Source organism: Magallana gigas, chromosome 6, assembly GCF_963853765.1.
Source record: "Magallana gigas chromosome 6, xbMagGiga1.1, whole genome shotgun sequence".
Lineage (NCBI taxonomy): Eukaryota > Metazoa > Mollusca > Bivalvia > Ostreida > Ostreidae > Magallana > Magallana gigas.
Window position 1 is genome coordinate 50966782 of NC_088858.1, and position 144179 is coordinate 51110960.

Sequence of the window (144179 nt, forward strand, 5' to 3'; positions counted from 1 at the left end):
AAAAATTCAAAATACCTAAATAAATGATTTGACACAACATATCACAAATTACATATTAAATGCTATTATTGACGACAATGTTTTATTACAAAATAATAGTTCATGGTTAGAATAATCATTATTTAAGATGATTTTAGGTGGACTTAATGTGTAATTTGTTGATCTCCCAGCCTTCTTAAATTACCCGTGCCTCGTAACTGTAAGTTGTCAGAAATAATATACATGTACTCCATTGCAATATCGTAATCCAACCACTATTTGAGCCGTTTTGTTTTGACCCCCCCCCCCCCCCCCCCCCCCCCCCCCCCCGCGCAACCAGCCCTCCAAATACGCTGACATGAAACAGGTAAAAGTGTTATGAACAAGTATAGCTAATATTTGATGCTATTTTAACCTTTTAAAGGAGTGTGTGGCGGTTAAATACCAAAAATATTAAATGTTTGTTGCTTCAAACGCTGGGTTAAGATTTCTAATTTTAGCTGCAATTTTTAATTAATAATTTAGCCCTTTCCGATTTGTTCTCTTCCAAAAAACAAAATATCAGTATGAAAAATTCACATTGGTGGTGTATTTTTTTATATGAAGAAATAGAAAGGATTTTAGAATATAAACGAATTTTTTAAAAAAAAGTGTCAAACTAGAAAACAAAGTGAGTCCCACCCACCCCAAGGTCTATAAGTCCCACAAAGTGGCCTTGAAAACCAGCTTATTATACATTTGCTATTGTAAACTAATGGCTTTTATTATGAGGACTCTATATCGATCAAGTGCAGTAGTTACTTTTGTAGAAATGAATAATCGTCAACTTCACTGCTTCATTAATTCATGCAAATCGCGTCAGATAATATACGAATGGAAACTTTATACGCTAATACCCTCGTTAAATGAACGCTTTCGAAACAATGGTATGGCTTCATTCATTTCTGGCTGAACTTGATCTTTAAAAGTAAAAACAAAAGACTTTGTAGATTATTTATGACCTCATTAGAGAACAAATGGATAACCGCCCCGCGACAATTTCACTCCGACTGATTGTTAATCATTAGAAATTAAAACATACATGCAGTGGGTAGAATGTATTCTACGCAAAAAAAAATCATTAACGGTATAGGGCCTGTTGAGTAAATTAAAAGATATATCTAAATAATGGCCCAGGAAATACGTATTGTCAACACAACGTTCGATCTATTGAGGGCGGTATTGTCGCGATGTCGGATTAAAATATTTCATTTTAATGATTGTTCTCGGACCACGGACAGCCAGTAAACACATTACCCAGCGTATTACTTCGGATGATCAGAATGGAGGAGAAGCGATACTTCGGGATATCTGGGATTGTTTGTCTGTTTTCAATTTTCATTAATGGTAAGGTTTGTAATCAGTAATATTAGATTAAAAGTTTTCCTTTAAATTAACGAAAACACTAATTGTATGGTCACCACAGCTTCATTATTCCATGTAAAATTATAATTTTTTAAATAGCATATAAACATTTTTATTGTCTGCTTGTAATTTTAATCTTATATTTAGCCCTACTATTTTTGTATAAATTATTAAAACAATTAATTTATTATCACGACTAAAGTCGAAGTTGTGCATAGAATTCCTACGAAATATAATGCATCTTTGTGCTCACTGTTTGATTCTACTTCAATGATTCATATGTCAGTACACATGTATATTTAGCCATGTGTTGTACATGTACGGGTGTATATTAGATATATGTTGTACATGTACACATGTATATTTGGACATGTGTTGTACACATGTATATTTAGACATTTGTTTTCAATCAAAGACGGACGTTTTAACGCTGCCTTGATAATTATAACTGTTCTACATCATTAACTGGACACTAAAATTTTCAAACACACGAGTATTTTTGTTAAATTCAATAGCACTTGTCTGTATCTGTTTAAAAAGATACTTTTCCCGTATAAAAAAAAATACAACAACAACAACAACAACAAAACCATTTAAAAACACCCCTCATCAAGTGTAATAATATACTAGATAGATATCAAATAAATACATATGTATAATAAATAAAGCATCGATTTGTCTAAAATGCAAGCTCTACAGAATCAGTGTAATTTAATTCATCCAGGTGTCATTGTGACTTTTAATTATAAGTAAATACTGGTTCCCTGAATTAACTACAAATCAGATCGCATTGTGATTCCGTCTTGATTACCGTCTCCTACAACCAGATTTGACCTGGCCATAGATCGGGGCTCTTCCACTCCACTGCTCCTTGAACCCAATCTGAAACACTTCTTCGTGCATCAAATATTTTGTATTGTTGTAATATACCTGCACAAAGGTTAGGCTATACCTTTATATTATTGATTTGTCAACACAAATAGGGCATTACTAACCTTTTCTAATCAGACATCGATCGAATCTGTGACTCGGGATTGCACTTCTTATTTATTTATGATATTAATCAGTTTGATTTTATTAATTGATTTCTAATGTTTATTATTCTATGCAATTAGAGACGGCTTCATTAAATTCATTACGCTAATGGTAGGGACGAGTAGAGAGGCCCCGATCGTATTGAGCGCTGTTGGTTGGTGCGGTAGACAGGTCTTTCCCGAGGTACATTAATAATTCTGGATTTGAGGGGTATATATGTATAAGTAACTGGGGTTCCTCGATCCAAAAAATAAATGTCCCCCAATGTTTTCTTTAATTGTAAATGATAAATGAATAGTTCTTTCTACAAAACACGTTCCAAAAAATGAGTAAAATTCCTCGAAAATTGATTCCCGCGAATATGAATGGCTCGAAATAGGAATTATCGGAGATTTCTGTTGATGGTATAAGGTTAATTAATCATATTATTGAAAAACGTACATGTAAATTGCTTGTACATGTACTTGCTAAAATTTACCAAAAAAAACGTATCAGGTGTTTGGAAAAGAAAATAATTTTAACCAAAATATCCGTTTAAAACTCACATGCAAACCAGTACGCGTATTGCGCTTAGCTATGCATACACGTTTGATTGTGTTTTTTCTCTGAAAAATATATTTTTTATGACAAATGAGAAGTGTATTAATTATGACAGTCAGTCGGAACCAATAGAGCACATGCTAGGCTATCAAATAGACTGTATCAAAATTAACAATGCATACTGGTAATCAGGTGACATTTTTCATGGATACCATACACGTGTTTTATTCGTTCTTATCGATTGTTATATTTTAATTACGTAGGAAAAACCCTTAACATTGTTATAATCTTAGTTGATTATTTTCTCTTGTTAGAAACCAACTGAAAAATTCAGTGTAACAATGGTAATAATCTTTTTTTTCCTTCTGAGGGCATGTTATCTCTATAGCATTAGACCCAATAGAAATATGTTATCTGTTTATTCCCAAAATGTGGAGCGAAGTGAAAGAAGTGGGTTATTAAAACACAATGAATGTTTTCAATAATATTTTTAGGATCATTCAAGTCTTCTTTAAAATCCATTATTTTTCTCTACAGAACCAAAAACATAAAATATCTCGCCCTAGAGGGGTGGCATTGTCTTTATACAATATCTAACCCATAGTGAGGCAGATTTAAAAAAGACCTGTCTGATTGACCGAATATATAGTCAATGATCCGTTGTTTTTCCTGTCGATATTCTTGTCCTGTCCGGGGCGATATTTCGGAATCAAGCAGCACCCAGCGGTGTTTTAAACAAAGAACCATACACCGTCATCGTACAAATCTGTTTAGAATTGTATACGAATTGTGCATTATGCATATTTAGATGCATGAATGATTTCTGCACATGTGCTTAATGATTCAACATGAGTCCAAAATAAAACAAGTAAATGTGTTAGAATTTAACGACAGAAATATCTTACCTTTGACAGTCACTTATTGCGAATAAACTAGATTTTTTACTCGTTCTATTCAACAATATATATCATGTATAATGCAAAAGGTTGAAAAATATCAATGTCCTTTTAAAAAGTTAAAGAACTTAAAAAAAAGAAAGAAATCTGCCTCCTTTTTGATAACATGTTTTCTTTGTGAAAAGAACAAAAAAAAAACCAAACAAACAAACAAACAAAAACAAACAAAAATCGGAAAAGATTTGAAAACTTTATAATTTTTATTGCCTAACATTGTCGATAATCTCCCAAACACATTTCTAGACTAAATACTAAAACTTTTAAACATTTTAATAACCGTGATTACAACGTCATTATGCAATACTTTAAGTCGTTGAAATAAATGTACATATGTAATTGAGTATCCCAAATCGGCATACCCATACTAAAAATTAAATTATTTCATTTCAGCCTAATTAATAAATAATACTAGTGACAAAACAAATCCATCTAGAGCAAGATTAAGGTCTCAAACGGTCTCATTTGTCTATTCCTTATAATTATTTTTGTCTAGGAACTGGTATTTCATTTTGCAGAATAAAACGTTATATACATGTATCCAAACATTTCCTTTTGAATGGAGATGTATGCAATTTAAAACAGACGAATCAATTTATTAATTTGTTTATATTTGTTATTTTGGAAAAGCAGTCAGAAGAAATTCAAAAGAACCATGTGAGACAAGTACACTGTATCTTTCAGGTATAGCTGGCCAGACGACAGCCAATCAGCAGGCGTTACACACCCACCTGTTTACGTCATACGACGCCGGGGAGAAGCCGTACTGTGGCGGGGCCGTCAACGTGACCCTTGACCTGGCGCTCCGTCAGGTCATCGATCTGGTAAACACCCCTCTGTATCCGTGTTTGTTCTGTTCAATCGCAGGAGACTGTCCGGATCAAAATTTAATTAATTTTTGTTTTAATCGCGAAAGATGAAGAGAAATCTTGTCAGTATTGAATTACGTGTTTGTTTGAATTAATATCGTAAAAAGAAGTCTTTGTGAATTTCAAAGATTTTATTGATAGGAAGTGCCAATATCCATTACGGTTGAGCCCCCGAGTTCACTTAATATTACAATAACCGGTACAAAAAGAAGCTGGACACGAACCTAGCTTAATATATTGATTCATGTTTATAAAAGTTCCTTTTGGTCATCACGATTTAACCTATTTCTTTTGCTTTGGTCTTTAAAAAACAGCATTTATTTAAATCAATCCCATAGAGAGGCAAAAATCCAATTAAAAGTAATTACGGTAAAGTTATCAAATAACTCTCATTGGAACGGCCCTACTTTACTTTAACCCAGGGTGCCAAACTTCTTTTATCGAATTATATCAATGTGTAGTGGATTGCTCTAATTAAAAAAAAATTAATATAAACAAGCAATGATTTAAAGAATGCTCTCATAGAAAAATAATTTACACTTCTTTATGCTAAGACTTATATCATAATAAGAATAATATTATAGCATTAAGAAAAAAAACACCAACAACAATCTCTGAAGATTCTATGAAAATAATATATGAATATCGGTGGACACGCTTAAATCCCGTTAACAGGACTCACAGCCTAGTAATATGGTCCGCAGGCCTCTTAAACTAGCAGATCTATGTAACCGCAGTTTTTCCAGAATGGTGGATACAAACATAAAACACTCTTTCTATGATGTATTTTATATAAAATTATCCTTATAGATGTACTCCTACCTAAATATAAAATGTACATTGATTATTAGTCAGTATTTGACCACGTAAGCATGACAATATCAACACCATTATCTAATATTTTAATCGGAGAAGTGTTTTGTTTTATTTTGTTTTGTTTTGTTTGCTTTGTTTTTGTTTTTTTGAATTGTGAAAGATGATGAAATGCATATCAATTATTGAATCGTATTGTTTATTAGTCAACAGCTGTACAGCTCATAGACATATACAATTAATATACACATGTTACAATACATATACTGGTCACTTGAAAAAAGGCAAGTTTATACATGAAGTTTTCTGATTACAAAAGCATTCTTAATATATTTACATAAATTGCACAAATCCTTCACATTTTGTGTTGACAATAATAGAATTAATTTAAAGACAGAGGGTTTAATATAATAAAACTTCTTAAGGAATTTTTCTCTTAAGTTACAGTAATAGGGACATTTCAATGCAAAATGATATTCATCTTCTATATCTAAAGTACAAAGAGGACATAAACGTCTTTGTAATGGAACATTGTTATATCTTCCAGTTTCGATGGTAAGACAATGGGATGATAATCTTAATTTACATATAAGTTTCTTATATTGTAAAGGAATTCTTTTTGTTAGATATGATTGAAGGTACAATGATCAACTAAATATCTATAGATTGTACATTTGGAAGAGGCATTTATATCAGCTAGTAGAGACTGTTTAAAATTATCAAAAATACGTTGCTTGGCGATTGTTAAAATAATTTCTGGCTTTTCAAAAAATTGGTTTTTCCATAAGTTCATTAGCCCAATACTTGTTAACATGTTCTTGATCTCTGTAGCCCAGTTTTTACATTTGTTTTTACCTAAAGTTTCATTATACATATTAACATAACATGAATTCAAAATGCAATTTTTTGATGATAAAAGTTTCATCCAATATCTTAAAATACGTATTTTTCTGATACATTACAGAGGCATTCTGCCCAATTCACAATAAATAACTGCATTAGATGTGCCCCTTTTAACATTAAGTATGTTTTTACAATAATTAAGATGAATTTTTTCTATATTTGGGGCAATATCTAATTATTGAATCTGTAAACATAGTCTATTACTTAACAGTGCTGGGTACAAATGTACTAAAAGAATACGCAGTCTTAAATTCACTGTACAAATAGAATTTAGAAAGACAGTGTTGTGCCAAACGCAGTATGCTCATGAATGGAAAACTTTCCTTACCGAGCAGAAATCGATTTGACGTTTCTTTTTCTTTTATTTACTAGTCTAATGAATTGGGCTTATTATGCTTTAAATGAAACATCAGTAGCAATACTTGCGTCTTTACTCACTAGGATGAGCCCCAGCAGATTCTGAGGGCCAATGTGTGGGTCAGACTGGTAAGTCATCGATTCATTGACCTATAATTTGAGGTAACGCACTCTTCTCTGTTTCAATATTTACATTGTACATATTTAACTCACTAGTATTAATGTATTAAAGAAAATAAAATATTTAAACTGTTTTAATTGCTATTTCCAATAATGTCTGAGTTCAATGACTTACCTGATTACTCTGTGGTTGTCTCAGAAATGGCAGGACTGTCGTCTGACGTGGACCCCCTCCAGTTTTGGGGGCATCTCCAACTTCATCGTACCCTACAAGTATATCTGGATCCCAGACCTCACCTTATACGACAGGTGAAATTTCTACAACCTAAATAAAGCGAAATTCACCAACATTTTACAATTTTGCATTAGCTCTGCCTGCGGTGTGTTTGAATGAGACCCTCCTCTATTTCATAAAATGATTTTTCTTATTGTTTTAAAGTTGTATGTCTGTTTGGCAAAACAAATATCAAACCCTTTCTTTTATAAGTAACTTAAAAGTTTCTGCTCTGAATCTTTCAGCGTTTCGGATGATTTCGTCGGTCTGAAGGAATACCGCCCGAACATCTACTCTGACGGCACCGTGTACTACAACTTCCCCAGTGTGCTGGAGAGCATCTGCGCCGTGGACGTAGAGAAGTTCCCGTACGACGAGCAGACCTGTAAGCTGCTGTTTGGGTCCTGGGCCTACCACGGCCTTGACATGGACTTACAGGTGCGTGTGGTACTAATCCTCATCAATTTGAATGTAGCGCCATCTTCTCTCGTGATTTTCTATCAGTGATTTTGTGTTTTTCCAGTATAAGAATCCACAAGGGGACTTGTCGTCTGCTGTCACTAACGTGGAATGGACGTACATCTCTCTGAAGGCGGAGAGACACGTGCTGTATTACGGATGTTGTCCCGAGCCCTATCCTGACGTCACGTACTACCTGAAACTGAAGCGAAAACCTCAGTTCTACCTGATCAATCTGATCGTGCCGTCCATGTTGATTACAGTCATGGCCGCCCTGGGCTACTACCTGCCTGTGGAGTCCGGAGAGAAGGTTTCTCTCCAGATCACCGTCATGTTGTCCCTGGCAGTGTTCCAATTACTGGTGGCTGACAAACTCCCGCCTTCAGCAGACGCCACGCCCATCATTGGTAAGACATCCACAATCATTAGTAAGAAATCCACAATCACCGGTATGATATCCACTATCAGTGGTGATATATCCACTATCAGTGGTGATATATCCACTATCAGTGGTGATGTATTTACGATCATTTGTAATTAAGATAGCAAGCAATGGTTAGATATCCATAATTAGTTGTAAGATATAAAGGCAATCATTGGCAAGATATCAGAGACTATTGGTAAGATATCAAAAACTAATGGCAAGATATAAGCAATCATAAAAACGATTTCCGCGAATTTAGTAATAAGATGTCCACAAAAATCTATAAGATAGACGCAATCATTGGTAAGATATCAGGAATTATTGGTATAATACATGTGTATCTACCATCATTGGTAAGACATCAGTAATCCTGGCAAAATAATCATTGTCATTGGCAAAGTGCTGCATGACATATGGGACCATGTAATATTGATATCCATTGGTAATAAATAAATTGGTTTGGTATCTATTGCCTTTGGTGAGCAATCAGTTTTTTTTTTCATTTTTGTGTCTCAGTTTAATTTTTTCATCGATACTTTTCTTCAAACCTGAATCCGAAGAATCGCAGTTTTTATGGTGTTCAGATTACTCTTTACTTACAGATTTTTTTCTTTGTTGACAGCTACATATTTTAACTTCTCCTTGTTTCTGGTTGGATTAGCCTGTGTAATGGCGGTGGTTGTCATAGCAATCCATTACCAAGGCAACAGACGCATGCCTGACTGGTTGTACAGTATTGGGGTTTTGAAACTGTCGTATATCACGTGTGTTCACATAGAAAACAGGCCATCGGCGGATGATCGGGTAAGTAGTTGGAAGATTGACCACTAGAAAACGTCAATAGATGATAAGTAGGTCAACTGATTATTAATTGATCGGTTTTTCCATTGTCATACTGGCAATCTGAGTGTTGCAGTATGCTATTCCTATATTGTTATAAGGTCATTACTATTAATGAAATCTAAACACCGATATAAATTTAAGTGAGGAAGATACAAGTCGTTCCTCCATTGAAAATTAACACAATACATGTACATCTCAATAGTTGATTGTGGTAATTATATGTTTTAATGATTGTTTCGATAAAAATTCATTTATGATTAATTGCAGAAGACTACGGCTGACTTGTTTGCAGTTAAAAGTCAAAATCATAAAGTGAGCCCAGCTATTAAAACAAAGAGTAACTTAACCTTATTAGATCTCGAGCCGGTAGTCACAGCAGAAAAGAAAAATAACGAGCAAAAGGATCCTGTGGATGCGGCACCAAAAAGAGTGAATCAGGATGACTGGAGAAAATTAGCATTAATCGTGGACAGACTCGCATTTTATCTATTTATGATCGTTGGTGTAGTTGGGACATCCATCATTTTCTCAAAGTTTGGGATGTGACATTCTATGAGTATTCATGCATTCATTTCATTGGAAACTTTTGACGCAAGCTTTATTTGACTATTCTTGAAGTATCTGTAGGGTTCTCTACACCCTTTTACATATTTTTAAAATAGTAAATCAAATTATAAAGACTGAATTGAGATATTTTGTCAAATTAGTAATGACAAAAACAGACTTGTCTCATACAGCATTGACCATGTGACTTGCAGATTCAATCACCAGGGAAATTGTTCATAGATAAAATGTATTGTCATAAATGTTTTCCCCTTAAATTCACTAATTTTAATTTTATTTTTTTATAGTTTTAATTGGTTGATTTGAATACTTTTTCTAAATGTGTTTAATATATTATATCAAATTACATGTAAAATACAGACCAGACACAACCAAACACCAAAGTAGACCCAAAAACCTGACCTTGGGTTTGCTTTGTGTCTGCTCAGAGTTTGGTCAGGGACTGCTTTTTATAAATCTGCATCTGCTCTGGGTCTGCTAGGGGTCCACCCAGTCCACCCGAGCACTGCTATGGGTTCACATGTACGCCCAGTCGGTTCTTGGAGTCTGCACTGAATTATAAGCAGACCAATTTTTTTACTTACCATCTGTAAGCCCTCAACTTGCATATTCTTAATTTTTAATAGCGATTTAAGGATCTGCTTCTGAATTTGAGGTCTTCTTTGTAATTCCACTCTGGATTAGCCTTGGGTCAGCCATAGCAGACCCCGAGCTGACACAGTGAGCAGACCCGGGGGTTTGGTTGGGGTCTGCTCCTGTTGGTTTGGGTCTGTACTGTACTATATATATTAATATACAATCCCTCCCAATAACATATTATCAGACATAATATCTGTACGTATATTATGTATGTTTGTCATGTGAAGGTAACTTGGAAAATAGTTAAGGTCATATGTACTTCATGTATGATACTGTTACAAAAGCTGAGAATACTTGTATAAACAGCTTTGCTGATATTTACAGAACTGAAAACTTACAACCATGAACAAGTTAAAAACAGTTTATTTACCAAAATTATAAAGTCTATGTTTGCCAAAATGAACAATAATATGAGATTCTGTCATTTGTGAACACTTGCTTTCCTGACAAAGGTTTGTAAAATACACACATGTAAAATAAAATATGTGTATGCATTTAATTGCACCCCCTTAAAAAATAAAACAAATGAAGAAATATTACAAAAAAAACAAAATAATTATTTGACTACTGGCATTAAGGAGCACCTTGTTCACCTTGTGACATCCTACAACTCCCACTAATGTGGTTGGTCCATCATCCACTTACTTGTTCATCAAGGTAAGGTTTGCGGCTACAGGGGGTAACTAAGGTTTTTATTATGAAGCAATACCAGCTCCCTTTTATTACAAATATGACGTCAATAATAGACTTAAACAAAATCATTTCGAATTACTTCCATAGTTTACAGTGAAAAACTATCAGTACACAATATTTTGTCAATTTCCACATAAATCGGAAATAACGAAAAATGGAATATCCTGGTAATATGCACATCTACACATTGTGACCTAAATACCTACAAAGTTTCATGGAATTCCTTACAGTGGTTTAAAAGCAATTTGCTTACAAAAAAGGCCCAGCAATGAAGGACTAAATGACTGAAAGACCAGTCAATGACTATGGTATACCCTTTGTAACTTTGATGCCTTCACCTTCACACTTGCAACATATATGACCTACAGGTTAAAGTCTTCATCAAAATAATGGGTTAAATCATTAACTTTGACCTTTTATAGTTAAAAATGGGTCTGGTAAAATTTGATTATAATACAGACTACATATTAGTATAGTAAACAAAATCATGTGTAACTTTTGTGCATTTTTCTTAAAATGAAAAATCAACACAAGCCGCAAACTTTACCTTAATTCATTAGCAGTAAACATTACATAATTATAACAAGCTAACTTATTAACAAGTTTGGAAACAAATGGAAATGCTTTCAAGAAAATATCTGTCAAGAAAAAAAGAACTTAACTTCTTATATACATGCTTTTACAAAAATAATTTCTTTTTCATTGCAATTGAACATTAACTCCTATTAAAATAAAAGGAATGTACACATTTCTTCCAATCATTGATGCCATAAACTTCATAATGGTGATTTCTGAGTCAGTAAGGAATAAAAGCCTTTGCTGATGAAACTATATCTAAAATTTACAATGTTTTTAAAACTTTCCGAGATGAATTACCTCAATGAAGAGCCTCAAGATTGCCAAAATTTTGTTAACATTTCAATATCAAATACTGATGGCATACTATGTTAAAACATCTGATGCTGCAGCATTAGTCTAGCTGTTTAACTAGGAACTGATTGTCACAATCTGCTACACATCTAACAATCTGCTACACATCTATCAATAATTATAAAACTCAATTAACCAACAAAACTCAAATCTATTTTGATCATTCCATAAATTTTGACCACATTTTACCCAGTATTGCACATGGAAACCACTTTTGTTTTAATTCACTCCAGAACTCAAATTATTTGACAAAATCATAAACATGTACTCTGTTGAGTTTTCAGTGAAGTACTAGTACTAAGAGTATAGAATTTGTTTCACACAAACTTAATGCCTTAAATAAGATAAATACAGAACAACTTGTAACCCATAAACCCATTCAGCCAATCATATCCCACTACTGAGACACGCCCCGTAGAATAATAATGCAAATGTAAGATAAACATGATGTACCAATACAGTTTGAATCACACACACACAGACCATGAACCTATACTTGTCAACAATGAGGTTGTAACAATTGATGATTGATGTCCTGTAGGAGCATTGCGATACATGTACAGTGTATTATGTAAAAATTATAAACAATACATCTAGCTTTTAGGCAATTATTCCTTTTTTCATCATTGAGTATAGTCAGCATATATTATCTTCATATTATTATAAGCTAAGCTTATATAAAAAATTTGAATGTAGATATTCATGATATTGCTTGTGACGGCGAATTGTTATATCATAAAAGTCATAATTAGAATGAACACATAACATTATAATGCCTACTCTAAGTCATTTACATTGTTTAAACTACAATGTGACACTCAAACCATTAAACATTTGTGTGACATTGATGAGACAGAATGCTGATGTACACAATTTCTAACCAAAATCATTTAATATTTACTACAAATATATCATTTTGTAATTTGTAATTCATGTCAATGTGGGAACACCATACCATTACCAGGTATATCCTGGTTTTTTAAAGACTTAAACACCAAACTCATTATTTCTTTTCTTTAGCTATGAGACAGTTGGTAGGATTCTATCTACCAGTCACCTTAATTCAAAAACATGTAACATAACCCCTGTTTGTACATGCACTCACTTCTGTCACCAACAGTAATATCACAACAGAGAAAAAAAGTACCAAAGTACCAAACAATGAGACATTTCTGTCAATACGTAACAGGCAATTAACCTCAAACAAAAAGCTTAACTCTCCGATGTCTTTGGTGTAAACATAAAAAGCAATATTCAGTTTAAATGTAGCTTTACAAAAATTATATAGTAAAGTCAAGGGGATGTGGACAAGAGATACATACATGTATATTTACGTATGAACCTCGCATTAAATAAAGCTTAAATGATAAGTACATGTATATGTAACTGAGATAAAGTGGCAGGTACCATAGGACTATATGTACAAATCAAAGAGCAGACATTTTATATACATTACAGAATAACTGAGACTGATAAACACAATTAAATATTGATAAGAATTAAAAACAGGGCAATTATTATATACCTACAAATGACTTCATTTGGTTGTAAAACAAAACAAAGATATTTGGAAATTAAAAATTAAACAGACTCTGAGAGAAAAATTAATGTAATATCTCCCTCCATTCATATTGTACATGTATAACTTAGACATTTGCATGTGATGTGAAGAGTTTAACTAGATGAGATATCACAACCCAACATTGTCAATGATGTAGTATATATAAGTACACGTAGATGTAAACATAAACAACGGTACAAAGAAATGTGTAAAAAGATATCACTCCACACCACCATGACAATAACAAGGCCACCTGAGCACTTATTTTTTTCATCAGCCATTATTATGCACAATGAGACGCCATTATTATGCACAATGAGACAATGATGTATAGAAGCTTGAGCCCGGAACTATTCTGGTCGCCTAGGAGTAAAACGTGAGTACACTTGACTGGTTCCCTCTCAGGAGCAGGATGGGGGGTAGGTCCTTCGTGAGGGTCTCTATCCAGGCCATGTAGAGCCCAGCTGGACAGGTGTTCTTTCTTGGCACAGGTAGAGTCCTACATAACAATGCTCATGTTTACATACCTTCATACAGAAAATACTACAAATCCAATGAAATGACTGATACTTGTATGTGAGTATTAAAATGCCATAAAAATCAGTATACATAAATGGTAAGAAGCTTACATCACAATTAAAGCTGCATCTTTGGAGTGTTCCATCAGGAGTTCCCTCAAACGGACATTCCTCTTTGTCTGAAATGTAGCAACAGGAAAATCAAAATGCAGTTGCACTCTATCTAGCCTTATGTATAGACAAAAACGTTTTTATCAACAGCAAATTTCTATTTCCAAAAAAGAGTGAAGAAATGACATGTCAGTACTATGATGACAAGTTTCTTTTCCACAGACAATATAGTTTTAACTGACAATATAGAGTTTCTTTTCCACAGACAATATAGTTTTAACTGACAATTATAGAGTTTCTTTTCCACAGACAATATAGTTTTAACTGACAATATAGTTCCAACTGACAAGCCAGTTCTATAGTGGCAAATCAATTCTTTGCTGTCAAGCCTTTTTTCTATTGAAAAGTGTTTTTATTTCTGTACTTCTGACGAGTGGATCTTCTCTGACAGAGATGTAACCACTGACCTTATCTTTCAGGAATAGTTTCTGTTCCTCGGTGACTTTCCAAGGAAATTTTTCTGCACTCTCTCCATTCTCCTCGTCTAACATCCAGCCCTCCAGTAGTTTGTCAAAGTTCTTCATGCTGAAACATTTCATTTTATATAATTAAATGACGCTTTCTGTGGAAATCTCATTGACTTTCTATTTTGATTATATCAAATCAGACACTCTAACAGCACACGGGCATCTTTTATGAAGAGTTGTAAACAAAATTAAAGACATAGTGAAATAAAGTGGGTGAACATGGCTTCATTTTACAAATTTTACCCAATGCAATTCTATGTCAATTAAAGCACTGCCTTAAATCAGAAAATATTAGCAAATAGTAGTTTAAGACATGCAGTATATGATGTTACAAACAAGAACTCCTGACCTTTCCTCTGAGGGTGATTTGCCAATATCAGATAGAATTGTCATCTTCTCACACTGGATACGGAATCGACTCAATAAGGTGGCCATCCTGAAGGGAATTTAATTTCAAATTTCAAAAACTCAAATAATTAAAAATCCAAATTATCACAGATTGCATGAGAGAGAGAGAGAGAGAGAGAGAGAGAGAGAGAGAGAGTTCATACTGTCTCTGTTCCCTGTCGATTTCTCCCCGCTTTGTTCCTGCAGCAAACACTCTGAGTGGACAATTCCTCCAGTACTGCTTTGTGGACAAGATATAGGGCAGCAGCAGAGTGAGTCCTATAAACCGGTGAGACAGAATCTTATTTAATTAATTGCACACCAACAAATGCCAAAAAACACTTACAGGTAATGATATTTATCACAACCCCACATTTTACATTGGGTTTATGTATTTTTCTGGAGTTATTCATAAGTTTCGTTTTATTTTTATTTACATTGACCCACTAACCTCCATCATCAAACAGCCACCAGACATCGATGGTTCCCCTCTTCTGTTTTTTGGCGAACCTATTTTTGAAATTCTCTTGGATGGCCTTCCCCAGGCCCAGTTCTACGTTAACGTCATTGCCGTTATCATCAGCTTCATCGCTATCATTGGAGGAAGTACTGGAACGCCGCAGCATTGTGGGACTGCTGGGCGAACTTGGACGCTTTTCCTCTTCGTCATCTGAAAGTTACATTTATAATCAACTTTTATTTGAATTTATTATCAATTTCAATATTAAAGACATTATCAATAAAATTTCCTCACACTCACATCAAAAACATTAGAAAGTATAAAAACAAAAAACTGAGTGCATATTAAAAATGGAAATTGCAATTACCCATTGCAAGATTAGCATAACAAGTTTCTTATCTGCAAAATCAATACTGGTAACTTTGATTCCATTAAACAACAAGTGCTTTAATGTGATTTACAAATGTATAAATTATCAACATTTATCATAAATACATGTAATAGGTGCATGTTCAATTAATGCTTTACACATTACTATAAAGATAAGTTAAGTTCATGTACTAGTATATCACATTAAATGAGGTGTTGATTACTCATGTTAAGAATATGGTTAAATACATTGTGTATTTTAAAGCATCTTTATGGAATAAGTGTTAATTGTTTCTTTTTTCTTTTTCATTTAAAACTCACATGTAATTACTTCAAGGCTCATCACTGAACACAACTTATTAATAGATAAAGATCTCATGCTTTGATTAGCTATGGAAACCTTGTGAGTAAAGGTCACTGCTGATCCGGTCCATTGTTTGATATCTCAATCTAATTTACTGAATTTACTAAATAAATTGCATTTATCAATCATTGATGATTTCAAATCCCATCACAGTTATCACTATCACAGAATTAAACAACGAGTAATCGATTTCTACTTTAACTGTACAAAATCAACTTAGGTCATGCCTCTTACATAACAACAGACTCCAATGACTGTAAACTCTCATCAAACTTAATCTAAGCTTGAGTGTGCATTATCTAATGTGTAATAAGAATAGAACAAATAGAATGTAATTCACCAGATCTTAACATGTTTTAACTCTAATGCATCAACAAAACATATCTTACATTAAAATCTTATTATAGCCACTTTTTTCATTAGTAAAAATAAGACCTCCGTTGTTCGTTATTTTGAATATAGGGAGAGAGACTCCTCAGAATAATGAATTCATGCTTATCATAAGAAGAAATCAATTGACAGAAATTTAACAGAAGAAATTCATGGTCAGATTCTCATGCTTAGACACTTGTTGATTGAGAATTACAAAGAAAGCATCTGATGCTTTAGAAATTGGCAAATACTGAAGTCAATATTTTATTTAAAAATAGATGGGTTGTTTTTACATGGTAAAGGAGTCAAGCAAACATTGCAGCACTGAAAAAGAAGGATTAATTTGCCTTGTATATTCTTCTCCAGCAAGCTGAGTTCTAGTTGCTTAAACAACCTAATGAAATGTCTTCTCCTTAAATTTCTGAATTACCAAAAATTTAACCTTTTCAAAAATTACAAACATAGCCCACATTATGACATTTTTCCTTCATAAGCAAGTGATTAGCACCTCTTTCGATCCATCAAAGCAGAGCCTTAATTATCCTACCACACACAAAACCAGAACTGGTATCTTCTTCACACAGCCTACACTTTTTCTTTAAAACCAAACTCTTTACTAAATAGCAAAACAAAAAGAACTTGAGAAGTTCCCAGTGCAATGGTGGAGAAATGCTATACAATGACATGTCCGAGATGTCGGCTACAATAAAAGTGACAGCCTACTTACGCTTCCGTGAAAATTTGAACCTAACTTTAGGTTGCCGATCTAATCAAGAAAGTCATTAAAGGAATCACTTGTTGTACATTTCATAATTACACATACATGGACGTTAATTACAGGTATAATGCTGCATTTATACTTTAGATAAGTTTTCTTGTTATTTTCCATTTAAGATATTAATCAATATAATTTTGGATTATTTAAGAGAGTTACAATATCAATAACATCTGTCTCTCCGTCAGTGACTGAAGTACTCTTAAATATGATTTTTAGCATCTTGAATTTCTATCATTATTTACACTAGATAACTGTGTTGTCATTCACAGTCAATCAATCACTTACCCTCGGGGTCCGCTTTATGGTGGACAGAATCGTTGACCGGCAGACTTTCATTAGCATTCGTTTCCTCACAATATAGTCCCTCCTTAAGCCGCAGTATTCCTACACCATATTCCAAATCAAAAGCGTCACTAAAACAAAATTTAAGAATCATTAGTTCAATTCATTGAATACATCAATTTGAATTACAGTGACTGACATGAAAAAAAGGTGTTTTTGATAAGAAAGTGAATCTTGAACGTCAACAGTACATTGTTTGAAATTAGTGATAACAGAGGAGTAAAGAGTGTAAAATTCAATAAACAATACACATAGTAAAGTTATAAACTAGTTAAGGTACGTCATAAAGTCATGGAGAACAAGCAATAATGAGATCATCTCTGAGTCGCTACTCACTGGACCACATGGACGTATTCATCCACCTCATTCTTATTCACTTCAGGGTCGTTCCAGCGCGACATGAAGCCCATGATCAGGATGTTGGGCCTTAGTTTCCCGATACCCACATTCTACAGTAAGAAACACATAATGTATTACACAATGTCAAGAAGGGAACGTGAGGATCACATAATCTAATTTTTGGGTAAACTTTCTAAAGAAATGGCTCCTGAATTAAGGAAGATTTAAATATGGTGATAAGATTAAATGATAAACCAGCGAACCTGAAGAAGGTTTTGGACTCCACACCTGAAGTCGGGGGCGGTGGTGACGCTGTAGAAGGCCTTGACCCTCCTGTTGTGTAGCCAATGGTATGCCTCCTTGGGCCGCATCCCACGCAGGTGCTTCAAGTTATCTGACTGAGGTCCCTGTAAACAAAAACAAACATCAAACCAATCAACACCTACTTGTACCTTGCTATATAAACTTTTAAAAGCCATGATTAATATGAAGTATTTTATATGTATCTAATTATCAGTGGAAGTTATCATTGCAAGCTATCCACATCAGTGACATTTTCTAGCAGATCTAAATACAAAACCCTTATAGAAACCACCCCGAATAAGCACATAAGCCAGATTTATACTTGTCAGAGTTGGCTCCCATTAGGAGCATTCTGTCAAACTACAATACCTGCCAGACTTTATCAATTTCTGAAAGCAAAGTCCAAGATGAAAAGAACCATGCAAAATGATGAACTATTAATTAAACATATCTACAGTTAAAATGTCTTCTTAATAATAACAATTTCATATACATATTTATATTCCTCCAAAAATGTTTGGTAACAGTTTATAAAATTTTTATCCACATATTTTCAGCCATATGTTTTGATGCAGAGTTCCTAAAACAGACTACAGAAGTTCCTAGACCTGCAGAATGCTGTGAGTACCTACCTCCACGATGTTCCCACACACCATCAGGCTGATCTTGTTAGTTAGGGAGTACACAAAGTCCACCAGTTCAGGTCTAGCCCAGGGGGCACCAGTTAACACCAACACTTGAGGCCTGAAATTCTTGATGTGATCTGCGACGGAGACCAGCTTCAGTGTGGTGTTGAGAGCATTCTTATAGACATGGGCTTGAGTGGAGGAGCCCCAGTTCACATCTGAAGAGAGAAGGTCATTAATTGATATCAGGTGGTACAATGGTGGGTGAAAAACAGCCAAGTGTTTTAAAATGTCTTTTACAGATTTTTTAGCATTTGTGTTGAAGAATAACTGTCTATATTGGATTGTATTTGTATTGAAGAATAACTTAATTTTAATACTACAAATCATCACATTCAGATTACAAATGGCTGATGTACTCAGTGTACTGTGAATCAACAGAGTTCACTTCGTACAGTTTAATGTTGCATCCTAATATTCTCACCTGGTTTGGAGTAATGGACGTATACAAAGAGAGTACAAACAATGACAAATGTAATGAGGGCGGTCCACCAGTTCATGATAAACATCACAGCTATACAAAGTAAGGCACCGAGGAGACTCATCCACATGGAGTAGTAACGGAATGCAGGCCGCCAACCTACAAACACAGCCAACAAATCAGTTCTCTCAAAGTTTAACACAACACTTTCAATTCTTGCACCCCTGATTACTAGCACATTCAGTTTGTGTAATTACTTTGTAAATTACAAAAAAGATTGTAAATTGCAAGTATCCACTTCATATTCAGTAGTATCCCTTGTGATTCCTTCAATAATTGACTAACAAAGGACTTTAACTTAAAATCAGAAAAACTTTTGTAAGACAATTAAGTAAAGAAATTAAATATTACTCTGTGAGAACAGTTACCAGAAACAATGGATTCAATTACATTGACCTGAGCTTACCATCTGTGATATATGTCATGTAATTTGACTGGGACTGACCTGGTGAATTGGCAAGTGAGGCATCAAAACAGGAATAGTTAATGAGGGCATAGGACATCAGGAAAAAGTTGGAGATGATAGGAGCTATGGCATTTAAATCACCTACAAATGAATCCGATAACATTAATAATCAATAAAAACAAACAAATGAATCAACAGGCACAAAAAAGTCGCTTCTAATCTTATGTAAGGCATACATGAAGATGATAAACAAGAATTACATGTACTATCAAATTATGAGAAGTCAAGCAGAAACATGAACTATTAGTAGCACAACTTCAGCAATATAGGAATAGCTTTGTGACCTACCTATACATATAAATGCAACCCCTATGGCATAGGCCAGAAAATAGGCTCTCCGAGGGTTTTCACTAGCACCATAGCCTTTGGCAAACACATGGATTTTGGGGAATATTCTATCTTTACATACTGCCTAAACAAATAAAAGATTAAATCAAAGTAAATCATTGGACAAAAAAAAGCATTTTCATGCAAACATTGCTTATCAAAAATTCTTTTAGGCTTGGATTTACTATTAAATGGAGAGACCGAAAATTTATACCAACATTACATTCAATTTTACTTTTAAAAAGTTGGATATAATGTCGTACAAAATCAAAACAAAATGGTACAGTTATCAAAACATCTTAGTGAGGAGGGCTGTGACCTACTTGGAAGACTTTTGGGGCAGACACTAAGCTGGCCAGGGCTGAGGACAGCGTGGCAGAGAAGATCCCGACAGTCAGGAGTGGGCCCCATCCTGATACCACCTCCATGGCCTGAAAACAAATACATCAATATCAACAATGCACTGTAAACATGTCAAATACATCCCTATCAACAATGCGCACAGGATCTCTCTTTACTTTTTATAATTCTTTGTTCTGACTTGTTCAAAGTTTTTCTGCAATTTTACATATAATATGCATATTCTTCGTATTACAAAAGGTTGCCATGTTTCACACTACAGAGTGGGATACAGTATATCTATAACAGGGGGCAACTTACCTGGAAGTCATACAGCAGTCCCCTGGTGCAGACCCCTCCCTTACCCAGGGTACAGTTCCTGGCCAAGCTATACACACTGGCCGCTGCTGCCCCTGGAGTAGGGGTAGTAATGTTTATCACACCCAGGGTAACATTCAACACATCAGTGCCATTATAAGTCACGTTAGACATCGCAGTTGCTACCGCAGCCGGAAGATATCCTGACGCTTCTCGTAGAATGCAGGACCCCAGCAACCAAGCACAGACAATGTATGTAATGGAGGAAATGATAATGGCTAGGAAAGTCCCCCGTGGAATGTCTCTTTGTGCATCCTGGAAGTCAAGGAATTAGGTTAATTTCTAAGTATTCTATGGTGTCATACCATTCTCATAGAAATATTCATTCTTATAATGTACTATCATGGTAGTTTTTTTAAACAAAAACGCTTCAAAATTCAGCTTTTTTCCAATATTACTATGTTTAGTAATCAATTAAATTTATACACAGACCAAAGGTATCCAATGTGAGCACTGAGTATGCATGTGTATAGAATACAGACAGCCGTTCACCTATTGATCTATTGATCCAGTAACTAACACAGGAATATCACAAAAAACAAAGGTATCCAGTACCCCTGAGACGTCTGGAGGATATCAAATTAATGCCATGTGTTTATTAATATCAGGACATTATTCTCTTGTCAATAGATAATCAGGTTCATTATTGTGTTACACTGAGAGGTTGCAATAAATAGCTGTGACGTGACTTGACATTCCGACACCAGACGCAGATCTTACTTTGAGGTCTCCTGAGATATTGGCTCCCGCTAAAATTCCAGTGGCTGCTGGGAAAAAAATGGCAAACACAGAAAAGAAGTTCTCCCCTTCTGTAAACTTGGGACCAAAGTTCTCCACGAAAACTGTCCCTGTAAATGAGATTGTGACATCAATTTAAGAACATCATCTAATGGTAATTCTATTCTCTCCAATAAATAGATTTGCTTCTTACTGAGATGAATCAATATTAACCTATCATTATACATGTTGGTAAAATTTCTACATCATCAATTTCTGAACATCAATGCATCTTTTAAGTTCTATGTGAATTCTTCTAACCTTGATATCCCACAATTCCCTGCACAACTTTTTCATCACTGGGAGGAATAAAGGTTCCAACAACGAAATTCAGTATTGCTATCAATAATGCTCCCAGTAAAACAACTTGAGCCTGTAAGGAAATGAAATGACTACAATTCATAAAAAGCATCGTTGTACACTTTAATAAAATACAACAACATGAAAATTAAAACCCACTGTTTCAAGTCTGCTTGGAAAAATGACAATTCTTAGAATAAACTACAGATACAGTCTACATCTATCATTTATTATATAAAATACATGCAATATCACAAATGAGGATTCTGAGGTACCGGTATATTAAACAATGTTAAGATAAATTTATCAAGTTTAGTATATAATTTGTTTGTCAATTTTACCTTTGTCTTTTTATAAATATTTTTTAAATATGTGTATTAGGTGGAGACAATCATTAGTATATTAATAACTCATCACTGTTTCAAGTCTGCTTGGAAAAATGACAATTCTTAGAATAAACTACAGATACAGTCTACATCTATCATTTATTATATAAAATACATGCAATATCACAAATGAGGATTCTGAGGTACCGGTATATTAAACAATGTTAAGATAAGTTTATCAAGTTTAGTATATAATTTGTTTGTCAATTTTACCTTTGTCTTTTTATAAATATTTTTTAAATATGTGTATTTGGTGGAGACAATCATTAGTATATTAATAACTCATTGTTATGTAAGCTAGATTCTGACAGTCTTTGGTCTGACCCAGACTGTGTACATACCCGGGCCTCCCATTCCATCCCTATGATGGCTATGGCCAGTAGTAACGTGACTGTAAGGATGCCGATGATTCGGATGTCGTTGGTTTCATCCACCATCAGAGAGTCGTTAGCCTGAAATATACAGAAGAAACTCAAACTAGCAAGGATATGACAGGAATACCTAATTATTCTGAAATGGTGTGAAGAATCTTTAATTAGAGAAGTCTCATTAGGAGCAGAAATAAAGGAAAGTCCAGGTATAGAACTAAGTATCATGGTGTAATTCACCGTGAGGCAGTGAGAAATATTTGATTACTTCATCTCTAATAGCTTTCAAATTTATGATATCTAAATAATTGTGATGAAGGGTCGCTGAAGCCTTATTAGAGCAAAAATCTAAAATCCTTGGCCATAAGATCACTGTTTGGTTAAAGTCGGTTAAGACTGCTAACATTACACTTATCTCTCTCAGTTTGATGTACAGGAAACTGTGAGTACCTGGTATGTAGAAGCCTTCTGTGAGGTTTCTATTGTTTTACAAAAAATTAAGGGTTTGAACAAAAATAAACAAAGATAATTGCCCACCTCTTAATAAAACAGGTGGTAAATAATGTACAAAGATGATAAGACATCCAGACCTAAGTGCTACCTGGTGTATACTAAAAGCTCATCTGCTTACAAAAAGTGCAATTCAATTCACTTTCAAATTTAAGCAGTGGACAGCAGCTTTACTTGAGTTCATTATTTCAATCATTAGCTAGATTGATAAAGAACTGAATTTCAAACAGCATTGATTCTATGTTTTAGAGACTTAATATGTCTTCTCTGCAAAGCATGCAGAAAAATTCACAATAACTAATGATATTCAGGCAAATAATTCATGAGTTTTCAACTAAAATGAATTCAAGAGCTGGTTTATGAATAAATTCCTTTTACTTTAGTAAACCATTATAAACTGCAGGCAGACTAATTAGACTGGTTTTGCACTGAAGAGTTTTTGGCTTAAACTAGTTCAGTTTACAATATGCAGATTTAGGAATTCCAATCGTAGATTTGAAGATCAAAGTTCCATCAGATTTCATTTGTGTGCACCAGAATTTCAGAAGAGGACATTTCACCGTCTTATTTCCATAAACAGTAGTACACATTTCTTAGTTAATGTCTTGCCTAAATCTGAACAATCTGATTCAAAATATCTGGAATAAAACTGAGCAGATTCAAATAACTGGCCTGGAACATAACAAAGCAACTAATAAATATCTAGGTTAAACATAAACAATTCAAAAATAACTCGCCTAAAACTACCCACTAAATGAAATCACCAACAAATGAACAAATGTTAACGTCCATCTGTACTTCTCTATCCAGACATTACCAAGAAAAACATTACATAAAACGAAATAATTCATCAAGAAATGGACCGCTTAGTTTCTTTTCCAATGTAATGAAGAATGGAGGACTTGTTTTTAATATGATAGTTATCTGTATCAATAGATAGCCCTGGTATAGAAACTTTGTAAAAATCAAATGACTGTAAAAGTGGTATATCTGTGTTAATGGACTTTGAAATGTAGGTACAAAGCATCAGTGTATCAGCCTATAGAAACCACCGCATACTGTGGTTTCATCAAAATTCGTTGAATATCAATTTTCGTGGATTTCGTTGTTACGGTAAGTTGATCCACGAAATTAAATGTTTACTGAAGTGCAATTTCTACTAACAATTTGTATTGATAGGGTCACTGGCCACGAATTTACATATCCTTAAAACTCTGATGTTTACTTCATCCACGAAAATTGATACCCTTGAATATTAATGAAACCACAGTATTATCTTCAAAACCACCTAAACATCACAGACAACCAAATATCCATTAAGGACTCTGCAATACATTCAGAAGATCTCAACATTCCACGGGGCTTATCCTTTTATTGTAATTGAGAATACTAATTCAGTTTTCATTTTGAAAATGTGAAACATTTTTTGTCAAAGTCTCGTTAACAGTAATCTCTGAGACAAACATCAATACTTTGTTGGTGGCTATATACAATTTTCCACAAGCATACACGTCCGCTAATGGTCTGCCGCAAGTTAAAACTAAAATACAAAGAACCACATTGATTGGTGCTCCATAAATAAAATCTTGTCTTTTAACATTGCTACACAACTTCATGCCAATTTCTGGGCACTTAAATCACAAAGGCTGCCCGGTGCTCCACAAACCTTATAATTCTCCACCAGCAAAGCATGCTATAGAGGAGTCTGAGAACTCTTGCCAAATATGTAGGTAATTTCTTGGTTGTATTGGCATTATGGAGAGAATTCAAGACACCTATTGATTAGTTCTTTGCTTTTTACCAATATGTTACAATGCAATCTGACGGCTGAGAGAGAGAGAGATGAAAAGATCTTTGGCCTTAACTTGCTCCCAGAAAGACCATAATTGTGTTTGTTGTCCTTATTTAGGAATAAACCAGCAGAATAACTCAATCCCAGTCACCTTATACATCCCCGTGGACAGATTTATGGGATAGATTGACAGGAGCCGTTTTACAGTCTAACGCATTAGCTGACAGGTCTAGCAGACCCATAAAATCTACAGCAGACCAATGCTAGGACGAGACGTCAAGCACTATCACTGCTTAGAAACAGCAATGCTCAGGCATTCACGTCAAAGAGGAATCCAAATCTATCACGGAACAACTGAAATTGTCCATGTCTGCAGATGCCATCCTTTTTTGGCTCTCTACATGCCTGGAACCAGTAATTCTAATCAATATATTGACGTCTTTCAAATCTTTCATGTTTTTTTGACTCTTTTATAATTTCCCTTGGTCATAAAACATTGTCAAATGGAGTGTAAAATGTTATGTATATATTTACATTATTGTGTATCAAGAGAATAAATAAATGTATACAGGAAGCAAATAGTATGTGTATTCATATCTGAGGTTTAGTGTTCTGCAACAAACCCTTCACTTCTATCGCAGTGATAGGATACAACTGATTTTCCACATTATTAACGATTTTCACAAGGCCATAACAACAGAAAAAAAGTACCTTAAGAATGTCTCGAACTGTTTCCGCAAAGCCAACCACATACATGGCTACTGCTACCGCATTTGCGACGGAGAAAATCAGACCAATAGCACCACCAAATTCCGGCCCAAGACTCCGCGAGATCATGTAATAAGCTCCACCTAAATAAAACAAAATATTATTTCACAATATAAAGCAAGAGCAAGATTAATTTATAATTATAAGTTATTGAATTTGCGGCTTATCCTGGCTATCGAGTGCAGACTTACCTCCCTTGACCTCCCCGTTGGTACAGATGGCAGACATAGATATAGAGGTGATCACAGTAACCACTGTGGCCAGGAGGACGATGAGGGTTGAGAGTCCGATCCCCGCCTGACCCACCACCCACGAAAGACGCATAAACAGCATCACCCCCCAGATGTTTAACAGACATCGTACCTACAACAAAATCAAAAGTCTGTATGTATTGGCAGGCTTCTGTGTCATCTTAGGATGTATGAAATACAAAGAAATTTCTAAAAGATAAAAAAGGTTAAAGTAACACTTTAATTCTCTTTTGCAAATGGGATAGATTATACCTTTTAACTAAGGAGAATTTATCACAATATATGGTTTAATTATAACTGCTATAAAAAAAAATTGTAGGTGTGGAGACCGCATTCATAAGAAATATAAATAATTTATCCAATCTTTATTTTCAGTGAATAGAGTGACTTCCACTTTAGAATGTTAACAACAAGAAGAATGGAAAGTTACCACCCAATAAAAAAATGAATGGAACTTGCTGTCTTTGTGTGTTTTGTGATGTTTTTACCATTTTATTATGGCTAATATAAACAAAATGGAGTGATCTCTTCCTGTTGGTACAGCCCAGCTACTTCCTATCTTGTTACTGCAAGCAGTCACCTTACACTACAAAGGATCAATGACCTAGACTACACACCAGACCCCAGTCTGTTAATTTGATGGTTAAGTAACCACATGAAAGGAAGCCCTGAACCCTTCAACAGCCACAAAAAGAAGCAGGCTATGCACTACTGGTGGCCATTTCCTACAGACTTAGAGACATTATTTTCTCCACTGATCAAGGGTGACTGCTGTACACAGCTTCATCTTGTCTGTTTGGAGTTTATTTCTCTCAACACTCTCGTATCATGGTCATACACTGTGTACATGAATAATACATGGGGGATCATTCAAATGAATTGAAAAGGGGGGAGTATGAATTCTTCACCTTCTAACTCACCTGTGTTAAAATTCACGATATTACTAGTTTTGAAACATAATCAAGATCAAGTGCTTGATGTGTGAAAATTATGCGATTGTAAAATTTTATTGATTTGTGATATTGTATAATTTTTACCCGTGAATATTGAAATTCATGACAAAAATTCCACTGAAATTCTTACTCTCCTTAAAACTTGACATGACAATACCTTCTTGAAACCTCATGACAAAGTGACACAACCTGAGCTGAACTTTCAGCTGTTTACAGCTTGATCGGGTCATTATACACGACATTAGCCCACAATTAAAACATTGTTTGTTACCCATCTCCCTACCAAATGACAGAAAAATTACTCAAGCTCAAAGATACTTTTTACTTACAATCTAAGCTTGATTTCCGGGTTTCTAGAAATCCACTTGTTTGCAGATCATCTTTATTTAAATTTTTTAAACAAAATTGAGAAAAAAATCATTTTATTCTATTGAGAAAATAATGAAACTAAGTCTTGAATTACTAGTCATTAGTTCTACAGAAGTTGTTTTTCAAACTCTACAACATTTGATGGCATTATCAGATGGTTGTCTGACATCCAGTACTTTACAACTTGAGTGATAGAGCTATATCAGTATTCACTAAGACATATAGATACCTTATAATGAGCTAACCAATGTCAGTTACAGAATTTCTTACTGAGGGGAGGGCTTACAAGGAAACTTCAGGGAGTAATATGTTATTGTTAGAGTTCACAGGCTGAGTAATCCCACTTGTATTAAACATGCTGTTAGTATTTTTTTTTAAAGTTCCATGGTTTAAAGATTATTTTGTAAGGTGTGACAATCAATAGATCCATTACATCAATTAAATACACAATGCCTTGAGGAAAATTCAATAACAAATTATAAGTCTGTATAAGTACATAACGATATTCCTCCTTGACCCTCAGCCAATAGGAAGTTAAACTTATATACTAAATAGTTATGTCAATATTCTCAAACATCCTATAATTGTAAACATTATGTGAGCAGAAAGTCATGTTTCTTGTTTACTAAACACATACGGGCCAAAAAACAAGCTACCTTCTGAAAGCAGAAATGCAAATTGTATGTTATCTATCAAACACAGTCTTTTCTTTCTGTAATGACACTTCAACAAAGAGCTTGCTGAGAAATCAATTTCAATTTATCATCTGACATATTCTGTAGCAATACAGCCTAATTGATTAATAATCAATTGATCTATTTCCTGCAAGGAATCTGCCAAGGTTGTCCTCACACTAGCTGGTCTCCAATAAATACTGAATTTAACTTGGACCTGGCCCTATCCATCAAGTTACTCCTCGAGGGCTCTCATACAGTACTGCCTCTGAGATTCATTGCTGGGCTACAGGAATGTATTATTGGTTTATTGGGTTTACAAGTCATTCGTGTATTGCTGCATTTTAAGGGTTTTTATTATTCCATTATCTATCAAATATTTTCTAATTAGCTAGGTTATGCACTGAATAAAACTTGCTTCATCAAGAGACTGGATTCCCTGCTAATCAAAGAACCAACAGCTCTAATTCTTTCTGTATTAAACAGCTTTCAGGAAGTTTACCCTGATCAGCTTTTAGAGTGGAACAAGGTCATCAAAGACTCATTATCTCCGGAAGTCACTCTATTCCGAGTGACCTTGACCTCAAAGGAAGGATTACTGGGTACAATTTCTACACTACTTAAACCTTTAACCAGCTACTACATTTTCGAAAGAATGTTAATTGTCACAGCTGCGCAGTTCTATTCTAACGTAGCAAAACAGTTTGTAGCCTCCAGAACAATCACTTTTTATTCCAAAGAACCTTTGTCTCTCTATGAAACACTTTTATCATTTTTTGCACTAGGATTGTGGCTAGGCGTGTTAGAGGGTTTTGCATATTTACAGCATCAGTTATCAGTTTTATGGGGTAGTAATGACTGTACAAGGCCTGATTATCTTCACCAAATAACAATCACTAAGGTGCTTATTGTTCTGATGCAGCAACAAGTCATATTCTATCTGTAAAACGCACTCTTAATCAGATTACCGATAAGAGAGAAACAGACACTTTCTTTTCCGAGGTTGGACGATGAGAGTTTTAATAAAAGAGATGTCTGCGTAAATTTTAAGTCTTTATTTTTTAAAGTTCACATTATAAGAGACAGCTTGTATTCGAGGTCAAAGTTAGAAATACACCCAGATATAATCGGGTCTTACTGGTTAAAACCGATTGTGGTGTCAAAGTACCACTATGAGAAGGAATGCCATGCATGGGGGGGTACACGCAATTATATATGTTTAGTATGAAAGAAGAGTAGAAGCTTGTCAATATGATGTACAGGTGATGGCCCTGCAGTTCCTTTCATGTGTTTTGCACTGATGCACACTCTTGTAAGATACAAACTTATATTTTCAAAAACTAAATTGCAATTTTGAAAACTCTAATGACAAGATCTTGGGAAACTTAAAGGAAATAAATGCTTTCTAGAATAAATAGGTTACGAGAGGGGAATCTAAAAGGAGTGTCTTCTGGTCACCCCATATGAGTAATCTCCACCCCCTCCCCCCTCTTCACCACTTTTAATTTAATTACTTGGGCTAGGTACACTCCAGATGAGTAAACCCCACCCTTCAATACTTGGGCTAGGTACACTCAGGATGAGTAATCCCCCCCTCCCATCTTTCATTACTTGGGCTTGGTACACTCCAGATGAGACCCCCCCCCCCCTTTACTACTTGGGGTAGGTACACTCCGGATAAGTAATCCCCCCCCCCCTTTACTATTTGGGCTAGTTACACTCCAGATGAGTAAACGCCACCCTTCATTACTTGGGCTAGGTACACTCCGGATGAGTAATCCCCCCCTCCCACCTTTCATTACTTGGGCTAGGTATACACTCCAGATGAGAACCCCCCTTTACTACTTGGGCTAGGTACAAGGTACACTCCCGATGAGTAATCCCCCCCCTTTACTACTTGGGCTAGGTACACTCCAGATGAGTAAACCCCACCCTTCATTACTTGGGCTAGGTACACTCCGGATGAGTAATCCCCCCCTCCCTTTACTACTTGGGCTAGGTATACTTCGGAGGAGAAATCCCCCCCCCCCCCCCTTTCATTACTTGGGCTAAGTATTCTCCAGATGAGTATTTCCCCCTCCCCCCTTTCATTACTTGGGCTAGGTACACTCGGATGAGTACAGGTAATCCCTCCCCCCTTTACTACTTGGGCTAGGTACACCCCGGATGAGTAATTCCCCCCCCCCCCCCCCCCCACCTTTCATTACTTGGGCTAGGTATACCAACCAGTACTCCTTTGATCCATCCAAACTTGATCGCACTACTAGCTTTGTTGGCGTTATCTTCCACCAGGTTCTCCTCGGACGTCAGAAGTGGCTCCCTCTGTTTGGCTCGAATTAATTCCTCCTCCTGCAATAGACACAAACATTCTTGAATGCCATCTTAGAACAGAATATATTTTGATTGTTTTCCATATAGTGTCAATTGTTCATAATAATATTTCAATCATTGTGAAATCATGATCTCATGTCTATGGATTGCCAACCCTAACAGTAATATAACCATATCAGAACATTTGTTGTCTAATCATAACATATTGGATATATAAACTACTGAGGAAGTATTAAGTGTGCACTTTCAACATATTTTGGGAATGTAATAATAGTACTAAATATTTAAAGTTATCGGGTCCTTTAATAAAGCAGATGACAACAGCAATGACCTTAGTACCCCCCCCCCCCCCCCCCCCCCCGCCCACTTACAACTTATCTCACTACTTGACAAAATGGTACACTAGTATCAGCAGGAGAGAACCACACTATACTAGACATGTTTTGTTTCTACAAGAAAACAGATATTGCTTGGTTGTTTCTTTATCTCTGTTTGTCCTCAGATACATTGTTTCTCTCCTGTTAGCTTTCATCCTTATCATAGTCACCTGGTTTCTGGACAAGCTAATATACACTTGTAACATGTTATCAGTCTACCCTACGGAATACAGAATCAATTTGTCTTCCATATATAATTAACCTTTCTATAATAACCAAATTTTACCTTTTTACACACTTTGTCAGAATAATTGCTAAATCTAAGTCAAATATCAAAAGTCAATTAAAACCATGAAAACTCCAAGACAAGCAGTATATAGTAAGGGTATGTTAATTTGTACCTTTGTGGAATATACAAACTTAAAAAACATACTGTAGCTACAGTTTCAGAAACAATTTCAACATTTTCAAGTTTAAAATAAGAATATAATTTTGACATTGTTAATTCTAGCTCGTTGTAATAATGTACATATTTAATCAGGTAAAAAAAAACAACCCACAGGTAGATCGGCATTTGACTTGCCCTTGTTTTTAATCTTTTTGACAATTCTGCAAGATGAATGAACGTATGCGATTTGCCTGCAATTCTTCTTGAATTAAATAATATATATAATTTCCAAGGTAATAAAAAAAGATGAAATGATTAAATATACAATGCACAGACACATATTGTAATTGATCGGGACTGCTGGCAAGACTGAAAGGCTTTTGCATGATTAGGAAAACTATTTCCATAAGCTCCATCTTTTGATTATACAGAATAAAGATTACTTGGCAAAGAAGCAACAAAGTAGCATATGGATGCTTTTGTAAGAACATGTAATTGTGTGCACAGCATGTTAAGATTACTTGGTCAACTGACTTAACCCCTTTTACTTTTGAATTATTAATGGACTTTCATTTTATCTTAATATGACAAAAAAAATGAACTTGCTCCTTTTATTGCTAAATTTCTGGGTTTTTTTTTGTTAAATTTCTTGTTGAGAGATAAATGGCCCTGTCATTCCCTTTCAGTCTTTGGCAGTTGCAGGTACATACCAATTTAAAAAACTCATTAAAAATTTATAGTCTGTGGAAATCCCTGAGGCATTTCGTTTCTAAGTTTACATAATCAAGGATATGATGGATCGAATAAACATTGAGCACTGATTCTCCGGATATAATACCGGACATGAATGGACCGCTGATACACCGTGCATTTTGTATGGTGCCGTATTTTGTACAGACGTGACCAAGAAAACAAATCAATATATCGTAAAATCCAATTAGCATTTATAACAGTCAAATTACCTTCTCTTCGTGTAGTTCGGCAAGAGTTGGTCTTGATTTTAAAGCAGCGGTTGCTGAAAGTAAATTTCTGTAGTGATCCACATGGGGAATAGCTTCCACAGTATTCTTTCCAAATGTTTTCATGTGCGTCTCGCACGAATTATTATATCCATACGTGTCATTTGGACTGACAGTTCCTGCGAAAAATTGGACTGAGTCGTACGGAGATTTTGGAGATTGAGGAGATTCTGGAATTTGAAAATCCAATTGTTTAGCTGGTTTTCCTGATGCCGGTGTCGGCTTCGGCTCTTCTGAAAGCGGCTGTTCGGAATCTTCCGTCTTTTTCTCATCATTCACTCTAGCCACATGGAATCGTGAAGTCGACTGTGTGGTAGACATGCCTCTTGCAGTGTTGTCTAAATCCAACTCCTGCTTTGATCTGTTACCCTTTTTCTTAGAAGATACTTCATTTATATTGTTTCCATTCGACTGGCACGTCTCATGTACGTCCGCCATTTTTTTCAACAACGTGACGTCATGAGTCATGCATGAATATGCAAAGTTTCCGTATATTAGCCACGCCTCAAATTATTGAATATAACCAAGAAAAACATGAGAAATCTATTTGACACGTGGGTAAAATGTCTCTTGAAATAGTACAATTACAAATTCTTTTGCAAGTATTGTCTGAAACATACAAATATCATTAAACAAACATTTAATGCAAAATAAGATCGGTTATAATAATGAACGCGGCGGCCCCGAACAGAACTATCCTACATATAAACAAATCCACGTGCGTTTGTGATGTGTGTGTGTGTGAGAGAGAGAGAGAGAGAGAGAGAGAGAGAGAGAGAGAGAGAGCAAATAAGGGGGAAAATCAAAACAAAGCAATCACACTATTTGAATAAATGTCTATTATTTCATGTAAGGATAAGAAATAGAGGCGATTGTATGTGAATTTATCAATTTTCATATTAGTGCACAAACTAAAAAAAATGAAAATTTTAACAAATCTTTAATTTATGCGTTTGTGTAAAAAAAAATCTTTATATTTCAAAAATTCCTATGTGTATTAAGATTGGCAATTAACAAGTCAAATGAGACGTTTATTGAACATGATTGTAAGTACGTATATATCAGGGATTCTATTGCCCACTTGTAGATTTATAGCTTATTTATCTGGGTTTTTTTTTTCAAGTTTGCTTAACAGCTTAACAAAAACTTATATGTCAGATCATAAAGGTTATTTTGAAATGTTTAATAAACTAAAAACAATATAAGATATTGAAAAATCATTCGCAGTGAACATATTAGATTTCAAACATTAAGACAGTGATTATTTTGGTTTATGCACGTCCAAGATATTTCTAATGATATGATAGAGACAGCGAATGCGGTTATCATGACAAACGATTGAAAGCAAAACAATAAAGGAGATAATTCCAGATCGATGCACTGATTGACAGAGGGCGACAAATCTGCTAAAAATTCAATCATATACAGCGTACACGCGGAAATTTACCTGATCTCAAGGCCAGCTCCAACAGCCCATAACTTACTATGGTGACTTAAAATCCCACTAGACATGAATGATGTCAGTCTTAACTGTACACATACGCTGGCCCAGTGACTGGGCGTGGTTACTTATAAACGTACAAGATGTGAAATTTTCTTAAAATATATGGAGACCTATGACCCGCTCGTACATTTCGGGTTTTATCAAATTATTTCAGTTATATATTTTCCGAGGTAATTTCATTATCATTATATATTTAGGGTTTTAAGATTGGCAACAGACCTAATTTTCATTTAAAAGAACAAAATTAATATTTTAGATAGAAGGAACATGCACTAGTTGCAAGACATTGCATTTACACTACTTATATAGCTACTGGTACATCGAGGTTTACTTTGTAATTAATTGATTCTCTCCTTTGAAAGTTATATGGAAAAATAAAGTTGATTATAGACAAGGAAAAAAAACCAAAAATAAAAAATAATTAATGGACACATAAAATCAATATGAAAAGTAATTTTAACAATATTTTTGTTATAAATTTACCTTCATCATGAAAGATATAAACTATGTGATGAGTTACATTTTGTAATTATTATTGTTATATTAGTATGATATATAGAAGGAGACGGTAAAATCTCTTTAAATATATACGATGTTCCAAATGTCAGATCGCCGAGTGAGTTTTAATATATGTATAAACTCTATCTAAATCACTTTATAATTTATTTTCTTTCCTTTCCTATATTTCTATTTAGTCAAACAGTACCTGCTATATATGGAATACTATGCTATAGTTTCTCAGGGAGACGAAATTCCGCCATTGTCAGAGGAAAATGATGGGGGAGGGACTCGCGCTTCTTATATGCTTATTTTCAAAGTTGCTTCCATTTTATGTTGCATGTCTATACAAATTCCAATTCCTGAAGTGAGCTTGAATACCCCCCCCCCCCCCTCCTTCCCAACAACCAAAATTCTTAGCTACGTGAACATGTATGACTACACTTCAAAGTCTCCCACTGTGTCAAATAAAAACTACATATAGACCTATGTACTCTGTATAAAATCTATCTGCATCACCTACCAGCTGCTTGACACCCGGCGTGGGATTAACAGGATTAATGCGGATTAGGGCGTGTGGCTCAGTGTATACCAGCAGGTCTGTACTCATATCTCCCCACTAACTGGCCAGGTCAACAGTTCAGAAGATCAATACCCACGGTAGTTGTATATACCGGGTACACATTTATTTATATACATCAATGCATAAGGAACAAACACATATTCTCTTTATGGCGCACAAACAGGAAGATTTGATACATCCCAGTTTGATATATTTGATCAAAATCCACACATTAACCCAATATGTGTTATCAATTTCTTTCAAAGGTTTAACAGTTTAAATGGAAGAATTAAGTTCATTATAGATACAATTGTAAGACAGAGTAAAAAAACCCCAACAACCAACGATACATATACCTATGATACAAGAGGGAACTATCTTTACTGTAAGTATATAAAGATTATCTAAGGGGTAATTCATTTTTCAAACAAACTTAACACATTCATGTTACTAGCTTTATTCAATAATCAAAAACCAAGATATTTCATCCTTATGTTCTACAGAAGAGATGGCTTCATATTATTTCTGTTTTTTAACTTCCATTTTGGCCCCTCCTTAGGGTGATATGTGATAAATTTGGGTGAAATGCAGTGATTTTAGACCAGGAGATAACAATGAAACAAGTTAATTTAGATACAGCTCACTTTAACCTTCTGTTCAGGTGAGCTGAAACCCAGGAATAAGTGACTAATATCAAATTTATAAAACTAACAAAAAGAAGAAAACTATGACATCATATAAATTTTAATGAAAGCAAAAATTGCACAAAATAAACATTCAGAATAATTATTCAAGGATTGATATACATGTATATGTTCTTTGTATCAATCAATAAGACACTTTTTTCTCTTCAAAGACTATCATAGATGCACATTAGAGGACGGATGCACCAGTAACAGATTCACAATGTAACAAAAATGTGTGTTAAGTTCACAATTCACAACCCTGATAAATGTTGATGGTCATGGTTAAAGTTTTGGCACACTGATCTTCATCACATTCAGTTTATTTTTAACCCATATAATCATTTTGTAAATTTGGGTATTGCTTTAATTAAGGATAGTCTCAACTGAAAAGAATCCACTTCTTTTAAAATCTGTCAGCCATCAATACCTTTTTAAAGTATTTCTAAGTATAAACACATTCATCATCTAAATAAAGGAACATACAAAAAAAAATAAAGTCAAGAAATGCATGAAAATGGCAATCACATAAAACCGATTCCAAACACTGAACTACTCTAGCGCAAACTGGATGAATTACATCACTGTGGTGCAGACTTACGCTATTATCGTAAATATTTGAATTAATTACAATAATCTGAAAGGAATACGACAGTCACAAACTGTCCCCAAATTCTTATATACGTAATGAAAGATATTTCTGCACCTAACTACCAATTCAATAGCAACAGCATGCCGTATATCAAGATAATTAACAAATTTCTATTTTTGTTGGTTTCTTACTGTTTGTATATGTGAGAAATCATCATAAAAAGTTCTTTACTCCATATATACCATTCTACCTGAGAAAACTTTTATAGCAGGCCATTAATTCTTGGAACAAGAGGAGACAGAACTGACAATAGGCAGTGAAAACACACAAAAACCAACACAACTCCTCAGGAATCTATGTCTAAGAAATACCTCCTTTTAAGTTATTTATAACATATTAGTGGAACGGTGAACTAGTTGGAAACAAGTATGGACAATATGTGAACACACAGTCTGTACAAGAGGAGCTCACAAAATCCAAGAGCCCGTGTCACACTGACTAGAGACAGGTGTGGGAAAACGCACAAATACCGCCGGCTTACTCAGAGTTACTTCTGGACAAAAATATATTCGAGACTATACATATTGATAAAAAAAATTGTACAATGTACATAACATATATATATAGAACTATGAAATGTAAAAAATGAATAAAAAGTGCTTCTATACATAGAAATTATAAAATAAAGACTTTGTATGTAAATAAAATACTCTTTGATAGCATATAAAAGAAGATGATGTTTACAAACTAATTTTCATCTCAGAAGCCCTTCAACCCTGGAGGTAATAAAAACGTAAAATGAAAAGTACACAAGTATATGATACATAAAACACATTGATCTTAAAAGACTGCTTTGCCTGACATAAGTTGTACAATCAATTTTTAGCATTCAAATGAAGACAGAATCACAGATTTAAAGCCCTTTAAGTCAAATTTTGGCATGATTAAATTAAATTAACTTCTTTACATGCAGCAGGATCTGTTATCACAATAAGATTATGGCACACATGTTGATGATGAAGAATCACACCTCTTCAACCTGTAAATCCTCTTCATCTTCTTCAGGAATCTTTGCCATCTCTTCTTCGCCATCAATGTCAGAAAACGCCACTTTTTTCTCTGATCCTGAGGTGGTTGGCTTATCACCATCTCCAGAGTTCAAGGTCATATGTTTGTTATCATTCTTTGGAATCACCCTTCTCTTTGGTTTTTTCCAGGCATTCCAAACTCTGATAGTTTGGTCCCAGGAACAGGAGACATACTACAAGGAAAAAGGTCAAGCATAAAAAGAAGAGTGTATAAAAGGTCAAGGCCATAACTTCTGACCTTTGTCTTTAACTAACCATAAGAGTCTGTAGGGATTAAATGGATATTTGTTAAATGTGTTTCATTTTGCATATTTAATTCAATACAAATAAAAGTGTTATCAAACCATTCCTCTTTCTGTCTTCAAAGTTCACAAACTTTACCTGATTTCTTTCTGGAATGTGGATGATACTTCTGACAGCATCTATGTGACCAACATTAGTCTGGACCAAGCGGTAATGTTCACAGTCATATACCCTGTAACAGTAAATGAACCTGGCTAAAAAATCATAAATCAAACAATAAAGTTTACAGCCATTTACAATCTGAGTATAAAGACACTTGGCTTTAGACCATGAGCCAAATGATATGTTAACAATCTCCAACCTTGTAACAAACAACACACCTGGCTACTATTATGGTACTTATTAGGTTTGTTACTGGTTGACTATAGAAATATATCGGGTTAATCAATCTCATAGATGGCAAGGTGAAGCCAAGCCGTCTATGAAATTATCAGCCGGATATATTTCTATAGTCAGTCAGTAACAGTAAACGATAAATAAGCTAGACTACAGACCATGAACCAAACAATGATGTTCATGAACCAACCAATGATGTTCACAGCCATATATCCTGTAACAGTAAATAAGCTTGGATACAGACCATGAACCAAACAATGATGTTCATGAACCAACCACTGACGTTCACAGCCATATACCCTGTAACAGTACCGGTAAATAAGCTAGACTACAGACCATGAACCAAACAATGATGTTCATGAACCAAACAATGATGTTCATGAACCAACCAATGATGTTCACAGCCATATATCCTGTAACAGTAAATAAGCTTGGATACAGACCATGAACCAAACAATGATGTTCATGAACCAACCACTGACGTTCACAGCCATATACCCTGTAACAGTACCGGTAAATAAGCTAGACTACAGACCATGAACCAAACAATGATGTTCATGAACCAACCAATGATGTTCATGAACCAACCAATGATGTTCACAGCCATATATCCTGTAACAGTAAATAAACTTGGATACAGATCATGAACCAAACAATGATGTTCATGAACCAACCAATGATGTTCACAGCCATATACCCTATGACATTAAATAAGCTTGGATACAGACCATGAACCAAACAAAAATGTTCATGAACCAAACAATGATGTACACAGCCATATACATGTACCTTGTAACCAAATGATACACCATACAAGGCATACATACAATAGTTGTTTTACTTTAATACCATGAACTAAATGACAAACTACAAATTTCAACAAAGCTTGCTACAGACCATTAAATTAAATGTTAATGTTTATTGTCAAACATCCTGTAATAGTAAACAACCCTTCATATTGATAATACCGTATATCAGGTTTTTTCCGCATGTATCCAATTTCCGCTTTGTTCGCGACAACTTCCAAATCGCAGAAAATATATCAGTGTAAATTTGATACAAAGTGTTGTTCCTCTCTTTCCTTAAGAAGTAAACAGGTATGTAAAAGTAAACAGGTATGTAAAAGTAAACAGGTATGTAAAAGTAAACAGGTATGTAAAAGTAAAATGAACTGTGTTCAGTAAGTTTAGAGGTAGAAATTGCGGGATCGGAGGACAAGCGCAAGATAACAAGTATGTAAGCCTCGTAGTTTATTTAATAATATATTGACAAGCTATTAAAATGTTCATTTCTTGCGTAAACCGATGTCTAATTATACCTGAACTACTGGTCTATGTAACGGTACATGATCTTTTATCTAATATGACTGTTTGCGTCTCTGAAAATAATAATCGGTAATCATTTAACATTAAGGAAATGGTGTAAATGGTTTAATTGTCCGATTTTTCATTATAAAGAAATGCAATTCAAATACGTTAACCCTCTTACTTCACAGGTTTAAACAATCTTGAATTATATTTTCACTATGGCTTTGAAACAGTGAAAATTTGATTCGCATAAATTTTATATACCGTTCTAGGTTCTGAATCGCGGAAAAAACATGACGCAGAAAAAACCTGATATACAGTAAATCAAGTGATTATAGCTGGAAAAAAACAGTATTACAAATTTGCAAAATGCTATTTTAGCTAAAAAACAAAATTTTGATGCTTACACTAAATGTAATGACTTGTAATTAAGTCTTCATTGCCCTTTTTTACAAACATTTTAAAGAACATTGTAAAAACATTCCAGTTCATGACAAGTAATTATAAGACCTCATTTATGTCTCGTAAATATATGTCAAGCAATTTATAACCTGACATGTCTACTCAGGACACAATGATACATCTACCAAAACCCCTTGTACAGGTATTTGCTTTGACAAAAAAAAATTTGATACGAAATGGTCGCTGAAAATGCCTTAGGAATTTGTTTACCTACACAAGTTAAAAGTGCAGTAATTAGGATGATGATATTCTGTCTGGCATTCATAAACAGGTTCTAGAGGAATTAAAAGTACTTCTTTTATAAAACTCCTCTGTACAAAGGTGATACAGTGTAGGAAATGTTTTCCCCTTGGTTACAAGAGCTGGACACTGTTTTTATGGTTTCCCAGAAAACATACAGGTTTTCCTTCTTATTCTACCTACACAGGCATTCTACAAAGAAATATTTGTACATGTTTTGTGAACCAATGAAAATATTTCCGAAATGTTAATGTCCACTAGACACCACACGAATCAGGTATCTCTATGTAACATGCTCAGTGACATACTTCATGCAACCACATACGCATTGTATTCGCAATAAAAAGAATGCTTTATCACTGGACAAAGTGCGGTCAGAAGGCGACTTCATGGTGATTGGTTAATGAAGTTTGGCCGTCACATTGACCATAGAATGACACAGGATGTACGGTACAATCGTACTTACCTGATGGTGTTCTGTATACCAGCTACAATGCTTCCATTCAGCTTGTCTATACACATGCAACAAACTCCTCCCTGTGCAGCCAGAATTTGCTCGCATTCATTGAGGCCACTTCCAGACTAAACAAAGTAAACAGATTAATTAATCATTGAATTTGCCCTCTTTGAACTAATATAAGATTGTTTTAAAATTTTAGGTCAAAATTTATGAATCTGGTTAAAAAAAAAAAATACTGCATGCTTCAAGTACACAAATGAAGACATGAAGGTCCAACATTTTTTGATATTTTAAATAATAAAACTCAGAACATAAGAACGTATTCATATTTTAGCAGCGCAATTATCAATCACATGTAAGCTGGCGAAATCATGAAATAAAGTTGTGGCTATTTGTAAAAAATAAAGAAAATTTTGCTAGGATAATATGTGACAAGAATATCTTTTAACAATACTTGACTTTGACCCGTGTGTGCACAGGTTGACATTGCATATGATATCGGAAATTTACAAAATAGATACATCAAAGCTATAGAAATAATGCCTGTTTGGGAGGGTAACAGTTGAAATAGACACCCCAAGGAAACCAATGTCAACTGACGCGAAGCGGAGGTTGACAATGGTTTTTGAGGGGTGTCAATTTCAACTGTTATCCTCCCAAACAGGCACTATTTATTTTATTATACTGAATGTCTTAATTTTAGTGAATTGTTTACTGCTTTTATACAGAAATGACGTTACGCGCATAATTTATGCGCATGTAACAATTCGTTTTATTATACTCTCATGTTAAATACTGAAATCTGATTGGTTTAGATGCAGTTGGTAATCCATTCTATTACCCTCTGTGTTAGCAACACACTTGGCAACGGGTAACACAACGAATTGCTACATGCGCGTAAATTATGCGCATACGGTTAGCCGTAGAATTCACTTCATTTCTATAAAAAAGCAGTAAAATTTTCTCTAAAATTCAGACATTCAGTATAATAAAATAAATAGTGTCTGTTTGGGAGGGTAACTTTTGAAATTGACACCCCTCGAAAACCATTGTCAAACTCAGCTTCGCGTTGGTTGACAATAGTTTTCTTGGAATGTCAATTTCAACAGTTACCCTCCCAAACAGACACTATTTATATAGTGTTTCCCATTGCTAAGTGTGTTGCTAACGCTGAGGGAAATAGATAACCAGGATTTAAGCCTACAATAATGCTATAAATTAATTTCACTACATTCTGTTTTGTTAGAATAATGAAACTGTGTCTCGAGACAGGCTTTCACCACAGTTTAAATGCCTCCCATATACCCGTAATGTAGCAGAAAATTGCAGAATCGCTCAGAAACGATTTTGGGGAAAATTAATGAAACTGCATTGAAAATTACAGTCAAATCATTCATTACAAACCATGTTGACATTCGCAACTCTCTGTATTTTTCATATTAAATGCACTGAGTTAGAGTTACATTTATTTGATGAACAGAATATATATAGCAAATTTCCAATGAAAATTTACACGCATTTGTATTATCGATTCTGAGTTAATCTATGCAAATGTGATATTGTGCAAACATAAACTAAAGAGCCTCCCATGATTTAGCGTGAATGTAATGCACATGCGCAAGATTGTAAAATCCAGATGATTTCCGGAATTTTTAAAGGAATTTTCGTTGATATTTAATAAGCGAAGCTTGTTTAAGAAAAAATAAAAACATAGGTAATCTTCAAGTACCAATTGTGTTTAGAATATATAAAACAAAAGACAGCACTCTTCCGATTTCTCAGTATTAAAGCCCAAAAATCTGAGTCTATTATTTTTATATAGCAGTATACCGGTAGATAATAGGTCCATGTGTATGTGTTATAGCGGGATGTCTTACTAAGGAAGTCAATATTAAACCAACATGTATAATCAATGTATGTTGTTTATCTATGTAAAGTCAATTCTTGTTATCTCTAACTAAAATCCAAGAAACTGAGATATTAAGGGTAAAAAACATAAAGAAACATTGCTTTAAACTATTATATATGAGCATACTGTAGTTTAATTATTCCATATCTTTGATGGTTAATTGAAACTTTTTAAATCACAAAAGAGACTGTGGCATATTAAAAAGCTCAGGTATCTAAGATTTTTTTCACAATTTTGTGACTTAGTTACCCCCCCCCCCCCAGATATACATGCATGTTATGTTCAAGTTTTGTGTGAGAACTAGTAAGAAAGAAAGATCAAAGAGAGTTGTTAATTACTGTGAAAATGTATTTATCATATGCATTGTTTAGACACATGCAGGCTTTCTTTGTGGGTGTTTTATGCAAGCTGATAATGAAGAAGGATGAGTAGAAATGTCGCAGTGGGGGACAGTCAGGTGGTCAGGGCTGAGAGTCAAGGTCACAGCAGGTGTCAAGGCCACATGGTTAACACATGGTTTTATGAGGTAGAGTTTGGGCTCAGATACTGTAACATCATACTGTGCTTTCCTTAAAAGATATAAACCCTAAGTGAGAAATAACTAGACAACATTAAAATGGTGACCTGATCAAAGGGCCCTGCTTAACTAATGGACAATAGGATGAAAAACATTTCAAAGTGAAGAGTATATATGCTGTTTAAAGGATTTTGTGTGATCCAATATGACTTTAACACTTCACGTACAAACACCATCCAAGGTCATTGCATACTTTCTGATCACAGGCACCATGTGGGTAATGTATGAGCCAGATTGGACAAAAGGGAGAGAATATATGCTCCCTTGACAAGAATTTTTCATATAATTCTGCTTTGACCTTAACCCTAGACCTTGAAACATAGTTCACAACCACTGCAGTTCCTTTACTTAAAGGCACTCTGTGGGTGAAGTATAAGCCAGACTGGGCCAAGGGGTGAGAAAATATGCTTTGGTCATTGATCCCTGATGGACACACAGACAGACGAACAGACAGACTGTAATTATCACAACATTGATATCATTAATTAGAACTGACCCAAATTCTAATGGTTCCGTCCTCAGATCCCGTTACCCACGATCCTTTGCCATGGATGTTCCAGCGTACACAGGTGACCTCACCCTCATGACCTTGCAATGTGTTGACCAAGGTCATTTTAGCACCATTAGTGGAAAATTTTCTTATATATACCATCTTATCACTGGAAGCGTAGGCAAATTCTTTGCTAAGAAAGAAAATTTACAACATTGTTTATAAGTAAGGAGATATTGCCGAAGTTAAAGAGTAAACTTGGAGATCCAACAGTAGGTCTATCAGTAAGAAAATTAAAGTCTAGCAACATACTGATCACTAAAAACATACTGTATTAAGACGAGGAAACTCAATTAAAATATCAAAATGTATTTCATTTTAAACTACTGAGTATGTTACATGTCAAAAGTTCATCAAATTATTTTAAACAAAACCTCAGTTTATCTTTGACTTGTTCATTTTGAGAGTACAGGCACTCACTGTTTGGGTGAGTAGTCCATGTCCAGAATGACCCCATCACAGGCGAACTCCAAACTCTCATAGGAAGCACCAGGGGCTGTGTTCCGGAAAGTCCCTTCCAATCTAAAAATAGAACAGCAAGCTCCTGATAAAATCATTCCACATGCATCAACCGAGAATTCCGTGTCTAAGTCTAACAGAGTATTTCTATCATAAAATTAATTATATTCCAAACAATCTATCATCAATCAAATACTAGTAGTTAAGGAATAAAATCCCATGACAGTAGAGTGCTAATAGGAATGTAATCCCTTCAACTCCTACTCCTGTTACTTACGTTCCCTTCTCCAGATCCCAGATACAGATTCTCTTATCCCAGCCTCCACTCAGCTGTACAAAGGAGAAAGAAATTCAAATAAATTAAACAAGAGGCCCATGGGCCACATCGCTCACCTGAACAGCAGTTCCTTGTAACATTACATTTCGTAGCATATGCTTTTTCTATTTTAAACATTGAACCCCTTTCTGGGGACCCAGTTATGGTCCGAGGTTTATGGTTGGCTTGAACAACATAAACAGTAACATAGGAATGAAAATGTGTAGCACTGCGGTAGGACCGCACGTACACAACCTGAAAAACTGAACGTAGCAGAGTTCCACTTCAAGAGAAATAACTCTCAGACTGTACAGAACATCAAGAAAGATAACTCTTGGTTTCACTACATTAGAGTTTACACAATTTGAGGATCCTTGCATAATAATCTCAGAAACTGTAGCATTATAGTTCTCGAGAAAAACTTTTTAAAAACATTTTCAATATATCTTTCTATGTTAAACTTTGAACCCCTCTTGGGGCCACAGTATTAGTCCAGGGCTAAAGTTTTAATTATTTGGAATCTACATTATTTAAAGATGCTTGCATAGTTATCTCACAAGCTGAAGCATTATAGTTCCCTAGAAAAAGATTTTTCAACATTTTCCCTCTATATTTCTATGCTAAACTTTGAACACCTCTTGGGGCCCCAGTATTAGATTGAGGTCACAGCTTTTATAATTTCGAATCTACACTATTTGAGGGTGCTTACGTAGTTATCTGACAAATTGATGCATTGTAGTTCTCGAAAAGAAGATTTTTAAACATTTTCCATATATACCGGTACTTCTACATTTAACTTTAAACCCATCTTGGGTCCCTAGTATTAGTCCAGGGGTCACTATTTTAAAACTGTCGAACCTTCATTATCCAAGGTTGTATGCATGATAGTAATCTCACAAACTGAGGCATTGTAGTTCTCGAGAAGAAGATATTTTAACGTTACCTTTATATTTCTATAATAAACTTTGACCCCATCTTGGGGCCCCAGTATTGGTCCTGGGGTCACGATTTTACCAATTAGGAATCTATATGAGCGAAGGCATAGAAATTCCACAAACTAAAACATTGTAGTTCTTGAGAAGAAAATTTTTAAACTTTTCCTTTATGTTTTTTAAAATGTTTAAATTTTGAACCCCTCTTGGTGCCCATCAATTGTCCAGGAGTTACAATTTTTTGAATCTACATTATTTAAGGATGTACATGTATGCATAGTAATATCCCAAACAGTTGCACTATAGTTCTTGAGAAGAAGATTTTAAAACATTTTCCTATATATGTTAAAATCTAAACCCCTACTGGGGCCCCACTTTTTGTTCAGGGGTCACGATTTTTACAATCTTCACTATATATACAACCGTTTGTGTATGTATTGGCATTTTTGGTGAAGTGGTTTTTGAGAAGAAAATTTTTAAACATTTTTCATATGTAGTTCTATGTTAAACTTTGAACCCCGCCTGGGGCTGCAGTTTTGATTTGAGGGTCACGATTTCTACAATTTAGAATCTTCATTATACATACAAGCTTTTGTGTAAATATTGGCATTTCTGGTGCAGTGGTTCTTGAGAAGAAGATTTTTTAAACATTTTCCTAAGGTATATCTATGTTAAACTTTGAACCCCGTCTGGGGCCCCAGTTTTGGTCCGAGGGTCACGATTGTTACAATTTAGAATCTTCACTATATATACAAGCTTTTGTGTAAATATTGGCATTTCTGGTGCAGTGGTTCTTGAGAAGAAGATTTTTTAAAAATTTTCCTAAGGTATATCTATGTTAAATTTGAACCCCGCCTGGGGCCCCAGTTTTGGTCCGAGGGTCACGATTTTTACAATTTAGAATCTTCACTATGTATACAAGCTTATGTGTAAATATTGGCATTTCTGGTGCAGTGGTTCTTGAGAAGAAGATTTTTTAAAAATTTTCCTATGTATTTCTATGTTAAACTTTGAACCCCGCCTGGGGCCCCAGTTTTGGTCCGAGGGTCACGATTTTTACAATTTAGAATCTTCACTATATATACAAGTTTTTGTGTAAATATTGGCATTTCTGGTGCAGTGGTTCTTGAGAAGAAGATTTTTAAAACATTTTCCTATGTATTTCTATGTTAAACTTTGAACCCCGCCTGGGGCCCCAGTTTTGGTCCGAGGGTCACGATTTTTACAATTTAGAATCTTCACTATATATACAAGCTTTTGTGTAAATATTGGCATTTCTGGTGCAGTGGTTCTTGAGAAGAAGATTTTTAAAGACATGCACCCTATACTTACTGTTTCGCAATTATCTCCCTTCTGAAAAGGGCTGTGCCCTTTATTTTTACAATTTATAACCCCCTTTCCATAAGGATGCTTTGTACCAAATTTGGTTAAATTTGGCCCAGTGGTTTTTGAGAAGAAGTTGAAAATGTGAAAAGTTTACAGACGGACGGACAGACAGACAGACGGACGGACGGACGGACGGATGACGGACAACGGGTGATCAGAAAAGCTCACTTGAACCTTCGGTTCAGGTGAGCTAAAAACTTAAGGGTTTATTAATAATTTACCTCATTTGCTATAAATTTTGGAGGTTTTGACAGTCTTACTTTCAGAAATATGATTGTTTTACAATTTCTGCAATCATACTATCGTTCTTTTGAAGAACTAATTTAAAAGTTATCTTTGTGTCTATTTGGCCCCATCGTTGGATACCCACGGGAGATTGCATATTTTACTTATCACCTGGTGATAAGTAAAAAACGTGATCATCTGTGGGTATCTGTTGACATTTTTGCCCTAACTATGAATGCCATTTAGAACTACATTTTTAAAAACATTTTATTTCATTACATATCAAGATATACAAAACAATGAAATTTTAATTAACAAAACACTTATTGATAAATAAAGGACGCTATCACCGTGGGTATCTGACAATGCTAAGATCTGTGCATGTAGAGAATTGTCAGAGTATGAACATGTTATTCAGAAAATTTCAAACAAACATTATCAAGAAGGTTGTTTGTTCATATAATCTATAATCTTTATAATTTGGTAAGAGGGGATGTAATGCTGATCATGTTGCAGACACTACTTGTACGTGTCATTGTGTCTGATTGTTACTTACAATATCCACAGAGGGACATCTTGTTGTGAAATTCAACTATTACTACATGCAGCGTCTCATGGCCACTGATATTGAAAAACGTAATGCTATGGTCATACAAAAATAACATACATAAACGGTCTTATTATTTGTTATTGTATAGGGTGGTGACACCACAATTAAATACAAGTGTTAAAATTTAAGAATAATTAACAAATCAGATGATTTAAAGATTTTTTTGGACATTAAATGCATTTTAAATCAAAAACAAATTGAGAACCCCTGGCACCCACTGGTGATATGTCCATGGAAAATTCCCCCTGTGTCACTTAATATAGTGACTCAATGATATAAGTAAGGGACAAGTAGTCTTAAAAGGTTTGGTCATTAACAAATGACCCTCCTAATCATTAATTCATCACGAAGTACTATTACACACTAAAGGCATTTCTCTGTATGCACTAGAAATGACAGCACATCTATTTATTCATGCAGCGTACTTTGTAGCAAATGAGAAATTAGTGTAATAGTTACCTTTGAATGCATGAGCAATATAAAAACAAAAAACAAATTGTTTGCATTCGTCAATCACGTTCATGCATAGCTGATTAGGTTATGTTTGTTAGTGTCAGGTAAACTTTCACATAATCTCCACAAAGTATGAGTCATACTCTCTCTCTTCTTTTTTTGTCTTTAGGGCTGTCGTTATATTAGGAGGTATCTATTTAGAGCTTGATATATCCAACACGCCTACAATTTCTATAAATAAACTATTTCTTTTTTAACAAAAATATATCATCACACTCTTGCTAAGGGCGTTTCCTTAATTTTTTCTTCCATTAAACTTTTGTGCATAGTATCATTCATTCCTGCATATGTTTAAATTTCTTCAGAGAAAAAAATTCCATGACCTGAACATGATTGACTCACTTTCATTGATTCATTATACAATTAACAATTTCATTAATTCCATCTCATTAGCTTAACTATGTTTTAATCACGTGTGCACAATTCTATTAAATGGATTATATAAATTAAATGATGATTTTTTTTATTTTCTAATTTCTTACCTTCAACTAACTCAAGGTACCTCACTACACCCAGACTTATACTTTTTAAGGCACTGTCACAGGATGGCAATTTAAATGTTTTGTTAAATTGTTTATATTGTTTAATTCGGTTGTATATCGTCGTAGCTCAGTGGTTAAAGTATTGGGCTTCTGAACCGCAGTTCATGAGTTCAAATCCGCCTGGAGCTTTTGTTCATGTTTACTGAATTACTTTTTCGAAAATGTAATTTTTCATCCAAAATTGCACATTTTTTTGCTTTTGACTTAAATTCATAATCAAGTAATTTTCTGCTGATTTGAGAAAATATTTCAAGGTGTAGTGAGCCACCTTAAGGATGCATGACTTTAAATAATCAAATTGGAGGTATAAACAACATTTCACTCAACTATTAAGGATACTGTTTGGTCAACAAATTACCCATCAGATCTGCTTCAAACTTTTAAAACAGTTGAACTTTGATATCTCGAACACTGATATCTCCAATACAATGGATGTGTCAAAGTAATTTGTAATTACCAACCACTTAATTTTTTAATAAGTTTCATATAGTTTGAGATAACAAAGATTGACTGTATAATATTTTTGGCCACAAACTATCATATAGTGAAAAAAAATCCCAAGTGTTTTAGCATTCAGACAATATACAGAAATGGAGTCGGACAGACAAAGTGTTTAAAAATGGAATTCAACATGGATTAAAAGGTTTGGGGGGGGGGGGGGTAATTTTTATTCTTACAGTGGGGTTCATTGCACCAATAATAATACATTTATTCCGACCAACAGACAAACAGATGTAGTGCAGAAAATATTCTCAGTGTTTTGGTTCTAGCAAGGAATGGAGCCTAGCAGAAAGAGTACATGTATATGAATGTATGGTCAAAGTATAATCTTCACTACACATCATGTTAATCTCCTTCTCCTATCCTTCCTCAAGAGAAGAAGTACTGGTAGATTGCCACCCATTATAGTAAAGATAAGGTTCTACTTGTCTAGCTCTGCAGACAAGTTGTTGTACTGACTAAGGCTTTACTCATTTAACCCTGGAGACAAGTTGTACAGACTTAGATATAAACAAAAGACCCTACTCATCTAACCCCGCAGATAAGTTATTGTACAGACTAAGGCTTTATTCATCTAACCCTGGCGACAAGTTGTTGTACAGACTTAGGTATAAATATAAGACCCTACACATCTAACCCTGGAGACAAGTTGTTGTACAGACTAAGATATAAATATAAGGCCCCATTCATCTAACCCTGGAGACAAGTTGTACAGACTAAGATATAAACAAAAGACCCTACTCATCTAACCCCGCAGATAAGTTATTGTACAGACTAAGGCTTTATTCATCTAACCCCAGAGACAAGTTGTTATACAGACTTAGGTATAAATATAAGACCCTACACATCTAACCCTGGAGACAAGTTGTTGTACAGACTAAGATATAAATATAAGGCCCCATTCATCTAACCCTGGAGACAAGTTGTACAAACTAAGATATAAACAAAAGACCCTACACATCTAACCCATGAGACAAGTTGTACAGACTTATATATAAACATAAAGCCCCACTCATCTAACCCATGAGACAAGTTGTACAGACTTAGATAAAAATATAAGACTTTACTCGTCTAACCCATTTTATTGTTGTTGTACAGACCAGATATGTCGTGTCCATCCCGTGCTCCTTGCCGATCACCACCATGCTGGTAACGCAGCTCATGTGTTCCGCAAACACAAACTTACAGACAAAGCCCGCCACACGATTGGTCACTGAATCGCTCTCCTGTGTGTCAGAAAAACAATTACATTTAGTTACAGACTGATCCTGACTTTATTGAATCAATATGAGAAATCATCTTTATCTATATATATATATATCTTATCTGATATTTTCTATCATCATGCAATGAAATTTGAAGTAACAAGAAACATTTCTTGTAATATCTTTCTATAATATTTACTCCTTTAATAACAAATTAAGATATTTTTTTTTTTTTAATCTGGAAGAAAAAATTATATCAATATTAATAAGAGCAGAAAAACCAAAAATCTCCATTTACAAAAGCAGTCCAAAGAAAGATAACTCTAGACAGACATCCAACACCAGAGAAGAACATCAATATAATAGGGTTGCTTTCCTTTGTCCCATTAACCTTCGTAAATATATTTATATATATTCTTTAACACAATTATATATGAACTATAATATAAAAAAGACATAAACCCAGACCTAGGTAGGTTTAAAATATCAATAAAATTATTGAACAATCACTATGATATTAAAGATATGAATTTTTTGGTGCCACCTTTTCACCTGAAGGTGTAAGTAACCACCAGAAACCAAGTCTAAACTTTATAAAATTCCATTACTCTCTGTGCTATCTTGGTCACTGCTCAACCTTCAATGTATATACATAGACATTCATTGAAATATCTAACAAAAATTCTACTTAAATTTACTTTATATGCATTCATGTGATATATATTATTAATTGCATAACATAAGCACTACTTTATGTGGTAATATAATGTTTTCTCATTCTTGTGAAATAAAAAAGCATGTGTAAATATTTTCCCATGAGAATTTTCTGCTTTGCAAGTATTGAAGCCTAACAGATGTGCCTTATCCTATCAAAGGCATACAGCATAGAACAAATGACATTATCTTTATAAAGCTGCATTTATAAACTTCTGTGGAAATCTAAAAAAAAAAAAGATGAAAATCTATCTAAACACTCTAGAATGAAACAAATTAGTATAATCCTATTTGATAATAAACAGGGCTTAAAATAAAAGCATTTAGAGTTGTACATAGCAGATCAGATAGCTTGTTGAGTGGGTCAGACATAGAAATCATTGATATAACAAATAAAGCTGGAGACGAAAGTTAGGAAAAAATGGCAAAAAATAGAGTACTGCACTCGGTTATAGAGAGTACCGATTTAACACTGCTTATTTCTTCTTCCTCCTCGTCAGCTGTCTCAACCTCCTTATCAATAAACAAGACGCTCATTTCAGTCAAAATCAGAAATTGTTAACGTAAATCTGGACGTCTGGAAATTTCTGTTTTTTTTATTTGTGTTTTTCTGTTTTATTTGTGTTTTTTGAAGTCAACTTAAAATTTTTTCAATTGACTAAAATTTTCCTTTTTTGATAAATATAATGGAAATTGAGAGAGAAATAAGTTCAGAATAATTTGAAGATTTCGAAAACAAAATTTCAGCTTCATGCTTGCTAAATAATCTAAGCTTTCATTTCTTTTGTTAACATCAAACCAGATTTATGTACAGCACAATGGAAAGAGCTGCATATAATTGTTTAAAAAGCACAATGCAAACTCTTATATACATGTATACCATTATTATAAGCAGATTTTAACACTTAGAAAAAAATAATGCTATTACAAGAGAGAAAAATAAATGGCATTGTAGAATACATGCATTACAAAAGGCTGAATAGATGCATGAAAAGGACTGTATTGATTAGATTAACAAAGTTTAGATTTACAGAGGTTTGAAAATTGCATCAGATTACACAGACAGAGAAAACTGGCAAAAATGTGTATGCCTGACTATTTATTACACATAACTGTCATACATGCAGTGCTTCGTTTTCATGAAATGAACTTGTAGGACTAAGTGGATGAACCAATTTCAATATGAGTGTCTTATGAACGGCTTACAATTATAGTTGGAGTGTTATAGCTTAATGTTTTTTTCCCCCAACAATTAACACACATGGGTATATAATTTGATAACAAGACTCCTGCTTACAAATGTATTAGAAAAAGTATTGTACTACTAATAAGGTAATTTCTTTTTACTTTGTTGCTTTTCAAGACCCACAAGCCCAATTTATTTTTGAAAAGTCTTGAGAAAAAATTGATAATTGACGTTGATAAAAAAAAAAAATGGCCTCATGTTGGAGATGAATGTGTCAGATCAATGAAAACTGTGTGTCGGACGGGTCATCAAAAACTGACAGATACAAGTGGCACCTACCAAGGTGTTGGGTCTGTTTTGGGGCAGTAGCTCAGAGTCTGGGTCCAGCAATATGCTATACTTAGCCACCAACTTCTCCATATCCATGGGTTTCATGTCCTTCAAAGCTTTCACTGCGTCAGAATCAAACGCCCACACATCTAAAAAAAAAATCAGAGGACAGCTTGATTGGAAAGATGCATAATTAATGAATGAGAAGTGAAATGGTATGGAAAATGATTCAAACAAGAAAACGATTAAAGATCTTCAACAATTGCTTTATATGTCAGATCACCATTTACTGTATCAAAGTAACTCCTTTTGTAGTAAAAAAAAAGAAATGTAGTTACAGATATTGCTGTCTTCAGATGCAGCTATGATGTAGTCAAATCTCTCCACGAACACTATCTTCAGTATTGTTGTGTTTGGATGGTTATGAACTGATGGCTATCAAAAAAAGAAACTCAAAGTAACTATAATCAAATAATTGCTTGAAGCAACCATAATGTGCTCTGACTCTGCTTGCATAAGCTTGTGTTACATTAACAATTAACTGACTGTCATTAAGTCAGATATTAACAGATATCAGATAACAGAAGATTATTTAGATCACATGTATCTTAATAATCAAATACTATAGATTCCTATTAAACACTATAAATAAATATCTGTGTAAAATTGCAAAAAAACATTCCTCACAGAATTTAAAATCTTACTTATATTTATCAAACGATGCAAACTATATGAATTATAGAAAGGTTTGGTGCTTGTGATTATACATATTCTCATGATTTGGTACAATTCTGAAATTGCAAGTACTTAAACGTAAAATAAGGAATCCACATTATTTAAAAGAAACACAATTTAATTACTACCCCTGGCCTTACCGGTGGTATCAGTGGTTTGTTGTAGGCGTAGTGACTTCTGACATTGTTGATTTTCTGTTTGGCGGCCTCTACTTTTGAGGACTGTGTGTCGTGGTATAGCTTGGAGGGCGACTGGTTGAGCTGCTGTTCCAACAATAACTCCCTGGCCTTACTCCCCACTTTCTTCTGTTTCTTTAGTTTGTTGTCACTCAGCTGATATAGCTCTTTACTGAAAAACAAAAACAAAAAGGAAAAACATAAAGTTTACTGGCAATCTATCTAAGCTGAGGTCAACTGCAGTATTGAAATGTTTTAGTGAATGAAGAGGGAGATAACTCTTCCGTAGACACTGACCTGTACATGAAATGATTGGACTGCATTCTTTCCCACTTAATGATCACACCTTCATTGTCTCCAGAAAATATCAGAATAGGAACCTTCTTAGCTACAGGTGACAAAATAATGTAGATTTTCATTAAAATAATTGATCATGTAAATATTTTAGAGTTTTACATCAAAGTTCTTTTAGGTGTTAACTTAGAGACTTAAACAATTATAACAAAAGTATAAAACCCTACCATAAAAACACTTAAAACACTCTAGATTACTGGGACACTTACAGTACTGTAACACAGACATAAATTGTAACACAGACTCTTACTGTAACACAGACTCTCTCAAATACTGAAATACATGTACTTACTGTAACACAGACACTTACTGTAAAACATAAACTGCAACACAGACCCTCTAGACTACTGGAACACTTACTGTTACACAGACACTTACTATAACATAGAGATTGTAACACAGACACTTACTGTAACATAGACACTTACTGTAACATAGACATTGTAACACAGACACTTACTGTAACATAGACACTTACTGTAACATAGACATTTACGGTAACATACTCTCTCGATTATGGTACTAAAATACTTACTGTAACACAGACACTTTCTGTAACACAGACTCTCTCCATTACTGAAATACTATTACACAGACACTTACTGTAACACAGAATCTCTAGATTACTGTAACAGAGACACTTACTGTAACACAGATACTTACTGTAACACAGACTCTCTAGATTACTGGAACATTTCAGTGCAGTGATACACCCTGATGGATTGTATTTCCAGACCACTAAGTGTCGTCTACTTGTTGATGCTAAAAAGAAAATTTTCCAGATTATAATACATTGAAAGATCTAGGTCCTCCCTGCAATGTACAAATCTAGGTCGATCTTCCCTGTTATTTACAATTCCAAGCTACTGACCTATTACTTCATTGAGCTCCGGGATGTACTTCAGAATCTGAAGCTGGTATTTCTCTTCTTCCTGTTGCTGGAACGTTCCGATGAAATCAGACACCTGCCAATCAGAATTCATTTGTGCAGAATAAATTTTTGTCATGTCAAAATATTACAGAAAATTTATTTATCAAAACATTTGTGTTAATAATTACCGGTGTGCATAATCTGTAGAGTACTAGTTCATTTTTCAATGTATTATAATGTAGCTAATCAACAACTGCTACTGTATTTATCAACTTACGTTATCCCCTGATTTAGGGTCAAACAGACTGGCATAGGATGTCCCCCCTGCCACCCACACAGTCTTGTTACGTGGAACATAGCAGATCCCAGATATGGTGGCCAAAAAATTGTCCAGTTTATGAGTGAACTTCCCATCAATGGACCAGATCTTCACTGTCTTATCAAAAGACCCCGTCATCAACCTTAAACAGAAGTTCAAACAAATCAAAGGGCCCAAATGAACACTCAAAAATCATTCAAGCAAAGACTGCCTTTTAGTTGAAAATGTTTTAGCATATTGTATGGTATACACAGTCAATCTCATAATAACCAGCCAAATTTTAAGTTAGCCTCACCACTGATTATTTTCATGGTCTTTTTCCAGCCTCATACAACATATTCCTGCATCATGAGCTTTTGGATGCCTTAAAGTATATAACACAATATTAAACTCATAATGGTACTCATTCATTTGATCATTAAACAAAAAATACAAGTATATTGAGAATATTTGTACTTGTATGTTAAATTTGTTTTCTACAAACTCCTTCTAAAATGGCATATACCCGGTATATTTGCAATGCTTAATTAGAATTCTATATCATTTATCCTGAGTTGGAGACATGAATCAATGGTGATTGAAAATCTGCTTACTGATGAAGGGGAGCCAGGCTGTTGTCGCGAGTGTAGGAGGAGTCATATATCACTATCTTCTGGTCATATCTGTAACACAAATCCAAAACTATACAGATAACTTTGCTCACAAGTTTCTGTAAATGTACTAAATATGAAGCTACTTAAGCGTGGTCTTACCCTGCAGAATAAATTCTTGACTCATGGCACAATATACAGCGCACAATATCTGTGTGCTCCCGCGCTATGTACAAAACCTCTGTGTTAATGACATGACCAGATTCTTTGTCTAGAATGAATAAAATTGAATATAAAATAAAACAAAAGAACAAAATTGAATATAAAATAAAACAAAAGTTATAACCGTATGAACTGAAATAGTGGGAACAGAGAGAATAGTTATAGTGCAGTGTATTGGTACCAACCTTCATCAAGGTCGTATACACGGACGCTGCCATTGACACCACACACTAACTGCTCACGTCGGTAATTAATGGCCATACAGTACACAGGCATACCAATCTACATTGAAAAGTACAGGGTCAAAGAAAGAAGGAAAAGTGTAAAATTTACTCATCTACATTGAAAGCCGGTCAAATTTACATATCTACCAGGTATATAAAAAAAATAAATTCACAACTTCATATCTGAAAACATCATCGGAACTCACGGGTTTCTATCCGTTACACTGCTTTCAGAAAATGCTTTGAAAGCAGTGTAACGGATAGAAAACCCGTGGGTTGCAACGATGATCTGAAAAAAAATATTACCAATTCAGAAAGCAAAGATAAAAGTAAAATGTGTTTTCAATATGCTATTTTTTCATAGTTTAATTGTTTTTCCCTTTGTTTACATACTGGTATTTTATCACACACAGTTCCTCCGGTGGACCAAGCTATAATATTCCCATCATTAGCAGCTGACAACATCAGTTTGGGACTTGCCCTAAAAATATTCAAAACAAAATATAAAATGAATATTTACCTGTAACTAGTGAACCTGGGTTAATAAATATTAAAACAATGCTATATGAGATACTGTAAAACTGTGCCAATCAAGTTTATGGAAAAAATAACCCCAACCCACCCTCTCCTCGAAAGGGAACCTCAATATCAAACAAGTGAAAAGCTGTCAATGTGACAGCAAACCGGGTTTTCTTCTATGTGAATTGTATCCAATCCGTATCCGTATCCAGTGAAATGGAGTACCCTCAAGCAATATTTTGCCAAAAAATGACTAAGTTCAAAAGCTAGTATTTTTTTCATAAATTATTGGAAATCAAAATCCTAGTAATATGCACACCTCTGATATAAGTACAATTGATCTGCAAAAGAAAAACTTCCTATCTTGATAACTGTAGGAGGAGTTATCCGTATGAGGGTACCCTATATGCAATATTTTGCCAAAAAATGACTAAGTTCAAAAGCTGGTATTTTTTTCATAAATATCGGAAATCAAAATCCTAGTAATATGCACACCTCTGATATATGTACGATTAATCTGCAAAAGAACAACTTCCTATCTTGAGATCTGTAGGAAAGGTTATCCATACAATGAGGGTACCCTATATGCAATATTTTCCCTAAAAATGACTAAGTTCAAAAGCTGATATTTTTTTTTTAAAAATCATTGTAAATCAAAATCCTAGCAAGATGCACACCTCTGATATATGTACAATTGATCTGCAAAAGAGCAACTTCCTATCTTGAAAACTGTAGGAGGAGTTATCTGTACAATGAGGGTACCCTTTTGGCAGCCGCTCGCCCGCCATTTTCACCATTTTAATAACCGGATTTTTCCGTTGGAAAACCCAGTTAATAAAACTGTGATTATATGGTTAATTCAGACAGAAATGTTTGGTTAAATTTCATACAAATTTGTTGTTGGTTAATGCCAATGGTCATTTGCTTGCTGTATGGACTCACTATTCAAACATTTGCCAGTGTCCTAATGACATTCTAAAACTTGATACAATGTATTAATTTCTTAATCAGATCAGCTACCCATACCGGTATATAAAGTTGACCAGTCCACTTTAAATCCAATTAACATTGAATTTTTAAGTTTGGTTATGATGCTTTGTGGTTCTTTATCCAGATTTGAGTTGATATATTGCATACACAGCTAGAGTTTTGTCATATTCATTCCTTTCATTGTAAAGCTACCGGGTAATCTCGCTTCAGGTTCTTCACTTTAATGGATTTGTGGGAAGAGATTAACTTGTTAAACTGCTAAGTTATTGCCCAAGGTGTCCACATTTGTGAGAGTCTCTGACTAGCATTCCAGACAAACTGTTTGTTGTACATATACGTACTTCATTCTTGGGAACAAATCTCCATTAAACCTTATACATGTGTCACAAAACTTTGAGCCTTTGACAGATAAGACCTCAGGAGGTCTACTGTCCACTGTCAACATTAAATCCTCATCGTCAAAATTCACAATCAAAAACCAAAAGCTGCATTGTCTACCTGGAATTTCTTTATCAACAGTAACAATACATGTACATATAACTGGAATTTTTCGCTGTTGTAAATTTTGCATTTTGCTTCCAAATTAGGTACATGTATATTTAATTTAACAAATTTTATTTTTTGTGATTTGAGATTAATAATATATTTAGGAATACTGTATATCATAAAATTCAATGTTTTGTGATAAATTGTTTTGCAATTAAAATGATACCTCAAAATTTAGCAAAAAGCATGCATCGCTCGGAGAAAAAAAAGTGATACAACAAATAAAATATATTGCAGATACTGGATAGGCTTTTGCAGAATCTATAGCAGAAACCATCAAACTACATAAATTTAGGCAAACATTATATGGAAAGAAAATGTACAGCCTCCATAATACATGTATTGTTGATAGTACATGTACACTTACCAGAAGATAAGTTACCCTTACCAGAGGAGTGAGAAACCTTCCTGAAGATTAAATAACCTTACTGGGTGTATTCATTTGCTTCCTCCAGAACTTGTCCCGAATATCTCCATTGTCTACCTGCTATTTGGAAAGTAGACAATGTAGATCTACTGGAGACCTCCATACTGCAAACGAGCAAATTAGGATTACTCTTGCAGTTCTCCAATCAATCGACCAAACGAATACACCCCTCAGAAGAGTAAGTAACTTTATTGAAAGTATAAGGTTCCTTAAAAGAAAAGTAACCTTCATATAATAGGTAACCTTACCAGAAGAGAAAGTCGGTCACCCATCCTTTGTGTTCATATGCTGTCATCACCAGCTTCCCCGCCTCTGCTTCCCAGAACTTGATCACACCATCTAACAGTTGTATAAACAGATTTACATGTAGTCTAGAGCGTACGTATCAAATAATTTCAAATCAGGCGTAATTGTTGTACAGTAATTATATGATTATGTTTCAGTTTTGTTTAGGGCATGTTTACCAGTAATTATATTTATTGCAATTATTGTAAGCCTACTAGATATATATTGCTAACTCCTTTTTATAATTTTTTGAGCAATGCTATAAGTAATGGACATATGAAATAAAATGATTTTGATTTTGATGTGTCATGCAATATTGTTACTAACAGACAGTATCAGAATTCTAAAAAACCACAGGTTTTCTTACTATATTATCAAATAATCTTACAATCGTTTTCTGCAATAAAAGCTGTATTAAGTTGGACAAAAGCTAACCGATTCCATGCCAAGTGTCACAGAGTGTATGAGCTTTCTCTAATTCAGAAGACATTAAAAGTCTGCACAGTCAAAGTAACTGTATCTTATGTGGAGTTTTACATAAGTAAACATGTGGTTTTCATTCCCGTGTTTACTTCTCCTGAATGGTGACCTTTGTTATTTGTCATTTAAAGGAAGCTGTACTCAAACAATGTATACTCTCTTTACACACCAGTGAATGACTTGTTTGCAAAATTTTTAAATCTCTGTATTAAAGACTTGTTATTTTAATATTAAGATGATTTAAAGGACGATCACTCTTCAGGATAGCATGACAAACTACACAAAGAATTTAAGTACTGTGTACATATTTCAATCTCACGAGAAAGAAAGTTAGATAAATATTTTGTTTAGTCAAGCCATGCAAGATTCCAAATCCCTATATAATTTATATCAAATTTCATGTGTTGTTTCAAACACTGCTGTTTTAAACATTAACAAATAATTCATTTGCAAGTGATTTTTTTTATTGATCTGACAAAGGCATTTAGATTAAGTTTCGCTTTAAACAATAATTGAACTAAATTCATTCATTATACTTGTAACATTATGGCAATCAACAGTCTAAATTCAAAGAATTCTCAAATTATTATAAACAACCGGTAATTTTAGAGTGTTTAGTTTATTAGATATTCCACTCCTCTTTATTTATCTTATTGCTATACAGATAATGGATTTCTAATTCACCTTTCCATATCTATCTGTAAATTAAACAAATAATATTGATTGAATTAATCATTTAATCCAGAAACTTAATGAATCTATTTATTCAAGGACAGTAACTCGTTTACAAGTTTTCAGCGGTCTGTTGTGTCATTTACAATGTATGGATTGGTACAAACTCCTATCTCTTTATCCAGTAACTTTATAAAATATGTTGATATTGGTCGTATTTCTATTCTCATCTCTCCTCGAGTCCCCGTCTTCGACCCTTTATTTAAAAAAGTCTCTAAATAGCACATTTTTCTGCATCGTTTTTGTAATAAATTTAACACACTTACTTCATCGAATTGAAAAGAACATGAAATGAAATTCTGATGACAACTTTATAATCTTCTTGCTAAAATGGTAAGCAATGTAGGACAGTTTTTTGTTTCTATTTTCTACTAAAACCTTATATATGAAAAAATAAATATCTGATATTGAATTGCAAAGAGACTTAATAAGGTTGTCGTTAAGATTTCATCACACATTTTACTTTGAGATTATTTGGCCTATAAAGGTTTATTTAAAGGTCTTCGAGAGATACAAATGTATAGATATTTATCATTACAGTAATAAAGCCACACTCTTTTTGTATGAATAACATTGCAGTGCAAAACATTCCAGCTGCAATCAACACTCAGTAACCCCCAGCGTTGGTCCTACCTTCACACCCTATCAAGATCTCTCGTCGTGCCGGGTTGTATCCGATAGCAGTGAGCGCACGGGTGTGCGTGTCCCGCAAAGTGTAATGCTTTTCCATCGCCATCTTTGACAAACAATAAAACGCAAACCATAAATTCAAGCTTTACAGAGTCTTCATGTTTAGAGATGCGAATAGTTTATTTCCGGAAGCACTGAACCACAGCCTCTTTCACCCATTAATCCCATGTCAGTTTTACCGCCATCAATGTATTTCTTGACAACAACTACTTCCGGTTCGGAGAAACGTCATTAATTCGGCCGATATCACAGTCGTTTCAACTTACGCAGATAGTATTTTTTAAAAAAAATCAAATAAAGAGGTCACAGATAAGTGACTGAAATCTGCCATATATATATATATATATATATATATATATATATATATATATATATATATATATATATATATATATATATATATATATATATATTTTTTTTTTTTTTAATTAACCCCTTCACGGTAACTGCGGTACTGCTCTTTTGCAGGGCAAAATGACATAGTTTGGTGAAATATGACGTAACGTCAATTGTTTCATTTACGTCATTTAATTATCTACCTACTGAAATTTCGGCAAAGTATATCATTTTGCCCTGCAAGATAGCAGTACCGCAGTTATCGTGAAGGGGTCTAATATGTTTTACGGTGCTACCGTTCTGGCGAGCGCAGCAAGAATTACACATACTGTACCTTGCATCATTGTCAACTTACAGTTTTATTTAGGTATCAACGAACGTCAAAGAATTTTTGAGAGAGTATTGCTCTACAATAAGTATGCCAAAGGTACTAATTTTAATGGTTATGATACATATTACAGCGTAACCCCCTACCCAGAGAGAGAGAGAGAGAGAGAGAGAGAGAGAGAGAGAGAGAGAGAGAGAGAGAGAGAGAGAGAGAGAGAGAGAGAGACCGGTACGTGTTTGTAGGTGTGTAATTTCCCACTTTTAAATTTAATGGTCTGAATATATGCAATATCTACATAATCTTTTTACCTGTTTATTTTTTCATTTTATTCCTTTTTATTTAGTTCAAAATGTCCTATTATTTATTTCCTCCCTACTCATATACTTACCTGCCTAACGTTACTGTACATGCATGCACAATTATTTAGTTTAAAAATGGATCGATATGACAGTAAAGTATGGCTCTTGCTAGTATATATATATATATAAAATCTCTATATCAAAAAAAGATTAAAAACAAATCATATGTCAATGAGGCAGGTATCGCAGACTATACTGAAATAGCCAGTACACTCATTACAGATGTTTGATCCACCTCTAAATATAGCGCGAGTGCACTGTGACGTCATCCATGACTTTCTTCGTCTTTGTTTACGTTTCTCGACTCAATACGAAGGTATGGAAGCATGTAACAAATCTTTTGAGTCTCGCCAAAGCATATGCGGTACTCAAAACATGTCTTCAAACTTTAAGTCACCGTAAATTACGAGTTAAAAGTCGGCCATTTTTGGCATAGCACCACGGGTGAAAACATTAGAGAGCATTATGGGACGTAGACAAAAAATTTTGTTTGATGAACTGTAGGTTTCGCTCGTTCTTTTTCCCGCGCACACTGGTTCTTAGAGCTCGCTTCGCTAGCCGGCGCTGCGCGCCGGCGAGCTGCGCTCGCTATTAATGATGAGAACATTAATAACGAAATTAATTTAAACGTTTTAGAAATATCAAATTTTAGAATATTTTACAAAAAAAAAATGTTTTAAAAAATTTTGAAAGGTAATTACAAAAGCCCCAATGAAATTCGAAGTCATGACTTACAGAATTGATAACGCTCCAACCAACTGCGCTACGCTGTCAGGTAACTTTGGAAAGAACAACTTTACAGAATTATGCATAATTTTATTGCTTATTTCGGTAGAAGGTGCGTCAGAATACGGAAGTGTCCCACAACAAAGTGCATCTACACGCAGCAAGAATTTAACACGATTCAATTTGGCCACCAAAATTGTATATTCTGAGGTAATCATTTATGCTGTTCGACTGTACCAGGGTAGGGGGATGGGGGTTCCAATGGCTATTTCCTGGATGTTTACTATTTATATAAAACAACTTCGTCTGGGAAACTGGACTCCTTGTTCCCCTTTGATCTGTCAATAAAAATCAGTATTATAGTGAATCATTTATCTTAATACATAAATATAGGTTTATGCAGTTAGATGACTTTAAAATTTGAGATCTCCAATAAATACATATAATGCAATTAAGGTGCAATCCTACACCAAACTTTTATTTTATAGATCATTAAAATATCATTTCTAAAACATGATTTCGTTGTTAAAAGAAGGATATATAGCTCTCAATTATTTTATACGAATTATTTTTTGTATCTTTAATATAGGAAAGTGGGAAATCTGTTTTGGTTTAGAAATGATACTTAAACAATCCATAAAATAAAAAAAAATTATGAACAAAGGAACGACAACTCTGGATAAAGAATGCTTGTAGCGAATAATCTATTTATAACAAATGACGTTGATAAAATTATAAACATTGCACAACCAACAGCAACCAGCACTATTTAAACAGACCGACACCACTGTCAGATCGGCAAAACCGAATCCAAAGGATACAAGGACACATAAAAGCTTGAAGTAAACGAGATCCCTAAAAAAATAAAATATGGTGCAAAAGACAACGAAATGCGGTGTCCATTCCGGGAACACACTGCGTGCTTTTAACAGCAAGTAAGTTTGTTTACGATTGTACAATCTTCGGGGATGGATCAAATATTTTCTTCCTTTATAAAAAACAGAAAGGCAAATATTTTTAAAGAGCTGATAATTGGAAAAATTCTTTCAAAAATTTATTCATAAAAATCTTTCAAAGAAATATCAATTGATAAAATAACTTGTATAGTAGCAAAAACCCGCAAGTCCTCTATCTTGGGCTGGAGTTATAAGAATCTCAAATCATAGGCCTGCATATTACGAAAATTTAGTTCAGTTTAATATTAATTGGGAATATTTCAGCACGAAAGAACCTGATTTGTTTATTACATTTAAAAGGTGCCGGTGGGTTTTAGACCTCTACGTGTAGCCCCCAGAAGAGATTTAATTAACATACATTGTATATGAATTTTTTTTAATCTTGTTTGGAACCCACCAACGAAAATAAATTATATGTTCATTTATACTATTATTTCATACTCATGAAATACGCGTAATAAACTAATTCCTCTTGTGTTAAGAATTTTTTCAACAGTTAATTAAAACCATATCGTGACATTCTTGCTTACCAAATTTAAAATATTTTCCCAAAAGTTATCGTCCAGCGATCTCTGATTAATCAAACAATATTATTACAGATATACCAAGACATACAGAAAGAATTCCTGTCTTGTCCGAACTATCAAGAACTCCGCCAACCTGCGCATTCTACAGGATTTTGGCGTTGCCACTGATGATGTGGTCTACTCTCTAAACAAAAAGGGCCGGTGGGTCCTTCCTAACGTTCTAAAAGAGCACATCCTCCTTAGCGGTTTCAGTGAAGATGGCCCCAATGTTCAACTCACCGAAAGCCACAAAATAAGAAAGCCTGCCAAATGTCTCGGCTACTACGCCTCAAAAGGACCCATCAGAAAGGCAGTGCCATCCAAGAAGAGATACTTCAACATTTCTAGCGTAAAGAATTTGAGTTCACCATCTTTGGAAAATAAGGAGCAGAAGGAGGGGACAGAAGAAGTAAAAGAGTGCGCAGAACCGGAAATCAATGTAGAGGTTTACCATCCAACTCCAATGTCAAGCTCTCTCACCCACAACAGGAAATACATCAAACCGACCCAACACACCGATTTCCAAATTCAAACAAAGAACAAGAAAACAAAGAGGAGAATTCGTAATGCAAAATTTGATATAGATCTATTTGAAGATGATCTTTGTGAAGAGTATTGGGATGATAATAATGATGATGTAGAAAAAGAGAATCATTTTTCCCAACGACCACTGACCTTCTTCACCGCAGCTGATATCCTTAAATCAGCAGCAAAGGCAAAGAAGATTTTTGAAAATGGAAAAAGAAAGTGCAGAAACCCGAGCTCCGAGGATATCACACCAAAAGCCAAAATTGTATATGTAGACGAACCCAAAGAAAGCAACCATAAGAAAACACTAGAAACCAAGAGAGTTACTCAAACCTCGGAGCAACGTAAAGTGGGATATAGAAAAGAAATGGTCCCAAGAAAGGTTGTTTTATCTACTAAAGAAACTCAGCCTGAATTCTTAAAGTTCGTGTACGGTGACAAGTATATAGAATGCAAAACGTTTCCCCGTACATTCGTGATCAACGTCACAGATGAAGTAAAAGCTGCAATGAAGAAAACCGCCCCTATGAGTTACAAAGCGTTTCTGTATGACCTTACCACTCTTCTAATTTTCACATACGATATTTACGCAGGAAATGCAAATACAGAGGAAACATTCGACATGTATCTCAATGTGAATGTGAAGGCAGATATCATAGAACCATCCACATTGTTTAGTTACATCAGCGGCTCTTTGGAATCCATCATCAATCATGCAATATCCCAGGTCAGAGTCTTTGAAGAAAATCAATTCGAACGGTTAAAGCTATATCCAAATGGAAAAAACGAGGGTGCGCTTAACGTTTTAGATTCTTGTTGGTCTAAAAGTAAATCCTCTACTATGTCGGAAGAAGAATTATTTGAAGAGGCTATGCAAGAACATGGAGCAATGAGCAAATTTGAGGGAGCAGAATTTGAAGCGCTGCCCTCTGAAGTTTGTTTCATTTGCTTTGAAACGATGAATGAGAATAGATCCGGCATTGCTTTGGAGAGTTGTGGACATTGGTTCTGCAGAGACTGTTGGAGAGAGCATCTCCTCAACAAAGATTTCTCCAAGCTTCTCTGTCCAGAATTTAATTGCGACAAAGAGGTAGATTTCAGCACGATTCTTCAAATTCTAAATATCTCAGAAGTTCGAAAGTATTTGATTCGTAGAAGGGAATCTTTGGTTCAAATGCAACGAAAATATTGTCCAAACGAGAAGTGTGGACGGGTTATATCTACCTTGCTAGCAACAACACACACGAATGCTGCATGCGAATGTGGAATCAAGTTTTGCTCCCATTGTTTCAAGTTTCCTCACTGGCCTGCACCATGTGACACTTCTCAGCAATACTGGGGATTGTTGAAGAAGAAGGGCATTGACATAACTCTTAACGATTCAAATTACTCAACACCAGATCCAGATATTTTGGTCCAAGGAAAGGTCTGTCCTAAATGCAAACGATTTATAGAGAAAGATGGTGGATGTTATAGAATGTTATGCGTATGTGGTACCAGCTTTTGCTGGGGATGCCAAGGCATTTTTGGTGTAAACCACTTTGATAGCGATCACTGTCACCAATACAAACATGGAGACCTATACCATACTCGTAAAATGCGCATTAAAAATTCTGAAGATGCACAAAACAAGATGAAAGCGGAGTCTGCACTTCTTCAAGCTGCAGTCAATCACCGAGCAGAGAGGGCGTTATCTAAAACAGTAAATATGAAAGGAACAATTCACTCATTATGTCAAAAATTTCGGACACTAGGACGGAAATCGATAACAAAGATTGCAGAAATTTTGGCGGACGATAATGCAGAAGAAAAATCACTGTTGTACGTTAAATTTGAACATTTTTTGCGCAGTATGTCGAACTTGTATTTAGAAATGCGCCATCTTGCCGAGTATACTGCAGTGTTTGTGGATCAGAATACCAGGTCCCCAAAACGAATAAATTGTATCCTTGCGCGTATAGAGAGCCTTGCTGCAGAGATTTACGATAAATTGTGCCAGGATACTGATGCCGATGTAGCCTCTCTTGTTTGCGATCTGATGGACATTAAGGACCATTGTATGAAGACAGTGTCTGGCCTTGTCAAATTGGTCACAAAATGAATTTGTTTCATACAACATGAAAATAACTTTTAAATATTAACAATTCTATGTGTTTTCTAACACATTGTTCAAAGTACAAAATTGATTATATCCTGAGATCATACGGTAAAAATAACGTAGTATTTTGTCCAATCATTGTACTTTTAAGATTTATTTTAAACATATGCCATACAGTATTTATATTTCAAATAAAGATTTTCTAGTGAAGGATAAGATTTTCTTTTTCTTCAATCAGGTACTACAATTACTTAAATTTCAATTGATCAAAATTACTACTTCATCCCCCCCCCCCCCCCCCAAAACACACACACATGCACAAAAGCGAAATCAGACAAGGAAAAAGTCAAGAAGAATAAAATAAAACCAACTTTAAAACTCACAAAACGCCGATAAAATTTCCTGCCTCGTAAAATTATGAGATATGAAGTGATAAAATGAATAGTATTACGTGTGTGTACGAGGACATGTGTACATGGGTGTTTATAATTCTTCTGATCTTGCTTGGCCTAAGTAGTTAGTAATCAATCCTTTTTGTGAGAGAGTTAAACTTAATTTTAAAATACCATGGTTACTTGCATATTATGAGACAAGTATTTTCCAATGGAGAAAAATATATTAATAGGTGTCTCAAATATTAAATTGTAATAAACAACATTTTTCCTCAAGATATCAAGGGTTTTTTTAATTAACGTAGGTAAAACTACTTGTAAAACACAATTATCTTAAAGGGATTATCCTTTACGAAAAATAAATTAAAATTTCGTGGGAACCGCTAGATGATAAAGTGGCGAATTAAGATGTAAGTGGGGCGCACCCGAGCACCCCCCCCCCCCCCACCCGTATTGTCAAAATAAAATTAAATCACATTCTATCTGCCTAAGAAAAATGCACATCATAATTATTAGTTTTCTGGAAACTCGCGGGATTTCTTTACAATATATTGATTTTAACGGTGTTTTATGAAAGAACACGTTTTCTCAATGGTATAACATATAGAAAACCCATTTTAATCCCGCTGCCCGCGTCCCTTCAAATGTGACCAGTCATCCACCTTGGAGTAATTAGAATTTAGATATACCTGCTAGTATTTTCAACTACTTTCTATATTTATTATAATATAATCTGGGATGGTCATCTTTTTTAAAGCATCAAATCTTACAAAGTCCCATTGAACTTGATTTCCTTTAAAACTGATATTTTATAAATATTATATTTTATAAAAATTAAGCCATTCTCCCAGAAAAAAATAAAGGCGATGTTTCTTACACATGTAATTTGCAATGCAGCGGCTTCTGTAACTGTAGCTGTTAAATTTGTAAGTTTATCATGCACTTTTTCTGTATTAATCACGAGAAGAAATATCTCAAAAATCAAACTTTAAGACATGTTTACCCTACAAAATCTCTAGAATCCAACCCCCCTGCCTAAACTGCTGTCCCGTTTAACTTCTAACCCTGGATCCGCTCCTGGCAGGTCCCGAATTTGAATATATATATATATATATATATATATATATATATATATATATATATATTTCATGAATAATGGTAAAATTTCAAAAATTGATTTTTTTCACCAAAAATGATTTTTTCCTGCCATTTTTAAGTCAAACACGCTAAAAGTTCATATATTTAAATAATCAAAGCTATACACGCTATAATTTACGTCAATTTTGAATGACAGTGAAAACGCATGTGTTTGTCTATTTATAAAAGTTATCCTTAATCTGTAAATTACAATGGTGAATTCCATCTCGTTACAAAGATATAGATTTTTAATTGTTTATTTTCCTGCCAGGAAAATATACCTTTTCATGAATATTGATAAAGGAAGAGCAAACCGACCTCATTGCGCATGTCCGCGGAGAACTAGGTAGTCGTTATTGTTTGCCTAATTAAATATCCAACTTGATTTTTAATATGCTGAACAGTTGTTAATTTGAAATACATACATATATAATGAGTAAAATACGTTTGTCATTCACGATACCCTTACTTCTGCATTAACACTTATAGTATCTATAAATAGGGGAAAAACACAGGTCTACGTCATTTTTTTAAAGGCAGTATTTATATCTACTCACAGGCTTGTAATTTTTTCTTTTGTTTGTACCCGTATATCGGACAAATTTATGCTTTACTGAAAATATCCTTTCCTTTGTGAAACTATCACAATTATGAAGATGTTGACCCTTCACAAGTTTTGGTATGATAGGCTAAATTTAGCTGTCGATATCACGTGATAGATTGATATTCACGAGGAGGCATTACTTTCCTGGCAGGAAAATAAATATTTTTTATTGTTTAATATTTGATATATTTGTTACGTGATCGAATTGAGCATTATAATTAACAGCATAAAGGTAACTTTTATTAGTAATCAAACACATACATTTTCCACTTTATTCAAAATTGACGCAAATTATAGCGTGTATGGCTTTAAGAATGATGGGTTTGTAGGCAGAACTTTAAAAAGGTAAAATTGTTACAGAAGACGACCAACGGCAGTAGGTCACCTTAGCGACCCCGGGTCCTAAAAAGTAAATTACTGCAGGAAAATAATTTTTCAAGAAAACAATTTCCTTAAGGGAATTTGGAATTTCCTGCCCTTTTATTTTTATAACAGGATTTATAAATTTTCCCATTGAATAACAAATTTTTAAATATAATCTTAAAGCAAAAGTAGTTATTTACTCTCCAAGCAATGGTCTATCATTTGGTATACATGTATATGGATTTTTATTAAGCTGCAAAAACGCTACCTTTGATCTGGCATGGTTATCTGGCATTGTTTAAATAATGGCATTTTTTTATTTATGAATACACATACATCCAGATAGTACATGCCATTGCAGATAGAACCTTTATTGTCATTATCAGCAGCGTTGACTGTTTGTTTACAAGTACTGCTACTTGTAAGTGATAACCTGCGTGATGGAACTTATTCAACTTAATAACAATTCCTTGGCACAAATAAATCTTGTTTTACTCACTGCAGTGCAACTGTAAATATTGTCTGATTTTAAGGCTCAAATGGGCTAGAATTCCTTCTTATTTTGATAAACAAGTAAAACGTTTGAAGAAAACATTTTATTTTGTTCCTTTGTGGTGATTCTTTGTTCATAAGCTCACAAATACGTATATACGAACTGAAATGAGAATCTGAGTTGAAATACTTTTATCGTCTTACACATAGGTTTACAGTCTAGTCTTTGGAACATAAATGCAAATGTTGAAATTGGTTACTTCAGAAAGGCACAACCATACTATAAAAGCTTCAGCACTAAGATGTTTCTATGTCACTAATAAAATCTAGTAAAACATATCATACAAACACACAAATAAATTCATGTGAATCAATTTGTGCCCTCCATGCTACTTCTACACCATAAAATCAGCTGACACCAAGTTCTACAACACAATATAATATCATCACAAAATATGACTAGTAATGAGTATGCAGATAATGACTGTACATAAAAACACTCCAGAAAAATAACCAGCACTAAAATAAGCATGCAATTCCTATTCAATGTTACTACAACTATGTTACTACAATAATTTTACTTTTGGTTTTTTCCCCACAAAATCAAATTAAAAACTATCTTCTCTCCAAACCTTTGACTTAAACTCTACTCAAGAGAAAAAAATTACAAACCATAAGTTATGTCCATAGGACTTGAATGCCCCCACCTATGGTACATTTCAACATGACATAAACATGTCCCGTATACATGTATATTAACGTCAATCTGGATGTCTAGCAAAAAGGGATGAAATTTTTTTTAAATCCCCTTTATCAGGTAATGATATTGGTTTCAATATATTTTATAGTCTATTTGAAAATTTAGTCCTCACCAAATAAAAACAAATGTCTTTTATTAAGTTTGATTTAAATATTTTGAACAGTTTCTTTGAAACACTCTCTTTACCTGAACTTCAACCAATATAAGGAGCAGCAAGAAGGTCCAATGTTATAGCAAGGATCAAAATAAAATAATGATTTATAAACACTGTTGAATGATCATGCCACCATTTATCTAGTTTGACTAGAATACCCTAAAACTGAGCTCAAAAAAGGGGGGGGGGGTAAAAAAAAAAACCATGAACATTTAATTTGGAATCAGTTTTAAAATTCACTCTTGCATGAAAGTACAATAAGAAGAGTAAAGTCTTCGCCATATGAACATAGAGAATAAATATCACAGTTAAATTGTACTTGCTCATTTAAAGCTATACACGCTATAATTTGCGTCAATTTTGAATGACAGTGAAAACGCATGTGTTTGTCTAGTTATAAAAGTTATCCTTAATCTGTAAATTACAATGGTGAATTCCATCTCGTTACAAAGATATAGATTTTTAATTGTTTATTTTTCTGCTAGGAAAATATACCTTTTCATGAATATTGATGAAGGAAGAGCGAAACCGACCTCATTACGCATGTCCGCGGAGAACTAGGTGGTCGTTATTTTTTGCCTAATTAAATATCCAACTTGATTTTTAATATGCTTAACAGTTGTTAGTTTGAAATACATACATGTATAATGAGTAAAATACGTTTGTCATTCACGATACCCTTACTTCTGCATTAACACTTATAGGATCTATAAATAGCACATAGGGGAAAAACACAGGTGTACGTCATTTTTTTAAAGGAAGTATTCATATCTACTCACAGGCTTGTATTTTTTTCTTTTTTTTTGTACTCGTATATCGGAGAAATGTATGCTTTACTGAAAATACCCTTTCCTTTGTGAAACTATCACAATTATGAAGATGTTGACTCTTCACCAGTTGTGGTATGATAGACTAAATTTAGCTGTCGATATCACGTGATAGATTGATATTCACGAGGAGGCATTACTTTCCTGGCAGGAAAATAAATATTTTTTATTGTTTAATATTTGATATATTTGTTACGTGATCGAATTGAGCATTATAATTAACAGCATAAAGGTAACTTTTATTCGTAATCAAACACATACAGTTTCCCCTTTATTCAAAATTGACGCAAACTATAGCGTGTATAGCTTTAAAATTTGTTAAAAAAAAATCATTTTAAAAAAATAAGAAAAATGTAAAAAAAAAAAAAAAAAAGATATGTCAATCTCAAATGGAAGGTCAAAGTAGGTAAATTATTGGGTATGGTGAAAGAAAATATACAAAAGCTAGAATTTTTCTAAACAAACTCATGTTTTACATAGAAAATGAAATGAAAAACATACATAAAGAGAAAAAAAACAACAAATGGTAAACATCTCTCAACAAAGCAACAATACTCCACAATAATCTAATCAGTTAATAAACCTTCTGATCAGTTACTTTAAAAGTTCTATGCATGTCAATACAATATTATGCACATTTTAGCATTATTTATCTTAAACAAGCAAGAATGCTTCAATATTATAAACCTATTTTCAAAATTATGTAAAAATATGTTTACATGTAGTAGTATCTAATTTTCCGTAACTCTCAAGGATGTTTTTCAAATGCATTTCTGGTTCGCTTCCATATCAATTTAACAATATAAAATTATTCAGATCTTATTGAAAAAATTACTGGGATCTTAAATTGAACATGGATCTCCAATTTTTCTATGGGAGATATTTTGAGTGTATTCATGGTCACTTAAGAAATCATAGCTATTTTTCTTATTTGTTTTTAAAATATCCCCATGAAGCCTTTTGGCAATACTGTGGGTCGGGAATGTGTAGGATGTGGTGGTGTCATAATGTAAGGTCCCTCTCTCTGATCCCATGGGGCTGGATTGGGTTGTGTCAGGTCAGTGTTTCATAATGTAGGTTTTAAAAGTCACCTCCCTGGGTAAAGACAAAACTGGGGGAAAAAATTGCTCAGCAAAGCTCACATCCATAAATCTAGACTTTCGGTAAAGTTGACTAAACTAAAAATGCATAGAGGTCTGTAATTTTTCCTCAAAATAAGATGCTCCAATTATTTCTATCCTTGGTCAAACAATGGCATATACTGTATGCAGATCTTAGTTTGTGTGTGGAGCACTGACAAGATAAATCCAAAGCACAACACAAACTTCCATCTCAACCTTAATACATATTCAAATAATTGCGAATATCCTGTTCGGTTTTCTTTCTATCTCTAGGTGAAATAGGAAGAATTTTTCTGCTACTCTTCTTGGGAAGCTTGGTGATTTCTGGAGTTTTGTATGGGTCGTTTTGTATGGGACGTATGGATGGACTGCCATCTGTTGATGGTTCCTTCGAGTATTGAGTAGCACTCAGTTCATGATTGCAATGTTTATTGCACTTTCCTGGATTATGCCTGTTTTCCTTGTATTCAGCATTTCTCCGAGTCTTGTCTTTCTGTGAAGCACTTCCTTCAATGTCTATCTTTGAGTGCTTGCTTGGAGAATTCTTGATGAAATCTTCGAGTGAAATGCATCTCCTGTTAACATTCTTTTTCTTCTTCCTTTGCTCTATTATTTCCTTCTGTGTTGAGTTGTACAGAACATCCTTTGCAGGACTTCTTTCTCTAGCTTCTATATATCTATGATCTTTTTTTAACTTTTGCTTTGGTTTTCTAGAAGGAGTGTGCTCTGTATGTCTGCGTTTCTTCTCACTCTTCCTAAAGTCATCATATTCGTAGGCATTTTCCTCATCTTCCCAATTTGAAAGCAATGGATAGCGGATAGATGACTTCCAAGATCTGTAGTCATCTTCACTCAAATTACTCTCATCACTTGTGGTGGCATAAAAAGTTCTAGAGCCATGTCTTCTTGAATTGTATTCCTCTTCATCAGTAAGCCAATACTTCTCATTCAGAACATTCTCTTTGTAATGTCTTGGAGAATCATCCCTTCTTGTGAACTTCTTTTCATTTCCTGAGACAGTTTTTCTACAAGGAGAGTGAAAAGATTTATGTTTCGTATTTGGAGCAAGGTATTCATCTGGGTCTGGCAAAGACGAGTCAACAGTTTTTCTACATGGAGAGTGAAAAGATTTATGTTTCGTATTTGGAGCAAGGTATTCATCTGGGTCTGGCAAAGACGAGTCAGAATCAACCATGAATTTTTGGGACATCTGCTTCTTTGATTGCAGTTTGTTAATGGCAATGCTTTCTTTGTGTTTTTTCCCAGATAGTTTCTTCAACACAAAAGGAATTCTTTCCTTTTGTTCAGCAAAGTTGTTATCATCATCTATTTCCCTCTTACATTTGGGGTATGGACGTTGATCATCAGTACAAATACCTTTCATTTTCCCCCCAATTTTCTTGAACATTTTCTCCTCTTTTACTCTGGGTGAGAAATCATCCATGGATTGGATTCTGTTTCCTTTCCTTTCTTTAAATGGAAGAGAATCATCTGAGGAATAAGAATCATATGCAGATGAAGCTTTCAGTTTATCACCATAATTCCTTTCCAGGTATTCATCTCTAGATCTTGGAGGAAGATCAAATTGATATTCAGCAAAATGGCTTTTAAATTTTCTTTTCTTGATTTTTTTCTTTTTCTCTTCCACTCTTTCATCCATGGATTTGCTCAAACTTTCAGCTTTCTTTATTGAGCATTTTTCCCCACCATGATAATCCTGTCTTGATCTTGGGGAAATGTGATCCATAATGGAGGTTATTTTGTTTCTTTTGTTCTTGATTTTTTGCTTATTTTCTTCCCATCCCTGTGATGAATTTGTCAATTTTGGACCATTTTCCAAGACACATTTTTCATGGATTCTTGGAGGACTTTCCTGGAATCTTTCTCGTGGTGAGAGTGAATAGTCTGATTCATCTGACCAAAGATACAGTGGTTGGGTGGTGGACATTTCTTTCTGTTTTGAAGCGATGTTTTCCTGCCAAGAATCAGAATCTATCGCTCTATTACTACCATCTAACCTGAGTTTTTTTTTATCAAACTCCTCCAGTTTTGAAGCAGATTTTTCCCTGTGTGATTTTGAAAGACTATTTCCTCCTGCGGCACTGAAATTGGTAATGTTCTTCAATGGTTCCTGGACTAATGGATTTAAGTTTGCATCATCTTCTGTTGATGACTCATCAGACTCTGGAACGCAACTTCTCCTCTCGATATCTAAACCAGAAAATGATGAATCTAGGTTCTCATCTGAAGGTACCCATTCATCATCAGGATCTGCCCACCTTGCTTTCTTCTGCGGTTGAATCCTTGGCTTGTATACTGAGCTCTCAGTGAAACTATAAGGGTCCCTTCTGGGTTCCTCTCTGACAGACAAAATTCTTTTTATCTTAGCATCTGGAATGGAGTAATTCTTTGGAATCATTGGATACGAGTAAAATGGATCCACTGGTTGTCCTGATTCAATCTTGCTGACTATGTCAAGTGTTGTAGAAAAGTGTCGATCAAGGCCGTAAGTTGAAAAAGCAGCAATACTGTGTCTCAGGTTGGAGAGCAATGAACCAAGAAGATTCTTATCTGAAAAGAAAGTTCCCCTAATGAAATTTATCATTATTCAGAGATCCAGTAAAAGAGACCATTGGGTTTTAAACAAAATGTAATATGCCGTCAAAACAACCTCACTTTAAGGATGAATCACTTTCCAAGTGAGCTCACTTAAATCACCAGTCTACTATCTAGTTATGAGATGCTATACTCCCAATGGAAATCAATCTGTTGACTTTTATCATTATATTATTGGTGGTAGTCGGGATGGGACGATCCACCGATGCATCACGATATTTATTTTGTCGATATTTGGATCGATACATTTACCATTAATGCAACGATACCTAAGCGAACTTTTTTTTATTTTCCAAAAATATCTGAGCCTCATAAATTGGCTATTTTTAGTTTGCACACCTAATACGAAAGTACAAAGATGGCGGAAAACCTCGTAAAGTTAGGAAACTGTTAGGAAGCTAAATCTGGAGCGTGGAAAACTTTTCGATTACTTGTTTATGAAAAAGAAGTGTATACGAGACTAAAGTAATTTGTAAATTGTGCAACGCTCATTTTAAATATAATAAAATAACTTTGGACATGTGGCATTACATTGACAGATTCAATAAATTTTAAGCCCTTCTTCATGTTTTCATTTAGTTGCAATGTATCCTGATATGTACCGTATCGCACCTAATGTATCGTGATATGTACGGAAACGGCTAAAAAAAGTATCGTCCCAGCCCTAGGTGGTAGCATACAACTACTACAATTTCATCGTAAAAGGCCATTCAATTTCAAAGTGAGGTTGCTATGAACTACAAAACTGTGCAGAAATAATTGCTGAATCAGGGAAAATACATTTATTTATTATCATCTTCATGGTCAGTTTATAAGTCAAGGCCAATCTAGGGCTTGGGGGTGCCTCTGGCAAAACAAATGTCTCAATGTTTTAACCTTTGATGCAAAGTATCATCAAAGAGATGTTCAAGTTGCCAGAAAAATTTTCATCTCTATAATATTTCAAATGTTCCTAAAAATCTAAACACCTGGATTTATATTCATTATTAAATCTCATTATTTTATAAAACTGAAAACTTGTTCTACAGCACGCCTCTGACACATGCTTTTTACCCCATCACATCTCCACTTATTTTAGAACACAAACAATTTGTAATGGTTGTGGCAACAAAAACTCTAAAATCTGAAAGTTCTCATTAATTTTCCACGGTAAGAATGGAAGTCTCTATGAAATTTGAGTCTAGGTTAGTTCCTATTAATAGAATAAGAATCCCATATTGATTTTCATATTATAAATATGTACTTAGTAATTTCTTTTGGACAGAAGTGCATGTATAATCTCTTTCCTTCCTCCCATACCTTCAACAACTCGAGTCAGTTGGAGAATGTAATTCCAGGCACTTGCTAGTTCTTCCAGAAGGACAAAGGATTGTGTGTTGTACTTGTTGCTCGAGTCCAGAAGTCCGAGGGCTATACATTCCCCAGCCAGATAGTCCGTCAGCATACACAGAAGGGTGCATCGCTCCTCCAGAGTCACTTGGCGGTTGACAAGATACTGAAAAGTATACATACTCTTTGTAACTAGAAAAAAGATGACATGCTAAATTTCCCAAACTCCATACACTTTGTTTTTTCATGTATAATCAAAGTTCTCTTAAAATAAGTTAAAAACTTTAAACTGTAATTTTAATAAGATAAATAGAATAAATATAATAAAATAAAAAATCTCATTTAACATAAGGAATCGTTTCCCTTTTATTTTTAACACCTCTATGGCTATGTCAACATGGTCAAAGCCATTGATGTGAACTTGCGCGCTTGTAACTTATTATCTCAGACATCCCCTTGGGGCAAGGAGGTTATCAAAACACCCCTAACAGGGTGTATATTAGGGATGGGACGATCCACTGATGCACCACGGTATTTATCTTGACGATATTTGGATCGATACATTTATCATTAATACAACGTTACCTAAGCGAACTTTTTTTTATTTTCCAAAAATGTGCGAGCTTCATATATACTGCTATTTTTAGTCCGCGCACCTCAGATGAAAGTACAATGATGGCGGAAAACCTCATAAAGTTGTCAAAACTGTTATGAAGCTAAATCTGGAGTGTGGAAAATGTTTGGATTACTTGTTTATGAAAAAGTAGTATATACGAGACTAAGTACTTTGTAAATTGTGCAACGCTCATTTTAAATATAATAAAATAACTTTGGACATGCAGTAATACATCGACAGATTGATTAAATTTTAAACCCTTCTTCATGTTTTCATTTAGTTGCAATGTATTGTGATATGTATCATATTGCATCTCATGTATCGTGGTATGTACTGAATCGGCTAAGTACAGTATCGTCACAGCCCTAGTGTATATCCCGGTATAAACCCCTTTTATCACTTCAAAGCATACAGTCACAAGTTGGAAAAAAATCAGCGTCACAGAAAAATTATTGTGATTTAAACATGCACTTCATTCAATTATTAGGAATGTGCATATATTAGACATCTATATTTCATTTGGCACAATACAGAATAATCTGTGTTTGAGAAACACTTAGAGTTGTTTCAACTGTGATTATCCCTTGAGAAAATGGTGTGATGATTGCCAAGTTCCTTCGTTTCATAACTGTCTAGGGGACTTTAAGGTATATAATGTTTTGTCAATTTAATTGTATCTAAAGGACAAGTGTACTTAAGCTACAGAGAATGGACCCTTTTTCAGTACCCTTTTTATGCAGAAAATATCAACAAATTGCTTTTTTCTCGTAATATTTAAGCAAGTCCAAAATAAAAAAATATTCCTGTTTCCTGTCACCTGACCAAAACAATTAGGGTAGGTAGGTATGAAAATTTTTTTATTTTAAAGAAATATTTTTAAAAACTTGGAGCATGTATGTAATAATGAGAAAGAAGTATATTCACAGTGTACCGTATGTTGATGATTCAAAATTTCCAAAGGTCTTTGTATTATTGTAATGTATAGAATACAACTGGCAAAGAAAAAAAAATAGATTAATTTTTAAATCAAAAATAAAAACTAATATTATTTGCAAAATTTAATCTACATGTGTATGAATGTATTTATCCTTTTTTGGATAAATATTTTTGTATTGTATTAGCTTAATGTCAATATCAATTAAATCAGTCTCTGTACTTCCGTGTATTTGGGCTATTAGTCCAACCCTTTGACCCACTTACTACCATATTTATATAGAGGATATGTTTAATTCTCAAGATAAGGCCAAACAAAAAAATATGTTTGTTTACTGTTACACGCTGAAAAAAAATAGGCTCGGTAGGTTGGATTTTTTTTAAATTTAATTTTTTTTTTTTTTTTTTACACAACTTCAGAAACGTCACATATATGAAATTATTGAGACAATTCGAATATATCCCTTTCTAAGTGACAAATTTTTACGAAAATTGGCGTAAACATTGAAGAATCCCAAACAAATAATTAAAGTAATATTGAAAGTTAATTAAATATTTTGTTTACGACGGTAGATAAACAAGTTAGTGGTCGGGGTACCTGGCGCAGGCATAATCTCGGAAATTAAAAAACTTGAACATCCCATTTCAAAGTGTCTGTAGAATTACAGTTAACGATAAAAGAAATCAAATTAAATATGTTCATTTTGCTATATTTTGCGATTAACTTTTGATTACGTTTCACTAATTTTCGAGGTGAAATACGGATATGGTACAAACATATTTACCAAGCAATAGAAATATGACAACAACATTACATTGAATTTTGACCTCAAGACTGCACAGCAAATATACATCAAACTTGTGGAAATCTCAGAAGAAGACCTTTAAGGCCACGCAATTCCTTAAACCAAAATTATACAATAACCAGGGTTACAGAGCTTCAGTTCATTATAGTTTTTTCACTGATTGTTTAACTAGAATTAAGACAAATAGACTAAATATCAAGTTCTGTTTACAAACTAACTGTTGTCAACAGTTCTAAAATAAAAACAAAATGACTGCAGGAGACATTCACAGTAATTTGATTTTAGGGTAAACATAACTCAAAATAAAAATCAAGAATGAGAGAAAATGTAAATGATGACATCTTGAAATCAAAACAAAAAATGAGAAATAATTCTTATTTCCAGTCGTTTGTACAGTGTTTAAACACAGGAGCAATGAGAAGCGTTAAAATGACGCGAAAAGTTTGCGGTTACGCTGGGTCACTGGACGCAGGCACGTTGATCCACTTACCAATAATGATCTATTCATGCCATGGAAAAGAAACTTTTTACATTGATAAATTCTATTCTGATTTACATTTTGGTGAAATTTCAAGGGTTTATCTCTTTTCCTAAAAGAATAAGAGAAAATGTCTCAATAATTTCCGAACAACCCTCGTAAACTGATAATACAAAACTGTTTTGCCATTGTGTCATGCTTACTTTTGTTTGCCATTTGCACCCCTGTGAATGTTATTGTCATTTAAATTTTAGACCACGTGGTTTTATTTGACCCTTTCAGTTTTGCAGTAAAAATCATGCCTCGTATTTATAGTCTATTTTATAGAATCTAGGTACTTGTAATCAAATATAAAATCTAGAGGTTTATTGATTTTAAACTTTATCTTCATTAATTGGTGGATAAAATGTGTCCTAGAAATAAATAACACAATACAAAAAAATAGTTTATGTCTGCTGTTGCAACAATTAACATGCTTAGTAGAGATCTCCCCTGAGGATTAATTTTCGATTTGCGCCTGACCTAGTAATAGTATCAATAGTGCAACAGACTATATATTTTTATTCAGAATGTTCCTTGAAAATGGCCCGATATGCTAAGTTTTTATACAAAACAGACACCCATTATTTTTTTTAAAAAACATGATATAATTATTGCACATCACAAGCATCTAACATGGCCATGATCGAGATGTGCAAAAATGGAATTAAAATTTAAGGGAAATAAATGCAAGAAATTGATAAGATAACACCAAGGATGTCTGGTGTTTAATATCGGTTGGATAGTGAAATAATGAAAATCTAGAAAACTCGTTGCCATCCTGTCGCTTCGCTCGCTACGCTCACTGGTAGGCTTTTGCCTATTTCTCATTTATTTTCAAGAAATTGATAAAATCGCCGACTCCTGTGGTCAAAACTATCCTGCCTCCATGTTGTTTGCCTCGTACTTCAAAATTGGGAACCTTTTCATTTCCCCCATGTTATCGATCGAACACCTGGATAAATGTTATGTTATTCGGCAATGCCGATATCAACTGCATTTGCTTTATGTGTGCGCATTCTTCAAACATGTGGACGTAGATATTGACACCATGTTTTTTTTCACTTTCGATTTCAAACGCTTGACCGATTAAAATGAATTTAAAAGTTAAACATACCTATGTGTGACTTCCGGATTTCTAACGATGGATAAAAACAATTAGGGTCGGCGATTAAATATAGGGTCGGTCGGGTAACCGTAAACAAACAATTTTTTTTGTTAAGCCTAATAAAGAGGGCAGTTTTATGATAATTCTAACATTTATTGCATCTATAAACTAATAACAGGTCATTAACTAACTGTAATATCAGGATTTAAAGTAAAAACATGTTTTTGTAATTTCCAATGCACAGTATGTTGTTGCATCACTTGTATTTATAATCCCTGAAGATAAGATAGTTGCAAGTTATTAACCACAAGGTTAATTCATGCAGGAAAATGTCTGTAGATTAGTTTTCTATCATTCTTTTGCCAGTGAGGTTAATTTACACAATTGTGAACTCAGAAGACTGGGCACCTTCACTTCTCTTTCTGAGGAAATTCTGGCGAAGTTACAAATCAATACCATGATCACAAAAAACTTTTAGGGTCGGAGGGTAAAAGATAGGGTCGGCATACTTGCCAACCTCCAACATGTGAAAATCTGGTCATGACCAGATTAGGAAAGTAAAAAATCTGGTCATAGCGTGTAACGACATTCACGACATATTTACCATGCATTTCATAGGTTTATACAATAAAAATATGTGTTAAAACTTATGTGTAATACTTTGTTGCAAAGAAGCATTTTAACTAACAGTTACTGATTTTGAATATTGTAAAGTGATCTGACATAGAAAATGGTAGGTTGTGTTCAGCTAAAAAAAAAATGCAAAAAGAGTTTCTGCTACATCAACCTTGCTTTTGAACTCTGTAAACGATGGCATGAAAGTTGTGACTTGGAAGACTTTTGTGTATTAAAAAGCATTTTTTACATGACTTAGCTTTTTTGAATGTTTAGTCAGATCATTTTGGGCACAAAAACCAATATTCAAATGTGCGTTACATAGAACACAAGAAGCTTCGTTTTGTACTCGATTACTTTGTTTTACCCATTGGATTCATTTTCCCAGATATGTTGATTAATACAAAAATATCGTTTGGAAGCCATCACACTTAATGATTTAAACCTTAGGTTTGTCAAAGTAACTCACAATAATAATTAACACTTACTGTGTCTGTTATCAAAGCTCAGCTTGGGTTCATAACTGGAAGTCAAGCGCGCAACGTAATTTATGAACCAAATCCTGAAATCGGGGGATTTTCGGGTTGTTCGACAAAAATCGGGTGAAAAGCATGACCCGCCGGGTCATAAAAAATAAGCGGGTGAAGGGCCGACAAAATCGTGTCAGTTGGCAAGTATGAGGGTCGGTCGGGCGACAGGAAACAGGAATAATTTTTTTTTGGCCCAATGATGGATATTTCTATGAATGCTTAAACTTACCAAAATTAGCATATAGTTTAAAAAATTGAGGATTATTTTTTTAATGTCTATAGATAAAATTGTAAAAGTTTACAGACAGAAGGATGCCGGACAAAAAGTGATCAACTGATCATAATAGCTAACTTGAGCTTTCACGTCAGGTGAGCTAAAAATTGGTGTGTAACATTCCAATCGATAATATAGTCTGTCCCAAGATATCTTGGATTCACATTTTGCTTAATTACTTGATATTTATAAATACCTCAGGGTTCAAACGATGTTCATTCAAAAGTATAAAAAATTTCCAAGATTTCCCAGTCGAAACGCCCCTGTTAGCGTATCGGGTTTCAATACAATGCTAAAAAATGTGATGTCTACGGAGATTTTGTATTGCAGCAAGCCCGGATGATAACGTTGAAAAATTGCGCGATGTATTCCGAGTTTATTCCGAATGGAGTAAAGATGTAAACATTCCCCATTTTAAATCTCCGTAAGGAATCTGTTTTCGTTCCTGTGAATTTTTCTGAATGACAGTTGATAATGTGTCAATGAAATTATCTTGGAAATTATCCCTTTCAACTATTACAAGTGCACTTCTTTCACAGGTATGTGTATTTTTTTTTAAAATCGTCCAAATGTGCTGCATAAATATCTTGGGACAGACTATAATTATAAATTGATAATTTGTTACTTTTTCACTCATTTTGGAAAATTGATTTGGTGCTTCATATGAGTTATTTAGGTAACGTTAGATAGCACTGCAAAATATTTCTTGCATAACTCGCTAATGCAGGTTATCTGCAATGCTATCTATACCTTCATTGCTGGCTCAGGTGAGCTAAAAAGTCGGATATAGCAGTTGGTAAAAATGAACATGATGGCAGCTGCAATAATGCGGCATACACTGGTGGGTCATTAAATGGGGGAAAAATATTAAAAATATCAAAAGTTGTATATAATCTGAAATAAAAATATTTACTGAAGTGTTATATTTTTGACAAAAATTTCAACTATACTTCAAATATTACTTTTCATTGAGTTATACAGATCGATTAAGGTTATAACAATTAACTCTTTAATTAAGAAATGTTAATCCACCATGCACTCACCAAAAACTTCCATACTACAGATGGCGGTAAATCTCCATACAGCATCCCTAGCAGAGAAGGGGGATTGTCTAAAACAAAATTTTCTGCTACACCTTTGGTTTCCTGAAAAGTTTCTTCATAAGTTTTGTACAGATTTTCTTCATCTGTGATTGTTTGTGCGGATTTTTTGACCCCCCGTTTTCTTGACCGCGGCATGGTGGTGGTCCTCTCTCATCTGTTTACCGAATTTCCCGCGAAATCTCATTTCCGGTTGAGTGAACAGACTCGAAAAAACAAACTTCCTTACTGTACATTTAAAATTATCATAAGATACATTTTTTATTTTAGAATAAACAGTCAGACTTTTAAAATTTTACAAACAAGAATAAGACATATCAGGGGAAGGACCAAGGATCTAACGAAAGCAATTACCCATAGTGCCTTGAGGTAAACAAGATTTTGTGAAACAACGTGGTGATTGCTCAGAGTGCTGTGTCGGAGAAAAATTGCACCAACTTGAAGAAGCATGCCTGAATGTCCTGAACTGCATCTTGCCAGCCAGTTTGTGAATATCGTGTGTAAAGGTAGAATATTCAAAGGTCCTGTTATAAAATCGGAGGTAAGCAAACTTGCAGAAGTTGACTTCAACGGTGAATACACAATTTCTGCCGCCTCCAGGGGAAAAGAAATCAAACTTACATTAGTCCCTTATGGAAATGGAAAGAAATCTGCCAACAAACGCAAACCCCTGGATATTGTTTTTCAATTCGGAATGTCAGGAAGGTTTGATTTCGACAAGGTGGCGGAGATGAGAAAGCATGCCCACCTGAATTTCTTTACTAAAGATGAGCCGCGGATGGTGCTGAGTTATGTTGACCCAAGAAGGTTTGGAAAGTGGCAGGTGGGAGGGGACTGGTCAACAAAGAGGGGACCGTGTGTCTTATTTGAATATGACGAATTCAGGTAATGTTACCTCAATCTACCTAATGTACACATGTGTACATGTGATTTTGAATACCTACATGTTCATGTAGAATAACTGCCTGGGGAGGAAAGGGGTTCCACACAATAGTATCAAGATCAAATGAGAAAACTATAGTTTGAAGAGGTTAAGGCAATGTATACAAATATAAATGGAGCAGATGAAAATTAAAATTTTTAATTTATTATTTATTCATTTTTTTTTAAACAGATTACTAAGATACCTTCAGCTCTGGTACACAATGACCATTCAGGAATTTCATATGTTGTTGCGAAGCTTTAATATTGCAAGTATTTAATAAAGACTTTTTGGCTGTATGTACTACTTAAATCCCAAAATCTATATATTAGGAGGAATGTCTTGGAAAATGTGAAGAATCCAGCCTTCAACAAACCAATATGTGAATGTCTTCTAAACCAAAAGTACTTTAATGGTGTCGGAAACTACCTGAGATCAGAAATTTTGTTCAGGTAAGGCTAGAGATGGGTAAATTCATGATATGAAATGGACAGGTTTGTCAAAATTTTCTATCTATAAATTGGTATTTTTACATATGTTACCTATTAATATTACCAGAATGTATTGTCTGTAGGATTATAGTGTGTGATGAACTGTTGATTTTAGCTAGCATGATGTGTAAGCTGCCAAGTGGTAATTAAATTGGAGGTGACCCACTTTGCTGCTTTTCAACCTGTTCTACGTAAATCTTTAGAATAATGCTATCTTTTAGATTTTTACTGGTGTATGTCAATTGGTTAACCAGGAAGTTAAATAGACGATCAAGGTTAATCCGAATCAGCAGGGTGCTTATGCACTGAAGTGTGCTTGGATTGAGACATTCCAAAAAAAGACTAAAATGAGAATTGGCAAAGTCCTTTCTCTTACAAAAGATTTTTTTAACTTTTATTCTTTTAACATAATAAATCCACCAAATATGAAGTGATCAGTTTATTTCAGGGCTGGGATACCCCCCTTTGTGTCAGCAAGGTCTGTATTGGAGCCCCTGACGAATGGAGTGACAAAGAGTGGGGTCAAAGTGAAAAAGGAATCCCCTGATGTCTTGGAGCTGTGTCACACAGTACCACAGGAAGTGGTCAACCTGAGTATGTTCCCACAGTCCTTCATGTGTAATATTGATGCATATTGTAAATATACCGCTTTTTGGGGAGTTGATTTTAATCAACTCTCCTATTCAGTCATGAGTTACTCTGGCAAACGGAAGTGAAACTGCGTTTGGACCTAAGCACAAATCATCATTGCTAACAAGACTTCGTACTTTTAAATATTTAAAAATAATCAACAAATTCCCTTAATGTATTCAGAAGCATTGTTTTTCAAGGAAACCTATTGATAAATACCTTTAACAATTTAGATATTTTTTGTGGTCGTATCACTATGTATTCTCATGCCAGAGTTAATTATTGCTTTAGAGTTTGGAGGTGTTACTTCTATCTTTAGATATTACACAACATGATTCGTATGGGGTTTTCCATCTAGCTCAGAATTCTTGTCAGTAAAGCCAGATAATTCATAAAAAAAAGTGTGCTTTATTATTCAAATAAAGCTGAGAAAAAAACATTTACTTACCATGCGAAATTACATATTTTTGAGTTTAAAATAAATAATGATTAATAAAATCAACTCCTGTCAGTACTTCAGTACTTTAATTTAATGTTACATGTGAACTACTACTAAATTATGATGGAAACAATGAGCATGAATGATTTTCATAAGATAAAAGCAGAGTCTGATAGGAATTCTGTATTAATTATATATGCATCAGAGTTGGCACATGTACAGAATAATTATCGCTAGACAGTATATTACCAAGGTAAAAACAAGTTTACATGTACTTTCCTCTGTATTTTACAGAAGGCGGTGGATATGACCCGTGGGGCAGAGATAAGAACTTTGCCATTTTCATTGGATGGCTCCAGTGCTATAATAAACCAGAGATGAAAAACATGGGAGACCACAACAAGAGGACAGTATTTTACTGTGGTGACCCAGGGCCAATGGTGCCAAAAGGTAAGCCTTCAAGGCAACTCATTGAGATTCAAGATAGGTACATTATTCAAAAGCTAACATTGAATTTTATAGTTGAAGGAAACAGAGAGACTCTTTTTCTAATGAATTGTGTAAGCATATATCAGTCGTCTTCATTGCAGTCAGAGTTGTGGAATCAGACAATCTGACTGGCTGCTCTTTGTGATTTGCTTGGTACATCTGGTTGGTTGGTTTAAATCAGTAAATTCAATTTTGTCATTGTATTACACTTAAATACAAGACTTTCTACATTATAGATATTCAAGTAAGAGGAGTAAAAAGGTTTCCGAAACAGGCCAATGTTTCATCAAAGGTTTGTACCAAGCTTGCTTAGTTACCTCTTCTAAATAAGGTAATTTTTTGGCAGGATCAAATTATTTGGTGAAAAAATAAACAACATAAAGACTGTAATTTTATTTATAAAAGATAGAATCTAGGGATGAATAAGTTACATTTTATCTGGAAGTGAATAAGGGAATGGTGGCATTCACCAGCAATTTGTATATTGTGTTATTTTGTGACATCAGAAAATGAAGAAAGACTTGGAGTCTTCATCAGAGTCATCGGAGGAAGAGGAAGAGGAGGAGGAGGAGGTTCTGACCAAAGGGAAGAAGGAAGATGGAGGCTCAAAGGCAAAACCAAAATTAGCAAGATCGTCTACAAAATCAAAATTAACAAGGCCATCTAAAGGACACCGACCAGATAGGGGCTCAGCTAGGTCTGCTAGAAAGAAGTAGACATACTGCAATGGCATACATTCATGCACATTTGTTGTTTTTATAGCCCATGTTCATTTATTTCAGTGGCAACTATTGAACATACCATTTGGGTTTTAAAACAGAGAGATTAAGAGAGAAAATATCCAATATGTTACTTTATAAAATCTTTTTTCTGAATTAATACATTGATTAAATTGATTTGTTTGGATTACATGTGTAGCCAGATTTATTTGCATGTATACTTTAAACATTAGAAAATTTCAGATATTTAGAATTTTCTTATTCTTTTGTACATTTCACAATTAAAAATGTATTTTGTTTTTGTATTCATTCAATATTTTTACATCATTATGTTTATATTATGTTTTACATTATAACATACCATAAATGCGGTAATTTTTGCCATGATCTAATTTTCGCTTTTTTCCGCAATCTCTTTGAAATCACTTAATATTATTTTGCAGAGATTTTATTCTGTATTTTTTCTATTAGAAGCTTAAAAAATCACAAAAAAATATGACTGATGCAAATTAAAAATAAATTCTACCCATTTCCCCCCACTTTCCCAAATTTTGTTACTCACACAAAAAAAATAAAATTTGATATACAGTATGATACTTAACTTTATTGATGGCAGCATCTTGAAATTTAAACCACTGTATTGTAATGGTACTTAAGCAGTATGTATATTGCTAACTTTCAAATCCCGGTGACATTTGTCATAGCAGGAAGTTCTATAACACCTGCACCAATAAAAGTTTCTGTCCCAGGAATCTTGCTTGAGATAGTTTTAAGGAAATAATGTTTAGGTTGATCCATCACCAGTTAGCTATTCTATAAAACCCATATTTATACAATCATGAACTAGTTAAATAATTTTCATTTGATCAAGATCCCAGTATTGACAATGGGAAAAAACTCACCTTAAACCTTTGCTCTGATTTTTATTACATGTAATTGATTTAAGTATGGATTTGTTATGAGTTGAACATTCTCTTGTGCCATTTTGCTAACCATTGTTTTTAGCCCCAAAGTTCCCCATGTATTGATGGTGAACTATACACTTGTAATTGGTTTTTGTTTTTTTTGCTTTTTTAGTTATTAAATCTGAAGGATAGCTTCATTATTTTGTTATGCTTTTTGAATTGAAGTGCTCTAAGTCATGCAAAATGTTTAAAAAAGTAATTACCGGTAATGTTTTTGTGTTAAAATTGCTTCATTGTTTTATATAAGTACTTGATATGACATTACATATGCATTTTGTTTGGACTTAAAGAATATGTTTATTTTCAATCTTTGATTTGTTTTATTTGTGTGTTTTTTTTGACGTATTAACTTTTTGTGTTTGTGTACTAATTTACAAAACTTGGTAAGCATAATAAATACTTATATTGGAATTGCAGTTTTTAGTTCTGAATACAATGTACCTTAGAATTTATGTTGGTAATTCTAGTGCAGAACAAGCTTGTATAAAACTCACCCATCTACAGCAAAGTTTTTAATTCAATATTTTGAAGAGCAAGATGGACATGGTCATTCTTAGAGTAGTAATATCAAAGGTTCTACAATCCTCAGCCTCCTAGTGTTATTATATATCAGGAGTGATAATGTTATCTATTTTTCTTACCTTAAAAATGAATTGAAATAAAAAAAATTAATATGCTATCTTGATATTCAATAAAGTTTGTTAAATACTTAGATGCCATGATAAGTTAAAAGTGTTATTAAAATATTGTTTAAAAAGTTCAATTCTGCAAAAATGTTGATCAATGCATCGCCATCTTGTACTGATAACAGGAAATTTTGATAGATGTATCAACATCTTGAACCAAATACCAGTATCTTCATACATGACATATTGTCGGTGTCTGTGACTCCTCAAGGCGGACCATCACAACTCAGCATAGAACAAGTCACCTCAATGTGTACCAGTATTGTAATTGGTCACCTCAATGTGTATCAGTATTGTAATTGGTCACCTCAATGTGTACTAGTATTTCAATTGGTCACCTCAATGTATATCAGTATTGTAATTGGTCACCTCAATGTGTATCAGTATTGTAATTGGTCACCTCAATGTGTACCAGTATTGTAATTGGTGACCTCAGTGTGTACTAGTATTTCAATTGGTCACCTCAATGTATATCAGTATTGTAATTGGTCACCTCAATGTGTATCAGTATTGTAATTGGTCACCTCAATGTGTACCAGTATTGTAATTTGTCACCTCAATGTGTACCAGTATTGTAATTGGTCACCTCAATGTGTACTAGTATTTCAATTGGTCACCTCAATGTATATCAGTATTGTAATTGATCAACTCAATGTGTATCAGTATTGTAATTGGTAACCTCAATGTGTACCAGTATTGTAATTGGTCACCTCAATGTGTACCAGTATTGTAATTGGTCATCTCAATGTGTACTAGTATTTCAATTGGTCACCTCAATGTATATGAGTATTGTAATTGGTCACCTCAATGTGTACCAGTATTGTAATTGGTCACCTCAATGTGTACCAGTATTGTAATTGGTGACCTCAATGTGTACTAGTATTTCAATTGGTCACCTCAATGTGTACCAGTATTGTAATTGATCACCACAATGTGTACCAGTATTGTAATTGATCACCTCAATGTGTACCAGTATTGTAATTGGTCACCTCAATGTGTACTAGTATTTCAATTGGTCACCTCAATGTGTATCAGTATTGTAATTGGTCACCCTAATGTGTACCAGTATTGTAATTGGTCACCTCAATGTGTATCAGTATTGTAACTGGTAACCTCAATGTGTACCAGTATTGTAATTGATCACTTCAGTGTGTACCAGTATTGTAATTGGTCACCTCAATGTGTACTAGTATTTCAATTGGTCACCTCAATGTATATCAGTATTGTAATTGGTGACCTCAATGTGTACCAGTTTTGTAATTGGTGACCTCAATGTGTACTAGTATTTCAATTGGTCACCTCCATGTGTACCAGTATTTCAATTGGTCACCTCAATGTGTACCAGTAATGTAATTGGTCACCTCAATGTGTATCAGTATTGTAATTGGCCACCTCAATGTGTATCAGTAATGTAATTGATCACCTCAATGTGTACCAGTATTATAATTGGTCACCTCAATGTGTATCAGTAATTTAATTGGTCACCTCAATGTGTACCAGTATTGTTATTGGTCACCTCAATGTGTACCAGTATTGTAATTGGTCAACTCAATGTGTATCAGTATTGTAATTGGTCACCTCAGTGTTTGCCAGTATTTCAATTGGTTACCTCAATGTGTATCAGTACTGTAATTGGTCACCTCAGTGTGTGCCAGTATTTCAATTGGTCACCTCAGTGTGTGCCAGTATTTCAATTGGTCACCTCGATGTGTATCAGTATTGTAATTGGTCACCTCAGTGTGTGCCAGTATTTTAATTGGTCACCTTAATGTGTATCAGTTTTGTAATTGGTCACCTCAATGTGTATCAGTAATACGATGGGTCACCTCAGTGTGTGCCAGTATTTCAATTGGTCAACTCAATGTGTATCAGTATTGTGATTGATCACCTCAATGTGTATCAGTAATGTAATTGGTCACCTCAGTGTGTGCCAGTATTTTAATTGGTCACCTCAATGTGTACTAGTAATGTAATTGGTCACCTCAATGTGTATCAGTAATGTAATTGGTCACCTAAATGTGTACCAGTACTTCAATTGGTCACCTCAATGTATGCTAGTAATGTAATTGGTCACCTTAATGTGTACCAGTAATGTAATTGGTCACCTAAATGTGTACCAGTATTTCAATTGGTCACCTCCATGTGTACCAGTATTGTTATTGGTCACCTTAATGTGTGCCAGTATTTCAATTGGTCACCTCAATGTGTACCAGTATTTCAATTGGTCACCTCAATGTGTACCAGTACTTCAATTGGTCACCTCAATGCGTACCAGTATTGTAATTGGTCAACTCACTGTGTGAAATCGAACACTTTCGTGCATGTAACATGTGTAGAAAGTCCAAATGTATTTGCTCAGGGTGGCTTGCAGACGTGCGATTCGTCTCATCAACAGTATAAATATATCCATCAGTTGGGATTTGAAAATGGAATTTTATTTTTGCTTCACAGACGAACTACTTTTTAGGCTGTTAACCTATTACGAACCGACCGAATTTGATGCCCCAGAGTTCCTGCGATAAGATTAAATAAAGTAACGGCTTCAATGGACCCCTGCGCTAATGTGGACCGGATATGGCGGAGACTAGGCAGGTTTGGTCGCTATCAGGTCGTCCAGCTACTGATCACCTTGGTAACGATCTGGTCGGCGGCCTTTAGCCTGATGAGTTCCGTGTTTACAGGTAAGTCTCCTTATTCTACCTACAGTCTGACCTTATCTATTTTGAGAGAACTAACAGTAACGTGTCGAGATATCCTGCCCCAGGTCATCCCCCCCCCCCACACACACACGCACATGCGTTTCATACAGGAGATCTTTTAACTATACACAATCATGTGTATAGTTAATTGACCTCTTGTATGAAACAAGAGCATGTGCCCCCCCCACCCCCCCCCCCCTTAAAGAATGAATATATTCCTCACCCACACCGTCAGAATCCTTGGTCTGCTTAATTACGAATGACCATTTTCAATAATATATAACACAAAAACACAAATATATTAAAGTACTATTCCCTGCTTTTAAAAAACTTGCACCAGCTAGTATAGCTATTATCTTTGTTATAAATATATATACACACACACCTAGTTTAGTTTCCGACCAGTACACTGTTGTGTATATGAAATGCTTGCTACACATAAACACATCTAAATAATTTCACTTCACAAACTCGTCAGACTTCTTGCACCAAATACATACATTTATTCAGTAAACGTATCTACCGCAAAATTAACAAACAATGTGTACACCAGGTCATTCACATCAATGAAGTTAGCTTGAATACGCGAATCTCTAAATAGAGAATGCAAATTAATGCAATAAGAAGACCAGTCATTCTTAGAATTGCCACTCCATTACTCTGGTCACGTTGTTAAGATAAATTTGCCAGATTGTTTTAATAATTTGCTTTTCCAGAAGAACATCATATAAGATGCTTTTCTTGCATTTTCAAATCTAGGTCAGATTCTTTGCATGGGGGAGGACGAAATCACAGTTTTGTTAAATCTTATCAAAGCAGTACTTTATTCTAGCAATGAATAATCATTTATAGTACAATAAATGTATTTAGTGCAATAAGTGCATGTATTTCCGTTTTCTTTCTTTTTACACATACATACATCTTTGACCTGCTCTTGATTTTTCTATATTAGCGGTTGTATTTCCGCTGTATTAAGTACCATCGAGAACAACAACTGAAGTAATTCTTTATTTTACCGCGTTAAAAATACTCATATTATAGAGATGTCGTTTTCAATCTCAAGTATTATAATTATTTGGATTAGTCTTCATGATATGCAACGCACACATAGCGGATCTAAAAATCTTATTGGGGGGGGGGGGGGGTCGAGGCCTATTTTGGTAATTATTTTGAAAATATAATACATTTTAATTTTTAAGGTGGGATTCGGACCTCGCCCTTGTTCCGCACATGCACCGTGATCAAAACTTTTATTCTATAAACTTTTCATGTTCAAGAAAGTTAACTGCTTAATATTGTACACGAAATTAATATTGAAATGTGTCTTTTCCTTAATTAACAATAATTTTTTTTTAAAAACTTTGCCGGAAAAACTTACTTGATTGTAGCTGTGTGTATTAAAGCCGGTAACGGGCGTTATATTATAATTTCTTGAAATTCAGTATTTAACATGAAATTATAATAATTCAAATTGGACCCTTTTAAAGGAGAATGACTGAGATAGAATGTATTGCCCTGTATTTGATCTGTTCTTCCTACACATTTTAGGGCACAAGCCCGTAGTTCAGTGCGCACCAATAGAGAACTCCACTTACCTAAACACCAGTGACGTCACGAGGAACGTGAGGGTGGAATACAAAGAATGCGGTGTTGTAATATACAGAAACGTGACCAATGGCACCACCCTACGACAGGAGATTCCGTGCCCCGCGGGCTACCAGTATGACATACCACGTGACCGGAGTCTGGTCACAGAGGTGCTCACTGTTGCAATCGATCATGGCCATCTCTTTGTTGCAATTAAACGTTCTTTTTTCTTTTTTTCACACCATATATTTTTGTAAAATTTAAACAGTTTTAGTTAAAACTTTTATTTAATATATAATAACGCGTGTAATTTAATTTATACAGTTGGATATACACGAGGTTTTATCTTGATACAGTTTATAATATTAATGATACACAGTTTATTATGATATCAACTCCCTTTTGTGACTCCCCCTTTAGTTTGACCTGGTGTGTGATGACGGGAGTCTGGCCGAGGTCTCACAGATGCTGACCATGGCCGGTATGGGCCTCGGGGCGGTGCTCTCCTCTGTCATATCAGACAGGTACGGTAGGAAGGTGGTACAGGTGGGAGCCCATATCGGCATTTTCCTAGCCGGACTCGGTGTTGCGTTTGCTCCCAACTACACGGTTCTGATTATTCTAAGGTTCATTTCTGGAGCACTGCAGCAGGTGAGGTGCAAAACTTATGGAAACCATGAATAACGATGACTTTTTTTAATAAAATGCACGGAGTTCAAATTTTTTATCAATAATTTATGCAATACTATCACCCAGGCTCTAGCTGTGGTGGGGGCCGTTATAGCAATGGAGTGGGTCCCCGAGGAGAGTCGCTTTATATGTGAGGTGCTCGGTCTCCTTTTCTGGACAACAGGAGTGGTCCTTGTGACCCCGATAGCTTACCTGATGCGAGACAACACGTGGCGGGAGTTCCAGATCGCTCTGACCCTCTGTTCCTCCTACAGCCTGATCCAGTATTGGTACGCAACTAAATCGCCATCATTTTATCTTTGCTAGGCTTTTTTTATGTAACATCCTTATCAATGCATGCGTGTTTAGCTAATTTTTTTTTTACAATTCTACGTTGCTTGCAAAATTGGTCTTTACGTAAACAAAGCTAGTAACATACGCATATTTTGTCTGTTTATAGAGGGGGTTGTATTTTGTTTTAAGGTCTCTGAGATTTTTTCTGTAGAGAAGGGTCTATAATATTTCAGTAATTTTGTGTCCAATTGCCAGGATTCAGGATGAATCGGTCAGATGGTTACTGATGAACGGGAAAACAAAGGAAGCAGAACAAATACTGCGAAGGGCAGCTAAGTGGAACAAAGTCAACTTTGATGACGTCATATCAACTGATGCAGTACATGCCAACAGTCTTGATACGATTTCTCGTGAATTAGAAGGAACAGAAATGTCAAAAGAGCACATACAGGAAGTGGGTCATGTAGAGAATTCTGGGAGTGTTAAGTCTCACAGAGATGACAACGGTTTTACTGTAGAACGGTACTCCGTGATCTCAATATTCAGAAATAAATATATCCTCAAGAATTCTGTGATCATGTGGTTTACATGGTACGCATACACCATCCTAAATTTTGAATGTCCTATGTTTTTTTAAAGTGTACATTATATGGACTAAATAGTATATAGACTAGATAGTATGCATGCTCAAACTCACCTTCTGTATCCTATTTTGACTAGTTTTCATTGGTCACTATTTTAGGCTGACTGACAGTTTGACCTATTTTGGTCTGACACTGACAGCGACAACTTTGGCCGGGAATCGATTCTTGAACTATTTTTTATCGGGAGCTGTGGAGTATGTTGCATGTTTTCTAGAGTATAACATGATGAAAAGGTAACAAGCTAAATCAGGACTTTTAAATTGTTTAAACCGAACTTTCTTACATCATTTCTTTTTATTACTATTCTTTACTATCAGTAAATAAAAAAAACAGTATACGATTCAATTTCCTAAAATTGTAACATGGAAGTTTTGTTTTAACCTGTTTTTTGCCAAATGTGTGTACTGAAAACCTGTAACATAGAATTGGTCGGAGGTCTATCACCATTATTTTCCACGCCACCTCTGCTATAGCCCTGCTGATTGCAACCCTGGTCCATTCTTTTGGAGGTAAAAATTATGTCCAGTTTTTAACTACTGGTATGACTTAATCCTATCTTGGTGATGGAATCCACTGTCTGACGTCTGACAATACTAAATTCACCTCTCTCTCTCTCTCTCTCTCTCTCTCTCTCTCTCTCTCTCTCTCTCTCTCTCTCTCTCTCTCTGAAACCTGACCTTTATTTATTTTACAACGAATAATAAACAAGTTCTACAACTTATATTAATATCTTTCGTTGGCACGGGTGTCAGCGCGAGGGGGTCATTGGTGTGGGAAGAAGCCGGAGTACCCGGAGAGAACCCATCTCTCTTTCTCTATGTAAAGGCTCACTCCAATTTTTAATAAATTCCTGTGATAAAAGATCAGTTTTCTTTGTTACAGGGGTGGAATCCTCAATGACAACGACATCATTAGTTTTCACCTTGATTGGTAAAATGGCCATCACCGGCTCTTTTAGCACGATATTTCTCTTTACACCAGAACTTTATCCTACCAATCTAAGGCAAGTAGATACAATCCACCCATTTTTTTATGGAGGTGGTTTCATTTTCCCTCGAGTTATATACAAGTTAAGGCAACCTTTTTTTTTTTTTAAATCTGTAAATAATTTTACCTTGAATTGAAGATCCTTAGATAAATAAATGTTGTTATCTATCATTAATATGTTATTTTAGATAAATTTCGCGTTCAGTTTTATCAATTTGCGTTTACTGTTGATTGTTCCAGGAATGTTGGAATTGGGATGTCGTCTGCTTTCGCTCGTCTTGGTGGCATGTTGTCCCCTTTTGCTGGAACCTTGGTGCGACCTTAAGCAATCTCTCGAAAAAGATATAGCATGCAGATACATTTGATATATTTCTTCAGATCGATTATTTGTTTCAACAAACATATATGTAAAAGACATTAATTAAAAGTCACCCTCAATGATATTCACATTTTAACGTAACAGTAAGATTATATTTTTACTGTATGGAAATATCTCCAAGGTTCAGTTTGTTACATATTTTTACCTTGAACTGAATTATAAGATAGACTAAGATTGATAGTATTTAACACAAGCTATCTTTGATAAAATCTGAATCTTTTGCAATGAATCCAGTTTGTAAAATAAACCTGTCCATATATTGAATTGTTTTATAGATACGTACATTTGAGTATATGTTTTTTTCTACTGGTCTACGCTTTAAATCGATTTGTTGACATGCATAGTTTGTAAATTTTTATTTGCGTATTTGACAGGCCAAGCAGGCGTCGTGGGCTCCTGCTGCTATTTTTACCTGTATGTGCTTCCTCGTCACAGTGGCAGTGACCAATCTACCAGAGACACGTGGGGTCGAACTCCCGTCGACCATTGGCGAACTTGAAGAGTGGCACAAAAAGCAGACAACAAAAAAGAAGACAAACGCCTAATAGATATTTCTTCCAGTGAAATCATGAAACTTGGAAACCCTGTACTTTTTTCGCTCATTGTTCACAGCTTATTGAAGATGATACATAGAAATCGTAAACTATAGTTTATGAACCTTACTTATTATTGCTTTTCTCTGAAAAAAGTTCATGTTACATGCAAACAAATACTGTATACAGGGTTATTTTCGCCCCGTGTTATTTTCGCCCATCTACACTTGCAAACAGTTTCGCCTAGTTTTGAATTCACACAGACACGCATGTGTACTAAAGAGATAACTTGGAACATTGGAATTCGCCCCCTCTTAAATTAGCCTGCTGACAACGATGGCGAAAGGGGCGAAAATAAAACGGGGGCGAATATTTCCCTGTATACAGTATCTATATAAATACTTAATATAAACTAGATTATTCCTGGATTCTTTATCTCGGAGTTCAGTGCTTATGATTTTCAAGTGCTTAACTGATGGGACAAATTTAAAAACTCGCTACCATTGATTTCATATAAAATCAAATAAAGCATGGCTTTGTTAATACAGAATCGGTAATGAAACTGAATTAATTCTCCTCTCTGATGTGTTTCCTGAAATGGTCAGTTACGGACTCAAATTGTCAAACTCTCAATTTGTCAGAGGTCTACCAATTTAATAAAGTTTAAGAGGCTGTCCCTCTAATTACAAAGAATGAAAATCACGCAGCATTCCTTTGCTTTAATACGAAATACTTTAAAGATATTTTAATTTCTTAGAATATAATTAGTACATTGTGTACCAGATATATGAATCTGAAAACGGTAATCAAATAAATCTTTCAAATACTCTAAATACAGATATCTCAAAGCATATAGAAAATTATAAAGCGTGATGCATTCCCCGGTAGGACATTTTCCCCGAATAACAATACATATCGTGACTTATAGGGCAGGCACGTAGCATCGTTTTTGAAAGTGGGGGGGGCCAGATTCATCCAAAAAATCTTGACAAGCAAAAAAAAAAAAAAAAAAAAAAGGCAAATAACACTTTCCCAAAATCTTCTAAATCCTAATCCGGGGGGGAGGGGGGGGGGGGGGGGTGGCGCAATATATAACTTCAATTTCAATCCTAATTTCCTTAATTACATATCAATTTTTTACATCCCCCCCCCAAAAAAGTGGGGGGGCCAACTCCATGGTAATTCAATTTTTTATATGTAAATTTTAAAAAATTCGTTGCTGCGAGAAAAAGTGGGGGGCCAGGCCCCCCCTAGCCCCCCCTGATGCTACGTGCCTGTAGGGGATACTTTTATCTTAAAATTTAGTTTAAGTGATCGTCTATGGCTAATCTGAAGATCATCGTATGCAAGTACACGCACAAACTGTGAACCTTCGTAAAACGTAGTTACTACAGTAGTTGTTTGGGCGAATAGAGAGGTACAACTATGGACCCGTACACTAATGTCGACGAGATCTGGATTGCTCTGGGAAAGTTTGGAAAGTTCCAGATCACTCAACTGCTCGTTTCGTGGATAGCAATCTTATCCTTGTGCTTCCAGCTACTGAACGTGGTTTTTATTGGTAAGACATTTATCAACAAAAATACCTTAACATTCTACTTTTTAATATAAAAAAAATCAATTAAATCAAATCAGTTATGGATAAAAAACAACCATGAAACCTTTCAATATTTTTGTTCTCAGGATACAGACCGACCTTTCAATGTGCACCAATAGAGAACCTCACTCTTCTGTCGGCACAGTTTCCTGGTGACGCCGACATTTTTGTGACCTACGACAAGTGTAGCGTGAACATTTACAGGAACAACACGAACGGATCCGTGCTGCTAGAGGAGCGAGACTGTCCGAATGGATACTCCTACTCCACTCCGAAAGACGCGACTTTCGTTACTGAGGTAGACCAATTTATCGGTTAATATTTCTTAACGCTGTTCCAGAATGATCTGATTGGTCCGTTTCTATTGTAGCTTGACCTTGTCTGTGACAATGCAGCGCTGGCAGAGCTCACGCAGACAATGACGATGGTGGGACAAGGTTTGGGCGCCATGCTTGCGTCTTCCATGGCGGACAGATTCGGTCGGAAGACCATCCACCTGAGCTCCCACATCGCCCTCTATCTGGTTGGCTTTGGTGTGGCCTTTGCTCCAAATTACACCGTGCTGATCATTTTAAGGTTTATCACAGGAGCTATCCAACAGGTAAAAAAACACCCATAAATACTAAGTATTTAATGATTCTTTTAACTCAATAAGTTCCTATATTTAAAAAAAGGAATAAAAAAACCCCCCAAAAACCCAACAACAATAACACCTATCTCTTTTAACAAGAACTTTTTAAAAGACAACTAATCTGCTTGTGCATGCGCATTTTCTTTGTCAGGGAGTCGCCATGTCCGGTGCAGTTATAGCGTTGGAATGGGTCCCGACCAACAGCCGGTACCTGGTGGAGATCTCCTCCCTGCTGTTCTGGTCCACCGGTGTGTGTGCTATCTCTTTGTTTGGTTACCTGATGCAGAGCTACTCCTGGAGATACTTACAGCTGGCCTTTACTCTTTATTCCTCATTCTCTCTCATTCAGTACTGGTAAGTGGACGGGGTAACGAGAGATTTTGTATCATCATGTTTGGGGTAATGAGGGATTTTGTATCATCATGACTGGCTGGCAATGGTTTAACCTCTTTGTCAGATGCAATTTCACGTCTCAAATTCAATGATCCACCAAAATTTTCAAAGAAAGTTACATGTAGACGAGTTTGAACTAAAGAAACGAAAACATGATGCAAAAATATTATGATATACGGGGTTGAATTGTTTGTAGGCTTTTGAAAGCGCTTGAATTTTTTTTTAATTTCAAATTTATGTTTTAACTAAGTGGCTAAAACGTAGACGGCAGAGATGCATGGCCGATTGTTGACATTATCATTTAGACTTTTATGGCTAAGTTTATTTTTGTATTAATTTAGTTTGATTGATAAAACTGACAAGAAAACATTTGATAACCTTATTAGTTGAACTATTTTATCGTCGTTAAAATCTATTGATACGAAATTTGCAAAGACTACTTAATTTTGGTTAATTCTGGATTAATTTTGTCTCTACTAAGGGTGCAAGAAGAATCTGTTCGGTGGCTCCTCATGAATGGCCGGGTCAAGGAGGCCGAGAGGATAGTGAGGAAGGCCGCGCGGTGGAACAATGTCAGCTATGAGGAGGTCATAGCCAAAGCATCGCTAAAAGCCGCGGAAACAAAGACATTGCTGTATAATGGCGCCGACAAAATGGCGGACACCTGGGGGAGGGATCAAAGGGAGACGGGCGAGGTCATGGAATTGAATGGCATTCCTGTGACCCCCGAGACCCAAACTGTCCAAGAAAAAGAAAGCAAAGATTACAGCGTAGAACGCTACAGTATAATCACAGTACTGAGGACCAGACGTCTGTGTGTGAACTCAATGATCATTTGGTTCTCATGGTAAGATTTATCTCGATATTTATCCGGATGGTTTCAGATAGGATATTTGTTAAGACATTTTAATTGTTTTCAGGATCACGATCAACTTGACCTATTATGCTTTAACCTTGACCTCGACATCCTTGGCTGGGAACATGTACATGAACTTTTTCCTGAACGGGACGATGGAGTACGTAGCGTGTTTTGTTGAGATGTTCCTGTTACAACGGTAAATATGACGCATACAGGTAACGTACACATGATAAGCAGGTATGAGGTGGAATTGTAGGGATGTAATATTAATGTATTGACGACTTATTTACAGCATGGGTCGGCGTCCGGCGGTTGCCATACTTCACCTGGTTACCGGGGTGGCCTTGGCGGCCGCTACTCTACTCAACCATTTTGCAGGTTGGAAACAATGCTTTTTCATCCGGTCTTTATTTGTTTAAAACTCATATCGTAGTACCTTGTTATTTTCTTCAACAACAAATAATTAGGCATTTACATGCATAACGAGTAAATTTTCATCCGGTTTTTAGCTCACCTGAGCCAAAGGCTCAAGTGAGCTTTTCTGATCACAATTTGTCCGTTGTCTGTCGTTGTCGTCGTCGTAGTCGTCGTCGTCATTGTTGTCGTCGTCGTAGTTGTTGTCGTCGTCGTCGTTGTAAACTTTTCACATTTTCATCTTCTTATCAAGAACCACTGGGCATATTTCAACCAAATTTGGCACAAAGCACCACTAGGTAAAGGGAATTCAAGTTTATTCAAATGAAGGGCCACGCCCTCTTTAAAGGGGAGATAATTGACAATTATTGAAAATTTATTGGTATTTTTCAAAAATCTTCTTCTCAAAAACTGTTCAGCCTGAAAAGTTTAAACTTGTGTGGAGGCATCCTCAGGTAGTGTAGATTCAAGTTTGTTCAAATCATGGTCCCCGGGGGTAGGGAGGGGCCATAATTGGGGGATCAAGTTTTACATAGGAATATATAGAGAAAATCTTTAAAAATCTTCTTCTCAAAAACTGTTAGGAAAGAAAAGCTCAAATTAAAATTGGAGCATCCTCAGATAGTGTAGATTCAAGTTTGTTCAAATCATGGTCCCCGGGGGTAGGGTGGGGCCACAATTGAGGGATCAAGTTTTACATAGGAATATATAGAGAAAATCTTTAAAAATCTTCTTCTCAAAAAGTATTAGGCCAGGAAAGCTCAAATTTAATTGGAAGCATCTTCAGGTAGTGTAGATTCAAGTTTGTTCAAACCATAGTCCCTGGGGGTAGGGTGGGGCCACAAGGGGGGATCAAGTTTTACATAGGAATATATAGAGAAAATCTTTTAAAATCTTCTTCTAAAAAACTATTAGGCCAGGAAAGCTCAAATTAAAATTGGAGCATCCTCAGATAGTGTAGATTCAAGTTTGTTCAAATCATGGTCCCCGGGGGTAGGGTGGGGCCACAATTGAGGGATAAATTTTATACAGGAATATATAGACAAAATCTTTAAAAAAATTCTTTTAAAAACTATTTGGCCAAGAAAGCTCAAATTGGTGTGTAACCATCCTCAGATAATGTAGATTCAAGTTTGTTCAAATCATGGTCCCTGGGGGTAGGGCGGGGCCACAATGGGGGATAAATTTTTATATATAGAGAAAATCTTTAAAAATCTTCTTCTCAAAACTATTAGGCCAGCAAAGCCCAAATTTGAGTGGAAGCATCCCCAGATCATATACATTCAAATTTGTTTAAATAATAGTCCAGGGGTAGAGTGAGGCCACAATGGGGGATGAATTTTTACATAGGAATATATAGAGAAAATCTTTAAAGACCTTCTTTTGAAAGACTATTTGGCCAGAAAAGCTTAAACTTGTATAGAGGCATCCTTGGGTAGTGTAAATTCAAGTTTGCAAAATCACAGTCCCTAGTGGTAGGGCGGGGCCGTGATGGCAGTTTGAATTTTTACATAGGAATAAAAAGAGAAAAACTTAAAAAATATTCTTGGAAAGTTTTCAGTCCAAAACTCAGTACTTAGTGTGAAAGCACAGGTTATGCAGATTTAAGTTTGATGAAACCATGATTCCCTAGAGAAAATTGGGGCCACGAAATGGGGGGTAGGGGTATATAGGATAGAGAAAAATCTTCTTACAGGTACAACAACAAAAGGGGCTAAGTATTTACCCAAAAAAAAGAGGTGGGTAAAAATTTGCAGATTTTCAATTTTTTTTAGCAAGATCTACTGTACTTAGTTGTCAAGATATTTTGATACTGTAATACTAATTTGATCAGAATTAAGGCAATTGTTGCTCAGATGAGCGATGTGGCCCCTGGACCTCTTGTTGTTTGTTAAAGATTCACATTGTAATACCTTGTTGATTTCTTCAACAAATGTAATTAAGCATTTACATAATATCATATAACGATTAAAACAACCTCTTTGGTGGTATGATTTTAAGTCACTTATAATCGTATTGAGGAAGGATGGTAATATGTACATAGAATTGAACAGTATAATAGCTTCTTCCATACTCTTCACTAATACTTGTATAAACATTTAAAGCAATCTTTTTATTTCAGATGGTAACAGTGACATGACGACTGCGTCAGTAGCTTTTTCTTTCACGGGGAAAATGGCGATAACGGCAGCATTCAGCGCTGTGTTTTTGTATACCCCGGAGCTGTACCCCACAAACCTTAGGTGAGCTCTGGACAATCCATGTACTTTTCTTTGATAATTAAGAACGATGACAAAAACATCTCATTTAATATGTGTCTACGTCAATGTTTTGACGAAATGTTATAGAATATTAGTATTCTTGGTCACATGCGCATACAATATTGAAATCAGGAATTTATAGCACCGAGCCACACAATTTATCCGGAAAAGAATAGGAATTATTGACTTAAAATATGAAATAATCTGCATGAGATGATTAAGTTTATCAATATTGGATAAATCACAATTACTAGTAGTTCAAATACTACTGTGGTTTCATCAATATTCGTTGAATACCAATTTTCGTGGATTTCGTTATTAAATTGATCCACGAAATTAAATGTTCATTGAAGTGCAATTTCTATTAACAGCTTGTATTGATAGGGTCATTGGCCACGAATTTACGTTTTCTTGAAACTGTGATTTTCACTTTATCCACGAAAATTGATACCCTTGAATATTAATGAAACCACAGTAGTACTTTTGATCTATCAATTTACAACGGTGAAAATACCTGCATAAGATAATAATACATATCCATTCTATGATTTATTTAACATTTTACATTGACCAGTACCATAAACAGCACTACATATACATGTATCTCACATCTCACCTTAACCCACATTTCTGTTTGTAGAAGTGTCGGTATAGGCTTTGCTTCAGCCATTGCGCGAATTGGTGGAATGCTGGCTCCATTTGCTGGGTTGTTTGTAAGCATTAACAAAAATATTTCTTAGAGTTAGTTTACACCATTATTTAGCCGCCTCTTAAGAGACCAAATAAAAAAAATTTACGGACATGAATGTAGTGTAATTAAACCAGTCAATCTGGCCTAAAAAATTGTCCAACCTCTAAGTAATTGCAACAAAAGGTTTCCTGGTATATGTATCAATTCAATCTATTGACATATTCTATTGATCATATAAAAATGCATCTTAAAATTACAGGTAAACAGCAAACTATAAGTGTTATCAAAACACAATTCACATTTATTGTTTTAGCTCACCTGAGATGAAAGCCGATCAAAATTTGTCCGTTGTGTGTAAACTTTTCACATTTTCATCTTCGTCTTCAGAACCACTGGGCAGATTTCAACCAAACTTTGCACAAGGCATCACTGGGTGTAGAGAATTCAAGTTTGTGCAAATGAAGGGCCACAAGGGGAAATACACTGTAATTTAGAATTATTGAAAATTTATTGGTATTCAAAAATCTTTTTAAAAAAAAACATATGGCCAGAAAAGCCGTAACTTGTATGGAAGCATCGTCAAGTAGTGTTTATTAAAGTTTGTTCTTCATGGTCTCTGAAGGTAGGGTGGGGCCAAAATGGGGGATGAATTTTTAAATAAGAATGTTTAGAGAAAATCTTTAAAAATCTTCTTCTCAAAAACTATTTGGCCAAAAAAGCTTAAACTTGTGTGCAGGCATCCTCTGGAAGTGTAGATTCAAGTTTGTTCAAATCATGGTCCCGGGGGGTAGGGTGGGGCCACAAATAGGGGGGTGGGTCAAGTTTTACATGGAAAAGTATAGAGAAAATCTTCTCAAAAACCATTTGGCCAGAAAAGGTTAAATTTGTGTGAAAGCATCCTCAGACAGCGTAGATTCAAGTTTGTTCAAATCATGGTCCCCGGGGGTAGGGTTGGGTCACAGTGGGGGTGGGTGGGTCAAGCTTTACAATGGAGTATATAGAGAAAATCTTTGAAAATCTTCTTCTAAAAACCTATAAGACCAGAAAAGCTCAAATTTGAGTGGAAGCATCCTCAGATAGTAAAGATTGTTTAAATCATGGTCCCCAGGGGAAGTAACTTGCGTGAAAGCATGAGTTGTATAGATTAAAATTTGATCAAACCATGAGAAAAGTGGGGCCATAAAGTGTGTGTGTGGGGGGGGGGGGGGGGGTCACATGGGTATAGAGAAAAATCTTCTTACAGGTACAACATCAAAAGGGGCTTGATATTTACCTTTAAAATAGGTGGATAAAACTCTTTAGATTTTTCAATTTTTTGAGCAAGATCTACTATACTGATTTGTCAAGATATTTTGATACTGTACTGTAATTCTAATTTGATCAGAGTTAAGGCAACTATTGCTCAGGTGAGCGATGTGTCATCTGGGCCTCTTGTGTAACTAATTGTCATATGTATGGAAAACGGGAATATACCCTAAGATAGTACCGTTATAACAGCAATGATAACAAAGTGTTCCTAGTCAACCATTGTGTTCATTGTAGTAAAAGTCTATACCAATATTTGTAGTCTAAGTTCAACACAAATCAATACAGTCAATTATGTGTAAACGGTTTTCTGTTTAATCTATATATTATATATAATAATCAAAACTCTGTCTAATTTGATGAATGAATTAATGTCCTTTCTTTTTAGAACACAGACATATTTACGCATCTCAAAAAAAAACCCCATTAATAATGATAAAGTGTACTGAAAAAGCATAAAAAATTGATGAATTTAAACTTAATATAAGAATATTTACTCCTGTGAAAAATGTATTTTTTCTTTCCAAAGCATTAAACATCTAAACTGAGATAAAAATAAAAACAGAGAAAAATCTCCCACCAAATACTGGTAAAATAATTAGGATTACAAGAAGGAAAAGTAATCTAATGTAATCGATTACTTCTAAAACTGGATGTAATCAGCTTGTAATCGATTACTATTAAAACCCAAAGTAATTGTAATTTAACCGATTACTTTTGAAAGTAAATGACCCTATCCCTGCTCCCACCCACGAATTGACATTCTCGACAAAACTATGAAAAATCAGTTTTCATACTGAAACTAACAATCGACGCCCCACGAAATGACATCCCCACGAATAATCAAATAATCTACAATCCACGAAAATTGGCCCCACGAAATTAAATGACTCCAGTAAACATGCTTCATGTCATATCATCTCAAATGTAAGATTTTGGTTCTCCATGCCCATTTCTATTTACAATACAGGCGGCGTACGTGCCGTGGGCCCCGGGGACAATTTTCTCCGTGCTGTGTCTCGTTGTGGCGGGCATTGTGTTATATCTACCGGAAACCCGAGGAGTAGAGCTACCGACAAACCTGGCCGCACTCAACTCGTGGTACAAGGAGAACTCCGGGACAGACAGAAACCAGAGAAATAAACGGAATAAAGTGATCACACAGATCAAGTCTGACCACACCTAGTGTGTGGGTAAATGTGACGTCCATTGTCACTGGCATTTTGTTGTTGATTTTTTTAATTTAAAGCTTTTCAGTCATTTAAAATTATGTCAATTTATTTTCATTTCTGTAAATTTTTCGTAGTATAATTCCTTGTTATTGTTTGCCATCACAATTGTTATGAAGGAGTTCATGTACATTTACATAATGATGCTCTCAGAGGGTTTTTTCTTAGAGCGGTTTCCATCACAAAGTTTCGATAAAAATACTGTTTGCTTATTTAAATAACAGATTTAAAACTTGCCTAGAGAGAGCAATGATTTTAGAGAAAAAAGAGCAAACAAATTGTGGAGGATTTGGCTTGAAAAATAATAAGTTAATTATAGCTATTGTTGCTCATTTGAGAGAAGTGGCCTCTTAGCCTCTTGATTTTTTCAAAATAAGATCTTCAAACCGACTTAACACAATGCATACTTACTGAGTAATTGGCTTTCAGGTTTGTTCATATGAAGAGTCAGACCCTCTTACAAGGGCAATTTACACAAAAATTATGAGAACGGGTTCTTTAAAGGAGTATGTTCACGATGTTGTTCAAATTTCATATTTCATTTATTTTTTCAGTTTACATTATGGTTTAGTCATGCGTGTCTAATGATCAACCAAAATTTGAGTGTCATTCGTAGAGTTATACGCAAGATACAAAGTCATAATTCTTTGTTATGTAAACAATGCTCTTGCCATGTTTTTGTTTATATTGGTTCATTTAATCGATAGAGTTGTTTTTCAAGCTCATTTTTAGCCGGGCTTTGCTGAAAGCAGAGTCCTGGCTGTAGGCAGGCAAATCGCCAATGATACTACAAATAGCACAACTTCAAATGTAAACAAAAAACCGAGCAGCGTCAAAGTAAAGGCTTCCGCTATACCAAATAGTTACATAGAGAGCCGCGTTTTGTCAAATCTATTGATTTTTATTTGTTTGCGAATAAATTTAGCGTTGAAATTTTTCCTTTTCTTATTAATTACATGTTTTTAAAAGAAGACTATGCGTTTTGGGCACATATACAATGCACATGAATTTCCATGAACTACTTTTCAAATCATTGGTGTTTGGCTGCACATAGAAGTAATGAAGGGAAGGGAGTTGATTTTTATAACGCTTGTTTCAAATTTAAATGCAACTGTTGATTTTTTTCTACTAGACAGACATATTTTTATTCATAGCCGCTTACAAAACAATTCAGTCGCTCTCTGGCGCATTTCCGACATAAAAAGCATGAGAGAGAGAGAGAGAGAGAGAGAGAGAGAGAGAGAGAGAGAGAGAGAGAGAGAAAGAGAGAGAGAGAGATTGCCAGTTTTTACTACACACTATGCTGCATAATGGCACACCAAAAGAGCTCGGCTTTCAGTTCTAATTCAGTACTTTGATTCTATCTGACAACAAAGGATTGTGAGCTCTGTGTCTCGCTTATAACTCGACAACTGATTACGGTAACCAAAATTGTGATCATGCTTCTGTAAACGAGCAAGAAGTAAGTTGATATATAATGGATACGAGGTAACGGGTTACTTACCAACAACAATAGTCCAAAATAAATGTCACACGAACTGTCGCGAGAATATAAAATCGCGAACGCGGACCTTTTATCCTTATTTCTTATAGATTTCAACTCAGAAAACAATGGCGAGATTAAAAATCCGCGAAGGGTGCTTCTCGCGATTTTACATGAATCAGATAAACCTGTATACCAAATTTCATTCCAATATGTTCATCCTCTGTGAAGAAAATGAGAGGAAACTGCAAATAACTGGATATTTTTTTTACGTCCAAGGGCCATAACTCTGTCGAAAATTGCTCGATCATACCCAATATCGAACTTTATTTAGATATTATCATGATAAACCTGTATACTTAATTTTATTCCAATATGTTCATCCTCTGCGAAGAAAATGAGCGGAAACTGCAAATAACTGGAATTTTTTTTTTACGTCCAAGGGCCATAACTCTGTCGAAAATTGCTCGATCGTACCCAATATCGAACTTAACTTAGATATTATCATGATAAACCTGTATACTAAATTTTATTCCAATATGTTCATCCTTTGCGAAGAAAATGAGCGGAAACTGCAAATAACGAATTTTTCTACGTCCAAGGGCCATAACTCTGTCGAAAATTGCTCGATCGTACTCAATATCGAACGTGACCTAGATTTGATCATTATAAACCTGTGTACCAAATTTCATTTCAATATGTTCATCCTTTGCGAAGAAAATGAACAGAAACTGTTGGTGGACCGACCGGCAGACAGACAGCAGCAAAGCAATATGCCCTCCCTTTTTTGAAGGGGGCATGATAAATTAAAAAAAAAAAAAAGAGCTAAGAGACATAGTCACGATTTGAGGATACTAAGACATTATTAATATTCAACTAAAATTGGAATGTCATTTCATTCCTTTCCAGAAAAGAACAGACAACAGAATTAATTGTCGTGTAAATAGGGTCTGTGTTATGTCTTTGTTTTAAAATAATGCTCAAGTTTATTGATAAAATGGTAAACTTTTGGAAGTTAAATTGAAAAAAAAAATTTTGTTTTCCTGAAGATTAAGTATCATAGAATTTTTATTCATTGAACAAAATATAATGAAAAAAATAATGTTGTACTTAAAAAATTTATGTAATGGAAATGTAAAAGAAAGAAACCAAATTTTAAGTTCTTAAAAGATACCACACACTCTTTTATATTTATATAAAGTTTTTAAAAATTAAAACTTAAAAATATACACATTATTTGGGGTCCCTTGCAGGAATCGCTTACTTTGTGCTCGAATACTTACTTTTAAACTATAACAATACACCGATTTTGTTTATGTGATGAAAATATTTTTTATCATCGTGACTGATAAAAAAATATGAATAGATGAAATATTTATTCTTACGTTTGCTTAATCTAAAGGCAAATCAAACATTTATCAAGTACAAAGATTTTTTTTTGATGACTATTATACGAAATATAATGATATTATGTTATTCATATAGTCCATGTCTCCGTTTACGAGGTTTAAAGGTCACTATAAGCCATAGTAAAATGCAGTTTTAAAAGTTAACAACTCTGAAAGTCGGCGATTTTTTTTAAAGTTCAGTATGCACGAATTACATTATTCATATATCTGTGTTTTAAAGGGAAATGGACACGATTTAAGAATTTATATTTTATGTACAAAATGGTTTACTTATGCATTTTGCATTTTCGACCAAAGTTGGAATGCTAAAAGTCATGTTAAAAGAGAGATACAGAGGTAAGAATTCATTTTTATGAAAATAGCTTTCGTCTTATTTGTTAACAAATAATATACAGTATTGAATTATTATTTTTTTGACAAAATTACTCGTGGTAATGAAGAAAAACTAATTAAATGTGTTCATCAATAATCTTATCAACGAAAAAAAGCAACATTTTATTGAAACAATCCAATGTTTACACATAATTTTGTTCTTGTTCTATAAAATATGTATAGATTCAAACTGACAAATTTTATTTTCAAAATTAAAGTCGTATTGTGGTTCAATGATTAATGATATTTTGATGATGTTTTGAATTTCAAAACAAAAGGATATTGATCTAAGTAAACTTATAAAAAGAAGAAACGCAAGAGCCTTATTAATCACCTGCGCTGCAATGGCAATTAGGAGCTTAAAAACGTCAAACACAAAACAAAAAGCACTAGTTTGTACGTTAAAACATCGGTATAATTGTGATTCTTCATCCTCACATCTATAAAACGAAAATACCACAGTGACCTATGTTCTGTTGATTAAAATACAAAAATCTATAACGATAAAAGAAAATTAATTTTAAATGTAAATTACTATGTACAGCTGGTAAAGAGGAACAAAAATATAAAGTTTAATGTTCTTATTCAAAATACAGAATGGATATAATGTTACAAAACATTTTCTAGGTTTTTTTGTGTTACAACTAGAAGTATAAGAACCAGAGGTTTAAAACATAAAATAATGTGCAACTAAAGACTTTGCTGCAATACCTACGATATCATGTTTCTTTTTACAAGTTGAAATAATTCTCAATTGGTATTTAAAGAATTTATACTAGAAAAGGAAGACGTCAATTTAAAAAACCTATTTTTAAATTTTTTTTTACAAGAACTGCCAATCGAAAAATTCATTTTTACCCTTTTAATAATAGGAAGGTTATTGGTCATCTTGAAAACTTCTCGATTCCATTTTTGCAAGAACTGCCAATCGAAAAATTCATTTTCCCCCTTTAATAGTAGGAAGGTTATTGCTCATCTTTAAAACTTCTCGAAATTTTTTTTACACAGAGGCGTTATTATGGTCATTTGGGACACTTTGTAAAGTTGACAGGGTATGATGGTCTCCCGCTTGCACATTTGGTTCTCGTTAGGGACTCTGGCTCCCTCCCATATTAATAAGCTCTTAAAATTCGTGAAACGATTTATATAACTGTAATATAAGTTGTAGAACTTGTTTATCAATCGTTGTTGAAAAATGAAGTTCAGAAAATTAAAGTTACAACATAAAGTTAAATTTTCTGAAGCTGGGTGACTTAGCGAGTGACATCATTGAATACTGTGTATTAAAATTTTGTTTTGAACATAAAAAGGATAAACACAAATTCATTTTAAAACATCTCGTTAATTTCACTGCATAATAAGAAGTGCAGTGAATCTTTGTCTTAAATATTTTGACACATTAAAAGTATTAGTAAAACATTTCGATTCAAACTGCTGTATTTGACCAACCATATTGTATATACATAAACTGCTCAAACAGTAATTCTAAGATTCAGACCAAGTCCATTCATCAAACAATAACATTTTGAAAAACCTTCATCTTTCCATATTAAAAAAATATTTGAATTCAAACGAACTGTTGATAGTCCTGTTCTGTAACTTTGTTTGTAAGGTGCTTCCCTCGCCTTATAAACTGTTCATGCGATGAGCATGTTCTTACGTATCGAATAAACTGAGAAACAAAAATTACCAGGTGATGAAGGTTTATTGCTACATAAGAAAAGAAAAGTCATCGCGTTTATCAAAAAGTTTTGCTTTTAGGTTACCATCAATGCCCATTTCGAGTAAAATATCCAAATATGTAACAGGTGACGCAGTGTTATCTTTTATTTCAAGTTCACTGGGATATATCAAGTCGACGTAGGTATGGAAATAACAATTGTTATAGTCTGTCCCAAATTATTGCTTCCATCACTTTTTGATTATTTTTAACAAAAATACCCATACCTGTGAAAAAAGAAGTACAGTTTTTTGGATGTGTATTGAAACCTGAAGCGGTAGAGAGGGCGTTTTTTAAACAGATAATCTGGACATTTTCGAATATCAAGCAAAAAGTGGTGGAAGCAAAAACTCGGGACAAAGTATAATTAATGATGAGTTGATGATGAGTTGAAGGCCACAGCGAGTGATCTTTTTCATGTACAAGTTTTTGAATAAATTCTGCTTCATATGCATACAAAAATAGGTCTGCTAACAATGGGACACACTTGAAACCCATGGGTATTCCAACAAATTGTTTGAAAGTAAATTATAACTGTCTATCTATTTAAAATTCAAACTCTTAACATTAATTATTATCATTTCATTGCACCACAATACGTATTTACTTTAAATATTCAGTTTGTCAGTTGAATTAATTAATTTCATGTTTTAAAGAACAACAATAAAGTCTTGAGAGATAATGAGGCTTCGTTTATTACACAAATCATTCCATTAATTTCCTCTCAACGTTTTCCTCTATGTCCTTTTCGTCAGCTTTTCTTTTCTTATCATCCATGGATCGCCGTCCATGATGCCACCACCCGTGGTGGTGGTGGTGGTGGTGTCCATGGTAATGATGATGGTGGTGGTGAACAATTTTTGCTGTAGAAAAATTTAAATCACAATGGATGAAATAAATTAATTCGTACATGAGTGTGTGCATATTGGACCTTTTCAAAAATTGCCGACTTTCAAGTAATTCAGTTTTAAACCTGCATTTTACGACGGCTAATATTTACTTTTAAATCTCCAAACGGGAGCATGGGCTATATGAATAAAACGCAATCATTATATTTACGTTTGTCATAAAAGACAAAATCTATGTAATTGATAGTTTTGACTTTTGTATTACCTTAAAATTGAAGCAAATACAAGAACAATTATTTTTATATCTATTCATAGTTTTTTGACAGCCACGATAATACTCCCCCAAAAATACTTGGTATATTGTAATAGTTTAAAAGTAAGCCATCAACCGTAAAAGAAAGCGATCTTTGCGACAGTCCATTACGACTCTTAAATAATGCGTTAATTTTTAAGTGTTAATTTATTGTTCAAAACTTCTATTAAAATTAAATGTCTTATTTCTTTAGATCGACAGTTCATTTTCTTATTTTGTTGATATTATACTTACTATGATGAAATAACCACCCTTCAGCATCTAGAAAGAAAAAAACCCACATTATTTTGGATAAGGAAATGGTCCTTTAAGGAATCTGTGGTTGGAACGTTATTATCAGTTTCATAGATATAGAAAAGTCGGTATACCAATCAATCAATTTTTTTTATATAATAAAGGTATTTGCAAATAAATTTAAAAGGAATAAATGCATGCTTCAAAATATGATTTTCGTCAATTATAATGAACGGTTAAAAATATAAGGATTCGGGGGAAAACCCTTTATGTGCCTTCAGATTACTTACCTTGAATGGAGACAAGAAGGACAACGGCGAAAATTAAGATCTTCCACATTTTGCTGTCGGAAATGATGATAACTATGTTAATTATAGTTGTTGTCAATGGACTCGGTCGGTCAAATTTATACCAAAAGTTATCAATAGTTTTCATCCCACGTAACAGTATCCACCAATAAAATTTAACAAATATGTTACTATTTATCACAAACATCTATCGATTATTTTTTTAAATTTTTTTTGGTGGTTTTCAGAATACCAAAGAGTGCGTGGTATCTGTCACGTGTATCGGTTCTTAAACCAACGTATTGTTATAACGTTTTGTATAAAATCAATTAATTTTTATAATTCAAAAAGGCGTTTATTATTATTACTTTTTAGTCAAACAAATTACATATATTTGAAGTACAATATTAACGAAAGTGCGAAAATAATTTCTAAAATGCTTAATCTTAAGGATAACGCATTTTTTCTTCTCTTTACCACCAAAACTTTATAAGCAAACTTGAGCATTATTTAAAACAACAACCAGAGTAATGTAAACCTGACAAATATTCGTGACTATGCATTTTGCCAGAAGCGTATGAAATGACATTCAAATTTTGGTTAACTATTGAAAATAGTTAAACATTTCATCCGTTGGAATTAGTCAAATAAAATTCTAAAATCCTCATTATGCTACTTTAAATTGCTTCTCTGATTTTTGAATTTTTTCGTCTCCATTTTCCTTCCCATTATTTTGTGATGAATTGATAATTATTCCATATCCTATTCGATCAATATATAGTTCTTTTTTGTATTCATTACGGCCATACTGGATATTTGTTTTTCGGAACAAGTAAAAGATCCTTATAAAAAAGTCCCTCTCTGAAAAATATCCACCGTGACTAAAATGGAAGATATGAAGAGAAAAATCAGGGGGAAACTTACACAAAAAAATTCAATTTTAAATTACGCAGGGTGGACAGACAATCCAAGTTAAAAAGGAGAAAGAGGGGAAAATATTTAACCGTCCCACATGTAAGGAGTACTACAATATTATTTTAGAATTTTTGTGTCCTATTTGTATTGATTATACAAGTAAAATAACATTCTTTCATAATCAAGATGGTATAATTTCAGCAGAAACTTCTATGCTTATAATAATAAATATATCTCAATGCGTGTACAGATTCATTTGTAGCAATACTTTTTTTGTATATTCTTGGACTAAAAAGATTTGTTTACCTTTTGATTACGACAACGAAATAAGAAAAATAAATATACGAAATGTCATTATACGGAAGGTTTCACGCATAAAAAACCATCATTTATCAGTTTACAAGTCGTTAAAACTCATCACACATGTTAACAAACCGAGTTGTTTAAGGAGTATGGTCACGATTTTGTTTAAATTTCACATTTAATTTTTTAATTGTTTTCATTGCTTTAGTTATGCGTGTTTAATGATGAATCAAAAGCTTAGTGTCATTTGCAGAGTTATACAAAGCTCAGAGTTGTTTCTTATGTAAACAAAGCTCGTGTCATGTTTTTGATTACATTGGTTCATTTCACAGATAGAGTAATTTTTCAAGCTAATCTTTTCTATCTGATAATTCGTTTTGAACATATATAAACAGTCTCTATCGTTTGTCACATTCATTTTTCGGTCTTAACTTGGAAATTCTTTTCAACATTTAAACAAACAAGGAGTAATTCAGTTCATAAACAATTGATAAGAAGTAACAGGTTGCTTACTAACAACAATGGTCCAAAATAAATATGACACCCGAACTTTACTGCATTACAATATGATAAAAATTCTTCATTATGTTTTCCGACATTGAACGATTTTTGTAATGAAAAGAACTAAAAATGTTCAGTATATAGTACATGCTATATGATATCTTTGTATATGATATCTTTGTCAAATCGAATATCTCAGTTCATAATTAATTTCAACAAAATAAAATAGAATTGATATGCTTAAGTAACAGGTTGATTTCTTGACAGAAGGTGTCAGACAAGTGACACGCAATAAACAAAGGGATTATTACCGGATGTAACGTGTACATATTGTTGATAGTAAATAAGGATCAAACAGGGCACACAATTATGCCATCAGTTAAAATGAAATTTAATCATACCTGTAAATGATAAAGTGTGACTTATCCATTTCTAAAACAGTATAATTTTCAAGAACCCTTCATTCTTTTTTTTCATCTTAGAGCTTTTTAAATTGTTGTTTATTTCTTAATTATTTCAATATTTCGTCTTACATTTGCTATTTGTGGAACAAGCAGAACCAGTATCAGTCCGACCCTCACCATATACATTGTTCGAATTTAATTGCCCTAGCATTGCATTGTTTTGCGTGTACACACTTTCTTTTAAAAATTAAACACTTAAAGTGTTTATCTATAAGGCTACTAATCTATTTGCACACATAACGTACACACGTGATTCAAAATAACCCAGACGGAAAACGGTAAAGAATTGAGTCTACATTTTATAGAACTTGTTAAAAAAATCCCAACACATCGCGGGTCTGAATGTTTTTTAGTGTGTCAATCTATCAATATACAGTCTGTTAATTATTTTCGATTGCTAAGGCTACAGCGTATTTGATGAACATTGAACAACATTTTTTCCATGCCACTTTTTTCCATGGAAGATAGCGAGTACAAATATAAAGCATTTATAAAATTTATTTAATTACCTCTTTAGAATTGTGTATGTATTAAATAATTTATAAATCGCTGCTGAAGGTTGTTTGGTATTTTCGTTTGTAGATGTTTTGCAAATAATAAACGTGAAACGCGGGGCAAGTCATAATTAATATCCCTAATAACCGTAACTTAAAATTAGCGGCTTTGGATTCAAATATTATTGTATACGAATATTAAATTCATCTCCACGATAGTAATATTATCTCCATCGTAAATCAGTATTTTGTCTTGCTTTAAAAGAAATGTTCTATCGGGAGCAACCCCGTGTTCGTTTAAATTGCCAGCGTACATTTGTCATGTCAGTAATACACATTGTGCTTTATATGACGGCCGTGTATACGTATTGTAGAAAAGTTGAGTGTAATTACCATGCAATGGAACTATTTTATTAACACATCTCCCAGTACTGAAACAATTCAAAATGTCTCCGTTATGTACAGTAAAACAGGGGGGCGTTAAACATGTGTACGCACATGCACTGTCGTCTGGGCGACGGCCTGAATACAGCTAGCAACTCTACTATCGATCAGTTACCTGAGTCTCGTAATGCATCTAAATATAGAAAGGGGCACAGTTATGAAACAAACAACAACAATAAGGTCAAAGAGGTTCATCTTAATGAAATGAAAATGTACATATGAATAAAAACGTTTGGGAATTTTATGTGGAATTATCTTTGCGCGCTGCATGTATCAGTTAGTGCATTACAAGAAGCCCTTTCATAAATCCTAAACGTGCGCACCCCCACAAAAATGGACCGAACTGACAACAATTGTTTCTGCAAATACTGACAATAAATTACGAAAACATTAAATTGAATACTACGGAAGGGTTCGGAATTAATTTCTTTACAACTTTGCTTCAATAATGCATTGAAATGTTTTATTCCTTTACAAGTTATTGACAAAAAACTTTTGACGCCTCTAACTCCCTAATTATAGAGGCCAGCCCCTTTTTCTGTATACTGAATGAAAGGTCTCGTTAAGACCAAGAACTTTTAAGATACATCTTCTAACAAATTATTATCAGGTAGAAAACTAAAACGGAAAATACGCGATTTTTTTGCATTTTTTTCTAACCTTTGTTTCAAAATCTATACCACTCCTTTTATTTGCATTTAAATAATAAATAAAATATGTCTTGCACAAATTCAATGTATCAGCTTCCAAACCAGCCCATCTTTGAGACTCTGCCAGTCATCGTTAAAGCTAAACCCCCAGGACAAAAGAAGTCGTTAAATTTTACTGAAAGGGGAATAACTCAAAACAGGAAGGGGATATTCATCAACTAAAATATGCAACGGCAACATCGCACGGCATGTTATCAGACCTGGAAATTTCAAAACAATCGATAAACAAACGAGCGAGATATTAAGGATCAAATTTGGCGTCTAGAAGAAAAAAAAATAATAAGAAATCTGAAATTTTTTCAGAATAATCGTAAAGTCTTCCGCTCCCAGCGGAAGACCTTAATTAAAGTTCACTGGGATATGAAGTTGGTTGGTCAAGTGATCAAATCTTGTGAAGCCCGAATGGCTATTTAGTAGATTTGATCACGTACCAACCAACTTCTTAACCCGGTGAACTTTTTAGCATTGCTGTTTATCACTTATATTTACGTTTGAAAAATAAAATCGTTAAGAATTTTTAAAATTACAGAGATTTTATTCTTACAATAATCCAAGCGACAAGCGATAAGCGCGTGCTATGATCATTGTGACGTCATGAAAAAGTTCATTTAAGAAATAAACAGCAATTTAAAAAAGTTCACCGGGATATGAAGTTGGACTGAAATAAAAGTTATAAAAATTTTAAGTTAACAATTAAAAATATACGCATTGTTTGGGGTTTCTCGCAGGAATTGCTAACTTTGTGCTCGAATAATTATACTTTAAAAACTACAGTTGAATTTCGATATCTTGAACACTGATATCTCGAATACATTGGATATGTCGAAGTAATTTGTACGTCCAAAACCACCTTCTTTTTAAAAGTATTTTACCCTCGATATCTCTAAAACTCGGATACCTCGGTTTTTGAAGAGTCTCATGTAGTTCAATATAACTAAGTTTGACCGTATAACAATACACCAATTTTGTTTATGCGATGAAAATATTTTGTATCATCGTGCCTGTTAAGAAAAAATGTCTCATTTCCTATAAATTCTTCCATTGCAACCCATGTTTACCACCATCATCATTACCATGGATACCACAATCACCATCTCCTCCACAATCACCACCACCACCCTCATCACAAACACCACCACCTCCCCCACCATCACCACCACCATCACCACTACCACCACATCACCACAACCTCAACCATCACCACAACCTCCACCTCCTCCACCATCACCACCATCATCACCACTACCACCACATCACCACAACAACAACCTCCACCATCACCACCACCACCATCACCACTACATCACCACAACCTCCACCATCACAACCACCACCAACACCACCACAATCTCCACCATCACCACTTCCACCATATTTTGCGGTTAGGGGACGACGATCTATGCATGATAAGAAAAGAAAGATTGACGAGAACGACACAGAGGAAAACGGTGAAAAAAATTAAATGGAATAATTCCGTAAAGGATTTTATTAGAATTATATGATAAACAAAGCCTTAATATCTCCAGATTTTGTTCTTGTACTTAAAACATGTACTGGTACTGTACCAGTTATCGGCTAAGACCAGTTATCGGCTAAACTGAGAGTTCGGGTTTATAGCACAGGACAATCCAAGCTTTTTTAATTCAAGCGTCTTTTTCCAATAAAGAAAAGTAGGTTTGCTTGAAAACTTTCTTGAATATATTTTATACATGAGCTTAAACGATCATTGTTTACCGCTGATTTTACATCTTTGCACTTTCAGCAGTGGGGAAAATGACGTAATAAGTTAGAAATAGAATATTACCTCTTTGTGATACGTTATTATATCCCTTCTTTGATTTGACATATAATATCAATACATATAACATGTATAAACAAAAGGAATTCATTAATTTCCGAGAGATTATGTATTGAATAGTGTACGATTTGGTGTATTACCGTATGATAATAAAAGAATAATTTTATGAGGTTTGTTTATGTATCACAACCCCGACTACTTTAGTCTGACCCCACAAGGGACATAATTCAAATTTCATTTAGCAGAGTATAAAATCAACATGTACAGGGATTTTACTATGTTATTATCACGAAGCCGATAACTGGTACAGTAGATCGTAAAAACTCGGCAAAATCACAAAACAAGATGTTTGCGGTTCTAAAAAATGATATAAACTAACAGATTGATAAATAAGGAGATCATTATTTGAAGTATGGCAAGTTTTATCCAAAAATATCAAGAAATAAGAAAATACGAAAATTTTAGCCGATAACTGGTACAGTGCCAGTATAGATTAAAATTGACAAATCTTATTTTCAAAAGTAGTCATATTGTGGTGCAATAATCAGTGATATTTTCAATTTCAAAACAAAAGATATTGGCTTAAGTAAACTTATAAAAGAAGAGACACAAGAGCCTTATTAATCACCTGAGCAGCAATGGCAAACGGACATAATTTTTGACTAAGCAGCTTAAAGACGTCAGTCATAAAACAAAAAAAACACTAGTTTATATGTAAAACATCGGTAAAATTGTGATATTCTACATGCTCACATCTTTTAAACAAAATACCACAGCGACATATGTTCTGCTGATTATAATACAAAAGTCTTGATAACGATAATAGATGAATTATTTTAAATGTAGATTACTATGTACAGATCGTAAAGAGGAACAAAAATATGAAATTTAATGTTCTTATTAAAAAACAGAATGGATATAATGTTACAATACATATTCTAGGTTTTTTGTGTGTTAAAACCGGAAGTATAAGAACCGGGTCTATATATGATATTAGTCAAATTTGGCCCCCAAAATTCGCTATTTTTAAAATGATTCAGGTACATTAATTTTTTGTGATATTTTATAAAAGAGTTGACATGAAATATGTTTCTCACCTATTTATTTGATTCATATGCACTCACCGGCAGTATATGACGTCAGAAGTGACGCTATTCTTATAAAATCAAAATCAATCAAAAATTGACATTTTTCTTCTCTTTTTTCGAATGGGAAATATAGAGCGACTCTTTGAACAAGAACGAACTTTTTGTCACTTATAAGTATTGGATAGATACATCTTTGGTGAAAATATTTTGTTTGTTCAAGCAGTCGCTCAATGTTTCCTTAAAGAAAAACTACCTAAAAACAAGCCGTTTTTTGCTAAAAATGAGAAAATGGCGGGAAAAGGTAAACTTTATGATGTCATATTTTTAAATTGTGGGTACTAAAATCAAAATGAAAATTATGAAAAAACTTCAAATGTATATTTGTACAAATAAAACGAAGAATTATAGTAAAATGACAATGTTCATTTTAGGGGGCCATTTTAGGCTCAAACCATATATAGTCCATTAATGTTCTCATTCAAAAACAGAATGGATATAATGTTACAATACATATTCTATATTTTTTTTCGTGTGTTAAAACCGGAAGTATAAGAACATAACATAATGTGCAACTAAAGTCTTTGCTACAGGACCTACGATATCATGTTTCTTTTCACCAGTTGATTCAATTCTCAACTGATTTTTAAAGAATGTATGCTAGAAAAAGATAACGTAAATTAAAAAAAACCTATTTTTTCAAATTTTTCAAATATAAGGAAAATTATTGCTCATCTTGATAACTTCTCGAAATGTTTTACACAGAGGCGTTATTATGGTCATTAGGGACACTTTGTAAAGTTGACAGGGTATGATGGTCTCCCGCTTGCACATTAGGTTCTCTTTGGGGACTCCGGCTCCCTCCACATTAATAAGCCCTTCCTGAAACGATTAATATAACTGTAATATGAGTTGTATATAGAACTTGATTATCAATCGAATCGTTGTTGAAAAATAAAGTTCATAAAATTAAAGTTAGAAAGAAAAATGACAATAACAAACTGTCAACCATCTCAAACATCCATAAAAGGAAAAACACATTCAAAGCAGAGGCACACGCACCTCTAAAAAGATGAAGTCAAGTTGACTTTTCTGAAGCTGTGTCCCTTCTCGAGTGACATTATTTAAAACAGTGTAATAAAAATTTGTTTTGAACATAATAGGATAATCACAAATTCATTTTAAAGCATTTCATTGATTTCATTGCATAATAAGACATGAAGTGAATGTTTGTCGTAAATATTTTAATACATTAACAGTATAACATTTCGATTCAAACTGCTGTATTTGACCAACCATATTGTATATACATAAACTCAAACAGTAATTTTAAGATTCAGACCAAATCAATTTCTCAAGCAATAACATTTTGAAAATAAATTTTGCAAGTACTGTTTCAATTATTATTTTAAGCCCTACCATTTATTATGTTTATCGAGGAATTCGATGAACAAACCTATTCATTTGATTTAGCAAACGAACAAAAAATATTCTTATATATGCATTTATTCCTCTAAAACTTCGTTTTATACAACTTACTAATGATTTCCTAATTTTGGGTTGATTATACAAAAAATCTTAGACCAATTGAATTAACAACGTGCCCGAAACTCTATTGCGTATTAGAACCATTCTATACCTAAAGAGATGCTTGGATGTCATTTCATTTTTAGGTATTGGTGGAGGATAAGACTCCTGTTACAGTATGATAAATGAAGGCATATTGCACTTAAAAAAAACCGCTAACTTTTAAAGTCAACTAATTACTTTTACTTTCAACATCACGATTTTAAATGTGGTCGTTGATAAATGTTAAATATAGTTTTGAAAACGCCCATTCCAAATTTTAAGAATAGCTTTAAACCATTATATTTTGTGAACCTAACAATTTATTTTATTTTGCAGGTGGTATACTTAATGTAATCTTAAGATTAGCGGTAGGCACTTGATATTGTGGGTTGTCTACTTTTTGTCTATTTTTATCTACATTGTCTTAGTCCAGTACATCCAACAGAAATTGGGTATTAGCTTATGATGGGAGTTTTACCTGCGATTGACTGGGCTGCGTTCAAGATCGTAGCAGCTAGCCTAGCGGAAATATACATGTTAAGAATCATTATAACTTAAAGGATGAATAAAATATCACATAATAAATAGATTTCATGTCTGTTACAAAGTGGTAACTAAAGTGGCCATCTTGAATTTGATACGTAGTATAAAATATTTAGGCTACGAATATCTACCTAGCGGCTAGGCTAGCTTACCGTTCAACTACGTAGCCCTACGTAGCAGCTACGATCTTGAACGCAACCCTGGTCTCCAATCCAGGCACCCCTGCGAATGATATTGTCATTTAAATTTTAGACTACGTGGTTATGTTTGACCCTTCAGTTTCGCAGTAAAAATCGTGCCTCGTGTTTGCAGTCTATTTCATAGAACCTAGGTACTTGTAGTCAAATATAAAATCTAAATGTTTATTGATTTTTAACTTTATCTTCATTTAATGGTTAATAAAATGTGCTCTAGAAATAAATGTAACAATACAAAAAATAGTTTTTTTTTCTGCTGTTGCAACAATTAACATGCTAAGTAGAGATCCCACTGAGGATTAGTTTTCGATCCGCGCCTGACCTAGTAATATCATCAATAGTGAAACAGACTATACTATTTTTTGCAGAATGTTCCTTGAAAATGGCTCGATATACAAGTTTTTTTGCAAAACAGACACCCATCATTTTTTTAAAAACCTGGCATTGCACACAACAAGCACCGAACATGGTTATGATTTTATTAATTAACCCAATGTTTATATTTTCAACCACTCTACACGTGGTTAAACACGAACGGTATCTTTGTTCTGAATATAATCGTTTAATTTAAATAACCGCTAGATGGTGAAATAAAACATACATTAAAAATGATTTTCATGTTTTGAAATAAATCAAAGTAGGATTTGATATGAAAAACGATCAGTTCTTATGTATTTTGAGAATATTATCCGAACACATTTACTTCCGCTCGAAATTTCACAGGAACTGAACAAATCTCGGTGAAGTCTCGTGAACTTTCATTCGAGCACATCTGAATTTGTTTTATACTAAGCAACGATAAAGAAACCATTCCGAACACATTCGCAGGGGTGCCAGGGAGAGTCAACAATTTTGCTTAACACCACGGAAAATTGGATTTAAACACCCGCCCTATGTGGCTTCATTGCTCAGAGCAGGAATTAAATTTTAACAGGAAATATCGCTAGAACTAAACATAATCCATTCGAAGGCATAACTAAGTTCCTCAAACAAAATATTTTGCAAGGGCTACTTGCTACCATTGAATGATGATGATCATAATAAAATTTCTTAATTCAAGTGTAAGCAGTACATGATGATCTTTGTGTAGTACGAGGAAAACTATTTTACCTGCATGGTCTTAACCTCAGTTAGCGTGTAAAAATGATTACCGTGGTTACTTAAAACTGTAGCTTGACTGCAGAAAAGTCTGTATACTGTTCTCATTTTTGCTTTTTCCCTCGTCATTTGCTTTGCCAGTTATTGGAAGCAAATTGAGGAGAACACTGCTTCTAGGGACATTGTATACTTATGGATCTAAATCTCTTCCTTAGACGTCTACTTCAATTTGTTAAAGTTAACCAGAAATAGAATCTATACTACTATATTAAAATAATAGACTCGATTTTTTGGGCTTTAATACCCAGTAATCGGATGAGTACTGTCTTTTGTTTTATATATGTTGAACATCATTGGTACTTGAGATTACCAATTTGTTTGTATTTTTTCTCAATCAAGCTTCGCTAATAAATAATCAACGAACATTCCTTTTAAAAATTAGGAAATCATCTGAATTTTTTGAATTTTACAATCGTGTGCATGCACATTACATTCTCGCTAGATCACGGGAGACTCCTTAATTAGTTTATGTTTCCAAAATAGCACATTTGCATGGATAAACTAGGAAACGATATTACAAATACGTGTAAATTTTCATTGAAAATTTGTCATATATTAATTAAAGGAAATACGGGAGATAATTCTTACCCAGTGCATGTAATATGAAAAATCCCGAGAGTTCCGAATCTCACTATGGTATGTAATTTCAAAGCGAGGAAAAAGTGTTGAATTCTTCATTAATATAAATTAATTTTTTAGATGAAAGGTATTTACAGCCTCAAAATGGTTTGTTGTGAATAATTTGACTGTTATTTTCCATGCAAACAGCTTCATTAATTTTCTCCAAAATCGTTTCGGGGCGATTCTTCAATGTTTTGCTCCATTGCGGGTATACATATTGGAGGCATTTTAACTGTGGTGAAGGCCCGTCCCGAGACACAGTTAGATTATTCAAAATAAGCAGTGTACTGAAATTAATAGCATTATTGTAGACTTAAAGCTTGGTTATGTAAATGTTAGCAATACGGTTTATCGATGTATCTATTTCGTAAATGTCCGATATCATATGCAATGCCAACCCGTGCACGCACGGGTCAAAGTCTAGTGATTATATAAGAATTACTCGTACCTCTTCTTGACCAACAAAATCAAACTATTTGTAAACATCAAAAGTGGAAAATATTGAAATATTTTTACGATTTTCGTGAGTGATGCTGATTGTATCATCATTCATGAATCTAATTTGAATATGTATCTAGACAAGAACTCCATAGCAGTTTATCTCGGTAAGGGGACAGGGCATGTTGGGCTGACTTTTATTCAGCTTCGAAGCGTTAACATACAGTCAACACAATTATTGTAAGAAAAGTTGTTATTACATGAAAGATAAAAAAAGGCCGGTGTAATGAAGAATAATGACCCCCGTAGAATAATGACCGGGGGTCATTTTTTCGACGTAGAATAATGCCCCCCCCCCCCGTCATTATTCTACGCAGAAAAATGACCCCGGTCATTATTCTGCGTAGAAAAATGACGCTTTTGCCTGAAGAATAAGTGTCATTTTCATAAAAAATGAGCACACTCCACATGAAGAAAAGTGACCCCTGTATAAGATTAAAGTTTTTCAGTATATTTTTATATTATTTGTGAAATAGTCTTTACACTATTGTAATTTTTACTGCTGCAGTTTACAGAAAGTAACAGAAATTATAATTCATATTCAAATAAACTTAAAGTGAAAGAAGGGCTATATCTTAGAAAATAAAAATCCTTCCGTTATAACAAGACATTCACGTATTGCATCGGGGTATGGTTGTCATCTTAAAGGGACATGGTCATGATTTTAGTCAAAAATTATTTTTCCGATTTTAATGTTCACAATGCTTCGATCAGTAGTGCATTTTTAACAGGCAACCAAAATTTGAGTGTCATTCGTTGAGTTATAAGCAAGTTACAGAGCATGCAATTCTTTGCTATGTAAACAAAGCTTTTGTTTACATTTTGAATGTTGAAGTGAAAATTCCAATTTTAGACCTAATGAATGTGTTAAACGTAAGGAACTGTTTATTTATGCTTAAAATGAATAAAAAGATAGACAAATCAGCTTGAAAAAGATTTTTTACTGGTAAATTGAACCTATGTAAACAACAACAGGGCACGAGCCTTGTTTACATGACAAAGAATTGTGAGCCCTGTATCTTGCTGATAATTTTACAACTGACCCTCAAATTTCATTTGATCAGTAGAAATGCTTTCCTAAAGCATTCTAAATAATGAAAACAGAAAAATAGAATTTGACCAAAACCGTGACCATGCCCCTTTAACAATTACATATATCTATGGTGTTCCGATAGGGCCACTTCGACCTTAGGGCGAAGATGCGAAGTTGCAAAGTGCGAAGGCGAAGGAGCAAAAGTGCGAAGATGCGACGACGAAGCGCGAAGAAGCAACTTAAAGTGCGAAGGTGCAAACTCGAAGGAGCGTACTACTATCGCTCCTTCCCAACTTCGCACTCTGGCCGTCGCATCTTCGCACTTTCGCCTTCGCCTTTTTTTGATTGCATTCAGCAAGTCTCGGTCGAATACATAGAATTTAATGCAGGCACCGTACTCACCAAGGTTTTCCGATTAATCCAGGCCATTATTGGTACGCATGCGCTAGGCCTTCGCGCTCACTATGAATGTTTATAAATATTTTAATGTGTACATGTGACATATGTTCACCAGTGCTGGCTATGCCTAATCATTATCTACTCCACACAAAATTTAATGTCCGCCATAATGTATACATAGGCACTTCCAGACTCCTGTCACTTAAATTACCAGCCGTCTGTTTACCATGGACGAAACACAGTAACATTCTAATTTCATTATGCGAGACTACATGCTCATGCATGGATCTAGAGGGGGAGAGGGGGTCCGTCCCCCCGGAAAATTCAATATTAATAATTTCACGCAGTAAAAGGGAAGAGGGGGTCCGGAACCTATCCCCCTGGATAATTTAAATTTATTAATTTTATAAAAATAAAATTTCCAAAATATCCTTCGAAACCCTTTAAACGATAGAGAGCTCCGCAGTTATAAAACATAGGTAATCACAGATTACATAACTCACCGAGACGAGGCATCACGTACCTTTATGAGGCATCACCTTTATGAGACCACCTTTATCATATGATATGAAAACCATCCTTTATGATCTTGGATATTCATGGATTCTGTTTTGACACAAAATCGTATATCATCTGTTAAAAAACTGTGTGATAATCATATGTTCATATGTTAATAATAAAATAATATAAAATTAAAATTGCATCCTATCATACAATATATATCATATAATACCATAAAATACCGTAAAAAAATTGTGAGATATAATATTGTTACATATGATATGACATTGTATTGTGTTATACATTATTGTATTTGATCAAATAATACAATGTCATATAATAACATGAAATACCGTAAAAAAATTGTGAGATATGATAATGTAACGTATGATATGACATTGTATTGTGTTATACATTATTCTATTTGATCAAATAATACAATATCATAAAACATAATACAATATAGTATTATATCATATTGCAATAATACATCTTAACATTGAAACATATGATATTATATTGTATAATATAGTATGATATTGTATTGTATGATACTGTATCATATTTGATGCATAATATGATATGGTATTACATGATACAATATAATTTGATACAACATTGTATCATATCAAATGATACAATATCATGGTGTAAGCCTTCCGTCTTACGGATCCAATTGAGGGTCAGCTCAAACTTAGTGATGACAAGTCCAGTATTTCTTTCTCAAGCGGTTTTATTAAGCGTGATCGTATAGTTACAATTACATCAGCTAATAGCAGCCCAAATCAGGAGTCTGCACAATCTCATTTCATATGGGTATATCTAAGGTTTTACTTATGATGGACAGTTTTGACTAGTTCGACCCATATACGACGATCATGAGTGAACATTTAGTGTTCGAAATTAAGATTAATAGTTTATTTCTAAATAAAGTAACAAAACCGTCAAAACTGCCAATCAAAGAGTCTGGATGCAGGATGTGAGTCTCCGAGTCCTGGGTCTCGGAGTCCCCCACCTAGTATGAGGCATCACTTACTCACAATACGTTCATTCATACACGGCATAAAAGGTTACAAAGGTTAATATATAGAATACACAATACATGACTCAATATAGAGTACTAGAGCTATCGTTGCAGACACAGAATCGCCAAATATGTCACATGTTGTTAAACTCTCAATTTGGATATTATTATGCCCGTATTATGCACCTGTTTTCATAACATCATTTAGGAATACTACGCATTGCTACAAGAGTCACAGAGTTCATTCTGTCAATTATCATTAACACTATTCAGTGCGCAGCACCTAGTTACACATAAGTATCATAGTGATCATTATGTAATACTAACAACTCAAGGTCATAGCATGGCTATCTGTTTACAATGAGATTAATGAAATATTATATAATACAACATCATAAAATACAAATTTCATGTGATATGATGATATATCATATCAACCAATATCATATGTAATAGTATCATGTAATTAAATAATTAATCAATAATACAATATAATATTATACAATACTGTATCATAATATACAATACTGTACATACCAATATCATGATACAATATCATATCATAAAATATAGAAAAAAATTGAAACAATATTATATCGTATCATATAACGTTTTACAATATATCATATGGTATTATATTCATGTTTCATATCATGCAATACTATTTCATAGGAATTATGTTATATCATTTAACAACAACCACATCTATCAACAAGCAGGTTTGAGTGAGGAAGGAGATTTCTTTAGCATCTTTGATAATGGAGATCAAGCTCTGCATCTGAAGCAACCTCTGCGTTTCATTTATAATTTAATTAAATCAACTATGCAAGCTATCATCTATAAAACATGTGACCTGTTCCAAAAAACTAAACCTCATCAAGCATCCAAAACCTATGGTTCAGATTCAGCACTCAAGCCTGTCAAGTGCATCAGTATACATAATACGCACCATCCATGCAAGTTTTGTGAAGTTAGGACCAGTTATAACTAAGATATCATCATCAGAGGGCACCAGCAATTAAAATTGTTACCTCCTCCAGCATCCCTAACCTATGGCTCTGATTCAGCATCCATGCCTGTCAGGTGCATCTGTATCATAAGACACACCATCCATTCAGGTTAGGTGAAGTTAGGACATGCAATAACAAAAATATATTTTTTAGCATCCTTGATAATGGAGATCAAGCTCTGCATCTGAAGCTACCTCTGCTATTCATTCATATTACAGTTAAATCAACTATGCACGTTTGAAATAGTACACTATTATCTATTAAACATGTGACCTGTTCCAAAAAACTTAACATTATCCAGCATCCGAAACCTATGGCTCAGACTCAGTATTTAAGCCTGTCAGGTGCATCAGTATCATAACACGCACCATCTATGGAAATCTGGTGAAGTTAGGACAGGTAATAACAAAGATATCATCATCAGAGGGCACCTGTTTCAAAAACTTTAACCAGCTCTTAAAACCTTAACCTCCTCCAGCATCCGAAACTTGTGGTTCAGATTCAGCATTCAAGCCTGTCAGGTGCATCAGTATCATAATACGCACCATCCATGCAAGTTTATTGAAGTTAGGACCAGTAGTAACTAAGATATAATCATCAGAGGGCACCTGCAACAAAAACTTTAACCAGCTCTAAAAACCTTAACCTCCTCCAGCATCCGAAACCTATAGCTCATATTCAGCACTCAAGCCTGTCTGGTGCATCAGTATCATAAGACACACCATCCATGCAAGTTTGGTGAAGTACGGACCAGCTGTAACTTGGATATTGCTATCAAAGGGCACCTGCAACAAAAACTTTAACCTGCTCCAAAAACCTTAAACTTCTCAAGCATCTAAAAGTTAGGAACCAGATTCAGTATGTCCAGATGCATCATCCATGCAAGTTTGGTGAAGATAGGACAAGTAAACGTTTGGATACAGGACCTGCAACAAAAACTTTAACAAGCTCCGGACGCCGACGCCGCGGGTATAGTATAAGCTCCCCTTGACTTCGTCTCGGTGAGCTAAAAGGGCGAAAGCGCGAAGATTCGAAGGCGAGAGTGCGAAGTTGCAAAGGCGAAAAAGCGATAGTAGTATCACTTCTTCGCCTTCGCAACTTAGCACTTTCGTCTTCGCATCTTCGCGCTTCGCCGTCGCATCTTCTATTTCTTCATATTGATCATGAATTCTACTTGCATTGAGGATTTGTTGCAACCACTATTGAAATAAAACCACTGTTGAAATAAATTATTTCAATAGTGGTTGGGGATGTATTTTGTTTGAAGAATCACTTTGCAACCACTATTGAAATACAACCACTATTGAAATAAATTATTTAAATAGTGATAAAGGATGTATTCCACTATTTCAAACTGCTGGGTATGCAAGTGCATAACCTATAATTAATGATGAAACCAAACTTATGAAAAGTTTACTCCACTGTTAGGCATTATAACCAAGCTGAAGTTAGTAGGCACTGACAGCAGCCATTACGCCAGTAGAGGTTAACGGCCAATAAGGAAAATCGTCAAAGTACTGAGAGTACTCGTACATAAAATATATTTTACTTTATCGTCGGCATACTTTAGTAAGTTTGATTAATATCAAGATGATTAATGCATCAATAGTGTGTATGAGCATTGGTAACTTTGGATACAATAAAGATCGTGTGATCAAAATCAAGGGGGATATACATGTAAACCCCTAACATGGACCCTAACATCTTATCAACGCTTTAAGAAACAATCTTTTCTTATTATAATCGATCAGTGCTTATTATCTATTAAGATTTACTATAGTCAGGTACTTTTCACACATTTGCTCTAAAAGAATAAAGTCTATTCATGATCACAAATACAACACTACAACAAATGTTTAGAATATTGATGTTCATGTATTAAGTAGAAGAAAACAAAACTAACGCAAAATGATTTTTTAAAAATCACTTTCCCCAAGAAATGTCCTACGTTACCTGCCCCCTTAGTCTTTTTCCATAAAGATATATACATGTATCATTCTTCGATTGACAATTCATTCACCAATGAATATTGCTTATATTATTACAACAATTATTCTTTCATGATTATTGTTCGTTAATTATCACACAATATCCTCATTGCGTATGAATTTTTCTTTATTTGCGTCATTTCCCGCCGTTTGTCGACGAGAGAAGTGACGTGACTGTTAACAATCAATTTCTGGCAATGTAAGAGTGTTTTGCGTGTGCTTGCTACAGCAGTTGCAACGTAATTGATGACAAACGACACGCAGTATTCTGATACACGAACGATCACGCACGATACACGGACGTTCACAAACTTACTGAATTTCCACGATACACCAACAAAAACGATAAAACACACAACCGAACGATTCTACGCCATTAAACACGCAAAATCAGAATTAATTTTTAAGATTAGAATTAAGGAAACGTATTGCTTTAATTTGTATTGCTTTATGTTTGTGTTTTATTGAAAAGCGGCATGTACAGTAGGCATGTACTGTTTTATATTTTAACACTTCCAAACAAAAAAATATAGGATTCATACACAAAGTAATTTTTTTTGTCTCCATAACGAATAATAACTTAAGTGTAAATGAAATGAAGATAATGCATAAACTACACGAAATTATTTACATACATGTACGAGTTGACTGTTTGTGTAATCAAATTCCCTTACGTACGATTTGATTATGCGGGATAGAGGTAAATTTATTACCTTGTTACAAAGAATTTCGATTTTCCACATCCAATATTTTCATTATTTACAGTACATAATTGATTTATTTCTATTTATTCTAAATTTTAAAGTGTTTATAGAAATTTTATTTCAAACAAATGTTTAAACAATGTACCAGATAGGAATGTGCATCGTATTCTCATGAAAGAAAAAAACGTTGGGAATACTCGTTTAGATTAAAACGGGGAATGGGTAAGCTTGGCAGCTTTCATTCAACGTGTCGCTCTTGCTGATTAAAATTATGTGTCAAGACACAATGGATGCTTGATATACGCTGATTATGAAATTATGCAAAACTAACTCGACCGAACAAAGGATTGATTGAGCTGTGGAAAGTCTTGCTAAATGTATTTAACGACGAAAGAGAGAATGAATGTTAACAACTGTCAATGTTCTTCTATAAAAAAAAAAAGTTAAAAATTCACATTGTATTACAAAAACTACTTGTCGTTGTTTTAAGAATAAATCCTGAAATTCCGTAAAAAAGTTACAAAACGAAAAAACCGCACGATCACGCACGAACACGCACGGTAAAAAACGCAAACTAATTTCCGTGATACACGCACGACCCCGCACGTTACACGAACGATCACCCACGTTACACGAACTATTTAACACGATTGACTTGTCAACAATAACGTTGTTACCACTGTACGGATATGAAAAACTATATACAGCGATTTATTTACAAGTGTTTACAAGTTCGGTGTTTATAACTTCAAAATCAGTAGAACAGAGTGAAAAATTAAGAAATTTCAAAGTCATATCTTGGATACGGGGTAACCAATTTCTATTCATGTTTACGGGGGGGGGGGGGGGGGGGGTATCATTTTTCTTCATGTTTAACATGAACATAAAAAACATTCGCTATTTATGATGTCCTTCCAACCTTAGATCTAGAACAGTAAATAACGACATAATTTAAATGTACCATGTCACACTCAATTCGTTGGAGAAACAATAAGTAGACTAGTATCTAATCTATACAAGCTGTGTTGTTTAAAGGTATTTTGGAAATTACACCTTTCCCACATCAATGATGCTCAATTAAGAAATTGACAAAAGCGGTAACAGGTTGACGAAAAAATTACAAAATATTCTACAGAAAACTTTACTTGATAACTAACTTTATATTTTTTTATTCTATGTCGTATGTACCCATTGGAAATTCGTCATGTGTGTTTTCAGTTACGATGTTAAATCTTTAAAACGTTAAAGCAAGTGCAATGACAGTGCATCGTTTCAGCAAAAACAAGTTGTAAGAATTAAACATGCATTGTCGAATCTTATATTTGAAAAGAGGAATGCCGAAGGAATTTTTTTTTGTTAATTATGTTACACCATCCCAGTATTCTGTAGTGATGTCTCTAACATAGACATTTGACAATCTTAATATTTGTATACAACAGGATTACTGCCCACGTTATAGTAAAGCACCGCTCTCTCGCTTCCGGATATATATCATGCACTTAAAAATTTTGGACCCAATCAAAATATTTCTAGAAAATATTTTTAATTTTTAAAATCCGCCTTGATTGTTGGATTAACCTCCTTAATGCATTTTATAATTTTTAATGTTTGATTATAATATCTTTGTATTAACAGTCAGGGAGAGAACAGAATCAAGACACTAGTATTTTCACGCAAGTTTAGCAAAGGCAAGTGTTGTGAAATATATAAAATATATTTCAAGTGTAAAATACTAGCAATATGAATCCGAAACAATATAATTGTAAAACAATATATCCAAAAACACGAACTAATGTGGGAAATTTTGGGAATTTTTTATTTATTTAACCGTTGAAAATCTTTAAAACCTTTCTGATTAAATAGCTAGTTAACACTTGACCAAAATTAGGTGTTCACCCAATATATATTTATAATAAGGCATTAACACATTGGTTTGTTTTGTCGTTGGGGCTACTGATTTTCATCAAATAAAGTAGTTATATAAGAACGATGTAGTAGTTTTGGCATCTGGTTGCGACTGGAGTTCTGTGCCTTTGCACGAACACTTCCGGTTTGGTGGAATTTCACGCAGAGCTTTCGGATTTTTGTTGATTGTCAATAGAAATGACGATAACATTAAAAAATCATGTTAAAATAACTTTATGTTCTAATTCGTCAGATTCGGGCAGAAACAAGCCAGTTCAAATTTTTTTTACATTCTTATCCTCAAATGTACAAGATGGCCACACATGCATCCCCCTTAACCGAACATAAATAATCTATAAAATAAATGAACCCAGTGTGTAGGTACAGAAGAGCTTTCAAGAGTGCAGTTTACTGAGTATTACATGTAAGAGTTAATGTACACAAATATCTTCTGGTATATCCTCAATTCTCTGCAATAATGAGGAAAATGTTAATAACAATAAAATGGTACATGAAAACAAGTATGGATGGATGGGTGGAAGGGGGCCACGTCTTACTGCACGAAGAGAGGGAGCATTCGAATGGCGCTAAATTCTTTACTCACTCAACACGAGAAGTTGCACTTCTCTAATCTAAATACCGGTATAACAGGTAAAATACTTAATATAAAAACCGATCAAATTTGGTTTACGGTTATAAATAAACAAAACCATGTGTTCGATAGACACGGGTGTCATCTTACCTATAATAAATAAATTTTTATACGATTAGCCAAATAATCGAAAAATGTCGATGATGAAATAAACAGTAAATTTAAAGAGAGTACAACTTTACGTAAAAACAGTTCAGACACCAACATTCAAACGGGTCAGAGTTTTTTCGCAATGGTAGTTCGGCATTTTAGACTATTAATTAAAACTAACAATTATTGCAAAATGCTGTCATTAATATGACGCATACCCTGAAAAAATTTCTTGTTTTGAAGTTCCTTCACGCTTTATTGATTTCAATCAATATTGTTTTATCTGTGCTATCGTTGAGAATACGTATATCGAGTACGAAGAGTTGAAAATTTCATTTTATAGTACAAAATACGTGCAAAATGTCCGTTTCTAATCTATTGAAGATCTTAGACTCCGCTCAAATAATTTTCAAATAAAACCATATACCATTACGGAGTTTTATAAATGTATTAATTCAAAAGGTAAAAATAATGAACCGGTGGTTGTTTTAAGATTAAGAACACTGTTAACATTTAAAAATTTCTTTCACAGTAATTTTATAATAATTTTATACAATTTTTTTATTACATTCCTTTGACTTTATACCTCACACTCATTTTTTTCTTTCATAGAATTATCACTAAAAAACATTATTGTTTCCAACTTTTCATCTGCTACATAATTTTACCTGTATCTTCTATAACACAGATGATACGGGATATATGTTTTTTAAGTTTTATTACAAAAGAAGTATCGATAAACATGAACCATAAATAATGAAATAAATGTGGCATAATTCATTTGTCGTAAGTCTTGAATATAACTGGATAAAACTGTTACCTGTTGATTGATTTACTCGATTATTTTTTTACTATAAATATGACCGTTTCATACCATAACTAATTAAACTATAGCAATACCCTTGCATTCAAGATGTGGAAGATTTTGGTTCTCCTTGTCGTATTGGTGGTCGCCGTTCAAGGTAATGTCTTTGCTTCGATTTGAATTTTAAAAAGAAATTATTATTTTTTTATAAATAAAAAAAAGTATTTTCTTTAATTAATGACATGCTTTGATTTAAAAGAAAATACATAGAATAATGTAGAAAGCATTTAGCCGTTAATTATATAAATTGTTTTTTCCACGATAAGAACTTTTCTGTTTTCATATTTGAAGCCTTAAAAACTCTATTTTGTTTATATCTTACATTTACCTTTCAGATACGGAAGGACATCGTAAGTAAATTAAATTTAGAAATACAATCAAATTTATTATACGATAACACAAACAATCAAATTAAAAACATACCTGTTGATATTAAAATTACGAACAAATATGCAAAGTATGTGTAGGGAAGGTACTAAAATTTTTATTAAGTATATAATACGACTATTTGCCCCCCCCCCCCCCCCCCCGTCCCCTGCAGAGGGCGTTGGTTATAAATTGATTTTGTTTACATAAAAGAAAAGCGTTTCTCTTTATGTAATATATATGGTTTGATTAGCACATGTTTTAAAAACTCTATGGGTAAAAAATTGCTACCAAAATTGATTCGCGGAAAAAGGTTTATAATCCCTTTCAAGGAAACTGCTATAAAACTCTTTAGCAGGAATGATATAGTTTGGTAAGATACGGTAAATTTACCGCAGTTATCTTAAAAGAGTATTATCGTTTTAACAGTCCCTACAAGTAAAATGTTATAATCATTGACCAAATCATAGCGTATATGTCTTTATTTTGGAAACGTTATCTGCATGGTGACATGTAGTGAAAGTCTTTCAATTTGACTTATGGTTAAGACCAAAAAAGTACTGATTGACTTAAGATGGCGACACCAGTTGACTTGGTTTTACTAGACTGTGGCGCGTGTAGATGCGAACAGTTGGACTTTGACGTTTTGGTCCATCGTTCGTAAGCGTGATACGTCTATAAGAGACGGACCATCAGATTTGACGTGACTATCCATTGTCTGGAAAGGTTGAAAATTTACACATAAATGCTTTGACTAAAGACTGATAAAAGCATGATTGTAGTGTCTGATATTTATACAGCATAAGTATATGTAATTTGCGTACGCTACAATAAGACGCGCAAGCAAAACATGTTTTAAAATGCTTTTGGCGATAATTTGTAGTTTTGTAAAATATATGTCAGTTCTAAAAATAATTTGTTTCATATTTTGAACTAGATAGAAGATATTGTACGTAAATGTACAAATGTGCAAATTTTTACCAATGTAGTACAAAAATAAATTTTCTTTATCGGAATGTTTTTGATAAGATTAATTTTCAAGTGCATATTTCGCATAACAAAGGCAAATATAACATTGATTCTTTAATTAATATACAGGATATCATCATCACGTACATCATCACCATCGTGGAAAATGGCATCACCCTGGTCACCGTGGATGGCATTTACGATCGCTGGATGAGGATGAACAAAAGTTTTACGAAAACCTAGCAGAGAATGTTGGCAATAAAATTGAATGATGTTGACGTGCCTTTATGAATGTCACTTGTTATGTGCAATAAAAGGCTGAATACACTCTAGGCTCTCTCATTTTTAATAAGGTCATTAATGTTAGTTAATATGTTACGCATATATCAGCAGAGACAATAAAAATAACGTCTCATTTTCCCAAATGCACTTAAAAAAACCACAAAATTTTTAAAAACCTATAAGTGTGTCAAACTTACAAAAAAACACCTCTGTAATGATGTTGAAATATCAAACAGACAGATAACTCTAAACAGGGGTACTCAAGAAACACATGATCAATGTTTGTTGGTCACCTTTGGTCTTACTCGAATATTTTGATGCCATAAGGACTCAGACAAAGACAGAAAAGTTTGGATTAACTTTTTAAAAGCTGTAATGTATGATGTAATTGACATCAGTACACCTAGAGTTATGTTGTCTAACATGAAGCATGGTCGATACAACACTAAATCATATATGTTTTCTGTTTTCATCCTATGGTTATGATATCCCAAACATTGATGTGCGTAATTTGTTGGGATATCCTACTCATTGCATATACATTGAATTTAAAATTTAGCTTTATCGGAAAAAAGATGTCGTATTGATGCATTGAATAAATTTATACACGCTAAATACCAGAATGCACGTTCCCAAAGCTATCTTAGGACTATGGTGCGTCCTAAGTACATCTTAGGATATCTCTTAGTGTTAAGTCTGTTTCTCAAAGCTCTCCTTTATATAGTAACCGTCGTAACTTTGTTATAACTTTAGGATGTCACTTACCTTTGTAAAAACACTTTTTTTTTGGGGGGGGGGGGGGGGGATTGGGACTGTTGTGAAGGTTTTTCTTAAGGCCGGTAGAATAAGGCAGTCTTTTCTTTAGTTCCAGCATTTCCAACAAACCTCCTTCTCCGGGAGGGGGCATAGGCATTTATTCGATCATGTACGTTTATTTCAATATAATTATGTAGAGAGAAGCCCGAACTCCCCCCCCCCCTTTCTGTTTCTACATGCCTGCCTGGGAGCTGACAAAGTAAACAATTTGTTTCTTATTTGTAATTTTTACAGTTGATCACTGTTATTGTTATTGTTATCATTCTTAATTTTTATGACTTCAGTACTGAAAAATAATCCTTAAAAAATTCGTAATGTGAAATAAACTGAATATATTTATGTATTCTCGAGATAGATAACAACTTATTTCTTATTTAACCTGTACGTGTATTATAGATATTGCTGATGAAATGAAAATTGGTTGTGTTTGTAAATGTAACGTTAAATTCTATGAAAAGGTCGTGCTTGATGTATTACTTGAATGGGAAGAGTAAATAATTTTAATTTACACTCAAAGATTGTACGTGTTTTTTAAATAATAATATGCTTGTAAGCCGACAGCTGTCCCAATATATTTTATTTTGCTTTACACAAAGTAGCAGCTATTTGGGTATCTGCTTTTTGTTTGTTCGTTTTTTTTCGGGTTTTTTTAACTACATGTAGATGATTATTGGTCACTGATATAAGCTAGCAAATGTATGTTTCTAAAAATGTATACAAAATAAATTTACTGGTGGTGTGACTATCGTTATGCCGACACGTTTTATTTTCTCTCGCAAAATTTTTAATGATTTATCCCTGCACAGATCTCTCAAATTCACTCTATATAAATTGATGTGAAAAATAAGAATGATTTTAGTGGGTTAGGATATTAACTAACTAAAGACTTTCCTAAGTTAGCGTAGAGCTACATCTTAAAACGTGTCCTAAGTTGATCTTAGGATGTTCCTAACTTTTTTTCCTAGAGACATATACACACACCGTCCCTATTTTAGGAAAGTTTCGTGAACATGCCTGTCGTTCTTAAACCTGCTAAACCTTCTTCTCCGAAGGATGCATGAGGCAGTTGCTACCTACAGAGGTCGCTGGCAACAACCTGCATCTCTCTCCATCTGTCCCTCCCAAGTTCTTAAATTAGTGTCTGTAATAAATTAAATGGAAATGAGGATACAATTTACGGGCAGTTGGAGCAGGTTGTATTATTTACACACATTATGGCGAGACAGACGCATATTGATTGTATACAATGGATTTTTTCTTTAGTAAACAATACTAGAAAATTGTTTTGTATATCTTTTATACGATGTTAACACATTGTATTTTAATTGATCAGGTTGGATAATTGACACAAATTATGGAATGAGACAGTTGAGAAATGTATACAATGGACTTTTTCTAAGTAAACAGTGCTGGAAAATTGGTGCTAGTATATCTTTTATATGATGTTAAAACATTGTAAATTAAAGGAGCAGGTTGTATTATTGACACAAATTATGGGGTGAGACAGTTGAAAAATAAGTAAACAATGCTGGAAAAAATCTTTTATACGATGTTTCATCATTGTTTATTAGAATTTTAATGATATCTAAATGTGTAAGAGCAGTTTACATACTTTAAAAACTTGTGTTCTTTAGGCATGTTCACGAAACTTTCCGAAGATATGACCTAAATGTGTTCCTAAGATATGACTTTTTAATGAGGAAAATAGTTAGGAACATCCTAAAATCAACGTAGGACATGTCTTAGGATTTAGCTCGACGGTAACTAAGGAATATTTTAAGTTAACATATCCTAACTTTCTACAACCATTCTTATTTTTCACATTTATTCATACAAATCGTTTAGGAGGCATTTGTAGAGATAAATCATGAAACATTTTGCCAGAGAAAATTGCACACGTCGGTAGTTAACACAATTGGCCTAAAACCAGTAATTCTAATGTATACATTTTTAAAAATTTACAAATACTTAAATATATATCAGTGTCCAACAACAATCTAGTTAAAAAAAACAAAACCAAAACAAAACAAGAAAAAATATCACCTCCCCCAAAATCCAAATGACATCTTTTTTTTCAAAGAAAATGTGTATAAGGACAGAATTGGCTTAAAGCAAATAATTATTTAAACAACACGTGTGCATTCTTTGAGTGTAAATTAACGTTTGATAAGCTTGTCATTCAAGTATATGTAATACATAAACACGATCTTTTCATAAAATTTAATGTTACATGTAGAAAACACACACGTACAAAAACAACCAATTCCCCTTTAATCTGCAAAATATAGATTACATGTCGAACATATTGAATAAGAAATTCATTGTAAGTTGTATTATATTTTAAAAATACATAAATACAGTTTAGTCAATATTACGAATTTTTAAAGATTATTTTTTGCAGAATGAAGTGATAAAAATTAAGAATGACCACGCATGACTTCTATAAACCGTTGTAAATTTTCTTTCTAGCCAAGGACATTTGAATAATTTACAAAAGTAATCAAAATAAAGAATGTACCTCACTTGGTGTCAATGTAGATATTAGTAAATAATTTTCATTCGCTAAACATGGACAGTATTTGCACCAAAAAACCCAACCAATTTGCTTAATTAGTCAGCTTCTATGCAGGCATGTAGCAACGGGGAAGGGGTTGATCGTTTGGGGTATCTCTCCACATAATTTTGTTAAAATGAACATACATGCATACACCCCCCCCCCCCCAGGTCGTCCCGGATTGAGAATTTGAGATTTGTTAGAAATGCTGGAACTGTGGAAAATGTTGCTTTATTCTACCGGTTTTAAGGAAAAGCTGCACAACAGTCCCAATTTTCCCCAAAAACGTGATTTTACAGCCTTAGGATGGTCTTAGAACAAGGTCAGTGAAGTCTTAAAGTTAGGACAAAGTAATGGCAGTTCCTGAATATTTAGGAGAGCTTCGGGAGCTTCGAGAGACTAAGACGTATCCTAAGATATACCTATGACACACCATAGCCCTAAGATAGCTTCGTGAACATGACTGCTTGTTTTTAAATATTCATGACTGTTACAAAAAAATACCCTGAAAGCATGGTCACGGATTCACTTTTCGAATTTTTCAATTAGGAATGGTACTAATATTTCTGTTTATTTTGTTTATTTTGTCATATTTTTTTATGCTTTACTTTTGTGTCTAAACCAAATAAAATGAAATTTTATTTGATATTTTGTCTTGAACTTAAACATTCAGATTCATTGTAGACAAGTTATTTAAAAAAGAAAAAAAATTACACACACACACAAACAAAAATGCAAAAAAAAGTAACAAAATAAAACAGACAAATAAACAAACATACGTGCAAAAAAAGAAAAACAAAAAAATATGAATTATGCATTACAAAATGAACTAGAAATGTGAAATAATGTTTCCGGCTTTATATTATATCACGTGTCAGATCTGTTTGTTCAGATGGTACTGTTACATTGTGTACACTGTTCGAAGCTTTCGGTATAAATACGACTAATCTACTCGACTGTGCTGTCTACTTTATATGCAGACATTACTTACAAGTACAACAACATGCGGAAGGTCCTGCTTCTCACAATGGCATTTCTTGTCGCCGTTCAAGGTAAATAATAATTTCAAAGCTTTTAACAGAAAAAGAGAATAGTACTTATTACATTTCCTTGTAAATTATAAATCATGAAAATTTACATATATCTTTAACCACGTAATTATGAAATAATGTGTTTTGATGTGGATTCAAGAAACTGACATAAGAGCACATAAGATTACATTTTTGATAAATTCCTACATTCTCGGTTGAATTATTTCACATTTCTTATTATGCTATTTTCAGATACAGAGGGATTGTTGTTTGGTATATGTATGAGACTTGCCAATTAATTGCATTAAAGGAACTAAGGTCAGAGAACTGTCTGCACATTTATAGTAGAAGGACTATCAAAAGCTAATGTATATCAAAGAAGCAATGTGTTTTGCATAGCTGATAAGTGCACGCTGATCTCGTGCGATCAATTCACGCGATCTGATGCTACTTATTTCATTCAAGGTTTGTAGATTTACATCATTTGGCAAAGTGTGAGCCGATGATTAGTAGTACTTTAAATTATTTATGTTTTGTCTGATATTTAATTTGAGATCCGATAGCAGAGGTATAGAAGTTTATCTTTTCACCCAGTCCCTCCAATTAAGTGTTATAAATCGATCAGCTTGTTTGTTTTCATATTATACTATATAGTATTAAGTACAATGTATACTGATGGATTTGTAATGTATGTGAAACTATAGTCGGACCATTAACACAAGTGATTTTGTTTTCATTTAAAGGACACCATTGTCATCATCATCACCATCACCATCATCATCGTCATCATCATCATCATCATCATCATGGATGGCATCTTTACGGAAGATCTTTGGACGAGGGTGAAAGAAAGAACACGTTGACGGGCGATGACATAAAGAAGAAATAGACGCAGTGACACAATAAGGATTTCATGTTATTGTATAATTAAAGGAGGCGTGAAAACCACCGCTTGTCTGTATTGGCGATGTCCTAATTGTAACCAAATAAACATATTTTGAAGCAACAGAATAGGAAATTTTACTTATAACTTAAGAAACAATAATATTCAAGGGATGACTGCTGGTATGTTAGTCAATGTTTGCACATCTCAAATATACATCAACATATAGATATTATTCAGTTGATTTAAATAGAATTTGGACTATAAAAACTTATTCAAAATTACTTAAAAGTGTAATGAGTAAAATTCTGAAGATGCAAAATCTGATGTACTTATATAGTTTGTATCCATTTTTATTTTGTATTCGGATTTCAAGAAGTCGTATTTGGATGCTTTTGAATAAACTTGCTCTCATATCGCGAACAAGATGGTTAATTTTCGTGATCTTTAACCAAAATATTTGAGCAACATAGCACTTTCAATTTTGGTTACAGAACGATCATTTCTTCACGTCCATAAATTACAAATTCTAAAACCTGCAAGGTTTACACGATATTGTTGCAATAAAATTGATGTACGTGAAAATATAAACGATAGGCAGCCCCAGGTGTTGATGAGACAGTTGGTACATTACATATCAAATAGATTTTTTTAAAAATTCCATTGTGTAAACAAGTTTATCTCTAGCTGAAATAAAATAAAAGGCAACATTTTTAATATCGGTAGTTAAGCAGATACATTTATCATTACACAGCATCATCTATTCTGAACAATAAAATTGACGGGCCTTACTAGTAATTATAATACATATTTTATCCTACCGAGTATGATTCCCTCTATTTCTTACGGAAACTTATAATTAATTGACACAGCCAGACAGGAATTGAAATCTACACGCCCTGTTTATCGATTGGAAGAAACCTAAAGAGACCTAAAAAAATCACTTACTGCATGAAATAATCATTATGATGTCAGACTCAAATTCCCATAGGAGACGATTTGGCTGTTTCTTTTAGCTAACGAACTGATGTACATTAACAATAATTTGGTTATTTTTTCTTTCTTTCTTTTTAAGATCAAATTATTTATTTGTCAAAAGAAAGATGTAAATATAAATAAAAAAATGTTTTTGTTGATTCATGCGGGCTATGGAGGTAGCAATTATTACAGAAAAAAAAAATACATAACCCCGTAACGCGCGGCGGGTTACGTACATGTATTTTTTCAGCAATGTCGCCACCTTCAAATTTTGTATGAACACCAAAAAATTATTTCAAGAATATAGCTGTATTTTCCCATCTTTAAAAAAAAAACAAACAAAAAACAAAAAACAACATTAGGAAGGGGTACAGAGACAATTGGAAGTATTTCTCTTCAGCTTATAGAGGATCTGTTGGAATAACATTCCGAAGGGATGCTTATATTCTGTTCACATTATCAGTATGCAGAAATGTTTCGTAGAATAAAAATCCAAATCCTATAATTCAGGATACTTCCTAGGATTTCTGTTCAGCGGCTTTGAAAAATTTCTCGAAATATTCCACAAAAGGTTAAAGTTTCGTTGGCTCTGAATAAAAGGATTGATTGTGCCAGTATTTTTAACACATTTTTCTAGTTTGAAGGCAATTATCATGATTGACCAAAATTATCCACGCTAAAATACCACACTGGACATCCTCTTAAAGGTAATAAACCACCCCACCCCGCCACCCCCCTCTGCTAGAGGTTTCATATTTGTTCTGTTGGTCACTGACTGTGCGGAACGAAGGTTCTGATATTAGCATGTACATGTACCTTTGGATACCATTTAATTGTAGTCTGTAGGCATATAGCCCCGAATTAGAAATTGGATATGATCGTTCTATAAGTCACTTGTTCTCAAACGCTTCCAGGAAAAGCTATAAGTTATTAACTAACACTGCGTTGTGCGAAAAGACTACGTTTATTATCATAGGTTAAACTGAAAAAATTATTTGGAATATCCGAATTGTCTCACTTATATTCATGTGTGCTTGGTTTGTCATTAATATAGTTATCTTTGTATGCCAAGAATATGGAACGCCAAATTAACATATATTCAAATATTTGTACCTATCTTCAAATAATTGTACCTATCTTCAATTAATTGTACCTATCTTCAAATCATTTGAAGATAGGTACAATTGAATTAAAGATAGGTACAATTGAATTAAAGATAGGTGTAAATAATTATACCTATCTCTAAATAATTATACCTAGGTACAAATGAATTATACCTAGGTACAAATGAATTATACCTAGGTACAAATGAATTATACCTAGGTACAAATGAATTATACCTAGGTACAAATGAATTATACCTATCTTCAATTCAATTAAAGATAGGTTCAATTGAATTATACCTATCTCTAATTCTTTTGAAGATAGGTAAAATTCATTTAAAGATAGGTACAATTGATTTGAAGATAGGTTCAATTCAGACATATCTACAAAGGATTTGAAGATAGGTACAATTCAATTATACCTAGGTTCAATTCGTTTTGTGTATTGTTGAAAATAATGAACGCTCCCTTGAAGACATTTCAACATGGAGGGAAACGAGTGTGTGTGTATGTGTGTGTGTGTGCAATATATTTGCAAAAGGCATCATTTACTTATTAAAATATACATGTATATCAATAAGTAAGCCAAAAACATGTATACCCGAATACCCCAAAAGTGACGGAGTTAGGGTAGTGACGTAGTTAGGGTGACTAACGTTATATACCTAAATAAAAAAAACTGGCTTTATTTTTTTCCATAATTTTATCAAAGAATGTATAATTCAGTTGATAATCACTCTATTTATTAAAGCGGTAACAATTATTATAATTTTTTTTTATTTATCGGCTCAATCTTTCGAAAAGTTGACAAAATCATATTTGTGACGTAACGGAAATGACGTACTATACAGGGAGTATTCATTATTGCCAATATTTTAGTAATTGAAGATAGGTTTAATTCAATTGTACCTATCTTTAATTCAATTGTACCTATCTTCAATTCATTGCATTTGTACCTATCTTCAAATGAATTGTACCTATCTTCAAATGAATAAGAGATAGGTATAATTGAATTGTACCTATCTCTAATTCAATTTGAAGATAGGTACAATTGAATTGAAGATAGGTACAATTGAATTGAAGATAGGTACAATTGAATTAAAGATAGGTACAATTATTTGAAGATAGGTACAAATATTTGAATATATGTTAATTTGGCGTTCCATACAAGAAGGCCCACGATGTAGAAATAATAAAGAATTTAAAATACCTACGTCCGCTTACTTTACATGCACATCATCCCCTATAGCACATCATCCCCTTAGGCCTATATGATGTTGGAATTTACTTCATTTTCTATGATGATGGAAATTCTGTATCAATTGATCTTTTAAAAGGCATTTTTCAGAATAAGAGATCTCTTGCAGATAACGGGAAATTAAGGGGTTTTGTCCTCAGATATATATTCTCTACCCTTCTATATATTTATTATTTTATGATAATTTTAACTTATGGTAGCCTACAGCTACGATTTTGTCTATATTTTAGTAATTGCCGTTTACATTAGTGTCAACAAACTGTTGCTGATTCGGAAATAAATGATCATTATACTTTTTTCTAAACTAAATTTTAAATTGTTCCTCATGTCAATCATATTCGGCAATAAGGAGTCTGTTTTGATATACATTTGGTTGTAACGAATAGATCAAGGCACGAGTTAGTTATTGATCGACAAACGACTGCACATGCGCACCAAGATTGTCGTGGCAGCATGGCCGAACAGAAAGTAGAAGAACAACTTGGAAAGATGAGTGTGTCTAATTCTAAAAAGGCATGACATTTTTTCGTCTTCAAAATCCCCAATAATGCTTTCAAAGTCAGTTCTCTTGCGTATTTCAAGGAAACTTGGACCACGGTTCATAGTTAGTTCCACTAGGGTGTGTTATTTTATCGACCCGGATTTCATCATCATTAATACTGTTGACATCATGTTGCATCACGTCAAAAGATAATTGGTTGTATTTAATACTATATTAGTATATAAAAGACAGCATCATGAATATTTTTGTTTTTCATATAGAGTTCCAAGAAAACGG

At 34.1% G+C, this 144179-nt stretch overlaps 9 protein-coding genes, 1 long non-coding RNA gene and 2 other non-coding genes across 15 annotated transcripts in view; 8 read left to right on the forward strand and 4 right to left on the reverse strand.

The window, feature by feature from the left end:
• The first annotated feature begins 1048 nt into the window (after window positions 1-1048).
• LOC105335119 (neuronal acetylcholine receptor subunit alpha-10) lies at window positions 1049-12349 on the forward strand. The gene is made up of 8 exons (XM_011438870.4): window positions 1049-1365; window positions 4596-4735; window positions 6938-6982; window positions 7173-7282; window positions 7493-7685; window positions 7771-8113; window positions 8753-8934; window positions 9241-12349. Exons 1-8 carry the CDS (start codon window positions 1293-1295, stop codon window positions 9517-9519), a joined length of 1365 nt encoding a protein of 454 aa, XP_011437172.2. The 5' UTR covers window positions 1049-1292; the 3' UTR covers window positions 9520-12349.
• LOC105335120 (solute carrier family 12 member 1) lies at window positions 10522-32647 on the reverse strand. Of its 2 annotated transcripts, XM_011438871.4 has the most exons (23): window positions 32114-32647; window positions 30282-30404; window positions 26000-26171; window positions 25752-25891; window positions 22712-22822; window positions 21946-22057; window positions 21628-21755; window positions 20851-21162; window positions 20514-20621; window positions 20152-20275; window positions 19843-19944; window positions 19341-19496; window positions 18863-19074; window positions 18191-18334; window positions 17925-18037; window positions 17532-17659; window positions 17196-17234; window positions 15355-15573; window positions 15068-15182; window positions 14866-14952; window positions 14457-14574; window positions 13990-14057; window positions 10522-13859 (listed from the first exon to the last, which is right to left on the reverse strand). In XM_011438871.4, the coding sequence occupies exons 1-23, from the start codon at window positions 32636-32638 to the stop codon at window positions 13724-13726; spliced, it is 3492 nt and encodes a 1163-aa protein (XP_011437173.4). In that variant the 5' UTR covers window positions 32639-32647; the 3' UTR covers window positions 10522-13723. The 2 variants fall into 2 exon arrangements, with proteins under 2 accessions (XP_011437173.4, XP_065944214.1); XM_066088142.1 differs by lacking the exon at window positions 17196-17234.
• Window positions 32648-35462: 2815 nt separating this feature from the next.
• On the reverse strand, window positions 35463-60539 carry LOC105335121 (uncharacterized WD repeat-containing protein alr3466). 2 transcript variants are annotated; one of them, XM_066088537.1, is made up of 22 exons: window positions 60264-60539; window positions 58382-58472; window positions 56045-56132; window positions 55613-55709; window positions 55368-55476; window positions 55209-55277; window positions 54911-54979; window positions 54574-54757; window positions 54297-54390; window positions 54089-54187; window positions 53369-53459; window positions 53036-53243; window positions 52499-52595; window positions 52170-52309; window positions 51107-51157; window positions 49826-49951; window positions 43978-44030; window positions 43662-43763; window positions 43188-43374; window positions 40212-40327; window positions 37479-37572; window positions 35463-37270 (listed from the first exon to the last, which is right to left on the reverse strand). In XM_066088537.1, the coding sequence occupies exons 1-22, from the start codon at window positions 60364-60366 to the stop codon at window positions 37034-37036; spliced, it is 2505 nt and encodes an 834-aa protein (XP_065944609.1). In that variant the 5' UTR covers window positions 60367-60539; the 3' UTR covers window positions 35463-37033. The 2 variants fall into 2 exon arrangements, with proteins under 2 accessions (XP_065944609.1, XP_065944610.1); XM_066088538.1 differs by lacking the exon at window positions 51107-51157 and having other exon boundaries at window positions 60264-60538.
• A 2283-nt stretch (window positions 60540-62822) lies between these two features.
• LOC117689114 (uncharacterized) lies at window positions 62823-66423 on the forward strand. Its single transcript, XM_066088539.1, has 2 exons — window positions 62823-63004; window positions 63625-66423. The coding sequence occupies exons 1-2, from the start codon at window positions 62940-62942 to the stop codon at window positions 66218-66220; spliced, it is 2661 nt and encodes an 886-aa protein (XP_065944611.1). The 5' UTR covers window positions 62823-62939; the 3' UTR covers window positions 66221-66423.
• Window positions 66424-71866: 5443 nt separating this feature from the next.
• Window positions 71867-82745, reverse strand: LOC105321539 (uncharacterized). The gene is made up of 3 exons (XM_011419852.4): window positions 82455-82745; window positions 75983-76178; window positions 71867-74638 (listed from the first exon to the last, which is right to left on the reverse strand). The coding sequence occupies exons 1-3, from the start codon at window positions 82647-82649 to the stop codon at window positions 72285-72287; spliced, it is 2745 nt and encodes a 914-aa protein (XP_011418154.3). The 5' UTR covers window positions 82650-82745; the 3' UTR covers window positions 71867-72284.
• A 76-nt stretch (window positions 82746-82821) lies between these two features.
• On the forward strand, window positions 82822-86757 carry LOC105321538 (endonuclease 8-like 1). Its single transcript, XM_011419851.4, has 6 exons — window positions 82822-83396; window positions 83766-83885; window positions 84373-84518; window positions 85288-85443; window positions 85719-85774; window positions 85989-86757. Exons 1-6 carry the CDS (start codon window positions 82960-82962, stop codon window positions 86196-86198), a joined length of 1125 nt encoding a protein of 374 aa, XP_011418153.3. The 5' UTR covers window positions 82822-82959; the 3' UTR covers window positions 86199-86757.
• A 3319-nt stretch (window positions 86758-90076) lies between these two features.
• LOC105321537 (organic cation transporter protein) lies at window positions 90077-96533 on the forward strand. Its single transcript, XM_066088540.1, has 10 exons — window positions 90077-90533; window positions 92100-92308; window positions 92559-92789; window positions 92895-93097; window positions 93357-93692; window positions 93844-93978; window positions 94169-94254; window positions 94628-94748; window positions 94973-95045; window positions 95486-96533. The coding sequence occupies exons 1-10, from the start codon at window positions 90398-90400 to the stop codon at window positions 95654-95656; spliced, it is 1701 nt and encodes a 566-aa protein (XP_065944612.1). The 5' UTR covers window positions 90077-90397; the 3' UTR covers window positions 95657-96533.
• A 486-nt stretch (window positions 96534-97019) lies between these two features.
• LOC105321575 (organic cation transporter protein) lies at window positions 97020-105961 on the forward strand. Its single transcript, XM_011419913.4, has 10 exons — window positions 97020-97205; window positions 97328-97539; window positions 97612-97842; window positions 98024-98226; window positions 98747-99112; window positions 99186-99320; window positions 99417-99502; window positions 101661-101781; window positions 102440-102512; window positions 104766-105961. Exons 1-10 carry the CDS (start codon window positions 97070-97072, stop codon window positions 104979-104981), a joined length of 1779 nt encoding a protein of 592 aa, XP_011418215.4. The 5' UTR covers window positions 97020-97069; the 3' UTR covers window positions 104982-105961.
• A 4724-nt stretch (window positions 105962-110685) lies between these two features.
• LOC105321536 (uncharacterized) lies at window positions 110686-111833 on the reverse strand. The gene is made up of 3 exons (XR_010715073.1): window positions 111694-111833; window positions 111404-111430; window positions 110686-110871 (listed from the first exon to the last, which is right to left on the reverse strand). It is a non-coding gene; the product is annotated as an uncharacterized protein (transcript).
• Window positions 111834-133117: 21284 nt separating this feature from the next.
• LOC105321535 (uncharacterized) lies at window positions 133118-134826 on the forward strand. Its single transcript, XR_010714567.1, has 3 exons — window positions 133118-133258; window positions 133497-133511; window positions 134626-134826. It is a non-coding gene; the product is annotated as an uncharacterized protein (transcript).
• Window positions 134827-139026: 4200 nt separating this feature from the next.
• On the forward strand, window positions 139027-140190 carry LOC105321534 (uncharacterized). The gene is made up of 3 exons (XR_898980.4): window positions 139027-139200; window positions 139432-139452; window positions 139923-140190. It is a non-coding gene; the product is annotated as an uncharacterized lncRNA (long non-coding RNA).
• A 3613-nt stretch (window positions 140191-143803) lies between these two features.
• LOC105321533 (threonine--tRNA ligase 1, cytoplasmic) overlaps window positions 143804-144179 on the forward strand; it is a 7548-nt gene continuing 7172 nt past the window's right edge. Inside the window, exons 1-2 of one of the 2 annotated variants that reach the window (XM_011419847.4) lie at window positions 143804-143914; window positions 144164-144179. The exon at window positions 144164-144179 is cut by the window's right edge and continues 29 nt beyond it. In XM_011419847.4, the coding sequence (XP_011418149.2) occupies window positions 143855-143914; window positions 144164-144179 (76 nt within the window). In that variant the 5' untranslated portion in view covers window positions 143804-143854. Of the gene's footprint in view, window positions 144021-144163 lie in introns of both variants that reach the window. The other variant, XM_011419846.4, reaches the window with a different exon arrangement.

Coding starts and splice junctions, on each gene's coding strand:
- LOC105335119 (XM_011438870.4), top strand. CDS start 1,293: ATGATCAGAATGGAGGAGAAGCGATACTTCGGGATATCTGGGATTGTT. Junction 1,366..4,595: donor GTTTTCAATTTTCATTAATG/GTAAGGTTTGTA, acceptor TGTATCTTTCAG/GTATAGCTGGCCAGACGACA. Junction 8,114..8,752: donor AGACGCCACGCCCATCATTG/GTAAGACATCCA, acceptor CTTTGTTGACAG/CTACATATTTTAACTTCTCC.
- LOC105335120 (XM_011438871.4), bottom strand. CDS start 32,638: ATGACTCATGACGTCACGTTGTTGAAAAAAATGGCGGACGTACATGAG. Junction 18,038..18,190: donor GAGTCCAAAACCTTCTTCAG/GTTCGCTGGTTT, acceptor TTCTTACTGTAG/AATGTGGGTATCGGGAAACT. Junction 13,860..13,989: donor GATGCAGCTTTAATTGTGAT/GTAAGCTTCTTA, acceptor ATTGTTATGTAG/GACTCTACCTGTGCCAAGAA.
- LOC105335121 (XM_066088537.1), bottom strand. CDS start 60,366: ATGGCGATGGAAAAGCATTACACTTTGCGGGACACGCACACCCGTGCG. Junction 52,310..52,498: donor ATCTGAAGACAGCAATATCT/GTAACTACATTT, acceptor TTTTTTTTTTAG/ATGTGTGGGCGTTTGATTCT. Junction 51,158..52,169: donor AAAACAGACCCAACACCTTG/GTAGGTGCCACT, acceptor TTTATTGATAAG/GAGGTTGAGACAGCTGACGA.
- LOC117689114 (XM_066088539.1), top strand. CDS start 62,940: ATGGTGCAAAAGACAACGAAATGCGGTGTCCATTCCGGGAACACACTG. Junction 63,005..63,624: donor CTGCGTGCTTTTAACAGCAA/GTAAGTTTGTTT, acceptor ATATTATTACAG/ATATACCAAGACATACAGAA.
- LOC105321539 (XM_011419852.4), bottom strand. CDS start 82,649: ATGCCGCGGTCAAGAAAACGGGGGGTCAAAAAATCCGCACAAACAATC. Junction 76,179..82,454: donor CTGTAGTATGGAAGTTTTTG/GTGAGTGCATGG, acceptor TATACTTTTCAG/TATCTTGTCAACCGCCAAGT. Junction 74,639..75,982: donor ACTGACTCGAGTTGTTGAAG/GTATGGGAGGAA, acceptor CTTTCTTTTCAG/ATAAGAATCTTCTTGGTTCA.
- LOC105321538 (XM_011419851.4), top strand. CDS start 82,960: ATGCCTGAATGTCCTGAACTGCATCTTGCCAGCCAGTTTGTGAATATC. Junction 85,444..85,718: donor AGGGCCAATGGTGCCAAAAG/GTAAGCCTTCAA, acceptor TCTACATTATAG/ATATTCAAGTAAGAGGAGTA. Junction 85,775..85,988: donor AGGCCAATGTTTCATCAAAG/GTTTGTACCAAG, acceptor TTGTGACATCAG/AAAATGAAGAAAGACTTGGA.
- LOC105321537 (XM_066088540.1), top strand. CDS start 90,398: ATGGACCCCTGCGCTAATGTGGACCGGATATGGCGGAGACTAGGCAGG. Junction 92,790..92,894: donor TTTCTGGAGCACTGCAGCAG/GTGAGGTGCAAA, acceptor ACTATCACCCAG/GCTCTAGCTGTGGTGGGGGC. Junction 95,046..95,485: donor CCCCTTTTGCTGGAACCTTG/GTGCGACCTTAA, acceptor CGTATTTGACAG/GCCAAGCAGGCGTCGTGGGC.
- LOC105321575 (XM_011419913.4), top strand. CDS start 97,070: ATGGACCCGTACACTAATGTCGACGAGATCTGGATTGCTCTGGGAAAG. Junction 99,113..99,185: donor ATGATCATTTGGTTCTCATG/GTAAGATTTATC, acceptor AATTGTTTTCAG/GATCACGATCAACTTGACCT. Junction 102,513..104,765: donor CTCCATTTGCTGGGTTGTTT/GTAAGCATTAAC, acceptor TTTACAATACAG/GCGGCGTACGTGCCGTGGGC.